We start from the raw sequence: 143,029 nt of genomic DNA on the forward strand, positions 1-143,029 counted from the left end.
TACTATCTACGTGACTTTACCGAAAGAACCATAGAATATGAATTCCTGCAGTCACGAAAGTTAAGTCAAAATGTAGCCTGGTTCTTAATCGAAGTGAGTGTACTGGCAGTCTATAATATAGACTGAAGCCTGGTTATTAAGCTGGGTGAGTGTACTGGCAGTCTATAATGTAGACTGTAGCCTGGTTATTAAGTTTGGTGAGTGTACTGGCAGTCTATAATGCAGACTGTAGCCTGGTTTTTAAGCTGGTGAGCGTATTTGCAGTCTATGACGTAGACTGTGAGTTTGTCTGTAACTCTGCCCAGCTATTTTATTTAAAGCCCATCCTTAACATTTGCGAAACACATTAAATTAAGCATTGATTTTTTGGTATTTTTAAATGTCAGTAAAATTTTCATTTAAAGTTTGAGAAACATTACATCCGGTTTATGACTGTCAGATTTACCATATACATTTATGACTTACGAACTTTCAGAGATACGAACAAACCTGTCCATATGTCGAGTTGCCTGTTCGGACCGAGAGTCATAAGTTCAACCGCCCGCGCAATAGATGGCGGTGGTGACATCTACATCTGCAGAAGACGAAGAACCAGTGCCATCTACACCTACGGGAGATTATACAACCTTTAAAGGCATTTCCCTTGTTTCGTGTACGTGTTTGGAATTGGCAGGAGTAAAGTTGGACTTTGGAACAAATTAACTTATGATTCGTAAGTAGAGGAGGGCCTGTAAGCCCACAATCGATCGACACAGAGACGTCATTTACGACCCATCTTCCAACACGACTCCAAACACATTTGAACAGCGGTGTTTCCACCGTGCGACGTCGTAGAAAGTCAGTGATTTTTTTTTCTCAAAAGGTCAAGTCACTTCAGCAAAGGAATGAAAAATACAAGGTAAGAACAAAATATTTTTAACATAAAAATAGATTTGTGTCAATTTCAAAAATAAAATTCATGTACACTTTGCACTATTGGCCCTATTAATTGAGAGCACTAACGGACTGTTATCTAACATGTTATTAAGAATGGTTCATACGTTGTTTTTAAATTAAACAAAGATTCCTCAATGCTTTTGTCTTTTCATTTCTTAGAGTAGGTTAGATGTTACTATTACATACCTCCGCAGGACAGAGGAGATGTGAGGGCTCATAAGGCCCGAAATGTTAAAGTTACTGTCATTCAGTTGTTTTTGTTTCGTTTCTATTTTCCTCATTGCTGCACTTTGTTTTGTTGCTGTTGTTATATTTGGTGACTCGGGTCACTCTTGCAAATTATACTTATCCTCGGTCTCTTGAAATCTCACCTAATTTAACAAAATCATCTCGAATTAGATTTGTTTTGGCTAGTTACTCTGCATGCTTTAAAAAATGTCGGTTTCACCAACACCCTACAACCCAAAGGCAGGAAACCCCCTGCAAGCCACTCCCAGTTTGACACGGCTGATGATGCCGATGACATCACGAAGCCCCAAGCATCACCTCCCGCCCAGTGGCACACAACTATTTCACTGTTATCTCATTAGTCTGGTAATCAAATAGATGCTCCATAGAGTCATTGATAACTTAGGCATAGACAATGTTATTTATGCTAGAAAATCCCAATGAGCTGTGAAGATATGTCCACAGGAGTGAATAATTCAGCCTAACTCCTTTTACACATTATACATGCAGGATTCCCATCGCTGCTGAGCTTTCTGAGAATCTATAGGCTGATTTGGATCAGCTTAATTTCAGCCGGGTTTGTCCGACTCACTGCCCCCTGGCCCTGGCCTGGCTCCCCGAGCCAGATTGAGATGTCCTTGTGTGGGAGCAGCGCATCACGTTTGGTTTCGTTCCGGTTTGGCACGTAAAGTATCCAGTCGAAGTCAACCCATGCCGTTGGCTCCGCTCGGATGTGCCGGTGGGTAAGGGTTTTGTATAGACGCACAAGCACACACGTGGCTTCAGGTTAATGCGTGTAGGTTTATTAGCGTCAAACCAACCGACTAGACCGCACCACCAAACCCCACCGCAGCGCAAGCAGCCGACTCTGCCACAGACCACGTTCACAATCGCGGAGCACCGGTCAGTCCGTGTCAAGAACGCGACAGAAGTGAAACGTGAACAGGAAGGGGAGGTGGGCCCATGCGCCAGTGGTGCAGCTGAGTTAGGGTTTGGGATAGGAGTAGCATTAGACCCTGATTGACTGCTTAGCTCGTGTGGATAGAGCTAAAGGTAGTCCCAGTGTCTGATTGGCTAGCGTCCTCTGCCCCCTAATTGCTTGTCCCCTCCTACTGTTTACCAGCTATTGACGTTTCACTGTAGCTCTTTAATTGCTCTTTGCCTTTCAGTGTTTGGTGGCGAAGAGCTCCAAACGTGGTCTAGTGGGGGCGCAGCCGTCGGTGGTGTGTGTGGGGGGTAAGGTGCCCCCCCTCCTGCCACGATCGGCGTAAAACATGTCCCCCCTAACCCCGGACATGCGGACCCAAGCATGTGGATATTAGCCCCAAGTGGAAAGGAATTACACATTTCGCTAATGTACATGCTGCAGGGAGCCTTGAGCTTTGCGTTGTCGAAGGAAAACTCGGGTGGCGTTTGGAGTGTTTGGGTTTTTCACGTTGCGTTAATTCGATCGATCTCCGAAACGTTTTTCCTTTGTTCGTGTAAAAAACAAACGGGACGACGGCTCGCGGTCAACATCCGTTCGCCGCTCATCCCATGAGGGTCGACGAGAGCGCTGCGGAAAACAGGCGCACACAACAGAAAAACAAGGTCATCGTCCAGCCATCGTTCTCGCCCGTAATGCCACAAACGTCCCAATAGAAGGAGAAAACAAGAGTGCGTCCCTAACCCTAACGCACTCATGTAAGACCCCCCCCCCTGCTCCCTTGAGTGTACCCTGGGTGTTGCAGGTGTGCGTCTTACAGCAACAAGGACCTTGGTTCAATTCCTGATTTGGGCGCATTTCTGCATGCTGTTAGTATGCTGTACCCCTGCCCTGCACGGATTTTCTCTTGGTTCTCTGGTTGCCTCCCATAGCCAAACACGTACAATGTCCTCGGTGATGGCCAAACATCCCAATGCTGGACCCTCCTGAAACTTGAGTCTTCGGGTTGAGTGTGGCTTTCCTGGGTAGATGAGTAATTATTATGAGTAGAGTTTCGATACTAATTGTGCCCGTGGTCTCGGGTCATGAGACGAAATGTCTGTTTGAAATTCTATCAGTGAGAAGGGAATCACCCCGTGCAGTAGTGAAAAGCCCGCTGAAGCAGAAATCACAGAACTGCTTCTGAAATTCCTTCGAGATGGTGGTAAAAATGTAATATTTTTTAAGTCTCAGAGCCAGATTAAGTGACAAAGCAAACTACATATTACTTCTTTGGAACAGTCATTGGTGACCGGGCTGAAACCATTAACTCCACTACACTTGAGAATCCAATTCAACCACAATTGAGCCCAGATCTCAGCAGTGCCGGTTCAGCATCTCTGGCCCCCCAAGCCACACCCAGGCTATACAAAATTATCTTCAAGTGATGCCCTCTTTAGTTAATAAAAATAATCATCACATTTGTCAGTGTTTAGTTTTAATGTTTGCTGGTTTACTCTTTTGTCCCGGTATTCATCTCACCGTGTCCACCTCCAAAACTGGTGCTCATGCTGCTGCTGCTGCCTCCACCGCTGCTGTAATTTCCGAAGGAGCTACTTCCACCACCGCCGCCTGAGCTGAATCCACCGCCGCCAGAGCTGAATCCACCGCCGCCAAATCCACCACCGCCAGAGCTGAATCCACCACCGCCAAATCCACCACCGCCACCACCACCACCCAATCCGAGACCCAGCCCGAATCCGCTACCGCCACCACCACCGCCACCACCACCGCAGCCACCACCACCACCACCACCCAATCCGAGACCCAGCCCAAATCCACCACCGCCACCGCCACCACCACTAGACATGGTCGTGGACTTGGACATGGAGATCGTGATGCCGCCCCCGCTGCTGATCCTGCGTGGCCACAGGGAAGGGTACGGGTTAGCAGGAACAGTGGTAGTGGTGGAAAGTGAGTAGGTTGTGCACACCCAAGTCGGGGAGAGCAGACTGCATTGATGTTGGAGCACAGTACAATACAACAATGGGATTTGCAGCACTGCCCTCTGCTGATAATATAGCCCTACAGAACATCCAAGCGCTACCCAGGCTCGAGCCTGTTAGCTTCCGAGGTCAGACGGGATTGCGTGCATTCCAAGTGATTTGATCACTGGCTATCAAAGAATGACGCTGCACTGGTGACAACTGTAACCCCTTTGTCCACACCTGAGTTAGCAGTTATGCAACCGGATAACTCTCGAAATCACACAACTCAATCATCGCCTGCAACCGCTTTGTCCGCGTCTGAGTGAGCGGTTGCACAGCGAGGAAATTCAACAGCACATTCAGGATCATAACGACCAATCGTAGTCCGCAAATATGTCACATGACGATGAGCTGCAATCGATGCAGATCGCTAGGAAGTGGCCGCTCGGCAATTGTTTTGCAGAGGCTTCCACATTGTTAGCAACTTGGTTGCATGCAACTGAGTTTTACATGGTGCAATGTACATTTTTATTACCGTTTTAGTGGAAACGCAACGAGAATCTGGACATTTCTGCTGGTGAGCTAGGTGGCCATTTGACTATTGGCGTCAACACTGCCAATGGAGCTGACTGTCACTTGAATACAGCAGCAGGAAGAGCAGAAAGATTCACAACAGCAGGGATGCGTCACCACGATAAGGTCGTCAAGGGGACCTCACCTCGCCTCCTCACTGTCCAGGAGTTTCCTGTAGGCCGCGATCTCAATGTCCAGCGCCATCTTGTTGGCCAGCAGTTCCTGGTATTCCTGTGCGTACTGCGCGATTTGCTGCAGGGGGAGGGGTTCAGACGTCACGGAATGCCGTTAGACAAAAATAAAAATAAATCTACAAATCCAAATTGGATAGTTATTCTATGGGCGTGTGGCGGTGGTCACTCGGCATGAAGTCATCACTCGCACTGCACCAATCGGCTACAAGCGAAACAGCCTCGTGCAAAATGGCTAGTGTGACGTCACTCGTGCAACATGGCCGCCGGGACGTCATTGTTTTATGCTTCAGCCAGTCTGTGGCTGAGATAAGTACATTTGCGTTATCAATATTGATCATATTCGTCAATAATAATTGGTAATAACATTAATAATCACGAAATTTCATTTATTATCGATTAACTTTTTAGCTACTTTGACAATCGACACAAGAGTGGTCCTGACCACTCCAATGTTCTCTGCTAGTGTCACGAGCTTCATTTGTCTTAACTCGCGAAAGGAATCGGAGTTGTGGCAAGTCGTCCCGAGGCCATAGTGCAACGTGCAAAAGTGATGCTGGTTGTCGCAGACACCCCTGCTCACCTTCTTGATGTCGTCGAGCTCACGTTTGAGCACGGCCAGCTTGTCCTGCCACTGCTCCAGCTGCGCGTGGCCGTTCGCCTCTGCCTCCTGGATCTGTGTCTCCAGCTCCGCGTTCTGGTGCACGCGGCGCGGAGATGGAATCGGGATTGAGAACCGAGATCGCCAACGATCAGGATGGCAATCTAAACTAAAGTGAAAACTAAGCTATTTTTAATTTACCGGCTAAGGCCCACTGAACTATATGATAGCTCTTTTTCAGAAGCAAACTGGCTATCACAAATGATAACTCCGCGATGTGGCTTATCACGTGGAAATTCATAGCAGCCAAATACTCTAAACGCGTGATGTTCATTCTAAATGCTGAGGGAAAAACCGGAGGACATGGAGAAAAATCAACGTGACCAAGTGGATAACATCCAAATATACAGCAGCAGCAGGCGGCAGGGTCTGGATCGAATCCACGATCTCCTGCACACCAGGCGAGGTAGTTAACATCTCCTAGCCACCATGGTGCCCAAATCAAGACTGAGATCGGAGGAGGGGGGCGGTAGGGCGTGCACGCACGTCAAAGCGATAGCGAAGGCATTGGGCCACGATGACGCACGGTGGCGCCGTCGTCTGAAAAGGTGTCTCGGGCCCTTTCCTTACCGAGGGCTGAACAGGACTTTCAAAATTGGCCAAGTTGTGTGACCCTATATTGGGATGTTAACGAGGTGTTTTGTGCATGTGGGAGAAAACTGCAGTTTCCAGAGAAAACCCCATGCTTGCCAAGGGGGGGGTGGGGGGGTAACACTCAATTCCCCTATATATGGAATGCAGATGGAAATTAATCCACATGCTTTACGGCCATAATGTCCCTAGCCAGCCAGGAGGTGGCGACCTCAAGTTTGCATTCACAGTGCTGGAATACAGGCCACGCATGGCCACCACATTAACACACACACACTTAAGTCACTTCTGTCACTGCTAAGAGGCCCTTGCAGATGTATCTGCTGTTTGGTCAACACGCAAATCTGGCCTGAGATATTTTTATTTTGAGGCTAAATCCGTTGTTTATTTCATTATTCGCAACGTTAGAAACCTCAGTTGTTCCTGTACGAGTCTGTCGGTCAAAGACAGAATCGAGTAAAATCGCGTTGGGACTGCAGGGATCTATGGTACTGAATATGACCATTGAACTTCTTACGTTCTTTCACCTGCATCAACAAAATCCAGAGAATGACAATTTTTCGCGGTGCCGATCTTATGCCGTTTTTTGTTTGTTACAATTCTCTTAAAACTGCCGTGAGAAGATAACGACGTTTCGTTTTACAAGTGGCTCAACGGCAGACGACCCCGGAAGGGACGATTGTGGAACGCGTGTCTGATCTCGCTTGGGAGGAGGCGCGCTTACCGCCTCCCGGATCTTGTCGATCTCGCGACGCAGGCCATCCATCTGCATCTTGAGCGAGCGCAGCTCCTGCTTAGCCTCGCCGAGGACCTGGTTTCCGGGCTGGACGGCGCCGACCACCTGTATGATCTGCGGGACAAGGGTGGTGACAGCAACAGCGAGGAGGGGGTAGGAGGAGTGAACATCAAAACGGACAAATGGACGAGATGTGAAGTGACGGGAGTCTCCCGTCCATTACTGAAGCAGCCCCGGGGTGCGGCCTGTATCACGGAAATGTTAAACTGGGACATCTAGATTTTTACTAAAGCCTCATGGGGGACAGAGGGATGGACATCCCTGCCAAACGGGGATGTTTGGCAGCTTTGGATTCAAGTGCAGAATCAAGAGGCCCTTATGTTTCCAAGTGTCCTGGACAGCGAAGATTCTTCGCGGCTGCACTTAGCAAGAATTGGAAAGTGCTACCCCTCATGTCCTTGTGTCCCCATGTCTTCCCGTGGTGTCTCTCCACGTCTCCTCGTGTGTGTGTGTGTGTCCCCGCGTCTCACCCGCGACTGCACGGATGAGAAGGCGTCCTCCTTGCTCTTGGCGGCCAAAGCCTCGTAGTGCCCGCGGACCTCGTTGAGCGCCGTGGTGAGGTCCAGTGCCTGGTTGTAGTTGTCCACCGTGATGGAGACGGCGGCGTTGGTCGAAACGCCCATGAAAGCTGACTGCACCTCCTTGACGCGCTGCACAGATGGATTGAAGGAGGAGGAGAGGTTTCAGGAGGAAAGTGGTAAATGGGGGGGGGGGGGGCGGGCTTCGGGTGATGATGATGTCTATGATCTAATTCACTACTAAGCAGATGATAAAAGTCATATTTACACGTCTCATCAACCACGTGCCCTTCCGTCTGGGAGTGCATAATTTCAGCAGAATTGGTTAAACAAGCAAACTCTAGACCAGTCTTGACACTCAGCAGGGTCTGTCTTGCTTGAACCTTCGCTGGTGAAAGTCTCTTGCTTATAAACTTCTGGCAGTTTACCAGCACTGGCTCAAGCGAGCCTCGCGCTGCTGTTTACTGCATGGCTTCGCTTTTCCCCAAGCCTTCAGAAGGATACGTGCTTCACCCGGTTACAGAATAGGTGAACTGTGAGATGATGGCGATGATTGATGATGATGAAGTTGGTGATGCTGGGGACGATTCTGGTCACGATCATGATGATTTTGGTGATGATTATTTTGGTGAGGCTTCACAAACCGCGTTGTAGAGTTTCTTCATGAGGTCAATCTGATCCTCCACGCCCTGCACCTTGGTCTGCAGCTCCACAATGGAGAGGTATGTCTTGTCCACCTCCTGTGTGGGCACCAATGCAGAGCAGTGCATAACGAAGTCCACCACTATCATCAACGACATCAACATCACCTCAAACATCGACACTTTCACGTCCACCCCAACCTTTACATCCACAAAATATCCATCACCACCATCACTTCCATCATCAGCACTTCCTTTTCTATCACTACCTTACAACCATCTAGATCTTCAATCTTAATTTTAGAGCTTTCGTGACTGCAGGAATTATTATTTGTTTCTTTCGGTTAAGTCACGTCTAAAGATAAAATAATAAATTAAATTAAATAATAGAATACGACGTTTCGATTGCAACACAAGCAATCATTATACCTGATGATGATTGCTTGTGTTGCAATCGAAACGTCGTATTCTATTATTTAATTTAATTTATTATTTTATCTTTAGACGTGACTTAACCGAAAGAAACAAATAATAATCTAGATCTTCATTTGCACCACGACCATCTATTTACTCCACCGAAACTACCATCACACAACCTCCTCCACTACCTTCACCATCATCTCGTCCTTCACCACCACTACCATCATCTCCACCAACTCCACCGTTATCTCCACCAACACCACCTCCATCACCTCAACCAGCACCGTCACCACCTTCCCAACTTCGCCATCACCTGCACTTCACTATCACCACCACCTCAATCATCACCATCTCCACCACCTCAATTATCATCACCACCTCCACCACCTCAATCATCACCATCTCCACCACCTCAATTGTCATCACCACCCCCACTTTCTCGGTGCTTACATCTTTCAAGGTGTTCCACTCGTTCTCCAGGCTCTTGTTTGACTCCGCCTCCTCTTCATACCTGGCAGCAAGGTGAGGTAAAGAATAATGTGGGCTCCAAAAACCTCTCCTTCATCCCCATACCTTCCACCCACCCCCCTCTTCTCACGGGGACCAGGGTTATCTCCTTACATCCAGTGGCCAGGTCAGAGCGGGTTTACAAAGTTCACCCAAGTAAGCACTTAAGTCACACATGAGCACGTTTTCAAAGTGTATCCAGAAATGTTGTTACGGCCACACCCAGAAATATTTGCAAAGTACACCCAGAAATATTGATATGGCCACGCCCATTGCGCATTGGCAAAGTGCACCCAGAAATATTGCCTACGGCCACACCCAGTGCGCATTTTGCAAAGTGCACCCATAAATATTTGATTTGATCACCTTTTGTGTGGATTTTCAAAGTGTACCCATGAATAAAGGTACGGCCAAACCCATCAGCACGTTTACATAGCTACACATATATATGTAAATGTGTGGCAACTACGAATAACACATTTTAAAAGCATAGCCATTATGGTATGGTTATATTCGAGAATGTGTTTAAAAAGTGTGCATTTTCAAGGTGCATCCAGAAATATCGGTACAACCACACTCACACAAACGTGCATAATTTTCAAGGCTTCTTGGGATTCCGTCATTCTATGTGGCTTTATTAAAATCAAAGAATGAATTTCATGAGGCGTTTAATTTCCAAAATGCACCCCAAAAACACGCACTGCCACACACTGAAGCTCCATTTAGAAAGTACACTCAAAAATAAAGTTATGACCACGTCCAAGAGCTCGTTTTCAAAGTGCACCCAGAATTCCACAGCCAATGGCGTATTTTCAAAGTGCACCCAAAAATAAACCCGCAGCCACACCTAAAAGCTCGTTTTCAAAGTTCACCCAAAAAGAAAGCCATAACCACATCCGACAATTGCAAAGTGTACCTCAAAAACTAAGGCACCCGCAAACAATACTACAGCCTGAACCAAGAGCTCGTTTTCAAAATGCACCCAGAAATATGCACACCGAAAAGTACACTTACAAAGTGCACCCAGAAATAATTTAACAAATACAGGCGGGAGCACATTTCCAAAATGCACCCAGAAATCAATGTTGCAGCCACACCCCAGTGCACACTTACACAGTGCACCCATTTTACAGCCGCGGACAAGAGCACATTTTCAAGATGCACCCAATCGGTGAGTGTGCGGGGCTCTTACTTGGCCGTGTACTCCTGGATCACGCCCTTCCAGTAGTCGATCTCGGCCTCGAGCGCCGCCTTGAGCTGCCGCAGGCCATCGATCTGCGAGTTGAGGGCCCCCGTGACGGAGCCGATGAGAACCGTAGTGTTGGCCGTGCCGCCCGATTCCGTGTTGGTGTACATGGAGATCTGCGCCTTCAGGATCGCATTCTGCTGCTCCAAGTGGCGCACCTGTGGGAGGAGGGGCGGGTGGCCAGGGGTGGCAACCGTGGTCATGGTGGTGGCGGCATGGTTAGAGATACAGTGGTGGGGGGTCAGAGATGTGGTGGTAGAGATGATGGCAGTGGTCGTGTTTATTTGAAATGTGAATATGATGGTGGTGATGATAACGTGTCCTGGCCAAAACACTGGCGGAAGATCCGTTTCTCACAATTAATTAGCTAAGTCTCGCATCTCTTCGCGGGCATCACTTCACCATGACTCCACAGTCTACCACAATCCTCAACTAAAGGGGGCCCTGATCCCCGTAATAGCTCGCCACAGGCGTTAACTTCGTACCCTATAGTTTGGAAGGGGGCCTTTGTGGCTGTGACATGAAGGGATTACTGTGGAGATACTGAAAGGTCACCGTTACTGGGAATTCAGGGGTCCCTTTATTTGACGAATTCCTGTGACTGAACAATCATGGGGACCCCTTATCTCTTTTGGGGTTTCAGGGGTGCGTCTATGGGATGCGTGGTCCGGCGAGATCGAGACCCCCTGAGTCTGTCCTATCAACGTGGCCACACGTCATCGTCTACTGTGTGGAGGGTCAGCTGTAGCCCAGGGGATTGGAGAGAAACTACAGCCGAAGGGCTGCCACCCCTCCATGTGCTCAGTGCCCCCCCCCCCTCACGCACCCCCACGTGTCCGCCCAGGTGCCCCCCATCCGTCGTACCTTATCCACGAACCCGGCGAAGCGGTCGTTGAGGACCTGGAGTTCCTGCTTCTCGCGGATTCTGGTTCCCTGCACCGAGTCGATGGAAGGGAACGAGGCCGGGTCCACCTCCACCATGCCGGGCCCCGCGCCCAGCGAGCCGGAGTGCACCGACGTGACGGCGTGCGAGGTCGACTGCAGGAACGAGGGGTTGACCCCGTACGTGCCCACGTTGATGTTGGCGCCGACGCGGTTCCTGAAGTTGGTGGACAGCAGCCGGAGAGCGGCGGACGCACCGCCCCCCCTCGCTCCGAACCCGCCGGCTGCGAAGCCGCCCGCTCCACCGCCACCGCCTCCTCCGCCGAACGAGAAGGAGGACCCGCCGTAGCCGCCACCGCCGCCGTAGCCGCCACCGCCGCCGTAGCCACCGCCACCGCCACAGTGGCCTCCACCGAAGCCGCCGCCCATCCCGCGCGCCAGACCTACGCCGCCAAACTTGGAGGAACGGGAGCCGCCGCCGCCGCCGCCAAAGTTGGACAGCACCCCGCCAAGGCCGGCGCCGGAGTACTGGGCTCCATAGCGCACCGAGTGCACCGTGCGCGAGGAACGCGCCTCCGACATCGCGGTGGTAGTGGTGGTGGAGAGAGGTCAAGGAGGTAGCGGTGCTGGTGGTGCTGCTGCTGATGGACGATACGGAGGTGCCACTGCTGGTGCAGTTGAACGAGGAGGAGGAGGAAGATCGAAGCCGGAGGAAGATGACGGAGGATGGAGGGGAAGTGATTGGAGCCAGGTGGAGCAAGAGAGACCGCACGGTGTGTGTCTCGGCCCCGCCACCTTTTAAAGGCCCAGCTCAGCCCCAGGCGAGGGGATGGGCTCACCGCTGCTTTCACGGGCGGGACATTTATTTATTTAATATTAATGCTATTTGATATTTTTTTACCTGGTGTTTAACCAACCCCAGTTATTTATTTATTAACTTTCATTATTTGTCTTGTCCGTGCAGGAATGCGCGGTGTCTATGACGGTGCGCGTGTGTGTGTGCGCCCGCGCCTTCACTGCGCTACCGCCGCCCGAGTTCGATTCCCATTCACGACCAATAACGCTGGCGGTCAACATTTGAACCGCTCCTCAAATGGATTTCGTGCGCGGTGTGTAAACATCGCCGTGAGGGAAACAAAGGCGGCCGGGCGTCACGTGCCGGCTTTCATAGGTGCTCGCTAACAACACTTGCCTCACCAGTGTGTTAAAGGTTATACGGGGGACCTTTGTATTTGCACTTGCCAAACAGCACTTGCCCCAACAGTCGTGTTATGTGCAATGATTGGATGTGTGTGTGTGATTGTGTCCGTGGGTGCGTCTGCGTTTGTGTGGGGAGTGGCAGCGTGGTGGTTGGCACGCTGCGCCACCAACACGGCAAGAGACAACCCGAGTTCGACTCCCGCTCACGGCCAACTCCACTGGCGACTCAGATGCAGCGCCTGGTGCGGTGCCTCCAACACACAGCAGCCCCTGGCGAGGGACAGATGTCTACTCTTCCACGCCGAGTGTTCGTCGCGGAAGGGTCTGGGCGCACGCACGCGCTTACTCCACCGCACGCGACCTGCCGATCGCAGACTGTGCTGTGCCCGTTTATACTAAATTACTTTTTATTTTGCCAGGTAAGGCTCACTCGATCGATATCACTTTTTTTTAGACGCGACCTGGCCACATATGATAGCTCAACGAAGTGACTTATCACGTGGACATTTTACAGCAGCCAAATACTCTAAAAGCGTGATGTTTATTCTAAATGTGGAGGGGAAAACCGGAGGACCCGGAGAAAAATCCACGCCACCACGGGGAGAGAGAGAGACACGAAATATACTGCAGCAGGCGTCAGGGTCGGGATCGAACCCTACGACCTCCTGCATACTAGGCGAGGTAGTTAACATCTCCTAGCCACCGTGATGATGAGAGAGAGACACGCAAACTCCAAATATACAGCAGCAGGCGTCAGGGTCGGGATCGAACCCACGACCTGTATACCAGGCGAGGTAGTTAACATCTCCTAGCCACCGCGGCGCCCCATGCTACTGGGTGGACAGAGGCGGGCTGGAGATGTAAGAAACTCGCCACATTGTTTCAGCTGCCGCGCCAGGAGATGGAGTCGAGCGGGCGACTCCAGGATTGTGTCGGCTGCCTTAATTTATTCGGCTAAATGTAAGTTTCTGCGTGTGCGACAAACCGGTAACCGTGTAGACCCGGGGTGAGGGGGGGATATACAAACTCCACTCACACACACATACACGACTGCAGAACGGGGAGAACATTCAATATTCCACCCAGAAAGGCGTCTGAGTCGGGAATCGAACCCGGAAATTCATACTGTGAGGCACGAGCGTTAACCACTGCTCCTCGGCGCGTGTGAGTGAATGCGCGTGTGAGTGAGTGCGCGTGTGAGTGAGTGCGCGTGTGAGTGAGTGCGCGTGTGAGTGAGTGCGCGTGTGAGTGAGTGCGCGTGTGAGTGAGTGCGCGTGTGAGTGAGTGCGAGTGAGTGCGCGTGTGAGTGAATGCGCGTGTGAGTGAGTGCGCGTGTGAGTGAGTGCGCGTGTGAGTGAGTGCGAGTGAGTGCGCGTGTGAGTGAGTGCGCGTGTGAGTGAGTGCGCGTGTGAGTGAGTGCGCGTGTGAGTGAGTGCGCGTGTGAGTGAATGCGCGTGTGAGTGAATGCGAGTGTGAGTGAGTGCGCGTGAATGCGCGTGTGAGTGAGTTCGCGTGTGAGTGTGTGTGAGTGTGTGCGCGTCTGTTTTGGGCGTGGTGCTGGCCACCCAACCCCCTCGTGTGCCCGAGCCGCACTTGTCTCTCAAGGCTATACGGGGGGGCTTTGTCTTGTGTGTGGGGAGTGGTGGGGCTGTGGTTAGCGCTTTGGGCTATAAATCCGGCGACCAGATTTCGATTCCCACTCGCAGCTTTTATGAGTGATGTTTATCTAAACCGGTATTGTGTCCCCCTAGGTCGACTCAGCCTCAATAAGTACCTGGTGCGGTGTGTCAAAATCGCCACTGGGGAGACAAAGGCGGTCGGGTGTCGTACTGGCCACACCAACATGACCTGGTGAAGCCTTCCAGAAATGTGGAAGCTTATTTGAGTCAGGACACACACTAAATATCGACAGCACATTCACATCAAAACCAACAAATACAACGGCGATTCGCCACGAAGTGGCTGTGACGTCACCACGACGCCTGTGCCAGGCCAGGTGCACTTTGAGGCTCGCTGACAGGTTATGAGATAGACCCAGCAGGTGCCATGGGTTGGCTAGGATGACTGATAAATGCACCAGCTGAACCCCCTATTGTGCCAACATACTGAATTTTATCCGCCCTGCCCTCCGCTCGTTGTTGTGAGCGTCGCCACTCTACCTTCCGTTGTTGCTGGAGGGCGACTGCCTCCAACTGCACAGTAGAGTCCTTCACGAGCCTCCTCCGCAGAGGCTGATCTTGACACCGCTGGTACCAGTCATCGGCAAGTCCACTCAGCTCCACATCCTCCTGTACCACATCACTCCATCTCTTCTCTAGCCCGTGCCGTGCCCGTTTAGCCCCCTCGATCCGGCCAAACAAAAGCTGCGTGGGCATGATTGATTGGGCATGCGGGCTACATGACCCAGCCAACGCAGCCTTGCCTGCCGGAGGAGCTCACCGATGGGAATGTGTCTGGATATTTCAAGGATTTGTGAGCTCCTCACACAATCCAGCCTGGTTAAACCCAGGATGGATCGTAGGCAGGCCAACCTAAATGTTTCTAATCGGCAAAGATGTTCCATTAGAGGGGCCCACGTTTCACAAGCATAGAGAAGGGAGGGTATGACCATGGCCGAGAAGACCCGAAGCTTCGTGCCGAGTGACAGACCAGGTAGCTTCCACACAGCGTTACGTAGCCGATGAAAAGTTTATGCCGCTCGACTGATTAGGAGTGAGACTTCGGGTGTAAAACCGCCGCACATACACACACACAACACGTATAGACAGCACATGGACACAAGACGTGTAGACACAGCACAGCCATAGAATGAACGATGTAAAGTCAAGAACACATTGCGCATAGACACGGCATAGAAATGAAGTAGACTGCACAATTAGACATATCACACACACGTAGTTTGTTGTCATTTCCCCCGCACCTCCGATTAGCACCACGGTTGGCTACGTACGATGTGAAATAAGTTCAACATACATACATACAACAAATATACTCAGCATAGATACAACACACAAACACAGCACTGTATACACAACACACAGCACATAGACACAGCGCTCAGACACAACGCGGGGAGGCAGACCAAGTGTCTTTATTTGTCACGGGCGTGGGGGCCCACAGGGGGTTCCAGCAGGGGCCCCACGGGGGTACAGGAGGGCCGTGAGTGTTGGCAGCGCTGGGAGCCCGAGCGCTTGGGGGGGGTGCGAGGCAGGAGGAGCACGTGGCCGCGGAGTTCCTCGCTAGATGAACGTGGAGGAGAGCACTGTGGGCGACAGTAATTGACGAGCAGGGTCACGTGGTGTGAGATCCATTAGCATTGCTTACACAGTGTTCGATCGTCATGGTCAGGTGGGTGTGCGGTTGATTTTGGTTACTTAACCACCACACACGGAATCATTCAAAGTCGAAGAGATTTCCTGCTCAAATCAGCATTGAGAGGCTGATTATCTCCCCAATTAGAGCCCAGTGGCGGAAATTCCATGTTCCTATGGTGGCAGCGAATATATTCATAGGACAAGCACCATATCTATACATTGTATCGCCACCATATCGTGACAACCCGATCGGAAACGCGGCGTGACCTCAAAACGACGACGGGAGACTCGTCAAACGCAAACCATTGGAACTCACTGGAGTTGCTGCCTCCTCCTCCTCCTCCGTATGACGTCCCAGCAGACGATGAGATGAAGCTTGCTCCACCGCCACGACCACCACCACCACCACCACCACCGTAACCACCTCCCAGGCCAATGGCTCTGCCAGTGAAGCCAATGCCACCGCCGATGCCACCGCCGATGCCACCGCCGATGCCACCGCCGATGCCACCGCCGCCGCCGCCACCAAAACCATAGCCACCACCTAGACCATAAGCACTGGACACTGCGCCTGACTTGAAGCTCTTGCTCGCCATGCTGTACCCCCCTCCAAGACCCCCCGACGAGTAGACGCCCCCGGCCGGACCCCCTAGGCCGCTGTAGCCGCCCCCCAGGCCGCTCGTGCCAAAGTCCCCGCCGAAGGACCCCGGCGCGCCCCCCAGAGGGATCCCGTAGGCCCCGTGGCCCAGCGAGCCCAAGCCAGGGACCATGCTCGTGCTGGACGCCATGGAGACGGTGATGCCGCCACCGCTGTTGATCCTGGAGGGAAAGTGAGTGGGAGATGAGGAGGGTTGCCATTACGGCGTTGGTGGTGGTCATAGAGGTGGTGGTTGATGATGAATACTGATGATGATGTTAGGGGAGGAGGTGTGGTAATCAATGATAAGTGGTGATGATGCTCATCGTGATGATCATATAGATAATGGAGGTGATGGAAGACATGGCTGTGGTGATAATGGTGGTGGTGGTGATATAACAAAGACAATGAAGGTGGAGATAATCATGATCTTCACCACGGTGCTAGACATGATGACAACAATGATGAGGTGGTGGTGGTGAGCTGCAGAGAATCAGATCGAATATCGATTCAGTAACTCGTGGCGTGACTCGGTCTCACCCACACACAGAGATCTGGGACCTCACCTCGCCTCCTCGCTGTCCAGGAGTTTCCTGTAGGCCGCGATCTCAATGTCCAGCGCCATCTTGGTGGCCAGGAGGTTCTGGTATTCCTGCGAGTACTGCGCGATTCTCTGCAATGTTAATTGTCAACGTTAATCCTACATCACACGTCCACTTTGGTGAACATGAGGGTCTCAGGGCAGAGCCGGATCAATCCATAACCTAAAAAGACCTTAGGCTCTCATATTTTGTAGGCCCTCCTTTAGGTCCTCCGTGCTGAAGTAACAGCTGAGCGATGGTAACGAGGCCCTCGGAAATATGTTGTGTTTGAATAATGATATCATTGATGACTTTTCCCCTGCTAAAGCTAGAAAGAATGTTGTTAGTTTGATTAAATTAGTGTAGTGAGCAATTTATGTCTGATGAATTTACCTCGAGTTGAATAAATGTGTTAATTTTACACAGGTAAATGAAATTTTTTTATGAGTCTATCACATTTTTACAAAACGTAATACATACTTAGGCCCATCCCTGCTATTAACCTTAAGCCCTTCATAACATTCATCCGACTCCGTCTCAGGGTCCCACTTGAGACCTCACCCCGGTGGTTAAATGTCAGGGCCTCGCCTTGTCCTCACGCCGAGGACCCCCAGCCCCTCACCTTCTTGATGGTCTCGAGCTCCGTGCGCAGGCTCGTCACACGCTCCTGGTACTGATCCACGTGGGTCTCGCTGCTCACCTCCGCCTCCGCAACCTGGATCTCCATCTCCGAATTCTGCCGGGGAAGCCGGTTAAACATCATCACCGTTATCATTAGCGGCTGTGATCAATCAACTGCTGGATGAAGACCTCCTCAAAGCCTTCGCCTTCCCGTAAGATCCCGCGATGTCAACATTCATAAAGCTCTTGCAAATCAGCTTGTTTCATCGCTCCATCTCTGTGATGGGCGTTCTCTCGGACGCATTCCAGCCCTTGGTTGCCAATAAAAATCTGTCGTTGTACTGTACTTCTATGTTTATGCTCCCGACTTTATTGACCTGCACCGACCAGCGTGGTGAAGAATTGTCCCAATTACCCCCACGACCTGCGCGATGTGGGAACGCCTTCATCCAGCAGTGGCTTGACATAGCAACTCAAGAAAAGAGGGAGACAGAAGAAGGGAGTTCTGAAGATGGACCGATCCTTGGACCGACCGACCGACCATCCCTCGGACCATGTGCGATAAGGTGGGGTCAGGTGGGAGCAGGTGGTAGCAGGTTAATCAGCTGGGAGCAGGTGGTAGTAGGTGGGATCAGAACATGGGACCTTTCATGCCAGTATCAAAGTGTAATGCGGGCGAAAGCGACCTTCCGGATGTGACGTCACGAGGAGGCGGAGCCAGGTGACGTGGGTGAAAGGTAGGGGGTCCTTAAGCGGGTAAACCGGAAAGAGAGGGCAGTCGGGGTGTGAATGGAAAGGTGTGGGGCCACGCGGGCGTACGAGCCGAGGGGGCACCGTCAGAAGCGGGAGCCAACCCTGGGAACAGGGAGCTACTGGGAGGTGTAAAGCTGCAGATAGAGATAGGCAGTAAGGCTGTGTGTGAGGGGCAGCGGGGTGGCTGCCAAGAGTCGCAGGAGCGACGAGAAGGCGAGACAGCACGAGGCTGTCAGAGCTGCAGCAGGAACAGCCAAGGGAGCTGTGTGAGAGTACAGCAGCGGAGCTGCTGTGGGGCTGCAAGAGCGACAGGAACAGCAGCGGGGCTGCTGATGTGGACTGGAGTGACATCGGAACCAGCACAGAGAGAATAAGAGAGACAGCCGTGTGGGAACGCAGTACGGACCGAATAAAGGACACTGAGCCAGAGATCGTGGTCAAGTCTTTTATTACACTGGGGTCAGAAGTGAAACGGCATGTCTAAGCAAGTAAGGAAGAAAATTCCCCCGGCGCCAGCATCGGCTTCTTCGTCCGACGACGACGAATTCCCTCCGACCACGGATTCTGCTGGGGTGGTGGAGGAGAGCCCTGCTGAGGCGAGCACGGGGACGGGCGTGGAGGATGTCGGCGCGATGGCGGGTCCGTCAACAACATCGGACGCTGAGCAAAGATGGCAACAGGTGGCAGAACAACTGGAGACACTCAAGGACGTCCTGGCGCATCTATGTCACCTCGTTACGCCAAGGACGACGATGGAACGAGAAGGTGCTCCACGGGCCGCCACGTTGCCTGCCCTGCCGCCGCCATTGGCCACGCGGCAAGAAGACGCCATCTTGCGCGCTCCGCGGCGCCAAACCGCCATCTTGGCCACGCCGCGGGCCGACGCCATTTTGAATTTGCCTCCAGAACAACCATCATTGGAAGACGGCGTAAAGAGGAGTCGGAGTCGCCACCTTACTACAGTTAAGGAATTCTCTATCGGGGGCGATTGGAGCGCTTTCGCCTGCCGATTTTTGGCGGCGGTTCGTTCAGCAAGATGGACCGATGCGGAGGCCTTGGAAGTGTTGCCGACTCTACTGGACGACGAATCTGTTCGATTTTTCCGTTCCATAACGGCCGATAAGAAGAAGACTTTATGTGGAGTTTTTGAGGAAATGGCCGACGCCTATGAGCCACCTGACGACGCGCATCGGCGATTCGCTCAACGACAACGAGCACCCGAAGAATCGCCCGTGGCGTTCAGGGGTGCGGTGTTGGAGCTGGCCATGGCAGCATATCCTGACACGCCACAGGATCTGCTCGAGCCTCTCATATTGGGAAAAATGCTGGAGCTGTCTCGGGATCTGGGGATCCCCATGCCTGTGTGTGGGCATGAGAAGCTCACGTCCCGGGCGGCAGCAAAGTGTCTGGATGCGCAGTTTAATCTCCGTCGCTGGAAGCAAGTGGCGGCATGGACGGGTGGGCCCGTCAAGGAAGGAGGCGCGATGGGGTGGGACCCCACAAGGGCGATCTATGTGCCGGATGAGCGGGGTCCACAGGAGCTGACGGCCGCCTCCTCTCCATGGTCGGGACGCGGAAGGCCGGGGCCGCGCGCTACGCCATCGGGACGGGGCCGCCGGGATGCAAGACCTGCGCTTCGGCGCAACGAGGCCGATTGCTTCCGCTGCGGCCGTAGGGGCCATTACGCCAAAGATTGCTGGGCCCGCTTCCCGGGTCCGCCGCAGCAGGAGCCCACAACACCGGACAAGCCGACCAAGGAACCTCCGAAACAGGCATGTCGGCACGCACCAGACACTCGGCAAGGCTTTACACCTCACCCACCACCTTTGTTGCGCGATCCTATTGTTGTTGTTAAAGAAAGGCCATCGACGGGGCCTTGTCATTCAGTTACGCAGTGGCGCAAATTGGCACGGAGAGTTGTCGCGGCCGCTACGGGTTCGTCCACTGTACCGGGGTCTATACAAGGTGTGGACGTGCGCATTTTGGTCGACTCGGGAGCGTCTGCGACTATTATATCGGATGTCATTTTCCATCTGTTGGGCATTCCGCCGGGGGCTGTGCGTCCGGTTTATGGGTCTTGCGTCGCTGCGAACGGGGGTAGTATGGGTATCGTGGGCCAGGTGGATGCTAAGATATCTATAGGGGATGTGTCGGCTTCGGGCGTTGTGTTAATATCGAGATCTTTGGCGGTTCCTTGCTTACTAGGCACGGATTTTTTGGCTAAGATGCCCATTTTGATTAAAATCAATGAGAATTGTATTGAATTGCCGGGTGGCCGTCGAATCTCGTTTCTGCCGTCGCCCTGGGGGCGACCTGCTTCGGCCGTACAGGTGCAGGCGCTGTCCGTCGCATCTGTCGACATCCCACCTGGTTCACAGATGCTTATACCCTTGCGGTATCGGAAGCCCCTGCCCAATCGGCTAGGAGCATTAGGGGTCTTGTTGTCACCATCCGCCACGATAACAACGGGATTGGCGTTAGTTGGGGCACAGACCATCGTCCGGCCGGATCAATTACCGGTTTTACAGGTGCTTAATGCGGGGGTGGAAAACATCCGTGTTCCGGCCGGTACGGTTGTGGCACATGCCACTACGGCGTTTGCGACGCACGATTGTCCGCATCGCCGGGGAGTGGTCGCTGGTGTTTCCGAGCCAAGGGGTTCGGATAATCGTTGGATCGCTACCTTATGTGACGAAAATTCTTCCCTGTCCGTGGGGCAACGTGATGCGCTGCGTAAATTGTTGCTGACGTATTCGGATGTGTTCAGCTCCGACGATTTGGATTTGGGACGCACATCGTTGCTTTCCCATCACATTGAGACGGGCGACGCTGCCCCTATTCGGTTAAATTCGCATCGGATGCGTCCAGCGGAGCGAGAACACGTTCGGGGGGCGGTGGAAGACATGTTGGCTGCGGACATTATATCGCCATCTAACAGCCCATGGGGCGCTCCTGTGGTCTTGGTTAAGAAAAAGGATGGCAACTTGCGATTTTGTGTCGATTTCCGGAAATTGAATAAGATATCGGTGGCAGATGCGTACCCCCTGCCGCGTATGGACGACTCCCTTGACGCATTGTCGGGGGCTAGGTTCTTTTCCACACTGGACCTCTCTTCGGGATTTTGGCAGCTTCCCCTTGACGAGTCCTCACGGGAGAAAACCGCATTCCGTACGCCGCAGGGGTTATTTCAATTCAACTGCCTCCCGATGGGATTGAATGCGGCCCCTGCTACGTTTCAAAGGTTGATGGAGCTCGTTTTGACGGGGTTGCAGTGGGAGACGTGTCTTATATATTTGGACGATATTATTGTGTTCAGCTGCACATTCGAGGAACATTTAACGCGGCTGGAGACAGTGTTCACGAGGATGCGCTCTGCCAATTTGAAATTCAAACCAAAGAAATGCCACCTACTGCAACGGTCCGTCCGTTATTTGGGGCACATTGTGAGTGCAGAGGGGGTGTCCACGGATCCGGAAAAGACGGCGTGCGTCCGGGATTGGCCGACTCCGGCCTCCGTGGGGGATGTTCGGCGGTTTTTGGGATTTGCCTCGTATTACCGAAGATTTGTGCCGGGGTTTGCGACGATTGCGAGGCCCTTGCATCTCCTTACGGGTAAAGGACGGAAATTTGTTTGGGGAGAGCCGGAAGAGGCGGCCTTTCGGAGTCTGCGTGATCTATTGGCTACGGCCCCGAAATTGGATTATCCAGATTTTGATCGCCCTTTCATTCTTGATACGGACGCGAGTGACACAGGTATTGGGGCAGTATTATCACAGTCTAAAGGGGGCGTAGAGCGCGTCGTGGCGTATGGTAGCCGAGTCTTGTCGCCTGCGGAAACACGCTACTGTGTCACTCGTAGAGAACTTTTGGCGGTTGTTTTTTTCCTACGCCAATTTCGACCGTACCTTTACGGTCGTTCGTTTATTGTGCGTACGGATCATGCGGCCTTGCAATATGCACTCAAAATGGACCAGCCATCGGGACAGTGGGCACGTTGGTTGGACACGCTGCAGGAATTTTCCTTCCAAATTCAACATCGGAAGGGAGTGCGCCATGCGAACGCTGACGCACTTTCCAGATTACCAGGGCGCGCCCCTTGTAAATGTGCGTCGGGGACGCATAGGTGTTCGCCGATTCTAAACCCCCCTCAGCCGCTTACGTTGGCCGTCGAGAAGTCGGATACTCCGATGGAACCGGGACCGACTGACGGGGTTTTGAATCTGCCGCGGTCTGTCTGGATTCGGGAACAGATGATGGACGAGTCGTTGTTGTCCATGCGGAAGCGGTCTATGAGGGACAATGGGAGTCCGAGTTCGGCTGTGGGGCCGCGAACCGCTCTCCGAGATGGTCTGCTTATGTGGCAAGAAAGGTTCCAGGAAAGCTGGCGTGTGGTGGTACCAACGTCCTTGCGATTTGAGTTGATTAGAACTCTCCATTGTGACACACTATTGCATTTAGGGGTGCAGAAGACTCTGTTGACGTTACAACGTCATTATTTTTGGCACGGCATGGCGACAGATGTCGTAGGGCACGTGCGCGCGTGCCCTGAATGCGCCCGGCGTAAGCCGCCTAAACATCCTTACGTGCCGCCTCTCCAGTCGATTCAGGTGTCTCGAGTCAATGAATTGGTGGCACTGGACATATTGGGACCCTTCCCACCATCGGCGAGGGGAAATAAATATTTGCTGGTAGGGGTTGAGTATCTCTCCCGTTGGCCGATGGCCTGGCCGTTGCCCAATCAGTCGGCCGCGGCCATCACCGACGCCTTTTTGTTTGGGTACATTATGGACAAGGGGGCGCCTGAGAGACTCCTCACGGACCAGGGCTGAAATTTCTCTTCTAAATTATTGGCTGAAGTGTGCGCAGGCCTTGGGACTAAGAAGATACGGACATCTCCATACCATCCGCAGACGGATGGTATGGTTGAGCGGCTGAACAGGACATTGTCTGCCATGCTTTGCCATACTGTGAGTGAACAGCAATCAGATTGGGATCTGCACATCCCCGGAGTGCTTTCGGCGTACAGGATGACGCCCCATGCGGCTACAGGGTATTCGCCGTTTTACCTTATGTATGGTCGGGAAAACGTGCCTCCGGTGGATGTGCAATTGGGTACTGGGGTGAAGGGACCTCGTAAACCACTCCCTGAATACATTCAGGACACGGTTCGCCGGGTTACGGAGGCGCGGGAAAACGCCCGCGTGGCTACGGCCAAAGCCCAGGCCCGGAACGAGCGGTATGCTCGGCGGTCTGAGGGGGAGTGCCCCTGGAAGGTGGGAGACCTGGCCTGGCTCCATTGCCCGCAGGTGCGGCCGGGGACCTCTCCTAAATTGCACAAACCTTGGCATGGTCCTGTGCGCCTCATTGAGGTTCCCAATCCACAGTCGGCGCGCGTTCAGATTGGTTCTCGCCGTTGGTTTGTTCATACGTCGCGGTTGAAACCATATGTTGCTCCCCTACGTGATGCGTCATCTCCCAATGTTGCCTTGCCGGGGTCTGTTGCTGCTGACTCTGACTCTTCCCCGCCTGCGTCCATTGATCTTGCTAGAGCGCCTGTCGTACCTGTTCCAGACAGGCCGACCGTGACACCGCGGGGCAGGAGTGGGCCTGTTCGGAGGGCGCCTGCCAGGGCTGCGGGACCTTCAAGCCCGGCGACCCTTCCGACCCCGCTGCAGGCGCATTCGCGGAATACGACCAAGACTGATTCGTCAGGGACACGAGACGTTGGTGGACTTCCAATCGCAGCAGGGGAATTACCCCCTGTCATTTCTCGTGTTCCGTCGCGTCCCCGTTCTACAAGTGGGCCGCCGACCGTCCGGGACGGGCCGGCGACCCGCACTCGTTCCAAATCGCTTACGTTTCGTTGATTGTATGTTGTTATTGTTCTTGTTCTTGCCGTCGTATTTATCGCATGCTTTCGTACGTTCGTCGATGTTACTTGTGTTGTTGTTCTTGTTGTTATATTGCATGCTTAGTGTCCTTTAAGGGGGAAGGTCGGTTCACCGCATTACGCTTTGGTATTGTTCAGCCGAGGTCGGCTGGGTTTTTTCTATGGGGGAGGGTGGTGTAATGCGGGCGAAAGCGACCTTCCGGATGTGACGTCACGAGGAGGCGGAGCCAAGTGACGTGGGTGAAAGGTAGGGGGTCCTTAAGCGGGTAAACTGGAAAGAGAGGGCAGTCGGGGTGTGAATGGAAAGGTGTGGGGCCACGCGGGCGTACGAGCCGAGGGGGCACCATCAGAAGCGGGAGCCAACCCTGGGAACAGTAGGGAGCTACTGGGAGGTGTAAAGCTGCAGATAGAGATAGGCAGTAAGGCTGTGTGTGAGGGGCAGCGGGGTGGCTGCCAAGAGTCGCAGGAGCGACGAGAAGGCGAGACAGCACGAGGCTGTCAGAGCTGCAGCAGGAACAGCCAAGGGAGCTGTGTGAGAGTACAGCAGCGGAGCTGCTGTGGGGCTGCAAGAGCGACAGGAACAGCAGCGGGGCTGCTGATGTGGACTGGAGTGACATCGGAACCAGCACAGAGAGAATAAGAGAGACAGCCGTGTGGGAACGCAGTACGGACCGAATAAAGGACACTGAGCCAGAGATCGTGGTCAAGTCTTTTATTACAAAAGTATAAGAATAGGTTTCACCCTTCAGGCAATTAAGCAGTTGTGTTAAAATGTGCAAACACCAAACAGAAACCTTTTGCAAGGAATCAAGTCCGCATTAACCACACACACTTGCGGTGAACATGCAAACAAAAACATGCTCTGGCAATAAATGCATTGACTTTGAAACTAATTGGTCTACACCAGAGACAGCTTTCTTTAAGGCTTTTTTGTTTAGTGTTTAAACTATTTTTTGTTTTATTTTATTTTTTATACCTACGTGACTTCACCGAAAGAACCAAGGAGTATGTTTGAACATCTTAACACCTGTCAGGTGGGAGCAGGTGGGATCAGCTGGGAGTAAGTGGGAGCACACGGGAGCAAGTGGGGATGCGTTAGGGATCAGTTACGAGCGTGTGACAGCAGGTGGCAACAGCTGGGATGAGGTGTGGGACAGGGCCCCCCCCCCCCATACCTGCACGCGCAGGCGTTCAATCTCGCGCTTGAGGGTGTCCGCCTGCAGCTTGAGGCTGCGCACCTCCTCCCTCACCTGCGTCAGGGCCATGGAGCTCGTCTGGGTCGTGCCCGCCACCTGGTGGATCTGGGCCACAAGGATTGGGAGCAGAGGGGGTCGTGGGTGGTGGTGGTGGTGGGGGGGTTCATTGAGAGGGTGGTGGGTGGTGGTGGTGGTGGGGTTCAGAGGGGGTGGTGGGTGGGGGGGTTCATTGAGAGCGTGGTGGGTGGTGGTGGTGGGGTTCAGAGGGGGTGGTGGGTGGTGGTGGGTGGTGGTGGTGGGGTTCAGAGAGGGTGGTGGTGGTGGTGAGGTTCAGGTGGGTGACCGGCGGGGCCCACGTCGGCCACTCTTCACTCGACGGACTCGAATGAAGCCCCCGTCCATCCACTCAAGCAAACAAGGGGGGCACGCTGCCCCAGATTGTAAGCAGGACATGTATAGACGAGTCGCGCGTGGCGGGGTGAAGAGTGGGATCCCAGTTCTCCCAAGAACTCTGGCCAGCGGGGAAGAGTAGGCCAAAAACAACCTGGCTAGAGCTCCCTTCTAGCGGAGGCTCTTCCACCAGCAGCGACGTGAACAAGACGTCTCAGTGCTGCACCTTTACTCGACTCGCTGCTTTTACGTTGTGCGCAGGGCGGCTGGAGAGCGAATGACACCGTTGTGTTGTACTGTACTGCTAAGCCGCCACGACTGCTCCCTTAACGTCTCCATCCCGCACTCACGGTGGACCCCCCCCCCCCCCCCCCGTGTCTGTGTGTCCCCGTGTCTCCACTCATCTCCCTGCCTCACCACGAACACCTCCGCGTCCCTCGGTGTCCCCGCTCACGCCCCCCTCATGTCCCCGTGCCCCCCCCCCCCACCTCAGCCCCCCCCCCTCCCCGCGTCTCACCCCCTCAGCACCCCCCCCCACCTCAGCACCCCACCCTCAGCGCCCCCCCCTCAGCGCCCCTCCCCCCCGCGTCTCACCCGCGACTCCACGGTGGTGAAGGCGTCCTCCTTGCTCTTGGCGGCCAGGGCCTCGTAGTGCGCGCGGACCTCGTTGAGCGCCGTGGAGAGGTCGAGCGCCTGCTCGTAGTTGTCCACCGTGATGGAGACGGCGGCCGAGGAGCCTCCGGCGAGCGCCGCCTGCACCTCCTTGACCCTCTGCGGGGAGACGGGGCACGCGCAAAATGTTCACAGTCACGCACACGGTGGCACTACTCTGTGCTGCACACAACACGCAGTACTACATAGACTACACACGCACAGGACACAACTATATATTGCAGTCGCCTCGTGGTGGTTAATTAGCGCGGCCCCCCTGATTGGCCATGATTGGGGCACTAATTGGCGGTGCGGTGAGGACGGTGTGTGCTCACCGCCGTGTAGATGTTCTTGGTGAGCGTGATCTGGTCCTGCACCGCCTGCACGTTCGTCTGCAGCTCCACGATGGACACGTACGTCTTGTCCACCTCCTGCGGGGTCGGACACGGCGTGTCGGTGGTCAGCGGCCTGCCGGATTCGATCTCCCGGCGCGGCAGTTTGAACAATGGCCCAGGTTTGTGATGTTGTCTTTGGTCCACTCACCGCTCCCGTCGTTATGGAATCAGTGGTGGGGTACGGTGCGGCTGCTCACGCCTCTTCCAAGACCGTCTGGCCAGCGTGGAAGAGTAGGCCAGTCGAGGCACAACGTAACTTGCTATTGTTCTTGTTAAAACAATTGCCAAAATAATCCTGGCTAATCGCCTGATGAAGCTGGTTGTAATCGCCAGCGAAACATTGCACTCGAGCTGTAAATGTGATTTACTCTCCAACGTGTACCGGTGTGTTGAAGTAGTTACTAATTGGCACGTTTTGTTTACAAGTCAAACCTTAATAATTGTCTGTCAGGTGGTGGTGGGTTTAACAACATGTTTACACGATCTAACCCAAAAAAAACTTTATCAGGCACTATCCCCATCGTGCTGGGCTTCAGCACGTGGGCCATCGTGCTATCAATATCGTGCTATCAATATCGTGCTATCAATATTGTGCTATCAATATCGTGCTATCAATATCGTGCTATCAATATCGTGCTATCAATATCGTGCTATCAATATCGTGCTATCAATATCGTGCTAGCAATATCGTGCTATCAATATCGTGCTATCAATATCGTGCTATCAATATCGTGCTATCAATATCGTGCTATCAATATCGTGCTATCAATATTGTGCTATCAATATCGTGCTATCAATATCGTGCTATCAATATTGTGCTATCAATATCGTGCTATCAATATCGTGCTCGTAATATCGTGCTATCAATATTGTGCTATCAATATCGTGCTATCAATATCGTGCTATCAATATCGTGCTATCAATATCGTGCTATAAATATCGTGCTATCAATATCGTGCTATCAATATCGTGCTCGTAATATCGTGCTATCAATATCATGCTATCAATATCGTGCTATCAATATCGTGCTATCAATATCGTGCTATAAATATCGTGCTATCAATATCGTGCTATCAATATCGTGCTCGTAATATCGTGCTATCAATATTGTGCTATCAATATCGTGCTATCAATATCGTGCTATCAATATTGTGCTATCAATATCGTGCTATCAATATCGTGCTATCAATATCGTGCTATCAATATCGTGCTATCAATATTGTGCTATCAATATCGTGCTATCAATATCGTGCTATCAATATCGTGCTATCAATATCGTGCTATCAATATCGTGCTATCAATATCGTGCTCGTAATATCGTGCTATCAATATCATGCTATCAATATCGTGCTATAAATATCGTGCTATCAATATCGTGCTATCAATATCGTGCTATCAATATCGTGCTATCAATATTGTGCTATCAATATCGTGCTATCAATATCGTGCTATCAATATTGTGCTATCAATATCGTGCTATCAATATCGTGCTATCAATATCGTGCTATCAATATCGTGCTATCAATATCGTGCTATCAATATCGTGCTATCAATATCGTGCTAGCAATATCGTGCTATCAATATCGTGCTATCAATATCGTGCTATCAATATCGTGCTATCAATATCGTGCTATCAATATCGTGCTATCAATATTGTGCTATCAATATCGTGCTATCAATATCGTGCTATCAATATTGTGCTATCAATATCGTGCTATCAATATCGTGCTCGTAATATCGTGCTATCAATATTGTGCTATCAATATCGTGCTATCAATATCGTGCTATCAATATCGTGCTATCAATATCGTGCTATAAATATCGTGCTATCAATATCGTGCTATCAATATCGTGCTCGTAATATCGTGCTATCAATATCATGCTATCAATATCGTGCTATCAATATCGTGCTATCAATATCGTGCTATAAATATCGTGCTATCAATATCGTGCTATCAATATCGTGCTCGTAATATCGTGCTATCAATATTGTGCTATCAATATCGTGCTATCAATATCGTGCTATCAATATTGTGCTATCAATATCGTGCTATCAATATCGTGCTATCAATATCGTGCTATCAATATCGTGCTATCAATATTGTGCTATCAATATCGTGCTATCAATATCGTGCTATCAATATCGTGCTATCAATATCGTGCTATCAATATCGTGCTATCAATATCGTGCTCGTAATATTGTGCTATCAATATCATGCTATCAATATCGTGCTATAAATATCGTGCTATCAATATCGTGCTATCAATATCGTGCTATCAATATTGTGCTATCAATATCGTGCTATCAATATCGTGCTATCAGTATCGTGCTATCAATATCGTGCTATCAATATCGTGCTATCAATATCGTGCTATCAATATCGTGCTATCAATATCGTGCTATCAATATCGTGCTATCAGTATCGTGCTATCAATATCGTGCTATCAATATCGTGCTATCAGTATCGTGCTATCAGTATCGTGCTATCAATATCGTGCTATCAATATCGTGCTATCAGTATCGTGCTATCAATATCGTGCTATCAGTATCGTGCTATCAATATCGTGCTATCAGTATCGTGCTATCAATATCGTGCTATCAATATCGTGCTATCAATATCGTGCTATCAGTATCGTGCTATCAATATCGTGCTATCAATATCGTGCTATCAGTATCGTGCTATCAATATCGTGCTATCAATATCGTGCTATCAATATCGTGCTATCAATATCGTGCTATCAGTATCGTGCTATCAGTATCGTGCTATCAATATCGTGCTATCAATATCGTGCTATCAATATCGTGCTATCAATATCGTGCTATCAATATCGTGCTATCAGTATCGTGCTATCAATATCGTGCTATCAATATCGTGCTATCAATATCGTGCTATCAATATCGTGCAATATCGTGCTATCAGTATCGTGCTATCAGTATCGTGCTATCAATATCGTGCTATCAATATCGTGCTATCAGTATCGTGCTCGTGTAATATCTGCAGCACAATCACGTACGTCCTTCAGGGTGTTCCACTCGGCCTCCAGCGTGCGCGTCACCTCGTTCTCCTGCTCGTACCTGTGCACGGTCATTGCCAATGGTGGGGGGGGGGGCATTATTATCACAGGGTGGGGGGCCAAACCAACACAACCCTGACCCTGGCCGAAACCATGACATCAGCTTTACCCAAGCCATGACGCTAACCCTTGACTGTAATCTTGATTGATCTACGATCTAAACCCTGATCCTCAACATAACCCAGATCCTAACCCTGACCATGACAATAATCCTGACTCTACCGATGATCATAACCCTTACCCTGACCTCAATCCTAACCCTGACTCCAACCCTGACTGCAATTATGACCAAACCACGGTCTTATTCCAAACTCTGAATCTAGTGAATATTTTAAACCCTGACCCTTAACCCATGACTTTAACCCTACCCTGATGATAATGATGGCAATGTTGATGATGACAATGATGAGCCGAGACAAGCCAATTTAATTTCAGGACGTTTTAGGTAATTTACTGGGCTGAATCCATCAACTTGCTACGCACGAAAGCCCGGTTTAATAACGGCCGGTTTAATAACGGCCGGCTAAAACACAGGATCTCGATGGTGCCAGATCAGCATCTGTCTCGGACATGGCCATTGTGAACCTCTTGGGGTATGAGGCCACTGCAGTTGTTTGGATTCTGTATTTTTTTTAGGCTGCCACGGTTGAGACATGAGTATAGATACATACCTCGAGTAATGAGGCTTGGGGGGAAAAAAAGATTTGCCTTATTAAAAACCGACTACTTTGATCAAAGGGTTGCCCAAGATGTTGGAGACGCAAACCAGGACAAAGAGGACTATTAAAAACCTGCGAAGGCATTTTGCCCTGACTGCTTTCCACGCGCTATCACACAGCTAATTCAATATACTGCCGCTGATGTTGGAAGGCATTCAACTTAATCGATGAGCATGCAATATGTATCCTAACTTGTTTAATCTGGGACCACGCTGCGTTCCCACAGCCACTTGAAATTGGCTGCCATGGCTGGTGAATTGGCACGGTGTGGCCGACTTGTTTCCTGTAAAAGCCGGTCGCTCAACTTACATGGAACGGCCAACACGGGTTGAGTTCATTTCTCCCAGAATTCCGAGTTGCAAGACAATGGGAGTTGTTAAAAAAAACAAAACACTTGGTATTTATACGATGTTTTAAAGTTGACTTATTCAGAAAGTTTTGGCAGGGCATTCCCAGCAACATTTATGAGTTTTCCAGAAAATAATTCTAAAATGTAGCTAAATATAAATGGCAACAAATAACTTTTTTTAATTTTAGTTTGGAATAACATAAGCTATCTCAATGCTCATGAAACGGAGTTGATTTTTTCAGATGTATTGTCACTTCCTTCTGGCTATGGAAAGGAAGGAGAGGGATGGCCCAGCCATTACGGACGGCAAGCCCCAATCCCAGCCGGCACACAGCTTGGATCTGGTTTCGAATGGCCATGGAAACACTGCGTGAGATAAACTGACTTAAAGGCATAGCTCCATCGTACAAGGTAGTCCCTGAAGGCATTCTCCTGGCAACAACCATGCTATTTTCTGTCATTTTCACGAGCCATCCTTTAAATGGTGTAAAGCTTACGAGGCGCTTTGTTTTCGGGTCTTAACTTGAACTACATGTGTCCAGGCCGGTGGCACAGACAATATTCCGCACTCGACACACCACATCCAGTATACCTGTCGCTACGGCTCTGGCTGCGAGTCGCGTAGTCCTTCTGCAGTCTACCAGTGGCAAATATTCCCACGACAAATGAAGCCCTCTCTCTGCTCACTCATTGTCTGCATCTCCCACGACTTTGCGTCCCAGTCGGCCGCCCCTCGCCGCCCACCCCCCAATGCCAGACCAATGTGCTCACTTCAACGTGTACTCCTGGATGGCGGTGTGGAGGTGGTCTCTCTCTGACACCAGGGCTGTCTTGTTGGCAATGAGCGTGTCGAGTTGGCCCTGGTACGAGCTGGTGATGGCCCCGATCACCACGGCCGTGTTGGCGGGGCCCGTGGGGTCCGAGTTGGTGTACATGGCGATCTGAGCTTTGAGGATGGCGTTGCGCTTCTCCAGGTCTCGCACCTGACTCGCACGCACGGGGGAGGGAGGGAGAGTCAGGGTCAGCATGGGAGGGGGGACGCCGGGCATGTTGCGTGTGTCTGTGTCAGGGTTTGTATGTGTGTGTCGGTGTAATTGTGAATGTGTGTCGGTGTAAGGGTGTGTGTATATTGAGAGCGGTGGCACAGTGGTTGTCGCTAAGTGACACGAATACGGCCACCCGAGATCGATATCCGCTCACAGCCAATATCAGTGACGAATATCTGAAGCGGTTCTGGGTCTCCAATCGGTTGACCCAACCTTAAATGAGTACATTGTGTGGTGTGTAAACATTAACACTAGCAGACAAAGGCGGTCAGGCTTGGTACGAGCCACACCACCCCCTCACACGTGTGCGATTCTGACTTTCATAGGAATTCACTAACAGCCTATTAAGGCTATGTGGGGATTTTTTTTTTATCTTTGCCTTTGCTTGTTTGAGTGTATTGGTGTCCGGGTGTATTTGTCTGTGAATGTGCGCGAGAGTAAATGTGTGAATCTTACGGTGTGCATGTCTATGAGTGTGTGTGTGTGTGAACGTGTGTGTAAGTATGTGCTCGTGTGACGCCGCGTGTGTGTGTGTGTGTCTGTGAATGTGTGTGTGTAAACGCGTGTGTGTGTCTGTGAATGTGTGTGTGTAAACGCGTGTGTGTGTGTGTGTGAATGTGTGTGTGTAAACGCGTGTGTCTGCGAATGTGTGTGTGTAAACGCGTGTGTGTCTGTGAATGTGTGTGTGTAAACGCGTGTGTGTGTAAATGTGTGTGAGAGTGCCTCTGATGTTCACTGTCACTGCAGGTCCTGCGTTTCTCACTCGCTCGGAGGTTTTTTAACAAAAAATTTGGACAAATCCCAGAATTCACAAAACCCGTGACTGAGCCCCCAGCCTCATGCAGATGCTCGCACCCCCAGACACCACTCCCCTCGCTATGCACACAGATGAGTGCAGCACACGCTGCAAACAAAAGACAAAGATCCCCAGTATAGCCTTTGATAGGCTTCTGGGGCAAGTGCTGTTAAGAAGCATCGATGAAGATGCACACATTCACACACACGCGTTTAAAGTCAAATATCCCCCTTCTAGCCGGCTGGGACGATGCACCAAAGGGTTGGAGTGGCTGACACCACGCCCAGCCTTTTTGTCTCCCCCCCCCCCCCATTGCTAATGTTTGCACACCGCACGAGGTACTCATTTGAGCCTGAGTCGGCCAAAGTTAAGCCCAGCATCGGCTCTGATTTCACTTGCCACTAATGTTAGTCATGGCCGGGAATTAAACTGGGGACCTTCCAAGTTTGTACCGTAATGCCCTCACCACTGCTCCCACACACATCAATGCACTCACCACCGCTCCCACACACACACATCACCAGGAAAGTTGTTGGGAGTGGCACCCAGGGTAAGAGAAGACCTAAAACCAGGTTGTGGCGATTGGACCGAAAGAGTCATCGTCCTTAAAGGACCTGTTAACTTGATAACAAGGTGAAGAGCCAGAGCGAGATGGTGGCAGCGGTGGTGGTAGTGGTGGTGATGATGATGCTGGGGCTGTAGGAACTGTTCTTGGAGGTCACACGTAGACTGTGCAACAGCTGTCATATCTAGCAGAAGGAAGGAGGTGATTGCGAGGTGTTGTGGTGGTGGCTGCAGTTTTCACCGATGGCCTCCAGACGTTGGCCTGCACAGAGCTCCTAGCCTCACTCCTGATGGCTTTATAGCTCAACTCAGTCCATGTGAATATGGCAAAATTATTGTATTTTTTTTGCCAGGTAAACCACAAGTTTAAGCTCTTAGCTAATTTTCAGAGGCGATCTTGGCCACACGTGATCGGCCCTAGAATTGGTTGATATCACCATCACACCTGGGAATTCATAATAGCAGCAAAAATGTCTACGCATGTGCACAGTGTATATGAGTACACCTGTACATGTAATGCTGTGGAGTGACTAAAACTGTGAACTTTGGCGGCACATTCCAGACGACGGCATATATTTAGCGATGCCCTCCCCCATTGACTTAACAATTAGAATTTTCACCATTCCAATAGCACAAGGGTATCATGATGGTAATATGTTTCACAGACGAGCATCATCTGCCATTGGGACACAATGTTGCCCATGTTGTTTTACCCAATTATGTAATTTTCTGGTAGCTTTCTAAAACTTTCTTGGAACATTTTGACCATGAGACCGGCACACGTCACGGGATCTCTAAGTAGACGGCGCGTGATGTTTCATGATTCACACCCGCGGCATTAACCAGCGCAGTGGTTGAGCTCGGAAAGTGGCAAACACGATACCGCTGGGCCACGTCAGTGCCCCAGTGTGATGTCACGGTGCCGAGATATTAACTACCTCTCCTGGTATACAGGAGGTCGTGGGTTCAATCTCGACCCTGACACCTGTTTTATATTTGGAGTTTGCGCGTTCTCCCCGTGGTCCCGTGGATTTTTCTCCGGGTCCAAAGGTTTTTCCCTCCACATGTAGAATCAACATGTGTTTCGAGTATTTGGCCGCTATAAATTTATAGGCGATAGGCCGCTTCGTTGAGCTGTCATTTGTGATAGCCAAGTCGCTTCTGAAAAAGAGCTACATAGCTCGGTGCGCCTTACCTGGTGAAATAAACATCGTAAAGAAATCTAGTGTCCACTCGGACGCCGCCTCACCCTGTCCACGAAGCCGGCGAAGCGGTCGTTCAACTTCTGCAGCTCCTCCTTCTCACGGAGACGCGGGCCTTGCACCATGTCCAGTGGTGGGAAGGACGCGGGGTCGATGTTCGGGAGCCCCAGGGCGGTGAGTCCATGGGGGGCTCCCCCGACGGGAGCGGCCCCCCCCAGGGGTGCAAACCCCACGGGGACGATGCCCGCGGGCCCCCTGCCGGGCTGGTCGCTCCCCCACGAGGGGTTGACGCCGTAGCTCCCGACCGAGATTGGCCTTCCCAAGCGCGACCGGAACGGCGCGGTGATGTTGTGCAGCGCGCTGACGGAGGCCGTGCCCCGCGATCCGATCCCCAGGCCTCCCGGCACCATCCCCGCAGGACCGGACCCCAGAGGTCCCAGCTGGCCTGGATGCATGGCACCGATGTACCCCCCGAACAGGGGGGCGGACCCAAACCCTAAGCCATAGCCACCCGTGGCCCCCAGACCGGTCATGCCGCCACCTCCGGCGATTCTGGAGAGGCCGATGCCGCCGCTGCTTCTGCCGGCACCGAAACCGGCGATCCGGGATGCGGTGACCCCGGCGCCGGTCCCGAGGGCGAATCCGCCCTGCCCCGTGCCAAAGGACTTCTGCCGCAGCGTAGCGAGTCCCTTGCCCGTGTAGACGGCGCCTTGGCGCACGGACCGCGCGCTGGCGTGCGCGGCCGTGGCGCCGCCGGCACCGCCGCCGGCACCGCCGCCAACAGCACCGATCAATCTGCTGCCGACCGCAGCACTGCCGATCGCAGCACTGCCGATCGCAGCACTGCCGACCGCAGCACTGCCGACCGCAGCACTGCCGATGGTGCTGCTGCTCGCGCTAGCGCTACTCGCGCTGGCGCTGCTGGCGCTGCTCATGCTGGCGCTGCTCATGCTTGCGCCGCCAGCAACGGCGGTGGCGACCCTCTCCATCTCTCGGAGGTGGCGAGAGATCACAGGAGGCACGGAGAAGTGTCTCACTAAAGCCCGATGGGAGGGAGGTGAGAGATGCGGGACTGCCGGACCGAGCACCAAGTAAGGGGGGCCACAGAGTGCGGCCGCATTTATATCGGCGAGTCAGAGTGCGAGGGGGTGTGAGTCGGGTGCGAGGGGGTAGCCACCACGGGGGCCGTGGGGTGTGCGTGCAGGTGGCATTGGCAGGGGAGCGAGGAATTGTGCGATTAACATCCGCACGTACGGTTGTATTTGCAGGTGGGTTCAGGGGACGCCTGATTTGGAACCCTCGGGCTAAATGTCCCTATGACATGAGGCCCAAAAAACCATGGCATCATCGCCACCACGCCATGAAATAGTTTTCCATTGAATGAAACTGCAAGCGCACGTATAAATTTTGCTCAACAAATGGCACGGCGACACGTGTGACTTCACTGGACTGTCAACGTATCGGCAAAGCTCGGCACAAGTTGGGCGAATGCTGCTTCTCGACAGAATTTTTCGTTAACCCGTGCCGATGTCTTCCATCGTTGACAACGTGGCAAATCGAGCACGGCAGCGTTTAAGCCCTTATTATCATGAATGGGAACGTGGTGCCTGAAAATCCACAGTGTGGTTAAATGTAACGGATTTTTCTGTCACCGAATACGGCCAGTAAGTAAAGTGGCCTCCCCTGCATTCCCGTCTCGCAGAGCCACGATCTTCTACGATCGGAAACCTCGTCAGACAAAGCTGCAGGCTTCAGGTATTAGCAGTCGAGAAAAATGCCACCCAAGGTGAATACGGGTGGACATTGTGCAAGGCCACTCAGTATGAGGCGTTCTGTGACCTGTATATGGCAGCACGTGGTGGTCCTGCTACGTTGATCTTGAAAGAACAGTGCAGCGATGAATAATACATAATAACTGACCAGCGGACAAAACTTGCATTACATTTTTTTTGTGTTCGTTCATTATTTCAGAATGTCTTGATTAGTATTATATTGCACCGTAAAATATTTAAACTGTGATTGCCCATGTATATCTAAAATATACCACTAAACAATGTTTACAGTGGGGGGTGTTTTCATCTAGGGTACAGGGTTATGGTTGATATCTGGCTTAGTGGAGCTCAGAGGCTCATTACACTGGTCAACACACTTTTTCTGGCATAAGGTATTCCAACGGGTTTAAGGTAATTTTGTGGTGCTGATTCCAAATCTGGCATCAGTTTTGTCTATCACATCAGGTTTTTGAGATATCAAATATTACATTTTCAATAAAAACTGCAGAAGAAAAATATTAAATAAATGTGGATTTCTACATAAAATTATATTATAAACACACGATCCTAAAAATACAGCACCATATTTTAACACTAAAGCAGTCACTGGCTCGCAACATCTTGCAATTATAAGTGACAGAGTTAATTTCGGGTATGCCGATAGCATAAAATGAGATGTGATAGAGCAAATCTGAGATCAGATTTGGAATCAGCACCCTGAAATTAGTCTAAAACAGCTGCAAAAGTCCAGGCCAGAATTTTTTTTTTTGTTAACCAGTGTTATCAGTTCAATCCCCACAGTCATGGACCAGACAGCCTCTATCGTCCACTGCTCCAGGCAGGCCAGCGAGTCTCTGTTCGTCTCGAGCAGGGGTGGCCAAACCGCGTAAATATAAATGTGTCGTTAAACCCGCCACCATCCGATACAGCCAACTAGTAAGGTTTGTCACGTAAATAAAACATGCCAGGTGGTGGCGGGTTCAACGACGCATTTATTTTTACAAGATTTAACACCAAAAACTTTCTTTTATGGATATTGTCCGCAAAATCATAAGTGTTATTCACATGCATTGCGGCTCTTAAAATAGTTAATTTTTTTTACCAAATCCTAAAAAGAATGGTTCTTGTTATTTTGGTTACCGACTTCTGGACCACATGAAGGCCTCTATTTGCAGGAGGATCATGCTACACCCGGCAGGGACGATGGCTAACGCCGCTGGGAGAGCAGCTCCCTCCCTTGCCCCTGTGAATTTCCAGCTTTATTGTAGGCCAGTGAGCACCTGAAGATGGAGGGTCTTTGGGAACATTTCGAGTGGGCTCCGTGGAACGCGAGCTCGCTCGGGCGTGGCCCAGTCCAGAGGGATACGCACCTGGGCAGCAGACGTCACTTAAAGCGCCACCTGCACCACCGCTCACGGAATGTATTCAAACAAGGAGATGGACGCGCGATTTTTTTTGTCCTACGCGCGCACGCACGCACGCTCGCTCCATTTGACTCGTTAATGTGCGGTCGCGTTGTCGACTTGTGTCAGACACCGAGCTCTAGCACTGTCGAGATCCTAGGTTCGAGTCCGGGTTTTTGGCCGACTTGACTGATTAAAGTGGATTCTCGAGTGAAGCAACTTGATGGTCACAGTCCAAGTCGCCAATGGTTTGTGTAAATACTCACAGGCCTTGCAGACAGACCCCATATACTTACACAGAGACTCAAAGACTCACTCAGAGCCCCATAGCCATTCAACGTATTTGGTGGTGCTGCTGCTGCTGTATTGGCAGTGGTGCACCAGCACAAATAAGATACACACACATTTGTCAAAAACACTGCGGCGTTAAAAAACTAAAAGTAATATATTAGTTGACGTTTCAGGCAATGGTCCTTCACAGCATGTAGAGGCTTGAGAGGAAAAGTGGACCATCGTGACACAGACCCATAGACTCGCGTAGAGCGACATAGACTCACAGAGACCCATAGACTCGCGTAGAGACACACGCATGAACCGACTTGCGATTCAACCGGATTCCCGAGTGTGACAGTTTATGTTATTTGGTTGCCAAGCGCAAATGACAAAAACAAACTCAACACATTCCATGTCAATATCACTGTATGGCCTTAAAAGGAAATAAATAAATAAATAAAGATAATAGGCAACTTATTGGGCAAATAGCCCTTCGTCACAGCAGACAACGGGTAATATGCAAGGATTACAGGCGGTCTTCAAGGCCAGTGCTACGACGCTTGTCATCAAGTTCAGTTGTTCAACAGGACATGCAATCGCTCACCTTTGTTTTAGCTTCATAGGTCGCTGTAGAGGCAGCTTTATAAGTATCTGTAGAGGTAGCTGCTTAGCTGGCTGTATAGGTAGCCGTGAAGCTCAAGGGCTCTGCAGAGATAACATCTGGCACAGGGTTGGAACAACTCTCCCTGAAGCCTCTGATCTCACCATGACGTCCCACGCACCGGCCAGAGAACCAAATGTTGATAACAATGAGATGGGAGGAGAGGGGGGAAGGTCCTCGTGGACTTCAATGGTGGACATGGCAGAGGCGCTACCTCCTGAGGTCAACCGGGGTTTAAAGGACAGCAGGCCAGGCCAATGGAAATCGTGAAGCTCGAATTGAATGCCTTAATGGGACTTGTGATTTGGAATCGTGAGTTGACGACGATCTAGGTAAAGTTGTTACACTGCTTGGACAATCACCAACTGTCCCTGCGGGTGTGACAGGATTCATGTGAGTGTCCATTTCCCAGGGCTTACCCACGTGACTTTACCGAAAAAACCTAAGAATGTACTTACCCACACACTCTTGACCGATTTTACTTAGACGTGGTGGGATGAACTAAGAGACGACCATCCTGGGGTCAGCTGCAGATGAAGGGCAAAAACTCACACGGAGACCCACAGACTCGCACGGGAATCCAGACTCGCACGGAGACATCACTCTGGATACCTGGCTCCCCTCGCCTGGGTTTAGTCCACCGAGCAGAACGGTGTATGGGGAGTGTCCACTGCCACACACAACGAGCTACGACTACTACTTGGAACTCCACTGGCACCTCCGAGTAGTGGTGTGGCCGCCCTGAGCCAGCCTGAAACAGGTCGGGGCAGCAGGGGTTGCTTTTCCACTGCACGAGTCGAAACGTCCCACTGACGTTACAAATGTCGCGCCGTAGATGGGCCGCACTTACCTGCAATGGTGGACGGGGCCCATCTAGGGCAGTACCTTGTCCCGCCAGCGGAGGGGCTGCAGTGGCAGCCCAAGAGGGGAGGGGCTGCTGGGGGCTCAGGATCCACACAGCGAAGCCCCTAGGCGCCCCCAACGGGGGGGAGGGGGGGGCTGCGGGGGATCTGGGATCCCACGCAGCCCCCCCCCTCGATGGGCAAGGAGCTGATCGGGACCAGTTGAAGACCGAAGCCAAGAGCAGCTAGCTAGGACCCTGAGACCCCTCGCCCCGCTGTCCTCGTCAGGGCCGGGACTCCTCTGTGCGGCTCAGTGGTGAGACCCTGGGAACCCCTGGCCCGACGTCCTTGTAAGGGCCGGGTCCAGTGGGTCAGTGGTCGGAACTTGCCACCTGGCGAGGGCGAGCTAGAATAGCCTCCCCCTAGGCACCCATAGCCGGAGGACCCCGAGTGTAGCCCTGTGTCAGGGTGAGTCAGCCCGGAGGCAGTACCTCCCCAGACAGTGGTACAGGAGGACAGTAACCCTGAGTGTTCTGGGACTGTACTGCCGAGCGAGGTGTTTTAATAAAGTGTTGCCCCATCCCTTGCCCATTTTGGACCAGGGACAGATTCGTGTAAAGATTATTGTATAACCAGCTGAGAACTCAAGGGACCAGGATGAGTCTCATTTGCAAGACAGACCTGGGGTGACCTGGGTGTCGTCTTGTAAGGCTAGCTTCCGGCTTGACCCGGTGAAATGCAAGTGGAAAAAACACCTGTGCCATGCTTGCCCATGCTGCCGTGGCTCCGATGCGCCAGTGGAAAGGGGGTATGAGAATAGACGACAGCTGAGTATACAAAGCCAGTATGGGGTTGTATATGGAGTGGCTAATGGGGTAGCACCTTCGATTAGCCACGCCCACATCCTGTGCGGTCACTTTGGAGGGCATTTGTCTCAACATTGACGATTACCAAACCAGAGGAAACCCGCACGTGGTCCTGTAGAGTCGGTAGCGTGTCTTCAACAATTAACATGTTTTAACAGTCAACAATGATCACATTTCAGGGTCTCAAATTCATATTTATTTTTTCTATTGAGTTGAATCTGCAGTAGTTACATAAACGTATAAAATATACAATGGTGTAAACGTACAAGATTATATTCATAATATAATTTACAACCATTTCTCAATCCACTGCTGGATGAAGGCCTCTACAACTGTCGGTCGTGAGGGTTGTTTTGACGATGCTTGACCCCACTCATCAGTGCAGGCTGGCCAAGGGAGACGAGATTCAGTCGCTCGCCACTGATGTCAGCCGTGGCTGGGCAAGTGGCTGGTTAACTAGCACAGGTCGCCTTGTTCATGGTGCAGTGCTGCACCGGCTCCTCGCACTGCATATTCATTGCGAAATAATGACGATTGCAAGTTTGATTCAACAGATGAATGTCAGAAGTAATTCTACTGGAAGAATTAGCATAGCGGCATCTGCAAGTAACCGCAGCTCAAGACAACACAGAAAGTAAGTTGGCTTAATTGTTTGGGAGAGGCAGTCGACCATAGGCGGAGAGAAAAGGGGATGGTCTTGAACCTGGACTTAATCAGGGAGTGGACAGCATAGATGGCTTGGAGAAGGGATTTCCAGACTGGGGACAACAGAGGAGAATGAGCGACCTCCCACTGAGAAAAGATGAGGGGTAGGAGAGTGAGGGTAGTAGGGCAAGAGGGGAGGGGTATTAGAGTGTGTGGTGGGGAGCAGAGTGAGATGAGAGCGGAGGGGTAGGAGAGTGTTGGAGGGGAGTAGAATGAGAGGGGAGGGGTAGGATTGAGTGAAGTGTAGTAGGACAGGAGGGGTAAGCGAGTGTGTAGAGGGGAGTAGAGTGAGACGAGAGGGGGTGTAGGCAGGCGTGAGTGCCGGGAGGATTTTGGACGCCGGGACTCCTCAGCGCTGCGAGGACACGGCCACATTCTACAAGGGGGTTCCCTGGTCCCCTCCCACACGGAGTACAACAACTCGCACACATGCTGATAGCCGGCGAGGCTTCCTGGGTAAAAAAAGAGACATTACATATAAAATACATTATTAATCATCAGATCCAAATGATACTGTACATTTTTTGTAATCGCACAATGGTCCCCTGCTGATACGCTGGGGGGCTCATTGGCACTGCCCTGGTTGTCCAAGGGGCTCGTCGTTGTGGTTCTTGTTGGGCCCATGGCTGCAGTGCCACGGTGTCGCCCTCCTTCCCGTGTTTTCCTGTCCTGGCTCCCTCCCTCCCCACCGACACCGCCTCTGCCTGCCACCCGAACGTAATTTTTTTGATCAATTATGTTATTTCAGTAAAGGGTCTAAAAATGCGATTGCATGTAGAAAACCGATACGTTCCAATTATTGTTTACTTAACGCAGAGGCTTTCGCAGCCAATACTACCATTTATAATCGAATTTTGGGTTAAGGCCACGTAAAGACTTTGCCAGAATTCCGGTCTTCAACTAGCGGAATCAATAATAATTGGCACATCGTTAAACGCTTGTACATCATGTGACCGTTTAAATCGTTGGGTGGTCAAGAGTTTCGCAACAAATTGGACCAGATCATTCCAGTACATGGCCTAACCAAAAAATATAAATTGTGAAATTATTACTGATGATGTTGATGTGTTCACAGTGATCGGCCTTCGCTCGAGTCCATCTCTCGGCCATACGTCCCCGCCGTGCCGACAAAAGGCTGCATGGCCGCTCGGCCTCTACTGACGGAGCAGGTGCAGCACAAGTTCCTCGTCTTCGGCCAGAGACAGCCCCGTGTCCATCACCCTCCCGCCAGCATCATCATCATCATCATCGTCGTCGTTCGACTGTGCCCGTCGCCGCTTGCGGAGAGGGCCCGTGCCGCGGCGGTCCCTGCTCGTCGCCATTGCCGCCGTCTTTGGCTCTCCACCATCCTCGCCGCTCTCCTGCGACGAGCTGCGGTGGGGGAGGGGCGAGCAATAGGTCAGGACACGTGCAAGGAATCCGGCCAAATTAGTGTTGTAAAGGCCCTACAAGGCCCCGACACGGTCAATAAACTAAATTGTCACCTTGCGTGCAAGGGTTTAATGATGCACCAATTATTATATTATCAATTCTGCTCACTCACCGGTGGAGTTGAACAATTCTCACATCCAAAGTTAGTAGCAGTTACATTTAATTGACACGTGGTTGTCCGATAGTGTCAGGTGGAGGGGAGGGTCTTATGACAAAAATTTGGCCAGATCATCATGGCGTAACAACAAAAAAACAATAATGACTCAATTCTGACTGGCTGCCAAACCCTAAGTGTTAGGTTTATACAATGTGGCTTTAATGTGGAGTGTTGACTGAGCCACCGTCATCCCACAATCTTGTGATGTCTTAAATCCAACTTGCGACTGCCCGCAAACTAATCTCACTGCTCCATCTCCTCCACGTGATGGACGTCCCCTCGGATGCATTCCATACTTTGGCTATCACTCCGTTGCTAATCCTGCCCCAAGCCCACTCTCGCTTTGCTCAATAGCTAAGAGCGATGCCACTGTGGCCATCAAATTAATGTAATAAACAATCGGTGACGTGTTGGGCAATGGCCGTTCTGCATAGCACATCAACCGAGAGAGGCGAGACAGATGGAGTAGTTAATAAGAGTTGGAGGCTGCAATTGTCAACACTATGGGTGACGATATTGTAATTGTGCATATGAACATGTACCCAACACCCTTCACTGGTTACGGGGCAACGTAGCCCGAAGCAGAGAGGACAGGCAAAACACAATCCGCCGCACGTCTGTGCTCCCCACCGTCACCGACCCGCGCCGACCAGCACGGTGAAGTCAAATAGCTCCCCGCGACCCAAGCGGCATGCGGAACCTCTCATCCAGCAGTGGATTTGACAGAATGGCCAGGCGTGTGCACGTGCATTTGTCCAGTTGCTCCGCGCGTACCTGTCGCCCTCGTCGGAGACTCCACGTTTCTCCCCCTCCTCATCGCGGTACTTGTCGGGGTCAGGCAGGGTGCTGGGGTCAAAGTCCTCTCGCTCGTCGTCGCTGTCGTCGCTGCGGCCGAGGACGGCGGTGCCCGCCTCATCCTGCAATGCACACGCGCGCAGGTAGGTAAATGTACAAAGATAAATTTCGATTTAAAGCTTTCGTGACTGCAGGGATTCATCTTCTTGGTTCTTTCGGTAAAGTCACGTAGAAGGGAAGTAATAAAATAATAAAAATAAAACATAATAAAACAATTCTCACGACGTTTCGGCCACAACGCAAGCAGCCGTCCTCAGGCGAAGAATGATTCTTCGCCTGAGGACGGCTGCTTGCGTTGTGGCCGAAACGTCGTGAGAATTGTTTTATTATGTTTTATTTTTATTATTTTATTACTTCCCTTCTACGTGACTTTACCGAAAGAACCAAGAAGATGTACAAAGATACCCCACATAGCCTTTGACAGACTGATAGGGCAAGTGCTGTTATGGAGCACCCATGAAGGGCGACACAGCACACAAGGGGGTGCTTGGCCAGCACCACCCCTGACCGTCTTTGTTTACCCAGTGGCGATATTTACACGCCACATCAGGTACTCATTTGAGACCGAGTCGACCTAGGGGTGGCCCAAAACTGGTTTCGATATCATTCTCCCAGTGTGGTTAGCTGTGGCTGGGAATCGGGTGCCCAGGTTGGTATCGGAGTGTGCTACCCACTACACACAGACTTAGGTACGTACTCACACACAAATAGGCATGTACACAAACACACAAAGACACAGATCCCCCACACAGCCTTAACATAATGTTGGGGCAAGTGCTGTTAGCGAGCACAAAGACACACGAGCAAATGCAAGGACAGATGCACACGTCACACTCGTCACCCGCATCACACGCTCGTCCCATCACACTCGTCCCATCACGCTCGCCTCACGCCCACCACACTCTCCACGCTCACTACCCTCCACGAGCGCCGGGCCCCACCTAGGGAGGGGTGCAGAGCGTAGCGCGGCGCAGCGGAACGCACACCGCTCCGCCAAGCCCTCAGGCGGGGAGGGGAGTGCAGAGAAAGGAGAGGGGAGGGGAATAGAGGAGAGAAGAAAGGAGGGGAGTGTAGTGGAGAAGAGAGTGGGGACGAGAAAAGGGGAGGGAAGAGTGAGGGGGAGGGGAGGGCGTAGAGGGGAGATGAGAAGGGAGAGAAGAAAGGAAGAGTGAAGGGGAGGAGAGTGGCGTGAGGCATGTGTGGATCTGTCTCGCCCCCAGGTGGGGTAGGGGGTGGGCGCGAGTGGAGGGGAGAGGGCAAGTGAACAGGGGAAGAGGGGAGTGGAGCAGTGGAGGAGAGCGAGTTAGAGAGACAGAAGCGCGAGTCCAGGGTGCATCGCACGGGGAGGAGAGCTCATCGCCGAGTTCCAGGCGAGGGTCGTTCGGAGCGACGCGCTGTGTCCACGGGCGCCGGGAGGGACGGTGCGGCGACCCCCACGCACACCACGTGGTGGATTCTCTCCGCTACATCGTAGGGTGGCGAGAGACACTTACGGCTTAGGGAGGCCGACAACCAGCAGTGGATTGGTCACGAGTGACGACCGTGATGAAGATGGTCACGATGCCACCCCATCACCCCCGTTTCTTCAGCATGAATTCGTTTTTTGACCGACTGTTAAAGTTGCGTGAGGGCAAAAAGCATCGCCAACTGTGTAAACTATTTTTTTCACCAATCAGGTCCCCAATTTGTGGCTGCTGGCATCATCACATGACTTGCAGCAAGCAGTGCACCACTTATAATTTGCACAAGTCGATCTCGGGTTTGCATCGAGTTGGGTGAGCCAGCATCCATACCACAGCGTATTTTTATGAGAACGGTTGCTGAGCAAAGGCCCAAAGCGGCCAGCGACAAACAGCAATAGATAAAGAGTTGTTACGTTTCCTGAGTAGAGCAAGGTTATTATGAGGAGAGAGAGTGTTGTGACCTGCATTGCGGTGAGCGAGTGGGTAAGTGTGCTGTGACCCGAGTGTGGTGAGCGAGTTGGTGAGTGTGGTGTTGTGACTTAGTGTGGCGAGTGAGTGGGTGAATGAGTGGGTGAGCGAGTGGGTAATTGTGTTTCTGTGATCGGAGTGTGGTGAGTGAGTGGGTGAGCGTGTTACTGTGATCAGCAGCGCAGTGGTTGAACAGTGTGGTGGTGGATGAAATGAAATGATCGATCAGTCCTCAACACGACTGGCGGAATCAACAAGCGAAGTTCACGGGAAAAGCAACCACGGTAGTAGCAGTCGCAAAAGAAGAGTGACAAGATGGTGAACGAGCACTGGTGAGCGAGCGCAGTGAATCGGTGAGCGTTGGATTGTCAATACATGCCGGGCGTGTGAGAGCATTGTTCGGGTTTTAGGGGCAATGCCGTAAAACATTATGTATGTTAAACATTATTTATGTTTTAATTAAACTTGTCAACACATGAACAGGGCAGGGTCCCCCACCACATAACTCACAACGCTGCCCCCCACAATGCCGCCCTGATCTACGTAATTGGCTTGTATCCAATTAACCCCTTCCACACCCAATTATTTATCACAATTATATTTTTATTATTTTATATTTGACACTGTGGTCAACGGCAAAGGCACAGCCCCGCAATTGCTCGCTCACGCCACTGCTGGCAGAAGGGCTTCGACCAGAGGGAGCCTCTAGAGATCCAGTCATCTTCCACGCTGGCCAAACATCTTGGAAGAGGCGGCGGTCCCCACACTTTCCAACAACAAAAAACGCCATTCACAACTAGGTGGCGATGACATCACCACAGCACTTGTGCCAGGCCAAGTGCACTTTAAGGCTACGTGAAGTGTCGAACGCTCGCTGGCAGGAGGTCACGGGACAGACCCAGGTGCGATGGGTTTATTGACAGAGATGAGTGGCTGATGCACCAGCTGTGCCCCCTACTGTGCCAACTTGCTGTGTTTTTTCCACGTGGCGCTTTGCTCATTGTTGTAAGCATCACTCCTCTGCCCTCCGTTGCTGGAGAGCGACTGCCTCCAACCGCCTGTAGCGTCCTTTACGAGCCTCTACAGAGGAAGATCTTGACACTGCTGGTACCAATCATTGGCAAGTCCAATCAGCTCTACATCCTCTTGTACCATATCACTCCATCTCTCCTCTAGCCCGAGCTGTGCCCATTTAGCCCCCTATATCTGACCGAACAAAAGCTGTTTAGGGCATGCGGTGGCTGGGCATGTGGGCTACATAATCCAGCCAATGCAGCCTTGTCTGTCAGATTAGCACACTGCCCAGGTATGGAAAACTCTCCACTCTCTCCACAACTGCCCCATCGCCAATAGGGAGTTGAAGGGGTGGAGTGTTTGATGGCATAAAATACCCAGGCAGGTGCTAAGTTTTGGTGGAGCTGGTGGTAAGGCCCCACCTCTAAGTGGCATGCCCCAGGTTCAGCAGCAGCAACTCCTCTGAATTAGCGGCAATCACCAGATTATCACCATACATGTGTAATGGCAGGGTGACGCCGGCTCCTGGGTAGATAGTGGTTTGCCTGTGTTTGGACTTCCGTGGCGGGAGATCAAACGGGCGACTGTGGAGCAGATAGAAGTTATGATGGCTGCAGTTTTTACAAATGTGGATGGCTTACGGGAACTAATAACGTGCCACATCAGCAACCATGAACTGTGATCTAATCACTGCGGGATAAAGGGCATCCCCAAACCGCCGCGCTCTTTCAAGGCCCTGAAAGACAACAATCCATCTCCTACCGCAGCTCATTTCATCGCCGCATCTCTGCCGTGGATGGGCTCTCCGGCACGTCCCCTCCTGTGGGTGTCACTCGGTCGCTGGTCTCGACCACCACAGCCACCATCCGTTGCAGCGACATCATCTTTCTGGTATTTGCCTCACACCTGTGAGGCCTGCTCCTCTTCCTCCACGCCTTCCCTTACTGGGCCAAAATCTCCACCTCATCTTGGCCTTTCGGTCTCCACCCTGGAGGGCTTCCTCTCAGCGTGCCTGAGATGGACACCACTGGACCCTACCCCACTAACCCTACCCCACTAACCCTAACCCATTAATCCCTAACCCACTAATTCCAAACCCCGACTGATGCGTGCAATTAAATGCACGATTGACACATTTCTGCGTTGTTAGATGCAGCCCCGTAGCATCGGTGCGTAGAATAAAGCGACGGGCGTCGCAGCCTTTGGTAATGCACACGTGGTGTGGGAGGGGGGTGAGAGGCGGATGAGAGACGGAGTGCTCCGCTACCCATGCTGTTCACCGTTAAACCTGCGCTCCAAGTTCAACTTTGCCGGTGTGCCGTCTGTGCCCCCCATCCCCCCCGCCAAGTTTGTACCATGGACACCCTTTGCTGGCGAGACGTTCCATCTCGAGGGATTTCACCAGGTCGAATATTTCATGTAAAAGTATAAAAGTATGATCACACGTGCCCCCCTCCACACCTGGCCCTCCCCCCTCACGTGAAGCCGACTCGCGCAACAAGCCTGGGCGCATGCCTGCGGCGCTCGCACGTCCCGCGAGTTTTACGCACGACGGCTAAATTACCGAAAATTACGGCTCGCGACAGGGCCTGAGTGGGGTCGTGTGGAGTCGTGTGGAGTCGTGTGGGGTCGTGTGGGGTCGTGGTAATGCGGGGGGGGGGGGGTGTTTGGCACGTCTTGTGACCCGTGTTTTTGTCCTTTCCCCAAATGTCATTAATTTGACTGCGTTGTCACCGTCGTGAAACACCAAGGGTGCATCGCCCCCCGCGCGCCAGCGTATGGGAGGGCGGCGCAAGCCGTCATCGGAGAAGTGACCTCTGTCAATCACACACTGGGGGCGCTGCGCCACCACCGCCACCACTTGCCACCTGGCTAGAGACGCGTTCGTGACACGCCAGTCACAATGTTAACTTGTGGTTCTTAGAGCAGGAATTTAGCCAAGTTAAATGTGACTTTTTACGTGCGGTCATTGGTTACCTGGTTATGGACATCAATTCGCTACACACTTGTTGGTTTATAATCTGGTTTATAATCACAATTCCGTCAATATAGGTCTGTGGATCTCTACGCAGTATGAGTGTTTTCTTGTGTCCATGGATGTCTAGGTGAGGCTGTGGATGTCCGTTTGAGTGGACGTGTCTCTGTGTCAGTTAATGGCGGCACATTAAAACCCGGTATAATCGCTGTAGTTAGGCGACTGAAACTGGATTCGAACCCTGGCTCTCAGCGTTGCCGGCTCAGAGTTAAGAGCTTTGCAGAGCCAACCCAATCACCTCTAGATTCAAGTGGAACTTCCTGCTGTAGGACATCAGGCTCCCGTAAAGGAGTCAATATTTTTTAAACATTTCTCAGCTTCGTTCCTCTCTGGATCTCATTCTGCCACACGGCTCCATTATTATCTCTGTCCCATCCACACACGTGGCGCCTTGAGAAGCCGTGAAAGGCGTCTGTTAAGCGCAAATCATTACTACTACTACGTCTGAAACACACCTTGTATCAATGGTGCATCTATCGAGTGTGCAGGCGGTGTAACTGCACCAGGGCCCCGCTCCCTCCCACCTCTCCATGGCAGCCTGCATGATGCGCTTGTGCTCACCTTGTTGCGTCCACGCTTGCTCAGCGCTCTGCGCTCCTCCTTGGCTCGCAGTCGTTGTTCCTGCAACAACAACAAAGCACGGTGCCCAGTTAGACCACCCAGTGTGGCCGGTTTACCGACTCTGATAAAAAGAATAATAATACTGGAACATATATTTGAGTGCATTTGATATTCACACCGTTCGTGCAGCGCGAGGCTATCACGAAGGAAGGCGCTGCGGTGTTTTGCAGTCTGCTGTAGTTCCATGGTAGGGGGGTCGTGTTGCGATGTGTACTCTGGTGGTGCGGCTTTTCACATTTTTGGCCAATGTGGACCATAACGCCGGCACACGACGACTTCGTCTCTAATGACATCACTGGATTTCTATTGTCCAGTGTGAAACAGACGGGCGCGTAGTATTAATCGGGGGGGGGGGGGGGGGGGGGGGCTGCCGCATCATCGCCCAAAGCCTTGTCGGCTTACACCGTGATTTCACGAACCACGGAACTCGTGTGCCCACTCAAAGTTCCGGCACCTGCAGCAGCACCCGCACCACCACCGGAACCACCACCCCCCGTTCCACTGTTTGCGCCAACTCGGGCAGGGGGCTTTAATTTTCTGGCCCGATTTTGGTCTTGACGACACAAATTTGATAAAATCATTACGTGGCCCAACCCAAAATTTAATGACTTATCGTAACATAGGTTTATGAAATCCAGTGTCGTGGTTAACCATTGTCGGTCAATTATTTCTGTATACCTTGGCTACCGCTGATAATCCAAACAAACCACTCGCACATGCCAACAAGCCGCGCTTGTTGGCATGTGCGCCATGCCCCACCGCTCCACCAGTGTCGCCTCAAATCAAAACGATGGTGGCACCACCAAGCTCTCAGCTTAAACAAGCTAGCGCCTTGAATGGCCACGAACCGCGACCTACCCACGGCTGGGCGAAGGCCTCCCCCATGCCGTCGCCATCTCTCGCGATGCAACAAACCGTCCAAGCTCACTCACTTTTCTTAACGGCGAATACGATGTCTCTAATCTGTACACACGTTCTGTCGTTCGTACAGCCCCCCTGCCATCTTTTAACGCGATTCCAACAAACCATCTACGTAGCAGACGGAAATGCAAGAAAATCGTCGTCTACTTCTATGCTGCCATGTCCACGCTGCTCTCCACCTTCACTGACCGGCACTGACCAGCGGGCGTCTCCGTGCCATTGCAGCTTTTACATTTTGTTTGTGAACGCCCGTCATGGCAAACCTCCGCTCGGCACATTGCCATGCCGCTTTGCCATGTGCACAGCTATTGTATATATTGCAAACAGCTGATTATTCTTACACGCACGCACATGCATGCGTGGCACGACTGTAAAACCGATTGGTGGGCCGCGCTTCTGCGAGCAACAGCGCCAGCCCCCCCGGCTCGACTGGTCGTCCTCCAGCCTCTCTCTTGTGAACCGCGCCTGGCGCGGCGGAGGGAGAGGAACCGGGCGCCCGATTTAGCAGCGGCGTGCCCACGATTTGGCACCGCCACGTGGCGAGCACGGTGGAAACGCCCGAACCTGCCATGCCGTGAGGGGCGAGAGGCAAGCCAGCCGCCGTGGCACCCTGCCACGGCTGCTACCTCTCAGCCACCCACCAGTCAGCGCCACCGCCCATAACAGATTGTGGCCACTACACACGGTCTGCCGCGGCCACTCCCTTGCAACTTGCCACGGTCCTTGCCTACAGCAGGTAGTGGTCACCAGACACTACTTGCCACAGCCAAGGCCAAATACTTCCCAAGGCGAGTACCAAATAATACTTGCCATGGCTAGGTCCACAAGAGGCCACGGTTACTTGCTAATGCCCGCCACTGCCACGAATACTCTCTTCTTGCCAGAGCCACAACAGATAAAATCCACGGACCGCCACCAACCCAGAAGCCCCATCTTAGTGCCCTAATATTCGAGTGCTGAAGCATTTTGGTGGAGCCATGGCGCAGCAGGTAGGGCGTTGTGGTATGAACCCACTGATCTGGATTTGATTCCCTGTCGCTGCTGGCATAGGTGGCAAGGGTGATACCTAAACCGGTTCTGGGCACTAAGCCGCATTGACCAGGATGGTGAAGTATGGTTAAACAACCAGTACCGAGTCAAACCCCTTTGGGAAATCGGGGGGGAAAAGTTACTCGACTCAACTGATAACGAACAAAAAAAAGCACGGCGAGTTTTATTTGCCGATCGATCGGATCTCACGCGACGGCATCCCCGGCTCTTCCCTGAAAAAATGATCCAATAAAAGAGATTTAATGAAAGTAAATTATGCGGCGACGCGCCGAGCTGTAAAATCTCTGCCGTGGGGTGGCGGATGGAGCGGATTGAAACGAGACTTTGTGCAAGGGGTGGGGAGCACAGTCTGCTGCGGCTGCGATGCCCGGGGCCCGGCACGCCAGTGCACGTGCTGACAGTGCCGTGCTAATGCACACACGCACTAAAACACACACACATACACGCACCAACACTAACACGCGCACACGCTAACACACTCCGGTGCTTGACAAAAATCCCCGGTATAGCCTAAAGACTATAGGGGCAAGTGCTGTTAGCGAGCACCTATGAAGGCCGGCACAGCACGCGAGGGGGTGGGTGGCCAGCACCAGCCCGACCACCTTTGTCTCCTCATTGATGATGTTTACACACTGCACCAGGTACTCATTGAAGGCTGAGTCGACCTAGGGGACACCCAGGACCGGTTCAGATAATCGTCACCGGTGTTGGCCGTGAGTGGGAATCAAACTCGGGTCGTCGGGTTCATAGCGCAGCGTAGCGCTAACCGCTACACTACCGCTCCCTACCTAACACACACGCTAATACACACACATACACGTGCTAACACTAACATGCACACATGCCAACACACACACACACAGGTGCATGGCGCAGTGATAGCGCTGTTCCAACACACGCATACGCTCGCACAAATACACACGCTCACTCGCACACCCACTCAGCCATACATGTGAATATAACAAACACACAGGCACCTTTATCTGACACCGAAGACAAAGATCTCCCATATAGCCTTAACAGACTGTCAGGACAAGTGCTGTTAGAGAGTAGCACCTATGAAGGCACACGAGGGGGTGGCCAGCACCAAGCCCAACCGCCTTTGTCTCCCTAGTGGCGATGTTTACACATCGCACCAGGTACTCATTTGGGGCCGAGTCGACCTAGGGGAGGACATCACCGGTGGTGGCCATGAACCGCAATCGAATTCGGGTTGCCATATTCGTAGCGTAGCGCGCTAACCACTGCGCCACCGCTCATCCTTTATCGGACACCACACACACACTTACACACATTCTCTCGTACGCGTAGACCCCAACACACTCGCACACAAAGTATGTGTAAATTGGCAGGCGGTGGTGGCTGTCCACGTGGCCTGTAATCGTGCACTGTGGAGGCGAGGGGAGGGTTGGTGGATCACAAAAATGTTGACAAAACCCCCACCCCGCACGACTGCTGCGGCCTCCCCGCTCATCTGCGACTCCCTCGTCACGTCTCCGAGTCGCCTCTCTCTGAGAGCGAGCGGACACTGCGGCGTGGCGGCGCATCACAAGGCGATATTATTATTGTTAATTCACCATGGGACACGGTGAATGTATGTAAGCACGTATGTACCACATGCACCCACACGCTTACATACATTAGAGGCGTGACCATGGGTGGGTGGGGGGGATGACACCACCCCTAGCCCAGATCATCTTCTACACCAGCACCACCACCTGCTGCACCAGCAGCAGTAGCAGGCAGCACACTCACCCTGTGCTTCTTCTTGACCTTCTCCCGGTAGAGCTCCTTGTCCACCTTGTCCTCCCGGTGCAGCCGCTTCCGCGCTTGCTGCACGTCGATGCCTCCCAGCCCCCCGTCGTCGTCGTCCTCATCGTCGTCAAGCGCAGCCATGCTCTGCATCGGCGGCCAGGCCTGCACCTTCTGCACGTGTGTGTACGCACGCGACACACACACTCATCGTCAGAATGGCCACCGTACGCTTTAGTCGGGGAGGCTCGTGTAACAACAAAAACACCACCACCATCAGCACCAAAAACTAAGATCCCCCCCCGTGTAGCCTTTACAGACTGTAGGGGGCAAGGGGCTGTTTGCAAGTAGCACCAATTGAGGTGGGCACGGTACACGAGGGGGTGGGCGGCCAGCACCACGATCACCACCACAATCATCACCACCACCACCACGCGCAGCACCACCATGATCACCACCACCACAATCATCACCACCACAATGAGCAGCAGCACAATGAGAAGAAGCACCACCATGATCACCACCACCACAATCATCACCACCACCACCACCACAGTCACCACCATGATCACCACCACAATCATCACCACCACAATCATCACCACCACAATGAGCAGCAGCACAATGAGCAGCAGCACCACCATGATCACCACCACCACAATCACCAAAACCAGCAGCACCACCATGATCACCACCACAACCACAGTCACCACCACCACCACAAGTGCCACCACCACAAGTGCCACCACGAGCTGCAGGAGCTCCCACGTGCTGTCGTTTTGCGAATCTTTAAACGGATCCCCACATCGCACTGCACCGGCGACGGCGCTGGGCACGCACCTCGCCCTCGTCGGTGAACAGGACGCGAGTGTTCACTTTGAGCTTCTTTTTGAGCACGCGCTTGGCCTCGCGCACACGACTGTTGCGGCCGCTGCCGCCGCCGCCGGCCCTCCGCTCCTGCTTCTGCGATGTCACCTGGAGGCGAGGGGGGGGGAGGGGTCGCAGGGATCAATATATCCAATCAAGCAACGGTCTTTATTTGACAATATCGGCCTCGTTGAAGTAGGCATCGGGGGCAGATTACAGCAGAATGCGGAAGGGTACAAGCGCACACAGCAACAGGAATGAATACGGGGAATGGAAATAGGGAAAACACAGCAACAGGGGACGTGGGCGAGGTCGGGCTCGAGATGCCATCGCAGCCAAAGCCGTCGATGCGACGACCGCACGACGTCACCAACGTCGTTCCTGCTGGCGTTTGGACCCCGCAGCGGCTGCGCCGTGGCCGATGGCGCAGCGACCTCCGAGGTCTGCCATCCTCGCAAAAACCCCCTCCACGTGCCCTCACACCAACTAGCACAGAGAACCATAGATAGATCTGCCCGATCAGTATCAGGCCTGAGGGTCATCTCTTCCCCTTGGTCACCAGGACTATTGGAGACCTCTCGAATGGGGTCAACGCTGGCCGCTACCTCACGCGTATTGTGTGTGCGAGACACGAGATGCTGAACTTCACGTGGCCTCAAAGAGCCCCTGCCCCTTGCACAGGTGCCGTGGTGATGTCACCTGTTGATGCTGAACTGGACACTCCCGTGCGGCACGGTATATACATGATGCTTTTAAGCATACGGCTGTATAGACAGACGGAGATCCCCTGTGTAGCCTTGAACAGATTGTTGGGGCAAGTGCTGTTAGCGAGCACCTGTGAAGGCCGGCACAGCACACGAGGGTGTGGGTTACCGAGACCACGCCCATCCGCCTTTGTCTCCTTAGTGGTGATGGGTACACACTGCAACAGGTACTCATTTGAGGCTCAGTCGACCTAGGGGAGGCCCAGGACCAGTTCAGATAATCCTCACCCATGTTGACCATGAGTGAGGATCGATCTCGGGTTACCAGGTTTGCACCCACACACACTCACAGGCATTGCCACACACACACCCGTGCATTCACACGCAGGAACACACACACACAAGACAAACATCTCCAGTTTCCCCACAGACAGTTGGGCTAAGTGCACTACGGCGCCCGAGGGGGTGGTGGAGTTGTGGCCAGCACCCCGCCCAGCTGCCTTTGTCTCCCCAGTAATGAAATGTATCTGTACCGGGTACTAATTTCCGACAGAGGTGACACAGGGAAGACCCGGGTCAAGTTCTGATTCCACTTGCCACTCACTCAATGTTCGCTAAGCCTGGGTATCAAACCCAGGTCATCGGTTCATAGCCCATTACGCAAACCACTGAAGCCACCGCTGACTACCCATACATATAGCCTGCAGAGACTGTTGGAACTCAGTGCTGTTAGCGAGCACCTAATAAAGCCGGAACAGCGCACCTTGGGGCTGGTGTCGTCAGCACCATGTCCAGATGCCTTTGTCTCCCCAGCGCTGATGTCAGCACACCGCACCAGGTACTCATGTGAGGCTGCATCGACCGAGGGGAGGCCCGGGGCCGGTTCATATATTCGTCACCGAACCCGGGACGCCGGGTTCGTAGCGCAGTGTGCTAACCACTGCGCCACCGCTCCCACACAAAGCTACCTAATACACATACGTACTAACACACGTAATACGTCGAGTGAAATCAACATTCAGATCGAGCCTTCAATCAGAAAAACACTCCAAGGCACCGAAGTGTTAACCTTGACACGTGCATCATACATCACAATTAAGCAAGGTGCAGCCCTGCAATTTCTTTACTTACTCATGCCACTTCTGGTGATTATGAGAGTGGTGTTCGATCTCCCGTTTTACACAGACCAGCAGTCTTTGGAAGCGGTGGGTGTACCCACACTTTACCCCACCAAGCTGCCTCGCCACCATCAGTCTTCGCCAGTGTGCCATCATCCTGCGCATGCTCACTTTGCTTCCTGGTCAATGCCCCTCTAAGCTGTGTACATTCCCTGGGCCCATGCACTCCTCTTCCCGTCTCTCTTGAGCGGAATTGCGAGCAGGCGCAGAGTAGCGATGGAACGAGCCGGCGTGCGGGGGCGCTATGGACGCCGTAGGACCGTGAAGAGACTGCGACGGCACGGGGAGGTATTCACCGAGCAGCGGACTGATCACGGCCGATGTGAACGACGCAATCTCTGCTCTCATCCAGCAGTGGATTGACGACGAGGCACGTGCCAAGAAGACCGGCGGGAGGCCGCGAGGTCTCACCCAAAATCGTGCACCTGACGCCGAACCCCCGACGATCACTTAGGGTGGCAGAAAACAAAGTGCGGAGGCGGCCAAACCTGTTTGAGCCACACCAAGACGGGGGAAAAATGTCCCAGGCTTGCTGCAGTGAGAACACGTGAACACGCGAAAACGCGAACACGTGAACACGCGAAACACTGAAACTTCGCCATTTTCATCACGAACCGTAATAATAATTATCATTCACATCCCCCTCCTCGTACGTTGAACTTCTTTCGCACCATATGTAGCCAACCGTGCTAATCGGAGGTGTCGTGTGTGTGTGTGTAAATGTGTGTGTGTGTAAATGTGTGTGTGTGTGTAAATGTGTGTTGAAATTCTTTTCCACCGTAAATAGCCAACTGTGCTAATCGGAGGTGCTGGGGAAAGACAACGAACTTGACACAAAAAAGCAGATCGCTGCGCTGACCCTCCACAGCTGTGTGAAGACTCGCCGTGCCGGGTCAGTCACGGGAGGTTGTTTGACCACAAACCCGTAACACCTGGGGGGGGGGGGGGGGGTCTGCCACGTGACCTCCTGCTTGCGAGCCTTTGGCACCTTCACATGGGCTCCAAGTGCACATCAAAAGGGCGCAACAGCACTGTGCTGACACTGCGCTCACTTCGTGGCGAGCGGAAACTAATTCTTGTTGTTTGACCATACTTCACCACGATGGTCATGGTGGGATGGTGAAACTGGCGGGGGGGGGGGGTGTGGACCTCGGGACCCGTTAAAAAGGCTTGCACATCTCTGAATGGCTTCCGCGGATTTCTATCAAGACCCCTTCAACAGTGCAGCCCGGGGCGACAGGCTCAACCTTAGTGACAGCAGCAGCAGCAGCGCCCAGCCAACCACCGTGCTGGCATTGGCATGCCGGCACTTGCGCTGAAACACGCTCGTTAAACGCAGATTTTCGCCCCTCCCACCGCGCGGTCACCACCACGACCACACCCCCCCTCCCCCCGCAGCCACCACGGGCCTTCTCGTGTTACCGGCAGCAGCGGCACGGTGCCAGCGTCAGGGCGATGGCATCTTTGGTGCCAGATACCCGGCACATGCTGGCTGGCGGCCCATGAATTATGGGACGACTTTAAAAGGATGCTTGGGTTGGGCTGGGCTGGGCTTAGTTGGTCAGTGGGTCGATCAAGCAGGCCAGAGGGCTTGGCGAAACCCAAGCGATCGGCGTGCGCAACTTAGTTGCATGCAACCGAATCGCATGTGTGGAGTGGTGTCTGCACCCAGGAATGAGCAGTTGCACAGCTGGTTGCTTACAGGCTTCTCCTCTCCTGTCACGCGGCTTGCTCAGAGGTGTGCGGCGAAGTAAGTCCGTGGTCACGTGATGCACTTTCCAACCACGATTTTCTCGTTGCGATCCTGAACGCGCCGTTAACACTTGGCGCTGCGAAGCGGCGACTAATTGACGAGTAAAACCCGACCGATAACGAGCAAGAGAACGCGCCGGCGGTTTCCTGCGCGATTTCAACATCGATCGGTGGTAACGAACGCCGCCGCCGCCGTTAAAACGGACCGGCGTGCACCGAAGGGGGGCAAGAGTCGGACGCCGCAGGTCCCGGTATCAACTCCGCTCACTCCTGACCACGCGGGAAACAACCCCGTCGTGCGGCCGCTCGCTCAGACGCGGTTGCGAGGGCAACTTGGTTACGCATCCCGATCGCTCGGCTGTCGCTTGGTCAGGTGGGGGGATGGGTGGTCGGTGGATTCGTACCGCCAAAGACAAAGATCCCCCCCCCCCCCACCGTCCACAGTCTTAACAACAGACTGCTAGGGCAAGTGCTGTTAGCGAGCACACGCACACAGGCACACAGGGCAACAACGCCCAGTCCATTCAGACGTGGCCCCCGCAGCAAGGGGAAGTCTCGGCGCGTGGCGAGGGAAAAAAAGAGGATTGGTGGAAACGGGGAGGAGTGGCGGTGGCCGGCCCCCCGAGCGCCATCAATCTCAGGCGACGAAGCGGTGGCGTCCTTGCCACGGGGGCCCGGCGATGGCGATTTGCCGCGGGGGCCCAGCGATGAACAGGCCTCTGTTTCGCGCCGCATCTGCCGTCCGTCACTGCCCGTGACCCGCACCTCCCGCCCGGGGGGGAATCCGCGGTGACACTTGTGAGCGGCGAGCAATGCGCGCGAGCCATCCGCGACGAGCCCCGGGCGGAGATGAGCAAAAGAAAAAACCGTACGCAGTTCTACCTTGTTGCGCAACAGCCCGCTCAGAGCCGGACAAAGTGATAGCGGCGGTGGACTTGAGAGTGATCCGCGTGCACTCGGCATGGCGCCCTCGAGCTACCGAGCAAGCAGGGCTCTTGTGACCCCCCCACCACCCCCCGCCCTCCTCCCACCACCTCACCATCCCCGCCACGGCCCCCTTCCACCCCCCGTCGCCAGTGGCGTCGTCGTCGCGAATTCGCGACGACGCTGACCCCGGTCATCCCGACGCTGCCCCCGGTCATCCCGACGCTGCCGGGGGGGGGGGGGGGAGGGGGGAGGGTGGACCGCAGGTTCCGTGTTTTCCACCGAGCGGTTTAGATTTAAATGAAATCCAAACGCGGAGAATGCGATAAACCGCACGGCATGCTTGCGGTGGACATGAACTTTTGAAATATTTGACAATAGAAAATAAATAAATCAAAATGTCTCTTCCCCCAGGGCAGAATGGTGTCCCGGTGGCCTCAACGCCATTCCAGCTCCGCAGAACTCACCTCGTCCTCCACCTCGTCCTCCACCTCGTCCTCCACGTCGTCCGTCGCCTGCGACGCCCCCCGCACCCCAAACACGTCGCGCCGCTTCACGCTCAGCAGCTCCGCGCCCTCGTCATCATCATCGTCGTCCTCCTCCTGACCCAACGAGAACTTTGGTGGGCGGGCAGCGTCCACTGCCTCTTCATCATCCTCCTCCTCCGTGTCTCCCCCTTCCTCCTCATCCTGCACCACAACACCAACATCATCACCATCCCACTCCGTGTCTCCCCCCCCTTCCACCTCATCCTACACATCATCATCATCATCCCACTCCATGTCTCCCCCTTCCTCCTCATCCTACACATCATCACCACCATCCCACTCCATGTCTCCCGCTTCCACCTCATCCTACACATCATCATCACCATCCCACTCCGTGTCTCCCCCCCCTTCCACCTCATCCTACACATCATCATCACCATCCCACTCCGTGTCTCCCCCTCCTTCCACCTCATCCTACACATCATCATCACCAAGCGCACGAGTGATGGTTTATGTTCCTTGACGAGCACTTCGTGTGTAATGAGTGCGACCTCAATGTATTCGTTCAGCAACCGTAATCCAACGCAGCTCAGCGAGCACTGGACAGACACGGTCAGATCTTGCAGAGAACCCATCACGATATGTGCCCCCTCACAGACGGAGCGAATGCATCGCCGCGCTCAACCTGGGCCGCAAAGCGTTGGCGCGCAACAAACGTCGCCATGAGTCGCGTGGCTGTCTAGTGCACCTCTTCGCTGGACGAGGAGCCGTGCGGCGGCAGCGCCGTCGTGCTGGTGGTGGTCGTGGTGGTGGTGGTGGCTGGGCCGCCCCTCGCCGAGTGGCCCCGCTCCGCCCCCTGCCGCAGGTGCTCGCGGAACGCGTTCAGCTCCGTCTCCGAATCGGACGCCCCTTCTGAACGCGGCGACGGGAACGGGCGGCGCAAGCGCTACTCTGTTAGCACGCGTGGCGCGCGATGATTACAATTATTATAATGTTAACTTGTATCGCGCGGGGAGGAGGAATCAAACGCACAGGGAAGGCGGCAGCAGCCAAGCGGTGCGCTGGTGCCAAATTCCGCCTCCAAGCTCTGCGGTCCTCTATATGTATGAAGGTGTGGGCCAATTCACGAGTGATTGCAGGCGGGTGGTCGCGTTCGGCGATTGGAAGGGCATCGGTTTAATCGATTCAAGTCACGACAAATTGAATTGGCTAAATTCCAGCTCTGAGATTTTTTTAAAATGTTGATTTGATTGACGTGCCATGAACTGTGCTCCGCTGGGCATGAGCGGGGAGCAGGCAGCGACGTCAAGAACCGCGACGGAGCGGCAGCCACGGAGCGGGGCGCCAGGAGAGGCCGTCCACCAGCGAGGAGGTGGCGGCGATCAAATCACGTTGTCCGCAGCAAGCAGCTGCTACTGTTGCTGCTTGCTGGGCGGATCGTTACGGCGCAGGATCGCGAGAGATGGCGGCCACGCCTTGGGGAACCCTCCATCCAGCAGTGGAGTTGGCCAAGACTGATGATGATCTGATGATGATCATAACTTTCTTTATTTTATACACATAAAACAGATGAATCGATTATAATAAACAAATTTAACCAAATTATTGTTTAAGCTCAAGACAAGTCCGTGGGGGTTGAGCACGGGACACTTCGTGGCCGGAAGGGATACCAAACAGCGCTAATTCACCGTACTGAAGCCAATTTTTTTTTTTATGGATACATTTCAAACAGTGCAACGATTGAAATTGTCAACACCATGCCACAGCTCTGATGTAAATAAGTTGCAAACAAATTGTGAGAGTGGGAAACCGAGGCGCGGCACCTTCTGACGCTCTCCGCTGGGGCGCGGCCTTCGTGCTGGCACCCTCCGTTCCCAGAGTGCACTGGGCCGCCTCTTTCTGGGCGGCTGCCCTCCTTTGCTGCGCTTCCCTCTGCAGGAAGCGGATGCGGGGAGCCACGGCAAGTCCCAAGGACCTGCGCGAGAGGTGCTCAGAGGTCATGGCGGTCGAGTCGATCGCCCTCTCGTATTTCTCGCTCCGCTTGTGACCCGCGGCGCTGCGTGTGCACAGGAGCGAGACGGATTGCTGCTTCCCGAGACTGGGAGACGGTGGCGGCTTGGGAAGGCCTTCATCCGGCAGTGGATAGAGCATGGCTGACAATGTTGACAGCTCACGTGATCAGACGTGCCAATCCAGTTTATGTGGCTTTGGGTGGCCAATCACTGGTTTACACAGGGAATGATCCGATGCTTAATAAAGTATCAGTCATCGCTAATGCACCTTCAAATAGAAGCGGATTAAAACTAATAGACAATTATTTAAAACATGTGAGTCATTTAATACAAATAGAAAACCTTCATGCGATTTTTGGCAATGAACATCCGCGGTTAACACGAACAAAAGATTTAAAATACACGAATGAAGAATGATCTGTAACATCCGAGGCGTCGCATTGACATCTACGGAAAGCAACAGCGGCTTCGGAGAGGACGCATCCGTGGCCAGAAGGCACGATGGCCGGCGGTCGAGACTAACGGCGGAGCGGCAGCCCAAGGCGGGATCGCGCCCGTGAGGACGTTGCACGAAGACGACCCCCCCACCCCCTCATCTTCTCAACGCAATACCTTTTCTCGTGCCCACCCCCCCACCAGGCCTACCCCGAACCCCTCCTTGACACTCCCGCCTGTTCTACAGTCACTAAAATGTCACCACCCCTTTTAGTAACCCCATTCTTCATCACAAAAGACCACTACCATCTTATCTACAGTGTTATAAGAGAGCTGTAAAGTGCCTTGGAAAAGGCGCAATAAACATTTCAATAAGATGAAGCGGTTGATGATGGAGACGCCGACGACGGTACGAATGCAGGAACCCGCACCGTGACTGTCTGCCTCTCGTTGTCGAAGTAGCGCCGTTCTCATCGCGGGCGGAACTGCGGTCTGGCTGTGCAGCAGCTGCCTTGGCCACAAGGTTTGGTTTTTGGGGCGTCCACTCTCAATCACCACCCCAAGAGTGCCACCACCTTGTGCCAAGATGGCCTGACTCACCCGAACCACAGAGGCCTCCACACCTATCGTGCACCCACTTTAATTACCTTCAGTCTTATTTCAGTTTCATTAGGTACATTCGGTATCTGCGCCATTCTCAAAATCCAAACCTATCGCTGAAGCATTATGTTTCACAGCCATAGGCTGAAATTGATTCACACAGTATTTGGGGGGGGGGGGGTGACGTTGCTCTGCGAATTCCCAACCGTAATACACCGCGAGTGGTATTGACCGGGACCGACCGCCAGGGTTGGAACCGCGGAACCTCTGCGAAAAAACGTCGAACGCGCAACAGCTGGGCGGCGCCACCACCCCAAGAAGTTTTCCATCCAACTCGGCTAAACAAACGGCATTTCACGAGGACAAAGAATCCATTCGGAAATCTCACAGCGCAATAAGGGGGACGGGGCTCTCTCCTACACACTCTGCTATGCGACCGGCATCCGTAACACGACGGTCGAACCAATATCTGTAACTGCACGTGGATGATTTGGTTAACGAAGCCGCACACTCACGTCGGACAATTGGGGACGCCGCAGGCTGCGGCCATGGGGCACGAGTTTCAGATTTAAACGTTTCCGCTTGTGTATTTTTAAGGACAAATGAAACATCTTTGTCAAGACCTTCACATCATTTTACGTATTTCCAAGCAAAACAGAGGGAGATCCTGCTTCTCAAATGAGCACCAAGGCATTTTGCTCATCTCCTGTTGACAGCCACGAACCGGTGATGGAAATTCCACATTCCTATGGTGGGGGGAGGGGGGGTCTATCTGTGAGTGCGCTGGACCCACCGCCTGGAACTCGCTGGACCCACCGCCTGTAACTCGCTGTTGCTGAAACAACTGAAGGACGACGATGTCTCTCTCTCACACCTCAAACGTGACCCGAAGACTCAACCGAAGACTCAAACCGCGGCCTCGCAGCTACACGGCGGGCGAGAGGGGCGCGACGACAGCGTGCTCTTTCAATGTCTAACCATCGTGACTTATATCTCCGCTCGATTTTTCCAGACCGATCCGACAAGCGTGACTCTGAACGCCCTCTTTGCGAGGGAGGTGGCGGGGGGGTACTCACAGTGCGTACTGCGGGAGCGGCAGCCGCGTGACATCGAACACCTCCTTGTTCTTCATGAGGTAGACGGCACGGAGGTACGACATGAAGCACTGCGCACGCGCACACAAACACCCCACCCCGCTGTAGACACAAGCGCTACTTGCGAGCACTGACAACGGCCGGCATGGCGCAGGAGGGCGACAGGACCGTGCCCGGCTGCCTTTGTCTCCCACGTGATGGTTTGGTTGAGGGAAAACCCAGGACGGGTCCAAAAATACGCCACTGATGTTAGTGCAGCGGCGAGTTGGTGGACTCAGACTGGTCACCGATGACTGCACGACAAACGCCATCGAGTTAAATCTGCTTTTGCACTTAAATTTTACTAAATTCCAGCCCTGAGAATTAAAAAATATCTTTAACCGCCATGCGACAAACATGACTTTCAGTGGCAGGGCCGGTGGGGAGAGTGGTACTACCCCTTTATAGTGTGGACAACAGGTGGCTTGAAGAGATCTTAAGAGGTAGCTCTGTGGTATCCGCTTCCACAGTGCGTTCTCAAACACTGAGGGCCGCACGGCTCAAGGCCAATAGCACAGCCGAGATTATATTTTTGGAGAAGACGTTTAAACACCATCAATAACAGGACTCCACAAAGATCCCCCGTATAGCCTTTAACAGTCTGTTGGGGCAAGTGCTCTTAATAAGCACCGATGAAGGCCCGCACGGCACACGAGGGGGCGGGTGGCCAACACCACGAGCGGCCACCTTTGTCTTCCAAGTGCCGATGCTTACACACCGCACCGTGTATTCATTTAAGGCTGAGTCGGCCTAGGGGAGGCCCTGGACCGGTTCAGATAATCATTACTGATGTTGGCCGTGAGCGGGCATCGACAGCTCGTCGAGGGATGCCTTCATCCAGCAGTGGACTGAACAGTGCACTCACCACGACGCTACCACTCGCACACATGACGATGTGCGCACTCACACTTACACATTCTCTCTCTCCCGTGCCGCCGGGTTTTAACGCGTGCTCGTCGGCGCGACGTCTCGCTCCACGTGGTGGGTGGCTCATTCAGGAACTCGCTCAGGCACTCTCTCTTGCTCACTGTCAGACTGGCGGCTCATTCAGGAACTCGCTCAGGCACTCTCTCTTGCTCATTGTCAGACGGGCGGCTCATTCAGGAACTCGCTAAGGCACTCTCTCTTGCTCTCTTGCTCATTGTCGCACGTCGCCGTGACGTCAACGCCCGCCGCGCCGCTTACCCGCTGAGCCCGCTCCTTCAGTTCCTTCTCCTGCGCCAGGAACCCCTCCAACTTTCCGCGCACATCCTTCAGTTTATCCGGGTTGACCCTGCACACACGCGCGCGAGAGAGCGGCACACGCGCGTCAACCCGGTGAGTCATGTTCATTCCACTGCTGGATGAAGGCAGTCCTCCACGAGCCATCGTCATCCTTCCCCCCCCCCCCCCCGACCCGGCGTGGCACCGATCCCCGGCGATCGCATCACTCCGAGCTCGAGTATGGTTAGTGCTGTGGTGTGGAACTGCCGGGGATACCAGGTGGTATAGGCTTGTGTTGAGAGAGGAGACCCGGAGATGGCAGCACCGCAATGGATTCATAAATACATCTGTGTGGAGCAATGCCATTATCCTCCTGTGTGTGTGTGTGTGGGTAGTCTCCAGGTTCTCCGGTTCCTGCCACGTGAAGCCAAACTCTCACTGCTTGCGGAATTCATGGCCACATGAACGGTTGTACATGGGACATGGACGCCTATGCATGGACGCCTGTGCATGCATGGACGTGTGGAAGTGTAACCCAGTGGCCCGAGTTCAATGTCCGGTCAAGACCGATAACAACGGTGAATATTTAAACCGATCCTGGGCCTTCTTGTCCGAGGTTGACTCAGCCTTGCGAGGTTTGTTGTAAACATCAGCACTGGACAGACAAAATGTGGCCGGGCACGGCATTGGCGACGCCACTGCCCACTCGCGCTCCGTGCTGCCCTTCATGAGGCGCTCGCTGACAGAATGGCCCCAGCAGCCTGTGTGGGCTACACAAGGGGGCCTCTGTGTGTCTGCGTGGCCTCCCCTCCCCTACCCCCTCCCATCCCAAGTACCACGGGTGTCGTTGGAGCCCCTGTCCACGCAGGCTCCCACCCAGAGCCGGGCCCCGCTCCGCCGCACCCTCAAAGCCGCAGGTCGACAAGGGTTTTATCGCCGCGTCAAAATCTGCATTCCGACTGGAAATTGCTGGAGGCGTGGCTGTCATCCCATCCATCTCCCGCTCTCCGCGGCTGCAGAGCGGCGTCGTAATTTTGTGTTTCACAATTCACTTATTTTGCACGTTCAATGTCTCGTGAAGAGAGACGGGCCGGAATGCACGCTGAGGCGGATCAATAGATTGGGAATAAACGCATGCGACCATAGGTGGGGCCCTGGGCTGTGATCGATGTAAATCGATAAGGCTGAAGAAAAGAGAAAGATAATAATAGGAATGATAAAATGAACAGCGTTGTGCGGTAATTACAATGGGGTGAACGGATGAAACGAATCGACACAAGGGGACCACACCTTCCTGTAGGCCAGATTGTGAACTCGGAGACGGAGCCCGCTGGATATCGCGTGCCTCAAATCAGCCACAGGCTGTGCTCGAGCGGCCATGTGGCCAAGCGGTGGTGCGTTCCCGGCTTGTTGAAGAGGTTCACAGTTCGAATCCGACAGGCCGCCCTTGATATTCATGCGGTCGCGTGTAAATTACCCGCACGCACGCGCTCCATCTGATTCGCAGCGGAGGTTAAATATTCCGTGACGGCATTCAAAACCCGCGGGCCACTGTGTGCTGGAGTCACGGTGCCAATTTGCCGAGTTCGAGAAGATTTTACACCGAAAAATACTCAACCGGGATTACACACGGCAGCATCGCCGCCTGCTGCCAAACTACAGCAGGCGACGCCTGCGAAACACGACAGCGCGCCTTTCCCTCGCGACGGTCGCCCCGCCCTATAAGGACGGCGCCGATAGCAAATGTACCAAATTATTTTTATTATTTTCAACCGCCCGAACCGCAAGGGGCACCCGGATGAATCAGAGGGGTGGGAAGGGGGACTAACGCGCGATCAATCGCGACCGTTCCACCGCAGACCGCGACGGGCCCCGTGTTTGTCAACAGCGTTGTTACGGGCTCCGTGTTTGTCAACAGCGTTGTTACGGGCCCCGTGTTTGTCAACAGCGTTGTTACGGGCTCCGTGTTTGTCAACAGCGTTGTTACGGGCTCCGTGTTTGTCAACAGCGTTGTTACGGGCCCCGTGTTTGTCAACAGCGTTGTTACGGGCCCCGTGTTTGTCAACAGCGTTGTTACGGGCCCCGTGTTTGTCGCCAGCCTTGTTACGGGCCCCGTGTTTGTCAACAGCGTTGTTACGGGCTCCGTGTTTGTCAACAGCGTTGTTACGGGCTCCGTGTTTGTCAACAGCGTTGTTACGGGCCCCGTGTTTGTCAACAGCGTTGTTACGGGCCCCGTGTTTGTCGCCAGCCTTGTTACGGGCCCCGTGTTTGTCAACAGCCTTGTTACGGGCCCCGTGTTTGTCAACAGCCTTGTTACGGGCCCCGTGTTTGTCAACAGCCTTGTTACGGGCCCCGTGTTTGTCAACAGCCTTGTTACGGGCCCCGTGTTTGTCGCCGTTGCCGTGTCCGCGCCGTCTGTTTGGTCACGCGTTCGTTCCCAAAGCGGCCGCCGCCGCTGCCGCTGCGCACACCGGAGTTGGGCATTGCGCTCGCGAACCGAGAGGCGACCGAGCCGCGTGCCAGAGAGGTAACACGACGCTCAAGGAAACGGTGTTTACGTGTTCCCCTGGAAAGCCGAGTCTCAAGACCCGCATTCAGGAGCGGCGTGCATTAGGATGTCTCTCTGTACAGATGGACGTGGAACTTCCTTCGCGCCGTACGTAGCCGACCAACTCATCGGAGGTGCCATCTACTTCTCTGGCCAGTTGCTTTTAATGTAACATTTACCAGCCAAAGTGTACAGCTTGTTACGTTAGATCTGTGCGTGTGTGCGTGTCCGTCAATCCGTCTGCAACTGGGGGGGGGGGGGGGGGGGTGGTCATGTTACCTCTAGTAAACGTGATCAAATACGAGCAAAACTTTTTGTGTTGCTGTTCGGGAATTAGCCCGATTTCCAACTGGACAAATTGATCAAAGCGTGGCCCAAAACTTGGAGACCTGAAAGAAAATTAATTTGCAATATTTTTAAATTAATTTTGCCTCGACAACTGTCTCCTCAACTTCTGCAGCGAGAATTAAACACTTCCCAAGACAAACGCATGAAGACAAAAATCCCCCTACAGCCATACAGACACTTGGGGTTAAGAGCTGTTATCTAGCACCTACTAAGCACACGAAAGGGTGCCACGGCCATCGCCACAGCCAACAGTTTTCGCCTCCCCGGCACTGACGACTTCACATAATACGACAATGGCCGCCATTCGCCACTAAGTGGCGGCGACGTCGTCACAAGCGCTTGTGCCAGACTAGGTCCACCTTCAGGCCATGTGAAGTGTCAAATGGTCACTGGCAGGAGGTCACGGGCCAGACCCAGGTGCCATGGGTTGACAGATCAATGGTACAGATGCATCGCCTGTGCTCCTCACTCTGCTAACTCTTTGTGAGCCAACTCCTCCACCCGGGTACAAAAACGTCTCCACACTCTTAAAAACTGCCTCATCATTAATAGAGAGTGGAGGAGGAGGGGGGAGTATTTGATGACATAAAACACCCAGGTAGGTGCTTTGTTTTTGTGGAGCTGATGGTAAGGCCCCCACCTCTTATTGCCATCCTCCAGGTCTGCAACTCATTCTCAAAGTGAGCAGCAATGACCAGATCATCAGCATATATGATAACATGTTTGACTAGAAGGCAGCCATCCTTTGACTGCACACAGGCATCGACAAGCCTCTCATTATATCTGGACCAGATAAACATTCCTCTGTTAAAGCCATAGGAAAAACTAAATGCTCAAAAAAATATGTAAACTCATTTAGGAGCCAGAGGACATTCCTGTCGCACCCCAAGGTGACCACACGTAACAAAACAAAAAAGATCTCCCCTATCGCCTTAACAGACTTTTTGGGGCAAGCGCTCTTAGCGAGCACCTATCGAGGCCGGCACCTCGCCCGACAACCTTTGTCTCCCCAGTGGCGATGTTTACACACCGCACCAGGTACTCATTTGAGGCTGAGTCGACATAGGGAGGCCTAGGACCGGTTTGGTTAGTTGTCACTAGTGTTGACCTTGAGTGGGAATCGAACTCAGGTCGCTGGATTCAGAGCGCAACGCGCTAGACGCTACAAAGATAAAGACGCCCCCCCGTATAGCCTAAACAGACTATTGGGGCAAGCGCTGTTAGCGAGCACCTATGAAGACCAGAAGGGTACACGAGGGGGTGGGTGGCCAGCACCACGCCCGACCGCCTTTATCTCCCCAGTGGCGATGTTTTTACACAACGCACCAGGTACTTATTTGAGGCCGAGTCGACCTAGGGGAGGTCCAGGACCGGTTCAGATAATTGCCATTGGTAGTTGGCCGTGAGCGGGAATTGAACTGTGGTCACCGGGTTCGTAGCGCAGCGTAGCGCGAACCGCTACACTACCGCTCACACACGACACACACTCACTTCGAGCAGTGCGGACACGCCCTGGACACCAGCAGCTGCAGCCGCACTTCACACCCACACACGGCACGGGCGCCCCCTGGCGAGGCCCATCCGGCCACCTGGTTTCACCGATTCCCTCCACCCGTGTCGAGGACTCGCTCCACCCTGCCTCGCTCCACCCTGCCTCGCTCCACCCTACCTCGCTCCACCCTCCCTAGCTCCACCCTCCTAGCTCCACCCCACCAAGCTCCACCCTCCATAGCTCCACCCCCCCTCGCTCCACCCTCCCTAGCTCCACCCTGTCTCGCTCCACCCCACCGAGCTCCACCCTCCTGTGGGTGCCGGCTGGTGCTCACCGGATCTTGTTGATGGGAACCTTGCGCTCCTGCAGCTGCTTCACCATGCCGGCCTCCTCAGAGGGCAGCAGCATCAGCAGCGCCTCGCCATCCTCCTGGTACCTGCACCGGCGGGAACGATGGTGGCGACACGGGCAAACAGGCGGACATCGCACACAGCTGGCGCATGCATCTGCCAGTCATCTCGGTCAGTCAACACCTGGGTCTGTACCCGTGACCTGTACCGAGCCTGCCACAGTAGGGGGCGCAGCTGGTGCATTTGCCAGTCATCTCCGTCAGTCAACCCACGGCACCACCTGGGTCTGTACCCGTGACCTCCTGCCAGCAGTGAGCCTTCGACACTTCACGTGGGCTCAAAAGTGCACCTGGCCTGGCACAGATGTGGTGACGTCATCACCTCTTAGTGGCAAATGGCGGGTACTGGTATTGGTGCGTAGTGTGGAGCAGTGGTGCAGTGGTTAGCGTACTGCGCTACTGACCCGGTGACCCGAGTTCGATTCCCACTCATGACCAAACACTGGTGAGGACCATCTATTTATACGGTCCTAGGCCTCCCCTAGATCAACTCAGCCTCAAAAGGAGTACCTAGTGCGACATGTAAACAACATCACTTGGAAGACAAAGACGTGGTGGTGCTGGGCGTGGTGCTGGCCACCAACTCCCTCGTGTACCGCACCAGCCTTCATAGGTGCTTGCAAACAGCACTTGCCCCAACGGTGTGCACAGGCTACACGGGGGTTCTTTGCGTGCGTGCGTGCGGGAGCTACCGGGCTGTGCGCCCCGCGCGATGGATGTAGGTGCTGGCATCCTCAGGGCAGTCGAACTGCAGCACCCAGCTGACGGCCGGGAAATCTGAGCGCGTCGACAACACAACGACCACATGTCGGCACCGTCACTCCTCGCAAGCCCAGCAGAAAAACGAACCTGGTTACTGTACGGCTGGCAGGTAGCTCGAGCCTATAACACCTGGTAATCACGCGCAGAGTGTTGGACAGGTGATGGCGGTACAGCAGTGGACAAATCACGCCTCATCTCGTCGCATCTCGCAAGCCCAGCAGGGACCTGAACCTACTCCGTGATTGGATGAGCGACGGCCGAGGAATACATTTTGATTTAAAGCTTTCGTGACTGCAGGGATTCATATTCTTGGTTCTTTCGGTAAAGTCACGTAGAAGTGAAATAATAAAAAAAATACAAATATAAAACAACACACCTGATGATGATTGCTTGTGTTGCAGTCGAAACGTCGTGAAAATATTTTTTGTTTTATATTTGCATTATTTTATTATTTTCCTTCTACGTGACTTTACCAAAAGAACCAAGAATATGGCCTAGGAATACTTTGGCCAGGAGAAGGGTGTATATCCCCATCAAATGTGTTTTACGGCTTTTTATTTCTCCAGGTACACACCGGTGGCCTTCACCTTCACAAACCCGCACGGACCAGTCGGGTGAAGTACGGTCAATTAGCGGCCACGACCCGCACGGCATGGGGAGGCTGTCATCCAGCAGTGGATCGACAGAAGGGCAGTACGATAACAAAAACAACAAACTCCTGAAGAAGAGTCTTGAGGGTCTGCGAGGCTTTCCTTGATCTTAGTAAGCGGCGACACAAGGACAAGACACGCAACACACACCCCGGTAACACACATCTCAGCGGCTTCACGGCATTGTAAGGAGTGCGCAAGTTCGGCAGCATTGGGTTCAACACAAGAGTACTCTGGACCGGTTTCGATATTCAGTGTCTCATCAACACAGTCGCCAGGCTTGCTTGAACCAAAGCTGGTGGACTGCCAGATGTTTACATCTCTGTTAGATGTGGGTCTCCACTTCAACACGAAACTACATCATACGTCACAGTAACAATAAGACACAACACACACACGCACAACAAGATGCAAGGGCAAGCCGGGGAGGTGGGGGGGGGCAATAGGTGACTCATTGTCAGAGTGTAACAGCGGTGGTGGCAAGGGGGGGGTGTTTGTGTGGTGGCGGTGGTCGGGTACCGAGGCCTCGAGCAGCGATGTCGGTGGCGAAGAGGGCGGCCGACTTCTTGCGGCAGAAGTCCTGGTACACGTCCATCCGCTTCATCTGCTGCTGCTTGCCGTGCAGCGCCAGGATGGGCATTCCTGGCCGCAGGCGGCAGAAAGCGTGGAACAGGAACTGCACCTGCGGGATGGAGCGGCACAGCGAGGAGGGGCGCGGCACAGCGAGCAGCGTGGCGAGCGGCACAGCGAGTGGGGCAGGAAGCGGCGTGGTGAGCGGCGAGGCACAGCGAGCGGCACAGCAAGCGGCGCGGCGCAGCTTAACAGGTTTGTCACGTGACCGACTAAGTAACAACACGCAATAATAAATGTAAATAATATACTTCAGTGCTTTGCCAATCAACTTTTGGATGAAGGCCGACAGAGGAATGCATGGATTCGTTTTGGACATTTCATAACACAAAATTGGGGAGAACACACGGCGCCGATTATTGTGTGTTGTGTACAAGTTTTGTGTTTGACCTGCACAGAACAAGACCGGCTCTTTCCTTGCTTACAAACATCTGGCAGTCCACCAGCTTTGGTTCAAGTAAGCCTGGCGACTGTGTTGATGAGACACTCAATGCCTAAACCTCCCCAGAGTACTGTTGTGTTGAACCAATGCTGATGAACGTATGCACTTCCAGAATTCCGTGCGGCTGCTGAGATGTCGTTTTTTACGTTGAGCGACTATTATGAAAACGTGGGCTTGGGTAGGACACGTCACTAGAGCTACGACGCACTGCGGTCATGACTAATGGCGCAGTGGTGACGCAAGCAGCTCGCACGCTAGACGGACCGTGACAGCGCGGGACCGTGCTAGTGTGGGAATCATTACAGCGTGGGACCGCGAGAGATGGCCATGCCTTTGGGAGGGCCTTCCCGGCAGCCCAAGGAGAGAGAACGCGTCTCAGACCGCGAGCACCGCGGAGACGGAGCGATGAAATTAGTTCACGTGCGGCAGCGAGACGGACGGGTAAAGCGCTGGACCGCCGGGGGACAACGACGATGACCACGGATGTCACTTATCCAGCAGTGGATTGATCATGACACGCAGTGCCACGTGCCACACCTGCTTGCAGCTGGAGAAGAAGACGATGACCTTCTTGGTGAGGTGGCTCTTGATGAAGGAGTAGAGCATGTTCACCTTCTGGTGGAGCTCACACACCACGTAGTTCTGCTCCAGGGTGGCTGGGGTGCTGCCAGAAAGACAAAGATCCCCCATATAGCCTTCACAGACTTCAGGAGCAAGTGCTGTTAGCAACAACCTATAAAGGCCAGCATGGCACATGAGGGGGTGGGTGGCCAGCATCACATCCAGCCAACTGACGCCCCATTTCGCAGTGTTTACACCCCGCACAAGGTACTAATTTGAGGCTGAGTAGACCTCTGGGAGGTCCAGAATCGGTTCATATAATTGTCACTGGATTTGGCACCAAACAGGTATCAAACTCAGATCGCCAGGTTTGAAGCAAGGTGCCACCACTCCACCACACACCACAATCCCACCTCGCTCTCACTATGCCTGTCTCACTCGTCTGGACCTGTGCACCACACACCCCAAACACTTGCACCCCACACACCTGTACTCGTGCTCCCCCCCCAACACACCTGTATGAGCCCCCACACACCTGTACACGCCCCACACACCTTTACTTATACGCGCTCCACACACCTGTAATGTGGTACCCCCCACACACCTGTACCGGTGCTCCCCCTCACACCTGTCCAGGCCCCACACACCTGTACCTGGCTGCCCCCCCCCCCGTCACACACCTGTACCGGTGCTCCCCATCACACCTGCATTCGCTCCACACACCTGTACCTGGCCGTCCCCCACACACCTGTACACGACCTACCCACATGTACCGGTGCTCCCCCTCACACCTGTACTGGTCCCACACACCTGTACCTGGCTGTCCCCCCCCCCCACACACCTGTACTTGGCCTGTTCGTGCACCCACACGTAGGCGGGGTCGCGCAGGCTGAGCCGTGCGAGGTCGCGCACGGACTTGGTCTGCGTGGCGGAGAAGAGCAGCGTCTGCCGGCCGGCCGGGAGGTTCTCCACCACCGCGTTCACCGTCACCGCAAAGCCCAGGTCCAGGATGCGGTCAGCCTCGTCCAGGACTACCGGGGGACAGCACCGCCACCACCGCCAAGTCGCCAAAATTAACAATGACCCGCAAATTCATTCCTAATAGATTTTTTTTTGATTAGGTCTCGTAAGAGGAATCTGACCAAATCTGTGTCGTTAAAAACCTTCCACTACCCGACATGGCCAAACAAATTTAGTCGTCACCTTGCGTGCAAGTGTTTAATGACACGTCAATTATTATCGTTTCAGTTTGCCGCGCGGTAAGTTTAAGAACGATTCTCACGACCAAATTTGACGATTAAATATTCACGCTCTTGGCCGAGAAATTAAGAAAGCTGTCGTGGTGTCGCAGTGAGCACGCTGGAATTGCAGAATGCTTTCCGGTCTACTGGCTGTTCCGGTTTCACAACGCCCGCCGGAGTAATCCACCGACCCTTGATGCCCTTCACCCGGCGGTAGCAGATGGACAAAAGCAGCTAGTTAGATCACGGCGAGTGTCCCGTGCGCGCGGCCCCACTCACCGAGCAGCTGGAGGTTGTTGGCATAGAAGTAGCTCGTTTCGTCCATGTGCTGCAGCAGCCGCCCCGGCGTGCAGATGATGACGTTGGTCCGATGGATCCTCTCAGACTCCTCCTTCACGTCCTGCGCTCGCAGGCGGGAGACGCAGGCGGGAGACACGCACGACGCTTGCTTTAGCTGCCAGGGAGGGTGAAGCGTTTGCAAAAGCGGCGGCCGAAAACCGTGGCTCGACAGAAATGCAGGCCGCTGGTAACCTTTCTGGGCTGTAACTTGACGTGAAACGGGGAAAAATTTGCGGAAGCGGCCCAGGTCGTTCACACCTGGCAGGCAGTGCCCGACGTGCGAGTACTCCCCGGACGCTCACTCCCGCAGATTTCCAAATTCAAAACGCCACAGCCAAAGTGGTAGGCTGCACGTGGACCCCACGGGCCATTACCAAGTTAAGTCGGGGGCCGGATAAAACCGCGCATGCCGCAGGTTCCTCGCGTCGTAACGACGACGTGCCTGCCGTCGGGCGGACGTCACAGACGCCGCCCTCCCGCTCCTCCTTCTCACCTTGCCCCCGATGATGAGGCCCGCTGAGAACTCGTGGTACTTGCCGACCTTGCGCAGGACCTCGAAGGTCTGGAAGGCGAGCTCCCGCGTCGGGGAGATGATGAGCACGCCCAGACCATCGTCTGCCGTCCACTGCTTCCGGTAGAGGCACTCCAGAGCCTGGGGCGGGTGGGTGGGAGGGCCAGGGGTGAAGCTTTAAGTTTCAAGTTGGTTTCATTTCACCAGGCGAGAACTCAGAGAGACCGGGCGAAGCCTCGCATGCCAGAGTAACTGACCGGGGTTGCATAAATAACACAGGCAATAACGTAAAACAAAATACAACAACGAAGCAACTATAAATCAGATCAAAAATAAGCAAATAAAAAATAATTACAAAAGCATCCTAGGGTAGGCTCTGGACACGATCAGATATAGTCATCTATATTGGCCGTGCCCAAGAATCATACTTGTTCACTGGATTCGTGGTACAGGTTCGCTAGTATTGGATCGCTCTCCGAGTTATCGTGCCTTCCCGTTTACAGACAGACGGGCCGAGGTTTAGTTGGGAAGCATAAAAAATCGTCAGCCCAGCGGTGCTGGCGGCACAGGCGGCAAAGTCGCACAGGTGGCACAGGCGGTAAAGCGAGTACAGGCGGGCAGCGCTCACGGGGATGAGAAAGGCGAGGGTTTTGCCGGATCCGGTCTTGGCTGCTCCAAGGACGTCTTGGCCTTGTAGCGCCAGCCCCACCGTCCTGCGCTGGATCTCCGTCGGTAAGCGGTACTCCGCATTCTGCAGACCTGCGACAAAAACCGATTTGACTTCATCGACACAACCGAAAGTGACAGAGGAATAAACCAATACGTCGGAGGTACAGCCAATACGGGGCAGCTGCACAACCGATACAGCATTGGCGGCATACGTAGCACAACCGACAAGCGAGCACACCATAGTAACGAGTGAGATGTCAACGGCACACGATGTGGCTTGTGCGTGACGGGCTTAGAAGCCAATCCACATGGGTCGGGTCAAGCGACGACCACAACCCCCATCCCGGAATCGCTAAATCTCAATGCAATTCTTTGAAACGAACACCGTTCCTGAGTGGGTGGACGGGTCATGGAATTGGGGATCGCCAGTAAATTCTATGGAGAATTGCCGAAGCGTATCCTCCGGTGGCAATCACTTAGACTTCTTCCTCCTCCGTGTTGCCTATGAAAAGCACCTCTTAGAGATTCAGTTGCAAGTGATTTTCATTTTATTTTTATTTTACTTTTATTAATTTAAATTTTTTACCTACGTGACTTTACCGAAAAAACCTAAGAATATGAGTAAGTGTAGTGCTGCGGGTGCTGGAGCAGCGTCGCTCACCTTTAAGCGTCTTCTTGGACAGCGGGAAATCGGAAAACTTCACAACGTCCGCGACATTGATCTGTAACAAGAACGGCGACAATTACACCCGCCACTAGCTACGTTGGTCACCAGTCACCACTCACCCCACCAGACATTCACATTGACAAGCCACCCACATCACTAACTGCTCACCAAACTCCCACCACTCACTTCACCCGATCCTCACCTACAACTCACACTCACCAGACACTCACTACTTACCTGATACCACTGACCACTCGCCATACACAACACACGCAATGCGGAGTTTATAATAAACCAGTGACTGGGGACTCCAAAATGCGGGACCAGGAACCCCTGGTACAGGGACCAGTGACCACATTGTGCCTCAGGCTTACGCTCGAAACCCACCACTCACCACCCACCCACTCACCACTCTACCATTCAACCACTCACCAAACATCACTCACCACTCACGAAACATCCACCCTCACCTGTTTCTCACCAATTACCAGACGTAACTCGCTCACCTGAGCCACTCACTCACCCAACACTTTCCTAACACAACACACTCACTTGACAATTATCTAATAATCACCATTCACACTCAGTGGACACTCACCACTCCCTAGAGAACGATCCTCAACAATTCCACCCCGGACACGGGGGGCCTGGGAGTGAGACACAAGGACCCCAGCCACAGCGATCGGAGAACACAACATCTAAGTATAAATTTCGATTTAAAGCTTTCGTGACTGCAGGAATTCATCTTCTTGGTTCTTTCGGTAAAGTCACGTAGAATGGAAATAATAAAATAATTAAAATTAAACATAATAAAACATAATAAAATGTTTTATTTTTATTATTTCCATTCTACGTGACTTTACCGAAAGAACCAAGAAGAAGAAACATCTAAGTGTGTACAGTGTACTGGAGGAATCCGATTAGCTAAGCAGCTCTTTATCCACAGGGGCGGATCAGCAAGTTACAAAAAAAAACAATCGGAGTACAAAATAGAGCAAAGGGTAAGCAAGTCACCAAATATAACCAAACAGAAAAACTATAAATATGAACAAACACAAAAAGTATCAATAAAAGACCGCACACAAGTCCGCTCCTGCACCCTCCCCAGGCCACCCACGTGTGCCGCTCGGGCCCCCGAGAAGCCGGCGTCCAAACCTGCGCGTATCTGTCGGTGAGCTTGGCGATGGCCTCCTGCTCCACGACGTACTCGGGCCGCTTCTCCGCCTTCCTCCTCGTCTGCAGCTTGCGCCGCTTCTTCAGATCCTTCTCCTTCCACTGCTGCAGGTCCTGCACGGCGCGCTCCCTGGACGCCGCCATCGCTGCTCGTCTCGCTCGGCGTGCGTGATGACGTCACGACGCACGGGACGGCGCGGCACAGCGGGCCGATGACGTCATGACGCAGGGACTTTTAAGTCGCGCCGCGCGGGACGGCGACGTCACGACGCAAAGGGACGTGACGTCACAACGCACGGGACGGCGACTACATGACGCACGGGACGGCGACGTCACGACGCAAAGGGAAATGACGTCACGACGCAAAGGGAAATCGACGTCACCGCGAATCGTGCGCGATTGGGCGTCCAGTGCCAAGCGCTTTCCGGTCGGTGTTGCCATGGCGACCGACTTTAGGAATCTGAATATTTACATGAATTCTAGATTTTCTTGGTTCTTTCGGTAAAGTCACGACGTCGTGAGAATTATTTTATTATGTTTTATTATTATTATTTTATTATTTCCATTCTACGTGACTTTACCAAAAGAACCAAGAAGATGAATCCCTGCAGTCACGAAAGCTTTAAATCGAAAAATGAATTCTAAATTTGAAGCTTTCGTGACTGCAAGGATTCATACTTGCAGTTACACCTGATGACGGAGGCTTGTGTTGCTTCCGAAACATCGTGATTTAATTTAGTTATTTTCATTCATGTTTATTATATTATTTTTTTACCTACGTAACTTCACCGAAAAAAACATGATATTTACATGAACCAATATTTAAAGTGCAGAAAGAATCCGATAAGCTATAAAGCAATTGTGTTCATCCCATGTCGAGTAGGGGCGGGTAAGGAACGTTTCAACAACAACCAATACAAGAAAAACAGCAGTGCAAAGTACAATAAAGATAAACAAATCATTCAAATAAAACAAATAATCCAAACAAAACGGAAGCATCCCCATCCTACTACCAGGCAAAGCCCACAGAGGTATTAAATTACTTTTCAAAAGCGACCTGGCCATCACAAATGAGAACTAAACAAGTATAACCCGTAAAAACAAAGTTTTTCACTATAAATCCTTTATATGCGTGGCGGCTAGAGTCCTCTCGTCCTCTGGCTTGAGATGGCTGCCACCTATGGGTCAGATGATTGCATTGCACCATTAAGCAATTGGTAATTAAATATAATATTTTTGTCCTAAAAAGTGTAAACTTTTGGAAAAAAATTTTCACGAACATAAATTGTCACGCACAAAGAGTCTGTGTGCAAAATGTCAGCTCGATTGGATCACGGGAAGTGGGTTAAAAAACGACCGAAAGATTTGCACGGTCGTAAGCAAGCAAGCGAACTTAATATAAAGGATTTTAAAAAGTGGCTTTTGACGTGGACATTTATAGCAGAAACGAGTGGTAAGGCCATGCCGTGTCCACCCACAGGGTTTACTCCGTATTCTTGTACAGGGAAATTGAGTTTTCAGGTCTATGGTTTGTGTTTCTCCCTTGTGACGGGACTTTGTAGGACGAACTTTGAGATGTATAAGCGCCAATACGGTCTGAATTGGTCTGTTATAAGGTAGGCACTGATCAGGGTTCGCAGGTGTCTATTATTGTATTATAGATCATAATTCATGCAATCCTGGAGCAAGTGCGAGTTTTTCGTTTGCTCAGTCACCTGATGTTAGGGGCCGTCCATAAATGACGTCACGCGATTTTGGACGATTTTTGACCCCCCCCCCCCCTTCGTCACAAAAAGTCAGACCCCCCCCCCCCCTCAAATATGACGTCACAAAGCTCTGCCCTCCTCCCCAAAATAAAACATTCTTCAAATCGCTTTGAACTATTGTCATTGTAGTGCGTATTTAATGTGGCGCTGCACTCTGATGTTGTAGGATAATTTTTTTTTATTAAAAAATCAATTTAATTAAATGGAACGTGTTGTCTATATTTATTTAAAGTTGTGCATTTTGATGTGACGTCACATATCGTCACAAATGTATGACCCCCCTCTAGGTGCGTGACGTCATTTATGGACGGCCCCCAACCGTGCGGTGCGAGTGACGGTGGTGGTAGCGGCGGGAGAAACCCCAAACCGCACACACCACACACACAGAACACACACACACACTACACAACTCACATACACTACACACACCACACACACAGAACACACAATACACACACACACACACTCTACACACACCACACACACTGCACATACACACACTACACAACAAACCACACACACACACTACACACACTACACACCAAACCACACACACACACTACACACACACTACACACCAAACCACACACACACACTACACACACACTACACACACTACACCACAGACACTACACAGACTACACACACACACCACATACACAGAACACACACACACACACAGAACACACAATACACACACACACTACACACACCACACACACTGCACATACACACTACACACACACTACACACACTGCACATACACACTACACACACTACACACACACACCACACTACACACAGACACCACACACACCACACACACACAACACCACACACACACCACATACACAACACACCACACACACAACACCACACACACACCACATACACAACACACTACACACACCACACACACTACACACACACCACACACATACACCATCAATCATCAGCCTCCACCCACTGCGAATCTCTGCTGGGTCGCAACGCTACAGAGGCACCTGCCCGCGTCATCATACACCTGCCCGCGTCATACATCTGCCCGCATGGTGGCGCTTAAATACATTTTCCCTCGGCGAAACAATTCCGAACACGGTCAAACACTTCCTCTCTCTCGCAAATATTCTGGATGTTACCGCGGGCGCGCACACACACACACGCACACACTCCTCATTCGAATGCAGCTCTATTATTCTCGTCGGAGGCTTTCCTGAAAACAACCTTCCGATATTGTCGCTCTTGCAAACCCTAGCGCGGACACAACGACCCATCGTCACCGAGTGCTGTCACCCTCCACGGCAGCCCGCTCCGCGATTTCAAACTCCAACCGCGCGCGACATCCTCGATTTCGACATCGTCAAAAGCTCCCCAACCCACCACCACCACCAACGCCATCACCACCACATCACCACCACCACCACAGATACTCATCACGCGGCCATGGCTCAGCACTTTGCGACCGCGCTGAAACTCGCGAAGGCTCAAAGAGCCGTGCTCGGGAACAGCGCGGTGGCTCTGCTGACCGGATCGTTCGAGCAGATCTACCAGAGCGCCACCTTCAAGTGCCCCTGTTCGCCGGGCGTCAGCCAAATCTACGCCGCCACCTCGCTGCTCGTGCCGGCCCTAGTCCTCCTCGCCATGGGCTACTCGGCCAACGCGAGGACGTGGAAGCTGGTGACCGGCTGCTGCTCCTTCAGACCCCTCCGAGGCTTCGGAGGTCTGCGGAGGTTCCTGCGGATCCTGCTGTCGGTCACGGGCAGGGCCCTCGTGGCGCCCGGCGCGTGGCTGCTCGTGGCGCTGTTCGACGGCAGCTACTTCGTGTGCGGAGCGAGCCCCTACGCCGCGCAGGTCCGTGTCGCAGCAACAGCATCAATCTGTGCGGAGCTTGCAGCCTCGCCGTGTGCGGGGAGGGGGGGTGGGGGGTCCGTCACATTTTCTACGTTTCTCAATTGTCACGAGGTAGCTGTGGGCAAAGTTGCACACCTCGGCACGAATTAGACTCCCTTGCCCTTGCCAGCCGGTGACTCTGAGATGTTGGCTACCTCGCCGGGTGTGCAGGACGTCATGGGTTCGATCCCGACCCTGCGACGCCTGCTGCTGCTGTTGTATATTTGGAGTTTGCGGTGTCTCTCTCTCTCTCCCCGTGGTGGCGTGGAACCCACTCTGGGTTGTTTCCCCCTCCACACTTGGAATCGACATCACGCGTTTATTGTATTTGGCTGCTATAAATGTCCACACGGTGTGCAATGTCGTTGAGCTATTATCATTCACGATAGCCAGCTCAGCTTCTCAAACAAAAGCTCTACAGCTCAGCGGACCTTACCTGGTGAAATAGAAAAACAAAAAACCGGTTTAGTTTGTTCACTTTACCGATGCTCGTTCCTGGACGGTGCGGGTCAAACTCCACCTGGTCGACGCGGTGGCCTCAGCGGGAGCGCGTTCACCGCTTGCTGCAGAGAGGGGGACGCGGTTCGACTCCAGCAGCCGCCCCGACGAATACTGTTCACCATTCTTTAGACAAGCAGCAGCGTATCTCTGGGACAACACTCGTAACATGTTCTAACATGGTGGTGGGGGGGGTGGTGGTGGGGGGGGGTGGTGGTGGGGGGGGTGGTGGTGGGGGGGGGGTGGTGGTGGGTGGGGTGGTGGTGGGTGGGGGGGGTGTCCCTATTTATGTCATTGAGACCTTGATGTAATTTCGTCTTCCACGTGTTCCACACACAGCAGCCCAGCTCGCTGCTCTCCTTTCTCGTGTCACTGATTCTGGCCACGTGGTTCCATCTGTCCTCCCGCTACTCCCAGAACCTGCTTTTCCCCAACCCCCTTTCACTCTGCAGGTTGACCACACCCTGCCCATTGTACAAGGCGCTGCTACAAAGAAATGTTAACGCTTTTGAGAATTTGCAACATTACGACAAGAAATGTTACTCCGGGCTCTGGAGACCACCTGGAGAAGATTCCAGGCGCACGTTGACAATGATGGCGGAGAAGTGGAGACCCTTTTAACTTTTTTAAGCTATGAACAATCATTTATCGTCATTGTGTTATCCGCTCTTTTCCCATTCACAACGATAGTCCGATAGACGTGTTAACACTTTTTTTGCATCCTGTATCTTCCCTTTGGGAGTTATTTGTGCCACGTGACAAGGCTTTCCCAGAGTAAACACCAACAACAACAACAACCACCACCAGCAGCTGATTATCGCTGGGGGTTTGTGGCACACGCTGTTGTTGTTGTTTACTCGACGCAGGTGCAGAGCGGCTTCCTGGGAGGGTGGCTGCCGACGGTGGTGGACGGCCTCTCCCACCTGCCCGAGCCTCTGGCCAAGATGAACCACTCGCAGCTGGCGCCGGTCTTGGCGGCCCTGCCGTGCCGGAGGCCGGAGGGCATCTCTGCGTCTTCGAGCGATCAGATCTTGAGGCAGCTGGCGATCCAGTCTCAGGTGAGCGTGGGCGAGTGTTGTTGTTGTTGTTGTCAACTTGAAACGTGGGTGTTTTGTCGCCAGTATATAATTTGTGTGTTTTGGTTGAGGCCACGTGGTGCTCTTTATGCCAGCATGCCCGTTCGTTAGCCCTGCGGCTCGAGTACAGAGTTAGAGGTGAAGCAGCCCACGCGAGTCTCCAGTCCGTCACCCAGCGGAGCTCGCGGCAGGCCGAGAGGAACGAGTTAGGAGGAAGGGAAGGAGGAAAGGAAGGAGGAGGGGGAGGAAGGGAGGGTAAGTAAGGGGGTTAGGGGTAGGAAGGAGGAAGGGAGGAGCAGGTGAGAAGAAGGAGGAGGGCGAGGAGGAGCTCTGTAACTCAAGACCTGATTGATGCATTGTCCGTACGCGCGTGTGAATAATCCCTGTTGTGAAAAGCGTGAAATTCTGTCGGGTGGTGGAGAGTTCGCAACAGGAATGTTGGCATCAAACCACCCCCACTACCACTAAATGCCCCGACCCAAACACAAACAGGGACGGTTGTCGCAATTCCCCAACGTTATCTCGGTCGCGCTATCGGCCTCGTCACGAGACGGATAATCCATCGGCAGCTCTCGCCGAGCCGAGCTCGGCCTCCCTCCACGCGGCTCTCCGTGTGAGTCGATTGGCCTCGATGCCTCATCAACTCGCCACGTTTGAGAACGCGCGGATCTCTGACATCTGACCTAACGCCATTGCCCCGACGGTCTGGTGAATACAGAGGGGCTTTGAAAACTAAACTTTTATTTTTTTTATTTTTACCAGGTAAGGCCCACTGAGCTATGTAGCTCTTATTTCAGAAGCGACCTGGCCAACACGAATGATGGCTCATTTGTGTCGCCAGGGCGTGGGTCCTGAACGTTGTCCGAACTTGTCCCGCGTGGGGAGCGGTGCAGGGCTTTCAGGTCACGTGGCGTGTGTCGACATCGCCTCTGTCGCGCGCAAAAATGCGCAGCGTTTTGTGAACCGTGCTGTCAAAACCAGAGCTCTGAGTTTCAAGTTAAATTCGTGCCCATGGCTCCCCTCTCGGTGGTAGTGATGCTTGAACCTGACCTTGCCACCACCGCTGCCCTACCGTGCCCTCCACCACCCTACATAGTAAACCCATTGATGGGGGATGGTTCAGTTGTATTTGTATGTGTGTGCGAGATTTGCTTGCCTTTCTTGTACTGTCGTGTTTCTGTCCTGTTTGCTGTTGTAACGATGTCATCCGCCCCTACTGGACATCTGTGAAAAAGAGCTTCATAGCTCATCGGATTCCTCTAGTATGAATAAAGATTCTGATGATGATTCCATAGAGACCCATGGACATATATAGACAAACTGGTGAGAACTCGATTACACACCGAGTTTTTCATTTCACGATTTTTTTTTACAAAGATCCCCCATATTACCTCAACACACAGTTGGGGCAAGTGCTGTTAGCAAGTAGCTATGAAGGCCGGCACGGCACACCGAAGGTGGTGGGTGACCAGCACCACGCCTGGCCACCTTTGTCTCCCTTGCAGTGATCTTTACACATCACACCAGGTGCTTATTTGAGGCTCAGCCTGGGACTGGTTCACATAATCGCCCCTGGTATTGGCCGTAAGCAGGAATCTAACTCGGGTCGCTGGGTTCATGGCACAGTGCAACTAACCCACTCAATTGTTTTGGCATTTCACAAACCCACACTGGCCAGCATGGGTGAAGTAAGGGGTCAGTAGGCCTTCATCCAGCAGTGGATTGACAAACAGCTGTGCAGACAGTCATCTACTTCCGAACACCTGCGCTAACGAACACCGCCCACGCTTACGAACATGTACAATAGTTCTACTTATGAGTTTAACAATGCTTCCCTTTTTGTTGAACCATAACACATTTCATAACACTCACCGTGTGGGCATTTCATTGCAGTGCATTGTTGTTCTCCGACTTACGAAATATTCCCACGAGGAAGCTTCAGTGTGGTGCCCTACCGCAGCACCCAGCCTGGTGACGATTGGCTGCTCGATGTTTGGATTCCTCGTGCCCTAGACAGATGTCCCCGTGCCCTAGTCTTGGTCTCACGGTTCCTACCCCGAACCCCAAGGCATTCAGAAGAAGTACAACACGATCCCAACACTCTGCCTGCCTTACTATCCATCGGCGGTTCAAGACGACGAAGATGACGATGCTGCAGTCCCACCTCAGCCTCAGAAGGCAACGCAAGGAAGCTGCTGCTGCTGCTCCAGACGCTCGCCCTCTTGATCGGCCCAAAAAATCGCGTGACCCCGGAGTCAAATCAACGGTCAATATTGACTATGGTTAACAAGTCTCAGTCGACTGCATAAACCTTCGATTCGCGTCAAACTTTGCGACAGGGTCTATTAAAGGCTGATGAAACATGTTTTCTGATACAAAAATTAGATTTCAGACTGTTTTTATCAGGACTGGTATGTCATGGTTCACCGGTGCATGGCCAATACTTCCAAATCTAACAAAGACATTTTGCGGGTATTTAAACGGCATCCAAGGACGATGCTAATATAACCACGACAGAGTGCCTGGCAGAGGAGCAGAAGGAGAGGACTCCGCTGAGGAGACCGAGCGGATGAACACTGGGTTCATGTTGGATTCGTGTTGGGTTCACGTGTTGGGTTCATGTTGCCAGGGGACGGCTGGGTGAACCGTCGGCCCCGTGGGATCTTGGAGAGGTGGCGGCGGTCTGGGGGCAAAGCGCGTGTGCTCCCGTCTCTTCCAGGACGTGAGGCTCGCGTGGAAGAGTAGGCCAAACATAACACGGTGAATAACAGAACCGTCACGAGTGGAGGTGGGGGGGGTCCCCGATGGTACAAATAGGGGATGTACCATTAATTCTGAGAGCTGAAAAAGAAAAGTAGGTTTCCCCAGAAGCCGCGCCCGGGAAAGTTAGAAAATAAGAACAGACAGGGGGGGAGGGGGGGTGTGAGGAAGTGAAACAAGGAAGTTGGTGGCGGGGGGGGCCTCGCGTGTTCGTGTTTTGTGCGTTGTTGTTTTGCAGAGGCGTTTCGCTATCGCACGCAGCTCCGCGGGAAACCGCGGTTCACCGTATCTGCGGTTGCTGCCTCTTTACCAAGGAAACACAACCAAGTAGTGGCAGAGGCAAAGGAGGGATAGAAGTTGCCATTTTCACAGCGCTTTTTTTTTACGCAAGAAAGCCTCACCCCAGGCCTTTGCAGTTGATGGGGGATTTCCCAATTGACGGGGAGTTTCGTTGGCTCTCATTTTTTTTCCTCCTCGCTTAAAAGCCGCCGTCGGTTGTTATCTCTAGTGGCTGCGGCGGTTGGGGGGGTAAATGTATCTTCCTGACGATAAAGTATTACTTAGAATTAAACCTGCGCAAATAAATCTCGAGAGACGACGAATCCCAACGGGTCAACGGTTAAATAAAGGTGAAGATGGAATTTCGCACGGTTAGTTAAGCGTCAGCCATAAGAGAATGCTGACAACAACACCAGCGGCATCGGCAGCACAGTGTACAATATCAGCAATAAGTAGTTCGTGAAGTTCTAGTAATGGCGTCAAATTGGCCTGATCGTACTTCAGGATCCTTCAGGCCTAGCCGAATGTGGCGTTGACACGTGAACCCTCTGTTTTGTTGTTTCAATGTTTTATCCCCACCACCACCGCCGCCGCCCACCCCAATTGCAAACCTGACGATTCTACTAGCGGTGTCTGTTCAAGCTCCTTACGCGAGTATTTAACACATTCTTGCGGAGGGAGCTGGTAGGAACGTTGGGTTGCTCGGTCAATGGCCAGGGTCAACGGCGGCGTGGTGTATTCCGCAAATATGGCCGACTGTGAGGGCGGGCACAAGCCGGCGTGAGTAGGTTAAACGTTGAGTTTTATAAGGGCACACGGGGTGACCAGCCCCTCCCCACCCTCCCCACCCAGCTCCTCCCCACCCTCCCCACCCAGCTCCTCCCCACCCTCCCCACCCAGCCCCTCCCCACCCAGCCCCTCCCTCCCCACCCAGCCCCTCCCTGCACGACGGACGGACGGACACAATAATCCCCTGTGGGCTGGTGTAACCAGGAGGTTCCTACCAGTAAATCTCTTCATGGCCTTGCCCCACCGTACCTCGCTTCCCTCATCTCGTCCTATGTCGCCTCCCGCCTGCTCCGCTCCCAATCTCTCTCACTCCTCCTTGTGCCCAATCCCGTTCACACTCCTTTTGCCTGCTTGCCCCCTTGCATTAGAACAAGCGAGCAACCCTCCCTGTCGAGTTTCCGCTCCTACCTCAAGACCCACCTCAACTCCCTGGCCCATCCTTCCCTCCTTCCTTAGCTACCCACCGTAATTCCCACACCCACTAACCCCCCTCCCCATACTCCCGTCCCTATTCACCATATCACTTTTAGCTACCCTATTGTACCACTCGTAACTCTTGTAAAGCGCCTTGGATGAAGGCGCTATATCAATACAAGATGACATTCGTACCCCCCGCTGTGCTTGAGACGCACCAAATAACGACGGTGACCCCACGTGAGACTCGCCCCCCCGCCCCCCCCCCCCCCCGATGTGCGCGCGTAGCTCTGGGGCTGGTTCCTGCTGGCCACGGCCGTCGTGCTCGCGATGAGCTGCAGCTGCCTGGCGCACTGCACCGCGCCCGTCAGCTACCTGCACCTGCAGTACTGGCGGGGGTACATCGAGGCGGAGGGAGAGCTCTTTCAGAAGCGGGCATCGGAGCACTCCAGAGAGCTTGCCTCGAAGAACGTGGACAGGTAACGGGACGGCGGCGGAGTGGTTGACGTTTGCGCCGCATGGCAAGGAGGGGCCTGGGTTCGATTCCCGACTTGGGCTCTCCGTATGTTCCCCCACTGCTCCGCAGAGTGTGGGTTTTTTTTCCCAACGTAGGAATGAAATAGTACGAAGATTTCTGATTCTCGTTGCTCCTTCGTGGATCTCGCCAGCAGGATAGAGACTCGCAATTCCGTGAACGTAGCACACCGACTGGTAACACCAGACCAAGGCCCACGGCACGTCTCATCTCAGCACTTGGATAACGCCAAAATGTCAGCCGGAGACAAAACCAAATCCCCACGCACGACATGAACGCACGCAATGTGACCGAGTCCTATCACCAATCATTGTAGATCTCATCGTCGTCATCGTATATGTCTACATCTCTTCGTCTATCCATAACAACCATTTAACAACAACTATTTTTATTTCATCAGTTAAGGCCCACCGAGGCGATGGCGCTCTTTGTCAGAAGCGACTTGGGCCACATGATAGCTCAACCATCTCCCTGTGGAGATGTACAGCAGTTGCCAAATTCTCTGAACGCACGTGTCTATGCCACTGCTCCACCCATAGAATACGACTAAACGTAACCTTTATTCAACATATACGTCCACAGATGGGATATTTTCTACATGATTCTAAATGTGGAGGGGAAAGCCGGAGGACCCGGAGAAAAATCCACACGACCACAGGGAGAGAGAAACATGCAAACTCAAATATAAACAGCAGTTGGCATCAGGGTCGGGATCTAACCCACGACACATGCATACCAGGCGAGGTAGTTAACATCTCCTAGCCACCGCCGTGCTCCACTGCTGGATGAAGGCCCTCCCCATGCCGTCGGTCGCAGGGTCTCTGTGCCACCCGGCCGCCCCTGTGTGGATAAAACACTTCTTGCCATCTCATTTTCTACTTTATAATCTTGAATCCTCTGATCACACGCACACATCGTGCTTCGTGTGAATACGGATTGATAATTCCCAGGCTCGGATTCACCAGAACCATTACCACCACAACCATCACCACCACAACCATCACCACCACAACCATCACCACCACAACCATCACCACCACAACCATCACCACCACAACCATCACCACCACAACCATCACCACCACAACCATCACCACAACCATCACCACCACAACCATCACCACCACAACCATCACCACCACAACCATCACCACCAAAGACAAAGATCCCCCATGTAGCCTTAACAGACCGTTGGAGCTAGTGCTGTTAGCGAGCACCTAAAAAAGCTAGAATGGATCGCGAGGGGGTGGGTGGCCAGCACCACACCCGGCCGCCTTTGTCTCCCCAGTGGCGATATTTACTACACCGCACCAGGTACTAATTTGAGGCTGAGACGACCTAGGGGAGGCCCAAGACCGGTTCAGATAATCGTCACCGGTGTTGGCCGTGAGCGGGAATCGAACTCGGGTCGCCGGGTTCATAACGCAGCCTAGCGCTAACCACTACACCACCGCTCCTCGCCACCACCACCACCATCACCACAACCACCGTCATGATCCACCACGCAATCCCCTCTTTCCAGGTTCTTCCAAAGGGACGTGGGGGGCAGCCCCTTGGCGTCGAGCCCCAGCATCGACGACTGGAGCTCCGTGTCGCGCCTCTACGTCTTCCACGAGAGGCAGCCGCTGCGCTACAGCACCCTGGACAGCTGGGCGCAGAGTGGCGCCCCGCAGAGTGGCGCCCCGCAGAAGGGCACCCCGCAGAAGGGCGGCGCGGCCTCGCCCGACGGGGAGATCGAGCCCTCGCTGGCGTTCGTGGACGGCACGCGGCTCCTCCGGCTCCGAGACGCCCTCTCGGTGGACAGCGAGACGGAGCCGCTCAACGGCGACGCCAAAAACAGACTTACATAGAAGCAGAGACCACCACAGACTTACATAGAAGCAGAGACCCCACAGACTTACATATAACTAGAGACCTCACAGACTTACATAGAAGCAGAGACCACCACAGACTTACATAGAAGCAGAGACCCCACAGACTTACATAGAACCAGAGACCACCACAGACTTAGATAGAACCAGAGACCACCACAGACTTACATAGAACCAGAGGCCCCAACGGACTTAGATCCGTCACTGAAGTAAACGAAGTCCAATGTTTAATGTGAAAATGTGAAATGTATCGAAGTTGTTTTTCAGTGTTTTAAGATAACGTATTTCATTTCTAGGTTGATGTGTTGTTGTTGTTGTTGTTTTAAACTGCATAGATTTGCACGCTGTCTGGATGTTCACGTGACCTCTGTGAGTCACGTGGGCCGAGGAGAGAAGCCACTGGTTTTGCGAATGTTGCTGGGAATTCAGTGGCCGGTTGAAGGGTAAACACCTCGGAGGTTGGGCACGGAAGGTGGCATGGGGGAGGGCGATGCTCATGCAGTCGCTTAGAGGGTTGCAGGCGACCGAGATAGGCAATGGAGTTTTTTTTACTTAACTTTTTAATTCACTTTATTTTTAAATATTGTGCTTCTATGTACGTCACTTAAACGAAAGAACCAAATAATATTTTCAACTTTTTTTTACTTTTTGTATTTTAGCAGGTAAGGCCACACTGAGCTATTGGGCTATTTTTCAGAAGCGCCCTTGCTATTGCAAATCATAGCCCAACGAAGCGGCTTATCGTCGTGTGGAAACGTAGAGAAGCCAAATGCTCTTAAACGCGCGCCGTTGATTTATAAATGTGGAGGGGGAAACACCGGAGGACCCGGGGAAACATCCACGCGGCCACAGGGGGAGAGATACGCACACACACCGCTAACTCCAAATACACAGCAGCAGCAGCAGGCGTCAGGGTCGGGATCGAACCCACGACCTGTAGACCAGGCGAGGTGGTTAACATCTCCTAGCCACCGTGATGATGAGAGACAGAGACACGCAAACTCCAAATATACAGCAGCAGCAGGCGTCAGGGTCGGGATCGAACCCACGACCTCCTGTAGACCGGGCGAGGTGGTTAACATCTCCTAGCCACCGTGGCGCCCCTTTGAGTGGCATCTATAAGGTCGGCGACCAAGGGGAAGAGAAGACAAAAAGCCAGTCGGTGGCGGTGAGACTGAAGCAAGTTGTGGAGGTCGGATGTCGACTGTGCAACACGTGTTGGCTCTGGCAGAGGAAGGAAGTGATGGCGAGGTGTGGTGGCATTGACTGATGCCCTCTTCACCTTGGCGTCTGTGTTATGGCGCAACTGCAATGCTACAAAGTGTCATCGTGAGTAAATTGTAAAGCACTTTTACCCAAAAAAGTTTTGTAACGTCTATTTTATGTTGATTCGTACACTCCCAGTGTCAGGTGCACGAATGAAAAATGTGCATCCCTGAAGTGAATTTCATTTCCTTTAACCCAGAAACCCCCCCGACCCCCCCCCCCCGCAGTCTCATGGTGGAGCCCAAACACTTCGGCGGACTGGGCCACTGAGAGCTGTCACCACAGCACACAGAGGGGGGGGATGGGGGGGGGAGCCATTCGTGCAGATGTCACGAGCCACTGGGTGTCGTGAAGCTCTGGCTCGCTCAGAAACATCAACGTGAACTCGCACAGACACACGGTGGGGGCTGGGGGGGGCTGGGGGGGGGCTGTTGGGGGGGCAGTGGAAGGCACCGTCACTCACGCGCTCGTCTAACGCTCGTCTGACGTCATGCCACTTCCCTGTCTGAGACTTTCCCCTCCCCTCCCTCCCCCTTTGAAACGAAGTCACGCCGCTCCGGGGATGCTGCATTGGCATTTGAGGAGGGTGGGAGAGGGGGGGCATCCAGCAGTGGAAAAAGGGTGGTGCATGTACGAGAATAGGTTTACGAGTCTGACACGTGACGTGAGTCTGACACGTGATCGGCTTTCGCGACCAATATTCTCCATAAGAGGTTTTTGGGTTGATCACGTAAATATAAAAATGTGTTGTTAAACCCGACACCACCTGACACAGCCAATGAGTGAGGTTTGTCGCGTAAACAGAACGTGCCAATTCGTCACGAGTACAGCAACACCGGTCGTGTGTTGGAGAGTAAATCAACATTGACAATTCGAGTACGACGTTTCGCCAGTAACTGCAACTAGCATCATCAGGAGACATCCACAGCTGGTGTGCTCGACGAGTAACCAATTGGCGCGTTCCGTTCACGTGACAAACCTCGCTCATTGGCTGCGTGGGGTCGTGTCGGGTTTAGCGCCACTTTTGTATTAACGCGACCCCAACCCAAAGCTTCTGCTATGGAAGCAGAGAGTCGAGCGGAGACACCGTGAAGACCCCACGCGGAGAGGCATCTGTGTTGAGGAGGCGAACCCCAGAGGCACGAACGCCGTCACCATCGACCCCAGAAAGTTGCCCGCGTCACTCTTTAATAGGGGGAAACTTTCCTTTCAACCGCTGTACAAATATGACACAACTATTATACAAATATATATTTAGATTTGCATATGGTGACGCCGTATGCGAGATGAAGTGTTATATTTGAGCGCTTACATCATTACAATGCTCCTCTTTCATAACCAGGGTAATTGCAACACACGCTGCGTATCCGACATTCCCATTCGATGTGTGTCTGTGTGTGTGTCTGTGTGTGTCTGTCTGTGTGTGTGTGTCTGTGTGTCTGTGTGCATGTCCTTGCCTGCCTTCGTGTCTGTTTGGTGTCTGTGTACGTGTGTCAATAGGTGCTCGCTAACAGCACTTGCCCCAACAGTCTGTTAAAGGCTATACGGGGAATCTTTGCTTGTGTGTGTGTGTACAATGGTAAACGCGTTGCGCTATGAACCCAGCGATTCCCAGCCCACGGCGAACGTGAGAGCATCTGGACCGGTCCCGGTGCCTTTATCCATCATGTAGTCAAAGCAACCCCTTTGACACGGCGTGGGGAGGGAGGCCTTCGTCCAGCAGTGGATTGAGCAAGGGACGAAAGCAGAGCCCAGCGTGATGTGGTGATTGACACTCGATCACAAAACAGAGCACGCGCAGAGAATCATATGCATCACGCGTTACAGAAATCACCCTAACTTTCATCATTTCAACAACAACAAAATATATATCTTTGGCCAAAATATACATACAACAAAAATAAACGCAGTACACATATTTCAAGTTTAAAATGAATTGTAAGGGAATCATCATCGGCACGCGCGACATGTTTAAACACGCCATGTGGAGCAGAAATGTGCGTTACGCCGCACAACACACAAGGTCTCAGGATTCGCCTGCCCAGCGAAGCCTCACAGAGTCTCAAGACGCTTGTCCAGGAGGGTCCTGCCAGGTATTCGCACGAGGGTTGATGTTGCTGTTACCGTTGCTTGTGATCCCAAATGAGTAAATTGCAGGTAACCTTTGAGCGTTGGGTTGTTTTAGCCAATTCCAGTTCGCGTTGCACGTTTAGCACCTCCGATTAGCACGGTTGGCTAAGCTATGTTTATTTGACCAGGTAAGGCTCACTGAGTTATGTAGCTCTGTTTCAGAAGCGACCTGCCCACAAATGATAGCTCAACGAAGTGGCTTATCGCGTGGACATTTATAGCAGCCAAATAATCTCTAAATGTGGAGTGAAAACCCGGGGGATCTGGAGGAAAATCCACGCGACCACGGGGAGAGAGAGAGACACGCAAACTTCTTCTTTCGCACCGTACGTAGCCAACCGCGCTAATCGGAGGTGCTGGGGGGAAGGACAACAAACTAAACGCACCAAAATTGTTTTAGTGAACGGTAGTCGGAAGTCGGTGCACAGCACAAAATATTCGAAGAATAAAATTGACAAATGCATCGTGATAATTGCCATCGCACAACCCCACATCGTAGTAACGCCAGATATCCCTGGCTGATTAAGCACTCAAGACTTTCGTTAATAGGCGCTCGCAAACAGTACCTTACATTCACGCGCGCGCGTGTATTTGGTGAATGCCCGCTTGTAAAAAAATAGAAAAACTTTGTTTAACTTGAGAATTGAATTTTCGCTGGAAACTGCCGGCCGATGACAATGTTGGACCCGTCGCGACACCACGAACCGATTGTCACCTGTGCAAGAACCGAAGAACGTGGCTGGGAATTCAATCAAGTGGGTGAGGGGGGATTGGGTTCAGAATCATCAGAATATGTATTTATAGCGGAGTAATCCGATCAACTACAAAGCTCTTTCTCACAGGAGTCCAGTCGATGGCCGGGCCGGAGGCACGGAGCGGCGGGCCCCGCACACCGCCGTGTGAGGGGGGGGAGGGGGGAGGCGAGATCCCGAGTTGAGCAGCACTCAGTGCTCTGTCCCTGTCATTGACTGGAAAATAAATAGTCCACGTTTTAAAATGTGTAATGTCGTTTGAGCCATTTTTATGAAACTAGACCAAATCGTTGTATACATGTTCAGGTCACAGTGCCTCCTAAGGGGGGAGCAAAGAAAAAATTATAATTCTCACTGACCACAGTTCAGTCTTTAAAGTTGAATAGAGGCAGCCTCTGGTTTACGACGGTCCAATTTTACGACGAACCACATTCAAATAATGCCACCGTGGATCGATTCACGACGCGGGCACCTGATTTACGACGCGTCTTCCGACAAGACTCCCGAACTCATTTGAACAGTCGGTCGGTCCGGTTTCCGACGCTGCTTGGCGGTGGAGGTTTCGTTATTTCTCGAGTGTTTGTGTGGATGTTCACCTCTTAAGCACGGTTTAAATACGGCTGATGAAAGGTCAGACGCATCGGCGAGTGACGCTTCTACTTTCTTCTCCTGTCCCTGGGAAAACAAGGGTCGGATTTTCGACGATTCGATTTACGACCGCGGGGTTTCCAGGAACCCGCTGCGACGTCGTGGAAAGCGGGGACCGCCTGTGTGTACAAGGGTGCTTTGTCGTTTTCAGCATCAGTGTCTTGAGAGCGAGTCCCCTGGTGAATGTTTAAATGTTACCGTTCAGAGAATTCTGATGTCAAGCGACGGACATCGCTTTCCTTAGTAGGGCAGCGTGGAGAGTGCTGCCCTCTACCGAGCGCGTGGGTCAGAGGTCGCTCGAAGGAGGGATCTCAGAGGCGGCTCTGCGGTGTCCGTTTCCGCGGGTTCCCTTCTCTAACGGATTCTTCGTCGCGTGACGATGCGAAGCCAACAGCGGTGCAATCGCGACGAGCCTGACGAGTGAAACCTCGCTCCCGCGGATCTCCGAGGTCTCCCGCAGGTCGCTCCTCCTCCTCGACCCCCCCCCCACCCCGGCCGCGTGACGCCGCCCTGGGTCGCCGGCTCAGCCGAAGGACTCCTTGTTGTAGTGGAAGCTCGTGCCGTGCGCGCTACATCGGTTGCAAGTCCGGTGCACGGCTCTCGACATCTTCTGGGGTCCACAGCAGAAGACGCCGACCGACGTCCTGGCGATTGAGATCACGAGCAGAGGCAAACATTCCCCCCCCCGCGTAAGGCCTTTAGCAGAGTGTTGGGGCGAGCGCAGTTAGCGAGCGCCTGTTAAGGCCGGCACGGCACACGATGGAGTGGGTGGCCACCAGCACCACGCCCCGCCTCTGTCGCCCCAGGTGCTCGCTTAGCGACGAGTCGACCGCGTGGGAGGCGCAGGACCGGCTCAGATAATCGTCGCCGGTGTTGGTGGCCGTGAGCGGGAACTGAACTCCCCGAGGTAGTTAACATCTCCTAGCCACCGTGGCACCCCCAAACATCCCAACGTGGCAGGACACCCCTGAAAAGGGCTCTGGGGGACATCGTTGCCACCGTACCTTTGGTTGCACTGCGCGATCTCGTTGAAGAGCGCCCTCCAGCAGGGTCTGCCCACGGACATGCGTGAATTCAGAGCGTGATACTTCTCTTCCAGTCTCTATGAATACACACAAAGACAAAGATCCTCGTAATCGCCTGAACAGACGGTTGGGGCAAGTGCTGCTGATGGAGGCCGGCACTGCGGCACACGAGGGGGTGGGTGGCCAGCACCACGCCCGGCCGCCTTTGTCTCCCTCGTGGCGATATTTATAGTGTACACCGCGCCAGGTACTTGTTTGAGGCTGAGTGGATCTAGGGGAGGCCCAGGACCGGTTCAAATAATTGTCAGCGAGAACACAAAACAAAGACAAAAATCCCCCTTATAGTCTTAACAGACTGTTGGGGCAAGTGCTGTTTGCGAGCGCCTATGAAGGCCGGCACGACACACGAGGGGTGGGTGGCCAGTGGCGATGTTTACATACTGCACACTGTACTCATTTTAGGCTGAGTCGACCTAGGGGAGGCCAATGACCGGTTCAGATAATCGTCACACGGTGTTAGACGTGAGCGTAAATCGAACTCGGCTGGCCAGGTTCGTAACGCAGCGCGCTAACCGCTACACGACCGCTCCCCACATGAATACCCACGCACACACACACGCACGCCTGTACACACACACACACACGTCTAATGTATTTGGAGGTGCACATCTGGTGTGAATATAATAAGAATGTTAACTTCGAACACAGACAGGAGTTTGATCACTCTTGAAGCCGGAGGAAGACACAAGAGGTGCGAAGAAGGAACCACGGACGAGCGGGAAGGCAGCCACGCGGTTAGGAGCCGGCTCTGGAGTCCTATATATACTCAAGTATTTCGAGCCAATGAATGCGTGTTCAGGTGTGGGAGGAAACTAAACTATTTTTTAACATTTATTTTACCAGGTAAGGCCTCCTGAGCTATGTGGCTCTTGTTAAGCAGTGAACTGGCCACAAATGATCTCTCAACCAAGTGGTTTATCATCATGTTAACATTTATAGCAACCAAATGTGTAGAGCAAAACCGGAGGACCCAGAGAAAAATCCACACCGCCAGGGGAAGAGAGAGAGAGACATGCAAACTCCAAACATCCAGCAGGGTCGGGATCAAGCCCAGGACATCCTGTAAGCCAGGCGACGGTGTTAACATCTCCTGGCCACCGTGGCACCCCCAGGAACCAGCGCACCCGGAGAAAAGCCCACAGGTGGGACGGCTAGAGTCCACATTGTGCTGCACCGCCTCCTCCCGGCGAGCCGGGGAACGTCTCCATGACATCGACGTCGACGGAGAGTTCCCCGACATTTGCGCGACCCACCACATGACCACACCCTCGCTGTGTTAAGGGTCGTGGGGGATCACGAGTCTGGTCGCGCTGACCCCCGTGCTGCTGCCGCGAGCACAGCACTCACAGCCGACACTGTAGGTCGTCGCCGCCACCTGCAATGAACGAACGTGAGAAGCCACGGACGGGAAATGGGACTCACCTCAAGCGCGCCGGACCTCGTGGTGAAAAGCCTCACGCTGAAGAAGTCCGGCCGGTTCTCCCGCCAGAGCTGCGGCACAAACCACCACGGCGAAGCAGCGTCGGTCAAGCGGGCACCTTGCACGTGGCCACCGTGCACATTCACTGGCCTTGCTCACGCTTCACAGGCGTTACACGTCTGGCTCTTGCCAAAAAAAAAACACCGGCTCGTAACGAAACACTCAGCCCATACATCATCATCATCATCCCTCCAGGGTCGATCAAAACGAGTACCACTTTGCGGGGGGGGGGGGGGGTAAGGCAACAGCGGGTTGTCCCTATGGGGGTAGAATTATGGGCCCCTGCCCGTAAAAAATGTGGAATTTCCACCGCTGGCCTCCGCCGGGCTGTAAAGGGGAGAAGAGGCACGGATGGCGGTCGCCACCGCTCGTGGGGGAGGCAGGAGGGCGGAGAGCCGCACACGGACACACGCACACGCACACACACGCACACACACACACACACGCACACGCACACACACGCACACACACACACGCACACACACACGCACACACACACGCACACACACACGCACACGCACGCGGCACGGCGGGAGAGTTTCACTTTCACTACGGTGGCAGACGGGCAGCTGTCTGGGTTAACACGCGTCTCTATACTGCAATTCAGCGTACGGTTTGTCCTCGAGCAACGCGTGGTGTTCACGCGATAACGCGCTCTTGCTACAACACCGTTATGACGCGGGACACGCACCGTTATAAGGCGGAGCGCGCCCGTTATAGCGCCACCACCATCCCACCCCACCACCATCCCACTCCATCACCATCCCACTCCATCACCATCCCACCCCATCACAATCCCACCCCATCACAATCCCACCCCACCACCATCCCACTCCATCACCATCCCACCCCATCACCATCCCACCCCACCACCATCCCACCCCATCACAATCCCACTCCATCATCATCCCACCCCACCACCATCCTACCCCACCACCATCCCACCCATCACAATCCCACCCCACCACCATCCCACCCTACCACCATCCCACTCCATCACCATCCCACTCCATCACCATCCCACCCCATCACCATCCCACCCCACCACCATCCCACTCCATCACCATCCCACTCCATCACCATCCCACCCCATCACAATCCCACCCCACCACAATCCACGCCATCACAATCCCACCCATCACCATCCCACGGCACTCCGCTCCGTGGCACACAGCAGCCACTGTTCACCACTGAGTTACCACAGCGCTTGTGCCAGGCTAGGTGCACTTTAAGGCCATCACGTGCGGTGTGGAAGGCTCGCTGCTGCTGCTGCTACAGACACGAGGTCACGGGACAGACGTTCAGTGCTGTGCGCTGGCGGTCTCGATGGCAGCTGTAGCCTCGCCAGGCCGCCAGGGGGCGCGAGAGCCTCACGACTCAGAGACGTAAAATTAAAAAATTTTTTACAAAGAAATCCTCAACAGCTCCGTCATTAACGCTTCGCGTGCGGCCCTTCAGATTAAACAAACAAGCGACGTGTTGTGTCGCGATGTCAATGCCTGTCAACCCCTTCTCAGTGGCCAACTTGTTACAGACCAATTCAGACCGTATTGGTCACCCCGTGCCCCTAATTAATCTCAACGTTCACCCAACAAAGTCCCATCGCAAGGGATAAACACAAACAAATTGACTTTTTTTTTGCCCGAATTGAAACGGCTGTACGCCGTATGGACCTCAAAGCTCAACTCCCCTGTACAAGAATGCGGGGTAAAGCGTGTGGGTTGATGGCGATGCGATGATAACTGACCGTTTCATTTTTGTCACTTTCCATGAAACGTCGTTTCCTGACAACATCAGCACATCCCGCAGAATTGGCCAAATCGCCCCATGTCGGGTGGGTGGGGGCCGTCCATAAATGACGTCACGCACCGAGGGGGGGGAGGGGGGTCAGACATTTGTGACGATGTGTGACGAGGGGGGGAGGGGGGGGTTTGAGAAATGTGACGTCACATCAAAATGCGCAACTTTAAATAAATATTAATTGAATAGAATTGTTATAATAACACAAATTTGGATAAAATTTCTATTTGATTATTTAAATTTACTAAGGTCACCGTTTATTAATTCCATGAAGGAGCATTTTGCTTCTCAGCCTGAGAATGGAGAAGCACACATTTTGTAAAAAAAATTGAATGATTGTTATTAAACATTTTGATTCTAATGATTCTACCGGGGCTTTTCATTCTGTGGAATGAATATGTGATTGTTATAATTGTACTCTCCATTTTGCTTCGTTCTACTACAAAGTTTAAAGTATTTTTTTAATAGTTATAATTACTGTTAATATTCCGAACATCTGCAGTTTTAGTTAGACGTTGAATATTTTCAAGTGAATTTTATGCAAAATGTCAGCTTTCCAACGCCTCCTTTTCAATAAATGTTTTCTCCGACAACACCAGAGTACAGCTCCACATTAAATACGCACTACAATGACATTAGTTTAAGTTTAAAGTGATTTGAGGGGGGTCTGACTTTTTATGACGCCGTGTGACGAGGGGGGAGGGGGGGGTCAAAATTCGTCCAACAATCGCGTGACGTCATTTATGGACGGCTCTTGGCGGGTTAACGACACATTTATATTTACGCGATCTAACCGAAAAAAAAGGCCAATTATGAATAATATTTGTCGCGAAAGCCTCCCACGTGTTAAGGCGGCAACTTTAGTTGGGCCGCGTCGTCGGGTGGAGGAGGGCTTAGTACGACGCGGACGTTGGCGTGTTCAGTCGCGTGAACAACAGACCCGGGGTGGGATCGCGATTCCCCACCCAGCCCATTCCTTCCCACCCGACCCCCACCGCGGTGGTCCGGGCAAACGAACGAGCGAATGAACGAACAGGCAAGCGAACGAATGAGTGAACGGGAAAATGAATGAGCGAGTTGAACGAGTGAGGGAACGAGCGAACGAGCAAACGAGCAAAAAACTAATGAGCATGCAAACGAACAAGCGAACGATTGAGCGAGCGAACGAGCGAACGAGCGAGCGAGCGAATGAGCGAGCGAACGAGCGAACGAGCGAGCGAAGGAATGAACGAGCGAGCGCCCACCGCCGCCCCCCACCCACCCACCCACCTTGCCGTGCAGCGCCGTGAGCACGGCCGCCAGCCAGCCGAAGTCGCGCGCCTCCTTGCAGACCCAGACGAGGTAGAGGCGCCGCAGACGCACGCCGCCCCACTGCTGCCTGCACCAACCGACGCCGCCTCACGGGGGAGGGGGGGGAGGGGGTGGGGGAGGGGTGGGGGAGGGGGGAGGGGAGGTCAGAATGAAAATAATTTAATTTAGACTGCAGGAGGAAATCTGATGAGCTATGAAGCTCTTCAGATTTCCAGGAAGTGATCGAGGGGGGAGGGGAGGAGGCGACGCGACCAGCGATGCTGTGACAGCCGCTTGTTTTTAATGGCATCATCATCATCGTCGTCGTCGTCGTGATTATTCTGCTCGTTCCGTGCCGGAAAGTCTGACCGAGTCTCTGATTCTCATCTGGAGCCTCCTGCCAAGTGTTCTCAGGATGTGGGGGGGGGGGATGTTGCTGCTGCTGCTGCTCTGAGTGATCAAATAGAGTGATTTGCAGGGAACTGTTGCAGCTTATTGGGACATTTTGGCCAATACCAGTTCCCTTGTATGGGTGGGGGTGGTTTTTAGCTGTGGGAGGAACCCAGAGAAAAATTCCGGTGCAGAACAGGGGAAGAACGCGCCAACTCCACACAGGACGGCACCCGAGCCGGGAACGGGACGCAGGGACGCAGGGTGTTACCGCTGCGCCAGCCTGCCGCACCGAACGTCAGACATCGTGCCACAAACACGGCAAAGCGGCAAAGACGCTTGCTAGCCAGCCGCCCGGCAGCACGACTGTGCCCCTTAAGGGGCGCCAAATTATTACGTAAATGTTCCTTTTATACTACGCAGTACGCACCACCGGTGTCGTACAAATATACAGCAGCAGCAGGCGTCAGGGTGGGGATGGAACCCACGACCTCCTGTGTACCAGGCGAGGTAGTTAACATCTCCCAGCCACCGTGATGATGATGAGAGAGAGAGACACGCAAACTCTATATATACAGCAGCAGGCGTCAGGGTCGGGATGGAACCCACGACCTGCTGTGTACCAGGCGAGGTAGTTAACATCTCCCAGCCACCGTGATGATGATGAGAGAGAGAGACACGCAAACTCTATATATACAGCAGCAGGCGTCAGGGTCGGGATGGAACCCACGACCTGCTGTGTACCAGGCGAGGTAGTTAACATCTCCCAGCCACCGTGATGATGATGAGAGAGAGAGACACGCAAACTCTAAATATACAGCAGCAGGCGTCAGAGTCGGGATGGAACCCACGACCTGCTGTGTACCAGGCGAGGTAGTTAACATCTCCCAGCCACCGTGATGATGATGAGAGAGAGAGACACGCAAACTCTAAATATACAGCAGCAGGCGTCAGAGTCGGGATGGAACCCACGACCTGCTGTGTACCGGGCGTGTTTTTGGGTGCCACTCACAGCAGCGCGTTGAGCACGGCGGCGAATGGCGTCACCCCGATCCCCCCGGCGACGCACAGGCTCACGCGGTAGTTGAACACCTCCTCCGCTGGGCTCCCAAACGGCCCGTCTATGTACAGCCTTGGGTGACATCATCATCGCCGCCGTCGTCAGCATTAGTCGTCACCGTTGTTGCCATCATCAGCAGCGGCGGCGGCGGCGTCACCACGAGAACATGGTCAGTGCTCGCTCCACTCGTGCAACACGTGGATTACATGAAGCCGCTGTGTCAACAACAACCACCGCCATTCGCCACTAAGTGGTTGTGACGTCACCACGGCGCTTGTGCCAGGCTAGGTGCACGTTGAGGCCACGTGAAGTGTCGAACGCCCGCCGGCAGGAGGTCACAGGGCAGACCCAGCAGGTGCCACGGGTCGACTGACTGAGACGAGTGGGTGATGCACCACCTGTGTCCCCTACTGTGCCAACTTGTTGTGCTTTAGATACCCGGCGCTCCGCTCGTTGTTGTGAGCGTCGCTCCTGTGCCCTCCGTTGTTGTTGTGTTAAACACACACACATACATACACGGGTATCGTTTGCCAATAGCGGGCGACCTTGTGATGCTGTTTTTACCCGATTCAATAGTCGGCATCATCGTCAACAGCGGCGGCAGCGCCGTTGAGCATCAGCAGATTCATTATCAGCAACAGCATCGTCGTGAGCAGTAGCCTCGTCGTCGTTAATGTCATCGTCAGCAGCACCACCACCACCACGGCTAAGAGGCCATCACAGACGTTGTTCCGTGATGTCACCTTGTGCAGGGCCGCTCCCCTGCACATGGCGGTGCCGTCCACGGCGGGGGACGTCTCTGCCTCGTGGCTTGATGCCACACGAGGTGCACGTGGTCGATGCGAGCGCGGGATGTTGATGGGCAGACAGGTTCACAGACAAGCTAACAGCCTCGCTACGAAGTCATCGGATCGCGAGCGGTGGCTCGGCGGTCGAGCGAGCGGCTCGTCCTTGTGGGCGTCGCCCATTGTCCACCTGGCAGGTCAACGCGGTTGACCGTTGGATATACTCGCCGCCCCCCCCGCCACATGAATGTGGAATCTCCGCCCGCCGCACGTGGAAATGAGCACCCCGATGCCTCGATGCTCGCCGCAGCGGGAATCCGTCGTAAGCGTCATCCGGACGGCAACACATCACTTACTTTGGGTGCTGACGAGGAGGAGTGGGGCTTGTGCGTAGATACTCCATATTTGGGTTCTGGTTTGTGATCAGCTGATCTCGCAGAGAAGCTGTATTAGAGTACAAAGTAACAGAGAAATGTAAACTCTCGTACACACATGTTATTAAAAGAAACGTACAAATAATTTCGGCGAAGTGTTGGTGAATTCGCAGCGTGGTCACACTTGCCTGTCCAGTCCCCAAGCACTCGCAAATGAATGGCAAAGTTCCCTTTCGAGTCTGGCGGGCACTGCAAAGACAAAGATCCCCCATGTAGCCTCTGACAGAATATCTGGGCAAGTGCCGTTAGCGAGCACCCACGAATGCTTGCAAGGCACACGAGGTGGCTGTTGTGGCCATAGCCCTCGTCTCCCCAAACGCCGATGCTTACCCACCGCACCGGGGACTCATTTCGGGCTGAGCCGACCTCGGCGTGTACCCAGCCGCTGTTATTTTGCCGCGGGTGAGAGTCCAACTCGCGTCGCCGTCTTCGAGAGCGCGGCGGCGCTACCCGCTAAGCCCGCGAGGGCGCAACGCTGTATCCCGCGCGGAAGAATCAACGGATCGCGTTGGTCGGCACGTTGCCGTGAGGTACCGCCGCCTTCTCCCGGAGAGCCAGGGGCCTGGCGCCTCCGCACGCGACGCCCCCACGGGGACAGGGAGCTCCGCAGACATTTGCGTGAACCACCAACCCTCGCCGCCGCCGCTGCTGCTGCTGCCGCCTCCACAGGTGACAGGCGGCCACGCTCATCGTAAGCCACCAACAGACAAAGAAAAAGGTTTTTACCCTCCCCTTGACCAATCACCAACCCGCACTGGCCATCGTAGTGGAGTGCTGTTTGTGCTCCTGTAATCCTGCGTGCGTTCAGAACGCGAATTGGGCGTAACGCGATTCACGTACGAGGGAACGCATTTTTTGAAGAAGGCGGTTGCGAATTGGTCATGGCGCGGCCCTTTTGCCAGTATCCAAAATGATTAAGAAAAAGAATATGGTTTTACCCTTTCTGGCAATAAAACAGGAGTTGTGTTAAGATGTTAAAACACCAAACAGAAACCATTTGCAAGGAATCCTGTCTGCATTAACACCACACAGTACTTGTGGTGAACATGCAAACACAAAACATGCTTTGGTAGTATAATGTATTGTCTTTGAGACTGATTGGTCCACACCAGAGACAGCTTTCTTTAACCCCCGTGTAGCCTTAACAGACTGTTGGGGCAAGTGCTGTTAGCGAGTAGCAGCACCTATGAAGGCCGGCACGGCACACGAGAGGGTGGTTGGCCAGCACCACGCTCGACCGCCTTTGTCTCCGCAGTAGGCGTCAGTGGTGTTGGCCGTGAGCGGGAATCAAACTCGGGTCGCCGGGTTCAAAGCGCAGTGTCGTGCTAACCGCTTCACCACCGCCGGTGCCACAAACATCGTCTGAGAAGCCGCTAGCATGCCGACGGGATACACCATCCATACTACAGGTGGGTGAGATCGCGTAACAATATAAATGTGCCGTTAAACCCGCCACCGCCCGACACAGCCAATTAGTAAGGTTTGTCACGTAAACAGAACGTGCCAATTCGTTACTAGTTCAGCACACCGGTGTGTTGGAGAGCAAATCCACAACATTGACATCTCCTAGCCATCGTAGTGCCCATTCAGGGCCACAGTCGTGCTGCCGGGCGGCTGGCGAGCAAGCGTCTTCGGGCTGCGCCGCTTTGTCGTGTTGGTGGTACGATGTCTGACGTTCTGGGTGGCAGGCTGGCACAGCGGTAACCAGAGGTGGGACAAAGTCATTGTTATGCAAGTCCAAGTCGAGTCGCAAGTCATCAAATTCATGACTCGAGTCTGACTCGAGTCCAAGTCACATGACTCGAGTCCACACCTCTGGCGGTAACATCCTGCGCCTCACGGTAAGGTGCCATTCTGTGCGCGTTCTTCGCCTGTTCTGCACGGGTTTTTATTTGGGTCGTCTGGTCTCCTCCCATAGCTGAACCCCACCGCACCCACACAAGGTGACTTGGGTAGGACCCAACGCCTCCTGTACACCAGGCGAGGGAGTTAACATCGCATAGCCACCGCTGCGCCACATTTAGGAGGTTAGGGGCAGAGCTGAGCCCGCGATCGCTGCTGCGCTGGAGTCAGACACGAGACGTGAATGTGTTCTTGATGGATGTTTGTTATTCTTGGATGTTTGTGCTGGGTTACAGACCCCTCTAGGGTCCATTCTGGAAATCCTCCACACTATCTCGGTTTTCGGATGACAGTGGTGGATATGATTTTTATTGTTTTTTTTTGTATGATTTAAAACCAAAAAAATCGTGGCAGTTTAGGAAGTCAGAATGAGCAAACCAGTGCAATGAAGCTATTTTCATTTCAAGCTCATGTTGCTAAAACACACACTTGATATGTTGGTATAATACTCTCAGTAACCAGTCTGTCTGTGACTGTGTAGAGACTCCATCAGAGACCGCTCTGTCTGTGACTGTGTAGAGACTCCATCAGAGACCGCTCTGTCTGTCTGTGACTGTGTAGAGACTCCATCAGAGACAAGTCTGTCTGTCTGTGACTGTGTAGAGACTCCATCAGAGACAAGTCTGTCTGTCTGTCACTGTGTAGAGACTCCATCAGAGACCACTCTGTCTGTCTGTGACTGTGTAGAGACTCCATCAGAGACAAGTCTGTCTGTCTGTGACTGTGTAGAGACAGAGACAGACAGCTGTAGCAGAACACGCGTGCCAACGAGGGCACTCAATTGATTTGGATAATGTTTAAGTTGCCTGCAAAACTAGTGACTACTGGCCAAGACTAATTAGAGAATCTATCGAAAGTTAGAGAAATTAAAATAATTGTAACCATTCGGATAGCTACAGACTTAGTGCTGCTTGGAAGCAACATGTGCATGCATAATGTGCGTTGATCGCCATGTAAATAACACACTCGGCAATGGAAACCCATAGTCATTAATACACATTCCTTAACCCCCCCCCCACTTCGCGCAGGAAGATCACACAAGTGACGTCATCACATCTACCACTCCATTTAAGGAACGAAGCAGGTGGACTTCTCCACAAATCTGGCCGTCGCCTGATGAAGCTGGTTGTAATTTCTGGCGAAACGTCGTACTCAGATTGTAAATGTCGTGGCTTGGCTCTCCAACGCACCGGTGTTGCTGTACTAGTGACAAATTGACATGTTCTGTTTACGTGACAAACCTTACTAGTTGGCTGTGTCGGGTGGTGGTGGGCTTAACGACACATTTATATATTTACACGATCTCACCCAAAAAACCTCGAAGATGAACGGCATGGCGACCTGAGCAGTGGGCGGAGCTACCTGAGCAGTGGGCGGAGCCACCTGAGCAGTGGGCGGAGCTACCTGAGCAGTGGGCGGAGCTACCTGAGCAGTGGGCGGAGCTGCCTGAGCAGTGGGCGGAGCTAACCGGGTAGTGGGCGGAGCTACCCGGGTAGTGGGCGGAGCTAACCGGGTAGTGGGCGGAGCTACCTGCGTAGTCGGTGGGGCTATCTGGCGACCGAGCATCCATTGTTAAGAGGGAAGGCCACTCACTCAAACTACGAAACAATGTTGTATTTTGCCAGGTAATGCCCAGTGAGCTATGCAAATATTTTTCAGAAGCGACCTGGCCACAAATGCTAGCTCAACGAAGTGGCTTATCGTGCGGAAACGTGTAGCAGCCCAATACTCTAAACGCGTGATGTTGGTTCGAAATGTGGAGGAAAAACCGGAGGACCCGGAGAAAAATCCACGCGACCACGTGGAGAGAGAGAGAGAGACACGCAAACTCCAAATATACAACGGGCATCAGGGTCGGGATCAACCCCACGACCTCCTGTACACCAGGCGAGATAGTTAACATCTCCTAGCCACCGTGATGATGATGATGAGAGAGACACGCAAACCCACAACTTCCTGTATACCAGGCGAGATGGTTAACATCTAGCCACTGTGATGATGATGAGACAGAGTCTACAAAATACAAATATACAGCAGCAGGCGTCAGGGTCGGGATCAAACCCACAACCTCCTGTATACCAGGCGAGATAGTTAACATCTAGCCACTGTGATGATGATGAGACAGACTACAAACTACAAATATACAGCAGCAGGCGTCAGGGTCGGGATCGAACCCACGACCTCCTGTTCACCAGGCGAGGTAGTCAACATCTGTGTGGGGGCGGTGCTAGCGGTCGGGTGGTCGTGGCTATGTTTAACGAAAGTGGGAGGGGAGGGCGGCTGCCGCCAGCTGCACGCCGTGTCCCCGGGTTGAGCGTCCCAGAATAAGCTTCAAGTGGTGCGGCAGGGACACGCGAAAGCGCCGCCACCCGGAGGAAGCCGCGGCGTGTTGAGCTCGGCGTGAAGACGCGGCGAGCGAGCGAGCACGCCGCTCCGTCTCTGCGGTTCACCTTCCTGCCCGCAGACAGCTGTGAAGAGCGGCCATGCGTTGAGAGACATCTGGAAGCACTTAACCCTCAAACATAACCCCCTGAGTGGGGGGGTTGTTAAGTGGGTGGATTGTTGTGTGGGGGGGGGGGTGGCGAGGCTGGGAGAGGGGTTTCCTGTGCGCCTGCTGCTGCTGCCTTCGCGAAGATGCAGGGGCAGCCCCGCAATTGCCTCCTCATGCCACTGCTGGGCGGCAGGGCCTCAAGTGGAGGGGCAGTTCCCTCTTGTAAGGCTCTAGGGGGCTGGACATGTCACGGCTCGAATGAAATAAAAATAACGGAATGGAACGCGACCGCGGGGTTCACGCCCGCCCAGGAGACGGAGCGGTGACATCAGCTCGCGAGCCGGCGCCGTGAGAGGTGGCGGTGGCTGGGCTCTCAAGCAGCAGTGGAGTGAACATGGCTGCCGACGATGACGATACGCTGGCATCACATTGCACACCGATGCCATGAGCGCAACTTTGGTGGGGTGGGGTATGTGGCGGCGTTATGCAACGCATCGAATCGGAATCAGAATATTTATTTATGGCGGAGGAATCCGATGAGTTATGAAGGTCTCTTCCACAGAAGTCCAGTCGGGGCCCAGTCGGCCACAAGGGGGGTCCCGAATCAACACATAGTATGAACATGTTCAGAATTTTTTTTCGAAAAAATGTGGATTCGTTAAAAATAACCTCCATGGATGGACCAAACCCCATTTAGGCATCTGGCTATCGTATCAATGAGAGCGGCACAAATTCGCGCGATCCACCCCCTTTGAGGAAATCCTAGAGCGGTGGGGCTGGCAAGAAAGCAAGACGCACGATAACTTAATCCTGATTTGAAGCTTAATCGTGAGCATTGCACCATTAAACGTGTTATTAGTACTGTTACTGTGAGCCTGTCTTCTTCTAAACCCAGCACACGGCGCAACTAAACTTAATATATATAGTTATATCCAACATATTGTTGTATAAGGGTTAACAAAAAAAACATCCGTAGCAAATCCGGTAAAAGTGAGTCAGGGAGAATGGACGTAGGCCCACAGTCGTATCCCCCGTTGGCAAGAGGCCGTTGTGCCCCTGCTCGAGACCAGGGCGGCCGCTGTGCGCGCTTGGTCCAGGCCGCACTGCTGCCCCTGACACGGGCACCGCCCCGGCCTGACGCTTGCCCACGGCACTTTACAAGCGACTGAGCGTCGTCGACGTCATCGTCTCTTTGGGTCGATCAATCGAGCAGCGGTACATAAACTGCCCCCCCACCCGCCACACCACCAACCCCTGCCACGGGAATGTGGAATGTCCACCGCTGTCTCCGGGGCGGCCGTCGGAGATGATTCCCACCTCGTCGCTCGTTTGCACGGGGAGGCGGCAGGCCGCGTCGTCTGGACCGAGAGCCGATTAAGACGTCAGCCGATGTTTGTACCGAGCCCCAGGGTGGTAGAGCAGCGCAGCGGCGGCGACGCAGCGAGAAGGTGCCGGGGTTCGACTCCCGACTCGGGCGCCTCTCCCTGTGTGGAGTCTGTGCTCTCTCTCTCTCCCCTACAGGGAGCCGACCGTCGACCGGATGAGAGACCGGTGGGGCCATGCGGCTGATTGTGGCCACCGATACACAAACGGTGCGTCCAAGATCCGGCGGCCTGCGCGTGCGCAGCCACGAACCCCAAACCGTGGAGCGCGTCGTGAACACTCCGCCGCTACTGCCACTTCCACCGTCCACTCACTCCTTTAAAGGAGGAATGGACGAGATCCGCTTTGCTGAGTGGACAAGAACATCTAAGCTTACATCTTTAATCTGCCATTATGAATCCATACGAAAGAAGCTAACGATGAAAGCGAAGCGAATTAGCACGGTAACTGGCATTGGCCAAACATCCCAATGCTCAGATATCACCTGCAATTTGCCCAATAGGGATCACATGCAGCAACATCGCCCTCTACTGCAAAATACTGCCTCCTGAAAAATGATTTTACGAATGGAAAGAAAGTTAAAACTAAACTATTTTTCGATTTAAAGCTTTCGTGACTGCAGGGATTCATCTTCTTGGTTCTTTCGGTAAAGTCACGCACCACACTTGCGTTGTAGCCGAAACGTCGTGAGAATTATTGTATTATGTTTTATTATTGTATTATTTTATTACTTCCCTTCTACGTGACTTTACCGAAAGAACCAAGAAGATAAACTATTTTTCTTTTTCCAGGTAAGGCCCACTGAGCTATGCAGCTTTTTTTCTAAGCAACCTGGATATCACAAATGATTGCTCAACGAAGTTGCTTATCGCATGGAAAAATATCGCGGCCAAACGCTCTAAACGCCTGCCGTTGATTCTAAATGTGGAGGGGAAAACCGGAGGACCTGGAGAAAAATCCACATGACCACGGGGAGAACACATAAACTCCAAATATACAGCAGCAGGCGTCAGGGTTGGGATCGAACCCACGACCTCCTGCATACCAGGCGAGGTAGTTAACATCTCCAAAGCCACCATGATGATGATGAGAGAGAGAGAGAGACACGCCAACTTAAAATATATAGCAGGCATGAGCGTTGGGACCGAACCCACGACCTCCTGCATAGCAGGCGAGGCAGTTTACATCCCCTAGCCACGGTGGCGACCTCAGTGAGGTTGTCCTGGAGAAATATAAACAAGCGCAGTAATATTATTTCTCGACGTCGTATGAGCTCATTCCAGGCTGGCGAGCGTCGTGTAGGCGGCTGGCGGCCAGCGCGGGGCTCCGAGCGAGGTTCTGGTTTCTAGCGCCGGGGTCCTGGAGCTCGGTCAGGGACACTGAGCCAACATTCCCTCTGGGACGGCGCGAGTCTCGCCTTCTTCGGCCCGAACACCAACGCGGCGCGCTCGCTCTGTGGTGACGCAACGCGCTCGCTCTGTGGCAGAGGTCGCAACCGGGTACCCGATACCCGTACCCTACCCGATACCCGGCTACCCGTACCCGGCCGGGTACGGGTACGGGTACCCGTTTGCGACCCTGGTGCGGCCGGGTATGGGTACGGGTAGGCCGTGAGTCACTGGTGAGTAACCGTTTGTCACTCATTTCGAGTAGGGTACGGGTAGGGAACGGGTACCCGTACCCGGCTGGGTACGGGTACGGGTACCCATTTGCGACCCTGGTGTGGCCGGGTACGGGTACGGGTAAGGAATCAAAACCCGTTTGCGACCTCTGCTCTGTGGTGACGTGACGCGCAAGGCGTGCAGACGGACAGGCTGACAACGTGGGACCTTTCTTGCCAGGATCAAAGTATAAAGATAGGTTTGACCCTTTCCGGCAATAAAAACGGTTGTGTTGAGATGTTAAGATGTCTTTGCGCTGTCCGCCTTTTGACGTTCTCTGATCTAACACTGGTTGAGACTTGGCCCTAAAGAAGGTCGTCTCTGGTGTAGACCAACCAGTTTCAAAGAGAATGCACCGCACAATGCCAGGGAATGTTTTTGTTTGCATGCTCACCACAAGTACGTGTGGTTAATGCAGACACAATTACTCGCAGAAGGTTTCTGTTCGGTGTTTGGACGTCTTGGCAGCTGTCTTATTTACAGAAAGGGTCAGCACTCTTGTTACAGACAGCCTGACAGACAGACTGACTGACTGACAGACAGGTTTATAGACAGACAGGCTGATAGACAGACTGGCCGAGAGACAGATTGACTGATAGACAGACTGGCTGATAGACAGACAGACAGACTAATAGACAGACAGACTGGCTGATAGACAGACTGACTGATAGACAGACAGACAGACTGGCTGATAGACTGACTGACAGACTGGCTGATAGACTGACTGACAGACAGGTTGACAGACTGACTGACTGACAGACAGACAGACTGACTGATAGACAGACAGACAGACTGACTGATAGACATACAGACAGGCTGATAGACAGACTGACAGACAGACTGACTGATAGACAGACAGACAGGCTGATAGACAGACTGGCCGAGAGACAGACTGGTTGAAAGACTGGCTGACAGACTGGCTGGCAGGCGAGCGCCCGGCAACTCGCGGTGTCGTTCCACCGTGGCTCGTGCGGCATAGTTGCTAGCAGGGACGCAAGGGGGGGGGGGGGTGCCCGCAAGGTTATGCGACGATTTGGGGCCCAGTCGGCCACAAGGTGGTGGGGTGGGGGGCCCGATTCAAACAGATAAACAAGTAATAAAAAGTGTTTTTCCAACGATTGAACATAAATGTCAAAAAAATTAAAACATTTACAAGTGAAAAATAACAGTTCCCGAAGACGTATATCGTCAACTACAGTCGGCGCACACTGGCTGGTGTTTGTTCCTGCACACCGGGCGTTTTGTCAAACTCGCACGCAGTGTCGCTGTGAGACGATCTTCTTCTAAACCCAATTCACACCGGGGCAACTAAAATGATATATAGAGTTATAGCCTCACCGTGGACTGTTTGTAAACCTCGCAACAGCAACAAATATCGAGTCGTGATTGACGACAATGTTTACCCAACAGTGTGTAACGCACGTGACGTCACTCCACTTCGACCAGCCCCCCTCATTAATAATCATGAACAGGTGGGGTCCTCCACATGGACCCCCCCCCCCCCGTCATTAATAATCATGAGCGGGTGACGTCACTCGACATGGGGGTAGGGGGCGAGGCGCCTCCTCCCCCCTCCTCGGCGTCAACTCACAACCCTCACTACGAAGGCAGAACCCTCACGTCACGCGACCTCCGTGACGCTGTTGAGACATCGAAGTAAAAAGGATGTCATGATGAACAAGGGATTATAACCTTAAAATGAAGTAAGTCTGTGTCACCGCGCCCTTACAAACTGCACGCGAATGGATGCAATGGATATCACGTCGCGGTCTGCTTTTCGCTTGCAAGTTTCAGATTTACTGCAATACGCCCGTCCTTGGACGGGCAAAAGGCTCATAGTAGCAGTAGCAATAATAATAATGATGATGACGGTGATACCAATGATGGCTGAGAGGGAGCTACCACAGCAGCGTTGGTGGCGATCAGTGCACTCGACTCATCACCAGGAGGTCGTCGGCTCGATTCCATTTCCCGGCACGGCAGTTAAAAAAATGAAACTGGCGCAAGTTTCTAAAGTCCACCCACCACAGTAAAGTTTAGGAGTTTTTTTGGGTTAGATCGCGTGAATATTTAAATCTGGTCGTTAACATCGCCACCGCCAGCCGACACAGCCAATCAGTAAGGTTTGTCACGTTAACAAAACGAGCCCAGTTAGTGACTAGTTTAGCGCAAACCGGTTGTGTGTTTGAGAGTAAACCCACGACATTTGCAGCTGTGAGTAGCGTGACGCTTCGCTGGTGATTGTTGTTGTTGTTTGGGCGTGCCGTGCGAGTGGCTCTCTTACCTCTGTGAGGGTGAATGGATGAGACTCAAACGTTGAGACACTTGGGCAATGTAGCAGCACGTACTAACTCACGCGCGCACACACACACGCACACGTGCGCACACACACACGCACACGTGCGCACGCACACACGCACACGTGCGCACACACACACGCACACGCGCGCACACACACACGCACACGTGCGCACGCACACACGCACACGTGCGCACGCACAAAGACAAAGGTTCCTCCGTTTAGCCTTACGGAGCATTTGCTGTTCGTTAGCGAGCACCTATTAAGGCCGGCACGGCACGGGAGGCGGCGGCGGTGTGGCCAGCACCACGCCCGGCTCTGCCTTTTGTCTGACGTGGACATCGGGCAGCAGCACTCGTTTAAGGCTGCGTCATCCGTGGGGAGGTCAAGGACACTGATGGTTTGGCCATGGCCGGAAACGGAAGCCATAAATAAGAGCAGAGATTGGCTCATCCCTCGCGTAGCAGTGGCAATGGGACGAGGCATCTTTGTCTGCCGAGTTATCTTGTCGCGTGTATTCTCCATACCGACGCGAATTATAATTATCATCACCTTCATTGTTTTGCGTCTCGCTCAAATGAGCGGGAAGGCGGCGGTGAGCCAACCTCGCTGCATCTGGATACGAAGTCTGCGTTTGTTTGTTGTTCACCGGTTGGTTCTATCGCGAAGGTTCACACGATGTCACAAGTCCGACTGGTGGCAGGCTCTCCGCCCGCTGGTGCTTGAGCCCAGGAATCCTCCAGGCTGCTGTGGCTTCTGCCGAGCATCGCCGGTGTTTACATGACTTCGGCTCAAGCCTGGTAGGCTTCTCATATATTTTTGCGTGTCCTTGCCGATGAGAAGTTTTCCTTGGGGGCGTTCCTCTCCGATGGGAATCGCAGCTCTACATCCTGAAAGCTTGTCGGAACTTTTTATTCTGATGCTTAAAAGGAATGTTAACACTTACGAGAATTTGCAACAACACCACAAGAAATGTGCCTCCAGGCTCTGGAGACCACCTGGAGAAGATTCCAGGCGCGCGTTGACAATGATGGCGAACAAGTGGAGACTCTTTGATTTTTAAAGCTATTAACATGTATTTGTTATCATGTTACGGTGTAGTATCCGTTCTTTTTCCATGAAAAACGAAAATCCCATATAAGTGTTAAAATTTTTTTGAAGCACGCTGTATTGTTTGAGGCGTCGGCTGTTGTGATGGCTCAAGATTGCCGCAGTGCCGTTTGCACGAATGAGGCCGTGTAAATGCGAACCATTAATTATTTTAATTACGATTAAGAGCCCCGGACTGCCGACATGGGGGTTCGTCTGCTTACCTGGCCCGGCCGGGCGGCGAAGCCCGGCCTGAGCATGCGGATCTCCAGGACGTTGCCCGGGTGCTGGGCGGCCGAGGTGACGGTGACCGCTCGGCTGCTGCGGATGAAGCGGTAGACTCGCTCGGCGCAGTAGAGGCACAAGGGGCCCGACACCCACAGCCAGGCCTGCCGCCACCGCCACCGCCGATCGGCCGGGAGATTGACGCAGCACAGGCGGTGGAGATGGAGGGAGAGGCAAGCGGGAGACAGGTGGAGGGGTCAACCTGCAATGTAGGTTTCCATAGCGGCCGCTGCTACTACGATTGAGTCCGTTGTTGGTGTCCGGGCTGGGCCACGTGGTGGTGGGTGGGTCGTTTAATTCGAACGTTCTTGTCGTGAACCCTCCACCGCCCGACGCGATTTTGGCATTCACAGATATTATTAGCGCGGGAACAGCTGCAGACCGCGGTTAAAACACCGAGATGCACGCACGGTGCGGGGGGAAACCTTCCCACACCCACCTCGGGAATTTGCGACTGAAATCTGGGCAGCTCACGGCATTCCACCCCGGAGTTCTTCGCCATCCCTGGCTCCGGCTCGGCAAATCCCTCGGGAAGGGGCTCAGGAATGCCGACGCCGGGAAGCGATGTGGCGTTGCCGGGCCGCCCGTGTGTATCGCATCCCGGCGGATGTTCCAGGAGGTTTGTTTGCACTTTGAGAACTCCGCTGTAATAGACAAGGGAGATGCATTCATTCATTTGTTATAATCATTACTGTTGCTGCGCCCGTGTGCCCGGGAAGCCTCGCGTAGTCCCAAGCCTCGCTCTCAGCAGGGTCCTGCCAGGTCTCTGTGGTAGGGGGCCACGATTGCAATGTGGCATCACTAATTGAGTAATTGTAAAGCACATTTTAAAATTGTATTCGTGATGAAGGTTTTCTGGGTTAGATCGGCGTAAATATAAATGTGTCGTGAAACCTACTACCATCCGACACAGCCAGTTAGTAAGGTTTGTTATGTAACAAAAAACATGCCAATTAGTTACTACTTCAGCCCACCGGTGTGGTGGAGAGTAAATGCACAACATTCACAATTTGAATACGACGTTTCGCTGGTAATTACATCCAGCATCATCGGGCGATTTAGCCGGACAAAATACGTGACAAACGTTACTAATTGGCTATGTCGGGTGGTGGCGGGTTTACAACACACTTATACTGACGCGATCTCACCCGTAAAACCTTCATTATGAAGAATATTGGTCGCTAAATGTTCAAATTTGGCAACATTTTGTTCGGGACCAACGTCACAACGACGCCACCGCACCTTCACAGTCGCCTCCTTTCCTCCTGCCAGACGCCTTGGCTGTTACAAGCCGGCTCCTGATCTCCAGGGGTCACTCTCACAGTCTCATCAACAACAACAACAACCGCCATTCGCCACCAAGTGACGGTGACATCACCACGGCGCTTGTGCCAGGCTGTGTGCACTGTAAGGCCACGTGACTGACTGAGATGACTGACCGATGCACCACCTGTGCCCCCTACTGTGCCAACTTGCTGTGTTTTAGCCACCCCTGCGCTCCGCTCGTTGTTTTGAGCGTCTCTCCTCTGCCCTCTGTTGTTGCTGGAGGGCGACTGCCTACAACTGCCCACCACCTACAACTGCCCACCACCTACAACTGCCCCCTGTGGTCGTTGAGCTCTGTGGGTGCCACTCCTGCCCTCCTCCTCCTCCACCATGCACCCACGTCCCACCCATCCCGATCATGTGTGTCTCTCCCCGTGGTCGCGTGGATGTTTTCTCCGGGTCCCGTGGGGTTTTCCGTCCACGCATTTGGCCGCTGTACATTTCCACGTGATCGTAACCCACTTGGTCGAGCTCTCATTTGCAATAGCCAGGTCGCTTCTCGAACCATCGAGCTGTATAGTGGCTCAGAGAGGCCTTACATGGTGACGTAAAACATTAAAGTACGGCGAGCTTAGTTCAGTACTTTCCTGCCCATACGTTCTACTCACAACCTCCAAATTTGCCTGCCCTATCCTCTGTGACGTCAAGGACGGTGTTCCGTGTCGGTTCACCCGGTCGCGTGCAGCAGCAGCAGCAGGAAGAAGACCAGGTAGAGGCTGTGGGTGTACCAGAAGACGTTGTAGGAAGTCACTCTGCAAGTCAAAGGGGACAGCAAGCCGTCAGGTGATTACATTTTGAAAGGAAGCTTCCACAGCATGTGGCGTCATCGTCAGCATCGTCGTCGTCGTCACCAGCAATGGTCGATCCACTGAGCTACCATTTGTGGCCAGGTCGCTTTTGAACAATAAGTTAACACCTCAGTGGGCTTTGTCTGGTAGGATGGGGATGGTTGAGTGTGTATTGTGTTTATTTGGGTGATTTGTTTACCTTTCTTGTACTCTCCTATCATGTTTTTGCACTGTTTGTTGTTGTGACTTCCTTACCCCGTGCCCGACTGGACATCTGTGAATAAAGAGCTTCATAGCTCATCGGATTCCTACAGTGTGAATAAATATTCAGATTCTGGATGAAGGCCTCCTGACCAAGCCACGCAGAGCTATATCACTCAGTGGGCCTTGCCTGGTAAGCAAAAATACAATAGTTCATAGAATGTAACAATCCCCGCGGGGCGTTCTCTCCTCGCGAGTTCATCTCATCATCGTCGCTCCGTCTCCTGCTTGGGCGTCACGTCCTCTCGGGCGCGTTCCGTTCCTGGGCTGCCACCCGGCGATTATTGTTCTTGGCCCATCGGCCAACATCCCCCCTAGAAGTGGCGCACCCGGCTGTTTGTGCAGCAGTGGTCAATGGAGGTGAGGCTCTCGGCATCAGCGTCAGTGTAATGGTCTCAGTGTTAGATCCCTAGTAATAGGATCTCAGTGTGAGGATCTCAGTGTAATGGTCTCAGTGTGAGGATCTCAGTGTAATGGTCTCAGTGTGAGGATCTCAGTGTGAGGATCTTGGTGTTAGGATCTCAGTATGAGGATCTAAGTGTGAGGATCTCAGTATTGGGATCTCAGTGTGAGGATCTCAGTATTGGGATCTCAGTGTGAGGATCTCAGTGTGAGGATCTCAGTGTGAGGATCTCAGTGTGAGGATCTCAGTGTGAGGATCTCAGTGTGAGGATCTCAGTGTGAGGATCTCAGTGTGAGGATCTCAGTGTGAGGATCTCAGTGTGAGGATCTCAGTGTGAGGATCTCAGTGTGAGGATCTCAGTGTTGGGATCTCAGTGTGAGGATCTCAGTGTGAGGATCTCAGTGTGAGGATCTCAGTGTGAGGATCTCAGTGTGAGGATCTCAGTGTGAGGATCTCAGTGTTGGGATCTCAGTGTGAGGATCTCAGTGTGAGGATCTCAGTGTGAGGATCTCAGTGTGAGGATCTCAGTGTTGGGATCTCAGTGTGAGGATCTCAGTGTGAGGATCTCAGTGTGAGGATCTCAGTGTGAGGATCTCAGTGTGAGGATCTCAGTGTAATGGTCTCAGTGTAATGGTCTCAGTGTGAGGATCTCAGTGTGAGGATCTCAGTGTGAGGATCTCAGTGTGAGGATCTCAGTGTGAGGATCTCAGTGTTGGGATCTCAGTGTGAGGATCTCAGTGTGAGGATCTGCCGTGTAGCGGTCTGAGTGACTTTCAGCGGCAGGAGTGAGTGCGCCACCTGATCTGTCGAGTGGATGAAGTTCCGATCAGGAAGAGGATGACGACCATGAGGATCCCCGTAACACCTGGGACTGAGCGACACAAAGACAAACATCCCCCGTGTAGCCTTAACAGACTGTTGGGGCAAGTTAGCCAGTAGCACCTATGAAGGCCGGCACGGCACACGAGGGGGTGTGTGGCCAGCACCACGCCTGTCCACCTTTGTCTCCCCAGTGCTGATATTTCAAAATCAGAAAATGTATTTTTCCTGGAGGAATCCGAAGAGCTATAAAGCTCTATTTCACAGAGGTCAATTCACTGATGTCGGTTGTGAGCGTGAATGGGACTTGTGTCGCCGGGTTCGAAGCACACTCCGCTAACCAACGCGCCACCGCTCACCATTAACATAAACACACGCGCGCACAAACGTCCGTTTTGCATTTGTTTTAAATGTGAATCCAAAAACATACCCGTTGTGAAAAGGATTTTCCTTGGATCCTGAAAATAGATGCATATTGTGTCAATTGAACTGCATTCACTGCCACTCACAAAACGCCGAGCAGAGTGGATCACCGTGCGGGGATTCGCGCCGCTGCTGCTGCTGCTGCGGCTCTCTCCGACGTTTTGCTACCCAGAATAACAATGCCTCCCCACCGCATACAATGCAGCTTTGTTTGACCAAACGTGGCGTCTGTTCCCCTGCAACGCTGTAGTGGTTCGCGTTCCTGAAGAACGCCGCGTTATGGAACTATCGCGTTACAATAAATACAATATGTAATTTAGGGGTAGAGCACAGTCCGTGATAGCGCGTGAGATGCGTACACAGGCCGAACAAAGACTGAGTTGCGTGGGTAGCGTCTAGAATCATCCAGCAGCATCCCAACGCCTTGTTGTGTGATGCTAGGTAGCATGTAGAATAATCCAGCAGCATCCCAACGCCTTGTTGTGTGACGCTAGGCCGAGGCAGCCGTACGACTGCTCATTCCTGTTTGCACGACGTAGTTCCGTCCGCTCAATCGCGTTATAACCAAATTGATGAAAAAACAAGAATAGGTTTTACCATTTTTGGCAATAAAATAGCTGTTAAGGGTAAACCATATTCTTATTCTTAATCATTTTGGATGCCGGCAAAAGGGCCGCGCCATAACCAATTCGCAACCGCGCTTTTCAAAAAATGCGTTCCCTCGTACGTGAATCGCGTTATACCCAATTCGGGTTCCGAACGCACGCAGGATTACAGGATTACAACGGACATCACTTCGCTACGATGGCAGTGCGGGTTGGTGAAGGGGAGGGGTATCGAGGTAGAGTACAACTATGGATGTCGCTGGACTGCCCGCAGCTTCGTGCTCGTACCCGGCGCGTGTGCGTGGGGAGGGCAGGAGCCGATTCGGATCTCGCTCGCCACCCACGTCACAGCCGTGGCCGGGAATGCAATCGGACTCTTCGCATCATTTGCACGAAGCATCGAGAATCGATTTGTGAGCGCGAGAGTCAATTCGAATTCACAGTCAAATGCGATCTTGACTTCACTCCTAAATATTCTCCCCCTCCAAACTGCTCACCTCGTTTCGATATCGCACGACATTGATTTCGGGAAACTGCGATGAGTGATGGGCGGAGAAGTTCCAGGCATTGACCATGTGTGCTGCGCAGTGCACGCCTGCAGGGAGGGGCGAGAGGGGGGGGGGAGTCGGGGGCGTGAGGTCACATGGCCACGGCCTCCAGAAGTCTGTGGGAGGGGCTGAGTCGGAGTCAGGGGGGGGGGGCACGTGGTGGTCTGGCAGCATCTTCCTCGCTCTCCGTGCACGGCGGTGGTGCATCGGGTGTCTACGGATGAAATTCACCACTTTACAAATGTAAACTATCGTTGAAAAATTCTAGTATGTTTTAACCTTTCTAGCAATAACACAGGTGGTGTTAGGATGTTCAATTAGCAAATATAAACCTTTTTGCAAGGCATCAAGTCTGCATTAATCACACGTTACTCGTGGCAATAGATGCAAACAAGTATGCTCTGATAATTATATATCCATTGGCGTGGGCCAATCAGTTCCAAGGGCAATGCATGTCTATTATCAGAGCAGACTTGATGCCTCGCAAAAGGTGTCTATTTGGTGTTGGAACATCTTAACACAACTCCAGTTGTATTGCCAGAAAGGGTCAAAACCGATTCTTATTTTTCATCATTTTTGAAACTGTCAAAAAGTTACTATGTCATTGGCATAGCCTGGCTTGCGCAGAGTGAAAAAGACCAAGCGGTCTCCACACACACGCGCACACACACTCACATACACACATACACACACACTCACATACACACACACTCACATACACACACACTCACATACACACACTCACACTCACATACACACATACACACACTCACATACACACACACTCACACACACTCACATACACACACACACGCACACACACACACTCACACAACACTCACACACACACACACGCGCACACACACGCGCACACACACTCACACACACTCACACACATACACACACATACTCACATACACACACACTCACACACACTCACACAACACTCACACACACACTCACACGCGCACACACACGCGCACACACACTCACACACACTCACACAACACTCACACACACTCACACACACTCACACAACACTCACACACACACACACACGCGCACACACACGCGCACACACACTCACACACACTCACACACATACACACACATACTCACATACACACACACTCACACACACTCACACACACTCACACACACTCACACACACTCACACACATACACACACACACACACACGCGCACACACACGCGCACACACTCACACACACGAGATGGTGCGATGGTTTTTGAAAGGGTGGCGGCACGTCACCTGTGAACAGGGCGATGGCGATCCCGCACGCGACGTGGAATGATTTGTTCCGATCCAGAAGCCTCCGGGTTCCACGACTCGTCACCTGCCCAGGCGAGGCACACGGTCAGCAGGTTGGCTACGTACGGTGCGAAAGAAGTTCACCGTGTGTACGTACGCACACACGTACACAAACACGTACACAAACACGTACACAAACATGTACGCACGCGGGCTCACGGTGACGGAAGCCACAACCCAAGGCATGAAAACAAAGCACCTCCTCCCGTGGCCGTGACCTCGTGGGTTGTACCTCGTGTTGGCCGCAGCGTAACATTGCTTTAAACTCACGACTTCCAGGACGTTATAAACTAGACTGTTTGATTTACCAGGTAAGGCCCACTGAGCGATGTAGATTTGTTTTTCATAAGCGATCTGGCTATCACTTTTAATAGCTCAACGAAGTGGCTTATCATCACGCGGACATCTAGAGCAGCAGCCAAATACTGTAAATCATACGATGATTCTAAATGTGGAGGGGAAAACCGAAGGACCGGGAGAAGGATCCACGCGACCACGGTGAGAAGATGCATTGGTGGTGGTTTGTGGTTGGTGGTGGTGGTTGGTGGTCGTGGTTGGTGGTTGGTGGTGGTTGGTGGTGGTGGTGGTTTGTGGTTGGTGGAGACTCACCCTCCGTGATCCCCGCAGCAGCGCAAGCGTGGTGCGGCACATGGGCAGCAGGATGAGGGCGCAGTTGAGGTTGATTGCGGAAGCTGAGGCACGGCTAAGGCACAATCCTAGCTGATGGAAGGAGACCCCCCCATTGAGACACCGACACGCACTGGCACCCCACCCCCCCCAACTGCGACAAATACCCCCCCGGTAGCAACACTTGCCCCGAGGGGCTGTCAAGACAGAGCGTGGGGCAAGTGTCGCTGCCGGGCACCGATGGAGGTCGTCACGGCACACTGATGAAGGTCGTCACGGCACACTGAGGAAGGTCGTCACGGCACACTGATGAAGGTCGTCACGGCACACTGATGAAGGTCGTCACGGCACACTGATGAAGGTCGTCACGGCACACCGATGAAGGTTGTCACGGCACACTGATGAAGGTCGTCACGGCACACTGATGAAGGTCGTCACGGCACACCGATGAAGGTCGTCACGGCACACTGATGAAGGTCGTCACGGCACACCGATGAAGGTCGTCACGGCACACCGATGAAGGTCGTCACGGCACACCGATGAAGGTCGTCACGGCACACTGATGAAGGTCGTCACGGCACACCGATGAAGGTCGTCACGGCACACTGATGAAGGTCGTCACGGCACACCGATGAAGGTCGTCACGGCACACTGATGAAGGTCGTCACGGCACACTGATGAAGGTCGTCACGGCACACTGAGGAAGGGCGGGTGGCCAACGTCACCCGCGCCCGGTGCTCGTTTCAGGCCGAGCCGATCTAGGGGGAGACCCACTACGCCGCCTCTCCCCACACGCACAAAGATCCCCCGTGTAGCCTTAACAGACTGCAGGGGCAAGTGCTGTTAGCGAGAACCTATAAGGCCGGCACGGCACACGAGTGGGTGGGTGGCCAACACCACGCCCGGCCGCCTTTGTCTCCCCAGTGGCGGTGTTTATACATCGCACCGGGTACTCATTTGAGGCTGAGTCGACCTAGGGGAGGCCCAGGACCGGTTAAGGCAATCGCCACCGGTGTTTGTCGTGAGCGGGAATCGAACCCGGGTCGCCGGGCTCGTAGCGCAGCGTAGCGCTAACCGCTGCACCACCGCTCCCCAAGGACACACCCGCAGACACATTCCACGCACCAATTCGCGCAGACACTTGACACAAACATGAATCCCACTGGGACACGCGATGACAGGTGAGGGCCTTGATGCTGCTGGGTTGTGTCTCTCTACGTGGCCCCTAGAAGTGCAATGCACTTGGTCTATCATCATCATAGTCGTCATCACCATCATCACCATCATCACCATCCTCATGACCATCATCATCACCATCATCATCACCATCATCACCATCACCATCATCACCATCATCATCACCATCATCAACGTGATCATCATCACCATCATCACCATCATCACCACCATCATCATCACCATCATCATCACCATCATCACCATCATCATCACCATCATTACCATCATCACCATCATCATCACCACCGTCATCATCACCATCATCATCATCACCATCATCACCACCATCATCAACATCATCACCATCATCATCACCATCATCATCACCATCATCATCATCATCATCACCACCATCATCACCATCATCACCATCATCATCACCATCATCATCACCATCATCATCACCATCATCACCACCATCATCATCATCACCACCATCATCACCATCACCACCATCACCATCATCACCATCATCACCATCATCATCACCACCATCATCACCATCATCATCACCATCATCACCATCATCAACACCATCATCACCATCATCACCATCATCATCACCATCATCATCATCACCATCATCACCACCATCATCACCATCATCACCATCATCATCACCATCATCATCATCACCATCATCATCACCATCATCACCACCATCATCACCATCATCACCATCATCACCACCATCATCACCATCATCACCATCATCATCACCATCATCACCATCATCAATGTCACCATCGTCACCGTCCACGTCCCAGGGCTGTCGTCACCCCGGGCCCAGAACGTCCCTCGCCGCGTCTCGCTCCTCAGGCCCCACGTCGCGTCACCCTCTCGGGGACTCCTCTCCCGCTCCTCCTCCTCGTCACGCGAGGGGCGATGCTGCGGCTGGGAGACGCCGCCAGGTGGTGGTGGACGCCACTCGGGAGCCGGCTCTGCTGAGTTTCTCCAGATCTCTCCAATTTATATCAAAATTTAATGGGATTGTCTCAGATTTTTTTCTTCAAGATATCCCAGAATGCTTTGAGAATTTTTTTCTCTCCAAGATTTCTCCAGATTGAGAATTTCTTTGATTTCCCCGAATTTTCTTGAACTTTTTCTCCACATTTCTCTGATCGCTCTTCATTTGTTTCCCCAAAATTCTCTCGGATATTATTCTGGATTTTTTTTTTTACTTTCAAATAAAAGATCTCCAGATTTCGATGAATCTCATTGAACTCTCCTCCCAGATTAATTCCAAACTTCCAGAATTCTCGTCCAGGTATCTCAGAATTTCCTCGCATTTTTGTGCAGATTCATTTGCTCACAATTTTAAGTTTTCTTTAAAAATTTCCTCGCAAAAGTAATTAGTTTCAAATCTTTTCCAACGACCTCAGGCAATGCATTAAAAAAACTAGGCCACTGTCAGACAGCCCTCCCTACTCCTCAACGACGCATCTCGCTAAAAACAATCGCCCCACACCGTCTCGCTCCTCCATCTAGGACAGGGCTGGGGAACCTTTTTTTCTGCCAGGGGCCATTTGGATATTTATAACATCATTCGCGGGCCAGACAAAATTATCAACTTTAAAATTAGCCCGTGAGATTTGGTTAAACATTTAATTAACTCGCCCCTAATGCGATGGCTGGAACTGCTTCTCTTTGGCGAGGCGTGTGATGATGGTAGCTGGTGTTGATGATGTTGCTGCTACTCGCAACTGCTTTTCCAGGTTGTCTTCTAGATGTATTTAATTTCGAGTCCCGCCTGCGGTTGCCTTGGCAGGGCCACACCAAGTGATTTTGCGGGCCTCATACGGCCCGCGGGCCGGACGTTCCCCACCCCTGGTCTAGAAGAAGCCCGCTGACTTCCCCATGGCTCCCACGTGGGTTAACAACGAAAATAAATGTCTCGGGCAGCTGCAGCGGCACGAAAAACCAGTTCCGGACAGCTAAAGTGTCAAGGGGCGGGCGCAGGTTGGGGGAGAGCGCTCAGGCGCATCGGCAGGTCTCACCCCCAGCATCTTGTGCAGGTAGTAGTACTCTGGGCCGTAGTAATAGAGCAGGAACGTGCGGCAGAAGACGAAGGTGGTGGCAGCCATCCACAGCATCTGTGTGGACACCGACACGCGCGGCACACAACCACAGAGGGGGAGGGATGCGAGCGGATTGCACGGGCGAGCGGAGGATACCCGATTATCGTCTCCCGACACTCAACCGACCCGACGCGTGCCGCTGGACGGGAGGTGATGGGAGGGGCTTGGTGATGTCATCGGCTTACGGGGGGCGGGGGGGGGGGTCCTGCCGTGGGTGGGTGAAGGAAGCCGCTATGTTTCAAGGGGAACCCGAGTAATTGATGACCAAAGAGAGCGTACTCGATTATATTTCCACCACTCTCTCTTTTCACGGCGGATTTTGGCGGCGTCTGGAAGGCTCTTCCTTCCGTACGTAACATTGACACGATGAATCGACTAAAGCAGTGGTTCTTCACCTTTTCTGCAGCCTGGGCCACTTCGGTTCTTAATCGTCACAAGACGCACAATGTTCATAGCCACGTGGGGTTTGATGAAACAAAAGTAAGTTGCAGCAAACGTGCCCGGGCTTAATTTGTGTTTTTGATGATTTACCTTCAACAAAAGATCTGGCCACGTCTCGCACCCCCAGAAAGGGCATCTCGCACCCCAGGTCAACAAGAAGAAGGAGAAGAACCACTGCACTAAAGATATGCGGGGACATTGTCATTGTGGTGAGTCGGGGGACCACTCTGGGAACCGAGTCGCGAGGAGTCTCTGAGCCTCTCGCGAGACCCACGGCGGCGAGCACCTCACTCCAGCAAGCGACCCGGCTCCAGCTCCAGGCCACGACAACAGCAGCAGCAGCATCAGTAACAGCATCATCATCAGCATCATCATCAGCATCATCATCAGCAGCAGCATCATCATCAGCATCATCATCATCATCAGCAGCATCATCAGCAGCAGCAGCAGCATCATCATCAGCAGCATAATCATAATCATCAGCAGCATCATCAGCATCATCATCAGCAGCAGCATCATCATCATCAGCATCATCATCAGCATCATGATCATCAGCAGCATCATCAGCATCATCATCATCATGACCATCAGCATCATCATCAGCAGCAGCAGCTTGTGCTGTCACGCCCCACAGCCGCGGGCTGTGGAATCCGGCACAAGAACAAAGACAAAGCTCTCCCGTGTAGCCTTGCGCACACTCTGTTAGGGGCAAGTGCTGTCAGCGAGCTCCTGTGGAGTCCGGAACGGGGTAGGGGGGGGGCAGCACCACGCCAGGCTCCAGGTGCTCATTTGAGGCTGAGTCGACATAGGGGAGGCCCAGGACCGGCGCAGATCGCCGTCGTCCTCACTCGTGGTGGTGGCCGGGACTCTCACCCGAGGCTGTGTGTATGTGTGTGTGTACACGCTGTGTGTGTGTGTACACGCTGTGTGTGTGTATGTGTGTGTGTACACGCTGTGTGTGTGTACACGCTGTGTGTGTGTATGTGTGTGTGTACACGCTGTGTGTGTGTGTACACGCTGTGTATGTGTGTGTGTACACGCTGTGTGTGTGTGTACACGCTGTGTGTGTGTGTGTACACGCTGTGTGTGTGTGTACACGCTGTGTGTGTGTGTACACGCTGTGTGTGTGTGTGTGTACACGCTGTGTGTGTGTATGTGTGTGTGTACACGCTGTGTGTGTGTACACGCTGTGTGTGTATGTGTGTGTGTACACGCTGTGTGTGTGTGTACACGCTGTGTGTGTGTGTGTGTACACGCTGTGTGTGTGTGTACACGCTGTGTGTATGTGTGTGTGTACACGCTGTGTGTGTCTGTGTGTGTGTGTACACGCTGTGTGTGTGTGTCTGTGTGTTGTCTGTGTGTGTCTGTGTGTTGTCTGTGTGTGTCTGTGTGTGTGTCTGTGTGTGTCTGTGTGTGTGTCTGTGTGTGTCTGTGTGTTGTCTGTGTGTTGTATGTGTGTTCGTAGGTGCACGCCCCAACTCGCCGTGTCGGGGAGCCATTCCCTGCGAGTGATCCTTACCAGGCAGCAGTGCTTCCACACTTCGTTGAAGACCCAACTCCTGAGCGGCATAGCCATTGTTGCGAGCCGGCCCCTCTCTCTCTCTCCCCCCTGTCTCCCCGCTGTCTCTCTGCCCGTCTCCTGCCCGCCGCGTGGGTGCGGCAAAAGTGGCCGTGTGCGTGCCGACTGCTCTGCTGCGTCCCACAGGGTCGAGTATCAGCAGCACACTGACCAACACCACCCCAGCCCTCATCTCCTCCTCCCCATCTCCCTCCCCCCAGCCCCAGCCCCCCAGCCCCCAGCCTCACTTCCCCTACCCCCGCACCGAGACAAAGGACGTCAGAGGGCTTTCATCCTGGCCACGATGTTCGGCTGGCTGCTGTTAGCGAGCGCCTGTTGAGTCGTGCGTTGGGTGCCGATGGTGATTGACGGCCTTAGTGATGGCGGTGTGTCCGGCCTTCGCAAGGTGCTCGCCGACGTCGCACTTGCCCCAAGAAGTTTGTGGAGGTTATACGGGGGATCTTTATCTTTCTCTGGTGTGTGTGCCCCTTGTGCCTGGGGGTCAAGGGGAGCGGTGGCGCAGCGGTTAGCGCCACGCCGCGCTACGAATCCGGCGCGTCCCGAGTTCGATTCCCGCTCCCGGCCAACAGCAGTGGCGATTATCTGAACCGGTCCTGGGCCTCCCATAGGTCAACTCAGCCTCAAAAGCGGTGCGTAAACGTTGGCACTGGGGAGACAAAGGCGGCCAGGCGTTGTGCTGGCCACCTACCCCCTCGTGTGCCGTGCTGTCCTTAGGTACTCCTTAACAGCACTTGCCCCTGAAGGCTGTAGAGGCTATACGGGCAATCTTTATCTCTGGGGTCACCAAGTGGAGAGCGGTGGCGCAGTGGTTAGCCCACCACGCTACGAACCCGGCGACCGCAGTTCGATTCCCGCTGGCGACCAAAGTTAGTGGCGAATATCTGAACCGGTCCTGGGCCCCCCTCCTAGGTCGACTCAGCCTCAAATGGGTACCCGGTGGAGTTGGCCATACCATCCCCCAGTGGACGCACTCCGCATGCATACAGGGCCAAATAGATCGATACACGCACCAGGGCACACACAGCGAACACACACACACACAGCGAACACACACACACACAGCGAACACACACACACACAGCGAACACGCACACACACACAGCGAACACACACACACACAGCGAACACACACACAGCGAACACGCACACACACACAGCGAACACGCACACACAGTGCCGGATTGTATTATTATCCTTGTAGCACAAGTAGCTACACATGCAGCTACGGGCCCCGCACTTTCAAGGGCCCCGCGCTAAATGCTTTCAAGCTATCAATTCCGGTTCAGTGATTCTGCACTTGCTCTATTACTACAGTATTATACTGCCTTCAACTTTTATGAACGAGTGGGTGTTTAAGGTGAGCGATTTGTCGTATTATCTGGCTGACTCGCACCCACCACTCACCCAACAACCGCCATTCGCCACTAAGTGGCGGTGACGTCACCACGGCGCTTGTGCCAGGCTAGGTGCACCTTGAGGCCACGTGAAGTGTCGCACGCCAGCTGGCAGGAGGTCACGGGAGAGACCCAGCAGGTGTCATTGGTTGACTGACTGAGATGACTGGCAGATGCACCACCTGTGCCCCCTACTATGCTAACGTGGTGTGTTTTATCCGCCCGGCGCTTTACGCGTTGTTGTGAGCTTCGCTCCTCTGTACTCCGCTGTTCATGGAGGGCGACTGCCTCCAACCACCCAGTAGCAGCGTCCTTCACGAGCCTCCTCCTCCACAGAGGGTGATCTTGACACCGCTGGTACCAGTTCTTGACAAGTCCACTCAAATCTAGAATTAAGTCCACTCAGCTCCATATCGTCTCGTACCACATCACTCCATCTCTTCTCTAGCCCGTGCCGCGCCCGTTTAACCCCCTCTACCCGGCCGAACAAAAGCTGTTTGGGCACGCGGTGGCTGGGCATGCGGGCTACGTGACCCAGCCAACGCAGCCTTGCCTGCCGGAGGAGCTCAACGATGGGATTCTTTCCAGATCGTTCGACGATTTGTGAGCTCCTCACACAATCCAGCCTGCTGGTTAAACTCAGGATGGATCGTAGGCGTGCCAGCTTGAATGTTTATAACCGGCGAAGATGTTCCATTGGGGGGGGCGGGGGGGGCAAGCGTAGAGAAGTAAGGGTATGACCATGGCCGACAAGACCAGAATCTGTGTGTGGAGCGACAGACCAGGTAGCTTCCACGCAGCGTTGCGCAGCCGATGAAAATATCCCGCTCGACTGATTCGGAGTGAGACCTCTGCTGTCAGACCACTCACTCACCCACTCACTCACCCACTCACTCACTCACCCACTCACCCACTCACTCACCCATTCACACAGTCACCCACTCACCCATTCACCCACTCACTCACCCACTCACCCACTCACTCACTCACCCACTCACTCACTCACTCACTCACCCACTCACACAGTCACTCACTCACCCACTCACTCACCCACCCCCTCACCCACTCACTCACCCACTCACCACCCCCTCACCCACCCCCTCACCCACTCACCCACCCACTCACCCACTCACCCACCCACTCACCCACCCACTCACCCACCCACCCACTCACCCACCCACCCACCCACCCACTCACCCACCCACCCACTCACCCACCCACTCACCCACCCACTCACCCACCCACTCACCCACCCACTCACCCACCCACCCACCCACTCACCCACCCACTCACCCACCCACTCACCCACCCACTCACCCACTCACCCACCCACCCACTCACCCACTCACCCACCCACTCACCCACCCACTCACCCACTCACCCACTCACCCACCCACCCACTCACCCACCCACTCACCCACTCACCCACCCACTCACCCACTCACACAGTCACTCACTCACCCACTCACTCACCCACCCCCTCACCCACTCACTCACTCACTCACCCACTCACACAGTCACTCACTCACCCACTCACTCACCCACCCCCTCACCCACTCACTCACTCACTCACCCACTCACACAGTCACTCACTCACCCACTCACCCACCCACTCACCCACTCACTCACTCACTCACTCACCCACTCACACAGTCACTCACTCACCCACTCACTCACCCACCCCCTCACCCACTCACTCACCCACCCCCTCACCCACTCACTCACCCACTCACCCACCCCCTCACCCACCCCCTCACCCACTCACTCACCCACTTACCCACCCCCTCACCCACCCCCTCACCCACTCACCCACCCACCCACCCACTCACCCACCCACTCACCCACCCACTCACCCACCCACTCACCCACCCACTCACCCACCCACTCACCACGCTGTGTGTCACCTCACTTTTCTTTCTGCTGCTTTCCCTGCGCTGTTCCCCTCTGGAACCCGCTCCTCCCATCATCGCCTCTCTCCCCAAAGCTCGTATCATCACCTGGCACGACTCAACTGCCATAGTGCTATTTGTTGCTGACCGCTTGGCGTCTGTGCCCCATGTGCTCATCAGCCACAGTGATTGTTTTTTTAACCACAGGAAATCCACACACACATCCACACACACACATCACTCGCGCCACCACGAACATGAACACAGCATTCTAATATCAACACAACATCGACTCGTGCCAATCAATCTGAACACGCGTCGTTATAGACAGCGCCAGCTCGACTCACACGAGGCCGCTGTGGTGGTGGTTGTTGTTGGTGTTGTTGTTGTTGGTGGTGAGAGCTGAATGTTGGCGACCGACGTTTACAGCAGAACCCGGCCCTGCCGCTTCTGCCACGGTGGTGGTGGTGGCCCCGCTAGGATATGTTGACTACCTCGCCTGGGATGCAGGAGGTCGTGGGTTCGATCCCCACCCTGACGCCTGCTGCTGCTGTATATTTGGAGTTTGCGTGTCTCTCTCATCATCATCATCATCACGGTGGCTAGGAGATGTTAACTACGTCGCCTGGTATGCAGGAGATCGGGGGTTCGATCCGGACCCTGACGCCTGCTGCTGCTGTATATTTGGAGTTTGCGTGTCTCTCATCATCATCATCACGGTGGCTAGGAGATGTTGACTACCTCGCCTGGGATGCAGGAGGTCGATCCCGACCCTGACGCCTGCTGCTGTATATTTGGAGTTTGCGTGTCTCTCTCTCTCCACGTGGTCGCGTGGATTTTTACGCGGGGTACTCCGGTTGTTTCCCCTCCACACTTAGACACGTCACGCGTAGAGGTTGTTTAGGTTATGCTGCTGCTATTAATGGCCAAATGCTGGGCCACGTTGTTGAGCTTTCAGTTGTGGTCAGGTCGCTTCTGAAAAACAATGTAATACCTCAGTGGGCTTTGTCTGGAAAGATGTGGGTGGTTTAGTGTTGTATCGTGTTTGTGTCTGGGTGATGTGTGTTGTCTATCTTGTACTGTGTACTGTGTTTGTGTCTGGGTGATGTGTGTTGTCTATCTTGTACTGTGTACTGTGTTTGTGTCTGGGTGATGTGTGTTGTCTATCTTGTACTGTGTACTGTGTTTGTGTCTGGGTGATGTGTGTTGTCTATCTTGTACTGTGCACGACGATCGTGTGTGTGTACTGTGTGTGTGTACTGTGTGTGTACTATGTTGTTCTTGTACTGTGTTTGTGTACTGTGTTGTGTACTGTGTCTGTGTACTGTGTTTCTGTACTGTGTACTATGTTTGTGTAATGTGTTTGTGTACTGTGTGTGCACTGTGTGTGTGTACTGTGTGTGTACTGTGTTTGTATACTGTGTGTGTACTGTGTGTGTACTGTGTTTGTTTACTGTGTGTGTACTGTGTTTGTGTACTGTGTGTGTACTGTGTGTACTGTGTGTACTGTGTCTGTGTACTGTGTCTGTGTACTGTGTTTGTGTACTGTGTGCAATGTGTGTACTGTGTGTGTGTACTCTGTGTGTATTGTGTGTACTGTGTTTGTGTACTGTGTGTGTACTGTGTTTGTGTACTGTGTGTGTGTACTGTGTGTGTGTACTGTGTTTGTGTACTGTGTGTGTGTACTGTGTGTGTGTACTGTGTTTGTGTACTGTGTGTGTACTGTGTGTGTGTACTCTGTGTGTATTGTGTGTACTGTGTTTGTGTACTGTGTGTGTGTACTGTGTGTGTGTACTGTGTTGTTGTTGTAACGTTCCTACCCCGTGCCCTTACTGGACATCTGTGAACAAAGAGCTTTATAGCTCATCGGATTTCTCCTGCAGCCTAAATAAATAAAGACTCTGACTCTCCCGGCGAGGATGTGAACGCGATGTGAACGCCGCTTACATCACCAGACGCTCTCTCTCGTTATTTACCGGAAAGGAATTCGCCAAACATCCCAATGGAGCAGAAGCCTCCTGAAATAAACGGTGTTGTTGTTGTTACCTTATATAGATTGATCAAGCGCCTTCGTTTGAGGCGCTTTACAACAATTATAAACTTGTACGTGCAGATGACAGCGGTTCAAATCGAGCGTGTGGTTGTAATTACCAAGTGGTGGTGTAGACGTGGTGACAGCTGGGCAGGCGGAGTGGTTAAGGAGCGGTAGGGGTGGTGACAGGGGTAGTGATAGGGGTAGTGATAGGGGTAGTGATAGGGGTGGTGATAGGGGTAGTGATAGGGGTAGTGATAAGGGTGGTGATAGGGGTAGTGATAGGGGTGGTGATAGGGGTAGTGGTAGGGGTAGTGATAGGGGTAGGGGTGGTGATAGGGGTAGTGGTAGAGGTGGTGATAGGGGTAGTGGTAGGGGTGGTGATAGGGGTAGTGATAGGGGTAGTGATAGGGGTGGTGACAGGGGTGGTGATAGGGGCAGTGATAGGGGTAGTGATAGGGGTAGTGGTAGGGGTAGTGGTAGTGATAGGGGTAGGGGTGGTGATAGGGGTAGTGGTAGAGGTGGTGATAGGGGTAGTGATAGGGGTGGTGATAGGGGTGGTGATAGGGGCAGTGATAGGGGTAGTGATAGGGGTGGTGATAGGGGCAGTGATAGGGGTGGTGATAGGGGCAGTGATAGGGGTGGTGATAGGGGTAGTGATAGGGGTAGTGATAGGGGTAGTGATAGGGGTGGTGATAGGGGCAGTGATAGGGGTGGTGATAGGGGCAGTGATAGGGGTAGTGATAGGGGTGGTGATAGGGGTAGTGGTAGGGGTAGTGGTGGTGATAGGGGTGGTGATGGGGGTGGTGATGGGGGTAGTGATGGGGATAGTGGTAGGGGTGGTGGTAGGGGTGGTGATAAGGGTGGTGGTAGGGGTAGTGGTAGGGGTGGTGATGGGGGTGGTGATGGGGGTGGTGATGGGGATAGTGATGGGGGTGGTGGTGGGGGTGGTGATGGGAGTAGTGATGGGGGTAGTGACAGGGGTAGTGGTAGAGGTGGTGATAGGGGTAGTGATAGGGGTGGTGATAGGGGTGGTGATAGGGGCAGTGATAGGGGTAGTGATAGGGGTGGTGATAGGGGCAGTGATAGGGGTGGTGATAGGGGCAGTGATAGGGGTGGTGATAGGGGTAGTGATAGGGGTAGTGATAGGGGTAGTGATAGGGGTGGTGATAGGGGCAGTGATAGGGGTGGTGATAGGGGCAGTGATAGGGGTAGTGATAGGGGTGGTGATAGGGGTAGTGGTAGGGGTAGTGGTGGTGATAGGGGTGGTGATGGGGGTGGTGATGGGGGTAGTGATGGGGATAGTGGTAGGGGTGGTGGTAGGGGTGGTGATAAGGGTGGTGGTAGGGGTAGTGGTAGGGGTGGTGATGGGGGTGGTGATGGGGGTGGTGATGGGGATAGTGATGGGGGTGGTGGTGGGGGTGGTGATGGGAGTAGTGATGGGGGTAGTGACAGGGGTAGTGGTAGGGGTGGTGATGGGGGTGGTGATGGGAGTGGTGATGGGGGTAGTGATAGGGGTAGGTTTGGTCGTAGCTTGGCGTGCGGGGGCAGGCAGTAGCAGGATGATGATGCTGGGCTAGGGGAGGAGAGATGGGGGGTATAAATTTTGACTTAAAGTTTTCGTGACTGCAGGAATCCACCCAAAGAATATGAGATGGGGGTTGTTTTAACGCAGGACCGGAAGCTGGTGGTAGTTATTATCGTGAAGATGATTGCTCTGCGTGCTGCAGTGAAGGGGAGCAGGAGGGGAAATGAGCGAGCGAGCGAGCGAGACTGGGCACAGGGCGAGGGGGGCACAGGGAGGGCGAGTCAAGATTGGGAGCGTAGAGGGCGGAATGGGACAGAGTCGTAAGAGATGGAGAAGCATGATAAGGTAGGGCAAGCCCACAGAGGGAGTTGTGTACGCACACAGTCTGAGCTTTGAACTTATTGCTGTCCTTCCCCCGCACCTCCGATCAGCACGGTTGGCTACGTACGGTGCGAAAGAAGTTCAACACACGTACGTAGCCCAAGCGTGCTCGTCGCTTGGGCTACGCAATCGTTGGGCGAGAGTGAGACCATTAAACAGACAGCGATGACGTTGACATTCAGCGAGGCTCTCCTAGGATCGAGGAACGTTGAGTCAAACATCGCAACGTTATAGAACCACAGAGCTTGGGCAATCGTTGGCGCTGACTCTGGTGCCATTCCGCTTGTCGGGGGGTCCCCCCCCCCAACGTCCTCCTCTCCCTCTCTCGACGCGCGAGTCTTCTTTGGACGCTGGGGGGGGCTGGAAGAGCCCTCTGTGCCAGCGTGAATGGCACCCTCCTCGTCACCTTCTCACGTGCTCGGTGGTGGGGCGTGGCGTCACGTGACGTGACGTTTTTGTGTCGTGCGTGGCGCGTGCAGCACCACGTGCCGTAGCACGTGACTTTTTTCGCCTGTGTTTGGCTATTTGTTGCTGGTGACTTTGTTTCGTATCGAAATGGGCTCCAGGGCTGTTGCTGCTGGCAGCAATAAAAGTTATTTACAAGTCAAACGTCTCTCTCTCTCTCTGTGCACCATTCCCTCCCCCGTAAGCGCCGCGTGAGTGCCGCACGTTCTGCATGGATGATGCAGAACGTGCCTTCTTGTTTGTCTTCTATCTACGTAACTTTACCGAAACAACCAAGAACATGGCTTATGCTAGTCTTGGTTCTTTCGGTAAAGTCACGTAGAAGGGAAATAATAAAATAATATAAATATAAAACAATAACAATTCTCACGACGTGTCGACTGCAACACAAGCAATCATCAGTCGAAACGTCGTGAGAATTTTTATTGTATATTTTTTTTATTTTATTATTTCCCTTCTACGTGACTTTACCGAAAGAACCAAGAACATGGCTTATGATGTTGTCATTCTGCAGCATTAAGATTCACCACGAGGAGTGAGAATTACGCGTCTCCTCGATCACAATTAGGAACAATTTATTCAACAAGCTGACGGTAGAATTAGCCAAATATATATTCGCGTGTTTCTTCGCATGTTTTGCCACAATCACGTGTGGTCAATGCAGACGTGATGCCTTGCAAGAAGGTTTCTATTTGGTGTTTGTACATCTTAACACAACTCCTGTTTTATTGCCAGAAAGGATCAAAAACAACTCTTATTTTTCATCATTTTTGATACTCGCAAAACAGTGTCATTGATCTAACTGCTCGACCCAAGCTGTAAGTGTTCTGATACTGGCATCGTCTTTGTCCTGTTCGCCCTGTGCTGTTTTCTGGTCTAACACTGGCAGTGAGACTTGGCCATAAAGAAAGCTGTCCCTGGGGTAGACCAATCAGTTTCAAAGACAATGTATTTATTATTATTATCCGAGCATATTTGCATGTTTTTCCACAAGTAACGTGTGGTTAATGCAGACTTGATGCCTTGCAAAAGGGATTCTGATTGGAGTTTGAACATCTTAACGCAACTCCTTTTTGACTGCCAAAAAGGGTAGAAACCTCTTATTTTTCACCAACTAAATATTATTCACTCAACGCACAGCGCTTTGAAATCGTCCGTTGTGGAAAGCTGTCCGTCGTCTTGTCACCACCGCGAATTCGCTTCACAGGGATTCGTTTGATTGCACTGCGCGAGCGATGCGACGGATGTTGAAACCCCCCTCCACCACGCGTTCTCATCACGGTAAAGACCTCGATCAATGAACCTCGCCGCCATCGCAAGCCCCCCATCCCCCTTCTGGAATGCCACCGCCAGAGGCGTAGCTGGGGGGGGCAGGGGGGTACATGTGTCCCCGGGCGCCAAGGTAAAGGGGCGCTAAAGTTGTAATCGGCCGGGAGCTGAGCAAGAGTTGCTGAAGAACTTCCCGTACATGTGCCAGGGTCTGTCTGCCATGGGGAACAAATGGCCATAGCCCGAAACGTCGCCTGTGCGAGGGAGTACGGGAGAGAGAGAGAGCACGCGGTGGCAAGGAACAGTTTGGGGGGAGGATGGGGGGGGGGGCTGTGGCAGGATTAGAGGGGAATTGTTTTTTAAAAACCCAAATGCCCCTCGCTTAAGTGAAGCCATGAAATTACTTCCGTAGGAAATAGTCTGCAGAGGTGGTAAAGTGTGGTGTGTGTGTGTCGTGTGTCATGTGTGTGTGTGTGTCGTGTGTGTGTGTAGTGTGTGTCGTGTGTGTGTGTCGCGTGTGTAGTGTGTGTGTAGTGTGTGTGTGTCGTGTGTGTGTGTCGTGTGTGTAGTGTGTGTGTAGTGTGTGTAGTGTGTATGTAGTGTGTGTGTGTAGTGTGTGTGTCGTGTGTGTCTGTGTGTCGTGTGTAGTGTGTGTAGTGTGTGTGTGTCGTGTATCTGTGTGTGTCGCGTGTGTGTGTCCTGTGTGTGTGTCGTGTGTGTAGTGTGTCGTGTGTGTCTGTGTGTGTAGTGTGTGTGTCGCGTGTGTAGTGTGTGTGTCGTGTGTGTGTGTCGTGTGTGTGTGTAGTGTGTGTCGTGTGTGTGTCGCGTGTGTGTGTGTCTGTTTGGGGTGTGTGTGGTGTGTGTGGTGTGTGTGTGTCGTGTGTGTGTGTCGAGTGTGTGTGTAGTGTGTGGTGTGTGTAGTGTGTGTATGTCTGTGTGGGGTGTGTGTGTGTGTAGTGTGTGTGTCGTGTGTGTAGTGTGTGTGTGTAGTGTGTCCTGTCGGGAGCGGTAGTGTAGCGGTTCGCTCGCTGCGCTACGAACCTGGCGACCCGGGTTCGATTCCCGCTCAGTGACGATTATCTGAACCCTAGGTCGACTCAGCCTCAAATGAGTACCTGGTGCGGTGTGTAATAAACATCGCCACTGGGGAGACAAAGACGGCCGGGCGTGGTGTTGGCCACCCAGCCCCTCGCGTGCTGTGCTCGCCCGGCCGCCTTTGTATCCCTAGTGACAATATTTACGCACCGCCCCAGGTACCCATTTGAGGCTGAGTCGGCCTAGGGGAGGCCCAGGACCGGTTCTGATATTCGTCACCGTGAGCGGGAATCGAACTCGGGTGGCTGACTTCGTAGCGCGAACCGCTGCACTCCGATCGGTTTCGGTGCTAATGACTCGCTGTGTATCACACATTCTAGATGATCGATTTACATTCTAGATTATCGATTCACATTCTGGCATCTCCTGTCACATCCTGGATTCTAGATTTACGTTCCGGATTCTCATAGGTTTGCACAGCGCAAAAGCTGTTGACCGATGAATGTTCTCGCTTAGCTCCAGCACCTGCTGTCAACCATGACCAGATCTGTCTTGTCCACGTGATTCCCACGCTGTGCCCTCCATTGTGCAGTCTCTGCAGTCGGTTTGCTGCACCTCAGTGTCACACATTCGCGTGTTCTGAAGCGAATTCGAGCAATGTCCCACCTCCTTCATCCCCATCTCCATACTTCTTGCACGAAGCGTTCCCATCCGGCGTTATCCTTCCCAAATGTTTCGCATTCCAATCTCCCACAATTAGCTTCACGTCTTTCCGAGGCAGTTTCTTGAGCGAGCTTTTCAGCGTCGCGTACAACTCCCAACAACACTCCTCTCGCCCCGTGCTGTCTGATGCCGGTGCTTGCATTTGGGGTGACATATTTAGGGGGCGGCCATTGTATCCCGCCTCGAGATCAACGGTCTCTATCCCAATCACGATGCTGTCGCTTTAGCGCTCAACAAGAGCCACCTCGCTCCTCTGGTGTGTGAACTCTGCCTGGCCCTGACCGCCAGCTGCTGCACTGCTGTAGCTGCTGCAGATGCTGCCCTGCTGCTCTGCTGCCCTGCTGCAGCTGCTGCGCTGCAGATGCTGCCCTGCTGCAGCTGCTGCCCTGCTGCAGCTGCTGCCCTGCTGCAGCTGCTGCCCTGCTGCCCTGCTGCCCTGCTGCCCTGCTGCTTGATGTTTGAATATCTTAACACCTCCAGTTGTATTGCCATGAAGGGTCAAACCGATTATTTTTATTTGTCCATCCTGTGATACTGGCTAAAAGGTCCCAAGTATGAACACGTTAAGATAAATTACTCGACATTTTTGCTCCCCCCAGAAAATGAACCATAATTGCCACAAAAAATTTGTTACAAATGAACAAAAATTACTGTTCCGAAAACTACACACAGCGTCAAATATCGTAGCCGCTACTGGGTGTTAGTCACTGAACGCCGTGGGCCTTGCTGACGACTGACACATGCACATGCATGGGAGGCGCACGATAACTTCATTGTGAGTATTGTACCATTCAATATTGTGTTTTATTAATACCGTCACTCTGGGACTGTCTTCTTCTAAACCCAATACACGGTGCATCTAGAATAATATAAATATAGTGATCGCCTAACATATAGTATCGTACATTACGGGGTTAAAAAAACATCCTGAGCTATTGCAGTTAAAAGTGCGTCGTGGGAAAGGAGGGAACGGGCCCACAGTCGGATCTTGCATCGCCACCACGTTCACATCTGTGGAAAAAGAGCTTTATAGCTCATCGGATTCCTCCAGTATAGGTGAATATTCTGTGTCTGGGACAGGGCCCGTGCCTGCAGACATGTGCAGTCGCCCGCTGTTGGTGTGGGCACTGTGAGACCCGCCCCGCACTCTACTCGTGCTGACCCCCGTGCTGCTGCTGCTGCCGCGAGAAGAGACCTCACGGAGGGCCGCGTGGCCCACGTGGAGGGGAGGGGGACTCTGTGAGTTCACGAGCAGAGATTGCTGACGTGGATTAGAAGCCAGAGACATTCTCTGCGTGAGACTCGCGACCCTGATCGCAGCGATGATGATGTCACGCCGGAGATACACACACACAAATACACACACGCACACACACACGCACACACACACACGCACACACTCACACACAGACACACACAGGCGCGCACACACTCACACACACTCACACTCGCACACACGCACACACACTCACACACACTCACACACGCACACTCACACACTCACACACACACACAGGCGCGCACACACTCACACACTCACACACACGCACACACACTCGCACACACACGCACACTCACACACACGCACGCGGTGAGCGGCCGTGCACAGGATGGCTGGGCAGGACGCGGCGTGTGTGGTCCAGGCTCCCACCACCACCGATGGCGGGATGAGCTGAACCCTGAAGACGGCGTGGAGGGGGCCAGGCGGTGCCTTTGATCAGCGCTCGAGGATGTTTGCAAGTGGCCGTGGTGACGCGCACGGCGCCTGTAATTCATTGGCGGGGGGTTGGTGGACCACGAGAAGATGCGTTCGCAGTTCGCCTCGCGTCGGGCACTGGCGTGTGCTGCGGTGTTCATGACATCGCGGTGTCGTGGGCACAGGCCCCACGAGGCGAAGCAGCCAGCGACAATCAGGAGCGCTGTGCTCGTGGTGTCGTCGCGGGCAGTGAGAGGCGTGACGATGAGTGGCACTCTGGGATTGGCTCTCGATATCCCGTGGCCAATCCACTGCTGGATGAGAGCCCCCCCCCCACTCCTCCCCCCCTAAGCCGTCGCCATCTATCGCAGTCCAGCCGGCACCTGCACGCGAGCCGATTTCATCGCTCCATCTCCAGAGCGGACTCACCCCCTGGGCTGCCGCTCCGTCACCAGTCTTGACCACCCAAGCCAACCCTCGCCTTCCTTCCCTCGCCGCTAACCTGCGCGTGTCCTCTCGTCCACGCCATCTCGCTCGCTCTCTCGTCTGTCTACCTCTTAAATGGAGTTGCAACCACGCGTATCTGAACACTCCTCTCCTTGTTGTTCCGTTTTGTCGTCAGTGTCCACGTCCCAGGCTACGAGGTCACCGGACGGCTCGGAGGTCGGAGAAAAGGAGCCGACTCCGCCGAGAGCCTGGCCTCAAATCCGGCTCGTAGCCACCGCCCGTGAGTCAACCGAGTGGTCAAGCCGAGCGAGTCGGTGGCCTCAACCCGCTCACCAACGACTTAGAGACTCAGAGGCTCACGTGGGGACACGTAGAGAGTCACGCAGGAACCTGTAGACTCACACAGAGACTCATAGACTCACACAGAGACCTATAGACTCACACGGAGACACACAGACTCACATAGAGACCCACAGATACTCTTAAAGAGACCCACAGACTCACATAGAGACCCACAGACTCACATAGAGACCCACAGACTCACATAGAGACCCACAGACTCACATAGAGACCCATAAACTCACAAAGAGACCCACAGACTCACATCGACTGAGTTGTGATGATACTGGTTTCTCAAGTGTCGCGAGTTGGTGGTCTCAGCCCGATCACAACCCAGCACATTCACTTTGGTTGTTGCAATCTAATTAGGTTAAATTCTATCTTTGAGAATTTAAAATATCTAAGAATCAGTTTTACCGTCACGCAACAATCAATCTCACAGCACTTTGTGGGGCGGTGCGCCACCGACTGTGTAAGAGACCTCCCCCACACGACGGTAACGTATTTTATCAACCCCAGGGGGGGGATTGTGATGATTGATTGATAATGACGCCTCCCCAACCAGGAGTCGAGCTCGCAACCCTCCGATCGCTGCGAGCCGCACGCCGTCCCGAGCCACCCTGGCTGGGTAAAACAGAAAATCAAAGAGACGTCAAGAAAAAAAATGTCATTAAACTGCGATCAGTGTTTCATCCCCCTAACCTCTCTCGCAAGTCTCGAGACTCGGCAGAGTCTCTGGGTCTGCGCTGAGCGCAGTGGTGGCGGTGGTTGCGGTGGTTGTGGTGGTTGTGGTGGTTGCGGTGGTGGCGGTGGTGGCGGTGGTTGCGGTGGTTGTGGTGGTTGTGGTGGTTGCGGTGGTGGTGGTGGTGGTGGCGGTGGTTGCGGTGGTGGCGGTGGTTGTGGTGGTTGCGGTGGTGGTGGTGGTTGCGGTGGTGGTTGCGGTGGTTGCGGTGGTGGCGGTGGTTGTGGTGGTTGTGGTGGTTGCGGTGGTTGTGGTGGTTGCGGTAGTGGTGGTGGTTGCGGTGGTTGCGGTGGTTGTGGTGGTTGCGGTGGTGGCGGTGGTTGCGGTGGTGGCGGTGGTGGCGGTGGCAGTGGTGGCGGTGGTTGTGGTGGTTGTGGTGGTTGCGGTGGTTGTGGTGGTTGTGGTGGTTGCGGTGGTTGTGGTGGTTTCGGTGGTGGTGGTGGTTGCGGTGGTTGCGGTGGTGGCGGTGGTTGTGGTGGTTGTGGTGGTTGCGGTGGTTGTGGTGGTTGCGGTGGTGGTTGCGGTGGTTGCGGTGGTGGTGGTGGTTGTGGTGGTTGTGGTGGTTGCGGTGGTGGCGGGGCCGTGCAGAGAAACAGCCGTGGAGTTGGGCACGGACCTCGAACGCGCGGCGTGTTTTAGATTAGGGGCTGAGAGGAGAGAGGATATGAACTCATGTGGATTCAAGTCACTGGCTCAATTCCAAAGCCAGGCCATATTTTGTCCCAAGGAATTCCATCATGTTGACTACTCTTGGCCATCGCCGCGTCTTGCTGGGCTGGGCTGGGGGTCATCGCCGTTCTCCTATCACGCCGCGTGGTGCTTGGGGACGCGAATTAGATGTGATGCGATGAATGCGATGAATGCTGTAAAGTTTTTCTTTATATAACGCGGACACGAATCGATTACACAGCGTGCTTCAAAAAAATGTTAACACTTACATGGGATTTCGTTTTTAATGGGGGAAAAAACGATACTACGCTGTAACATGATAACAAGGTTATGTTAGTAGCTTCAAAGCGTCTCCACTTGTTCCCCATCGTTGTCAACGCGCGCCTGGAACCTTCTACGGGTGGTCTGCAGAGCCTCGGGGCGCGTTTCTTCGCGTCACTGTTGCAAATTCTCCGTAGTTGTTCACATCGCATTGTGATTTAAAGCTGTTGTGACTGCAGGGATTCATATTCTTGGTTCTTTCGGTAAAGTCACGTAGAAGGGAAATAATAAAATAATAAAAATAGTTTTATTATTATAATAAAATAATAAAAATATTTTCTTTATTTGTATTCTTTTATTATTTCGCTTCTACGTGACATTACCGAGAGCAGCAACAATACGTGGTGTTCACATTGTTTTGAAGCAGCCCCCCCCCTGCCGCAAGGCGCGACCTCGCGAAGGCAGCGAACGGCGTCACGTGGGGAGGGAGCGAGCGGCGGTCGCACGGCGACTGCCCCGGGCGGAGCAGCCTCCTCCTCGTCATCGCACCAGGCAAGTTGGGAGCCTGCTGCTGCTGCCTGCTGCTGCTGTTGCTGCTGCTGCTCCTGCTGCCGCCTGCTGCTGTTTCTGCTGCTGCTACTACTGCTGTTGCTGCTGCTACTGCTGTTGCTGCTGCTGTTGCTGCTGCTGCTGCTGCCGCTGCTGCTGACTGCAACTGCTGCTGCTACTACTGCTGCTTACTGCTGCTACTACTGCTGCTTACTGCTGCTGCTGCCTGCTGCTGCCTGCTGCTGCTACTGCTGTTGCTTACTGCTGCTACTACTGCTGCTTACTTCTGCTGCTGCCTGCTGCTGCCTGCTGCTGCTACTGCTGCTGCTTACTGCTGCTACTACTGCTGCTTACTTCTGCTGCTTACTGCTGCTGCTACTGCTGCTGCTTACTACTGCTGCTTACTGCTGCTGCTGCTGCTGCTGCTTACTACTGCTGCTTACTGCTGCTGACTGCAACTGCTGCTGCTACTACTGCTGCTTACTGCTGCAGCTTACTGCTGCTACTGCTGCTGCTTACTGCTGCTGCTGCCTGCTGCTGCCTGCTGCTGCTGGACACCGCCTCGAGTCGCCACCCCTGACAGGCGCCCTTCGCTCGGCCTCTTCGCGCGTCTCACGCGTCGTCGTCGTGGTGGCGGACTGCGCTCGGCGCCCCCGTCGTGTCCACGAGAGCTTCACATCGACATTGTTCTTCTTCTCGCCGCCAAGGGGAAACCCTCACGTGGAGGACGGCGGAACAGAATCTAAGGGCACGATTCGTCCCATACCTCCTGTCAGCCCGTGGCTTAGCTGACTCCGGCTTCGCTGCCCGTGGAGTGGAAGTCCGCAGCAGCAGCAGCAGCAGCGAGGAAGGGCCACGCCGGGCCGCACCATCTGCCGCCGCTGCCTCGACCCCGACGCTTTGCCCGTCTCCTTGTGCGGGGACATCGCGTTTTGTCCAACTGTTTCTGTGCCTCTCCTCGCGATGTATTAGGGGCACGCGGGTGACCGAGGCGGTCTGAATTGGCCAGTAATGAGGTCGGGCACTCACAAGGGGCTGACAGGTTTTGGCTTCTTGTTGCTGAGCGTGGCTCTGCCATTCGGCCCCTCGGCTGAGTCCGGGTTGTCTGGACGGGGGGGGGGCTGCGTACTTCTATGCTCCCGCTGCCCGAGCAATCCGCCGTGGCCAGCGTGGTGACGTGTGCTCTAATAATTCCCAGTAGACCCACGCCACGCGGGCGGGCCCTCATCCAGCAGTGGAGCGGCATGCGGCGCACGCGCCCGGCGACAGATCACCAGCCGCGGGGCGATAAATCTCACGTCGCAAGGGACAAGGTTGCGCAATTGTCGTGCGCAACTTTGCGGGTAACTGTTTTTTTTGGACCTCGACTTACAATTCCCGAGTCCGTGATTTCAGCTCTCGGTGCCATGGCAACCCACGGCGGATTGTGTCGAAGACAAACAAACAAAAAGGGGTGAGGCTCAACCAATGCGCGGATAGATTAACAAGATCTTCGTCGATAGAACCGCACACGAGCACGGATGGGCTCCCTGGAGATGACGCTCGTGGCTGTACGTCACGTGACTGACGAACGGGCACATTCACAAAACAAAAAATGGAAAGTTCTTCTTCTTCTTTGTGGCGTTTGCCGCGGCTTCATTTCTCACTCAGTCATTTCCCGAAACGCCGCCGCTGTCGGTCGGTTGGCCCGGAGTGGGGATCATCGGCGTAAGGCACTACTACTACCACTGGAGTTCCAACCTCTCACACGCCTAGATTATTGCACCCTATGCTCCTGCACATCGGCGTAAGGCACTACTACTACCACTGGAGGTCCAACCTCTCACACGCCTAGATTATTGCACCCTATGCTCCTGCACACCGGCGCAGGATCGCGAGGACACGCGAGGTGGATGGATGTGGGGGGGGGGGGCTAAAATAATCCCCGTGGACTTTGCTCCGGACTGATCCGGGTGAAATGAAGTTCTCCGCGTTGCGAATCGGCCGGTGGTAAACGTTGCGCCTTGCGACCATTTCGATGAAAGTTTTCACGATAAACTTTTGCCCTTTTGACGTCATCGCGAACGCAACGTTCGCCGTCGTTTCGCGACACGAAGAATCCGCCCGGATTTCGCGGAGCAGCGCAGACCGCCTGTTGGAGGTTGTCCCGCGGAAGTGGATGTCGCAGAACTGCCACTGAGATCCCTTCTCCAAGTGACATTTGGTTCATACTCTGCCGCTGAGAGCAATGCGCATCGCGTCACAAACTGCTGTTTTTCATTCTCAGAGCTGGACTTTAGCCAAGTTAAGTGCAGAACCCAATTTAACGCGATTTGGTTTTTTTTTATGCAGTCATCGGTGACCGGGGTGAGAACATCAACTCACTAGACTTGAAGAATCTGGTTTAATCACAGGCAGCTGCATGACATCGATCCCAGGACCTCAGCGGAAACTCGTGTTCGACTCCCTGCCACGGCCAACATCAATGGTGAATTATATCTGGAACGGTCCTACGCTCATCCCTTTCACCAACCCGCAGTGACCAGCGTGGTGAAATATGGTCAAA

General features: G+C 53.3%; 6 protein-coding genes and 1 long non-coding RNA gene across 9 annotated transcripts; 1 reads left to right on the forward strand and 6 right to left on the reverse strand.

The window, feature by feature from the left end:
• Positions 1–1,945: 1,945 nt before the first annotated feature.
• LOC144735869 (thread biopolymer filament subunit alpha-like) lies at positions 1,946–11,747 on the reverse strand. The gene is made up of 10 exons (XM_078618429.1): positions 11,065–11,747; positions 10,147–10,358; positions 8,898–8,958; positions 8,031–8,126; positions 7,339–7,518; positions 6,797–6,922; positions 5,404–5,517; positions 4,775–4,881; positions 3,611–3,987; positions 1,946–2,719 (listed from the first exon to the last, which is right to left on the reverse strand). Exons 1-10 carry the CDS (start codon positions 11,662–11,664, stop codon positions 2,694–2,696), a joined length of 1,899 nt encoding a protein of 632 aa, XP_078474555.1. The 5' UTR covers positions 11,665–11,747; the 3' UTR covers positions 1,946–2,693.
• Positions 11,748–15,357: 3,610 nt separating this feature from the next.
• Positions 15,358–16,027, reverse strand: LOC144735813 (uncharacterized). The gene is made up of 2 exons (XR_013588690.1): positions 15,913–16,027; positions 15,358–15,544 (listed from the first exon to the last, which is right to left on the reverse strand). It is a non-coding gene; the product is annotated as an uncharacterized LOC144735813 (long non-coding RNA).
• A 113-nt stretch (positions 16,028–16,140) lies between these two features.
• On the reverse strand, positions 16,141–37,644 carry LOC144735808 (thread biopolymer filament subunit alpha-like). Its single transcript, XM_078618329.1, has 10 exons — positions 37,514–37,644; positions 31,625–31,836; positions 29,726–29,786; positions 26,651–26,746; positions 26,259–26,435; positions 25,254–25,379; positions 17,437–17,550; positions 16,800–16,906; positions 16,243–16,415; positions 16,141–16,193 (listed from the first exon to the last, which is right to left on the reverse strand). Exons 1-10 carry the CDS (start codon positions 37,538–37,540, stop codon positions 16,141–16,143), a joined length of 1,146 nt encoding a protein of 381 aa, XP_078474455.1. The 5' UTR covers positions 37,541–37,644.
• Positions 34,482–35,450, reverse strand: LOC144735792 (uncharacterized). Its single transcript, XM_078618312.1, has one exon. It carries the CDS (start codon positions 35,448–35,450, stop codon positions 34,482–34,484), a length of 969 nt encoding a protein of 322 aa, XP_078474438.1.
• Positions 37,645–40,451: 2,807 nt separating the features above from the next.
• Positions 40,452–77,700, reverse strand: DDX10 (DEAD-box helicase 10). Of its 2 annotated transcripts, none has more exons than XM_078618251.1 (20): positions 76,471–77,700; positions 75,310–75,370; positions 74,608–74,738; positions 73,962–74,120; positions 73,409–73,529; positions 72,730–72,919; positions 71,865–71,991; positions 70,775–70,937; positions 69,536–69,620; positions 68,769–68,870; positions 64,029–64,116; positions 62,787–62,875; positions 60,487–60,638; positions 59,412–59,575; positions 58,667–58,864; positions 53,591–53,725; positions 52,754–52,924; positions 48,968–49,027; positions 43,346–43,488; positions 40,452–42,354 (listed from the first exon to the last, which is right to left on the reverse strand). In XM_078618251.1, exons 1-20 carry the CDS (start codon positions 76,630–76,632, stop codon positions 42,138–42,140), a joined length of 2,718 nt encoding a protein of 905 aa, XP_078474377.1. In that variant the 5' UTR covers positions 76,633–77,700; the 3' UTR covers positions 40,452–42,137. The 2 variants fall into 2 exon arrangements, with proteins under 2 accessions (XP_078474377.1, XP_078474376.1); XM_078618250.1 differs by having other exon boundaries at positions 58,643–58,864; positions 76,471–77,699.
• A 942-nt stretch (positions 77,701–78,642) lies between these two features.
• LOC144735780 (calcium homeostasis modulator protein 6-like) lies at positions 78,643–89,806 on the forward strand. Its single transcript, XM_078618302.1, has 4 exons — positions 78,643–80,105; positions 81,509–81,700; positions 86,249–86,439; positions 88,018–89,806. Exons 1-4 carry the CDS (start codon positions 79,698–79,700, stop codon positions 88,343–88,345), a joined length of 1,119 nt encoding a protein of 372 aa, XP_078474428.1. The 5' UTR covers positions 78,643–79,697; the 3' UTR covers positions 88,346–89,806.
• Positions 89,807–90,798: 992 nt separating this feature from the next.
• Positions 90,799–125,196, reverse strand: NOX4 (NADPH oxidase 4). 2 transcript variants are annotated; one of them, XM_078618274.1, is made up of 18 exons: positions 125,006–125,196; positions 122,965–123,060; positions 119,711–119,817; positions 119,042–119,126; positions 117,719–117,816; positions 116,624–116,651; positions 116,173–116,245; positions 114,594–114,674; positions 113,036–113,240; positions 112,536–112,700; positions 111,208–111,270; positions 101,615–101,675; positions 101,409–101,496; positions 100,220–100,339; positions 98,797–98,905; positions 95,670–95,738; positions 94,167–94,264; positions 90,799–93,806 (listed from the first exon to the last, which is right to left on the reverse strand). In XM_078618274.1, exons 3-18 carry the CDS (start codon positions 119,750–119,752, stop codon positions 93,686–93,688), a joined length of 1,506 nt encoding a protein of 501 aa, XP_078474400.1. In that variant the 5' UTR covers positions 119,753–119,817; positions 122,965–123,060; positions 125,006–125,196; the 3' UTR covers positions 90,799–93,685. The 2 variants fall into 2 exon arrangements, with proteins under 2 accessions (XP_078474400.1, XP_078474399.1); XM_078618273.1 differs by having other exon boundaries at positions 119,711–119,821.
• Positions 125,197–143,029: the final 17,833 nt, after the last annotated feature.

The sequence above is a fragment of the Lampetra planeri genome, chromosome 57 (genome assembly GCF_965212315.1).
Source record: "Lampetra planeri chromosome 57, kcLamPlan1.2.h2, whole genome shotgun sequence".
Taxonomy (NCBI): domain Eukaryota; kingdom Metazoa; phylum Chordata; class Hyperoartia; order Petromyzontiformes; family Petromyzontidae; genus Lampetra; species Lampetra planeri.

Coding starts and splice junctions, on each gene's coding strand:
- LOC144735869 (XM_078618429.1), bottom strand. CDS start 11,664: ATGTCGGAGGCGCGTTCCTCGCGCACGGTGCACTCGGTGCGCTATGGA. Junction 8,959..10,146: donor ATCCAGGAGTACACGGCCAA/GTAAGAGCCCCG, acceptor CCTTGCTGCCAG/GTATGAAGAGGAGGCGGAGT. Junction 6,923..7,338: donor TCTCATCCGTGCAGTCGCGG/GTGAGACGCGGG, acceptor CTTGTCCCGCAG/ATCATACAGGTGGTCGGCGC.
- LOC144735792 (XM_078618312.1), bottom strand. CDS start 35,450: ATGGAGAGGGTCGCCACCGCCGTTGCTGGCGGCGCAAGCATGAGCAGC.
- LOC144735808 (XM_078618329.1), bottom strand. CDS start 37,540: ATGTTCCCAAAGACCCTCCATCTTCAG. Junction 31,837..37,513: donor CAAAGACCCTCCATCTTCAG/GTGCTCACTGGC, acceptor CGTGCGAGTCAG/GTGCGAGACCTGGAGAAGCG. Junction 17,551..25,253: donor TTGAACGCCTGCGCGTGCAG/GTATGGGGGGGG, acceptor CTTCCCCGGCAG/AATTCGGAGATGGAGATCCA.
- DDX10 (XM_078618250.1), bottom strand. CDS start 76,632: ATGGCGGCGTCCAGGGAGCGCGCCGTGCAGGACCTGCAGCAGTGGAAG. Junction 75,371..76,470: donor TCACCGACAGATACGCGCAG/GTTTGGACGCCG, acceptor TTCTTGTTACAG/ATCAATGTCGCGGACGTTGT. Junction 68,871..69,535: donor CGCGCGGGGCGCACAGCCCG/GTAGCTCCCGCA, acceptor CCGCCGGTGCAG/GTACCAGGAGGATGGCGAGG.
- LOC144735780 (XM_078618302.1), top strand. CDS start 79,698: ATGGCTCAGCACTTTGCGACCGCGCTGAAACTCGCGAAGGCTCAAAGA. Junction 80,106..81,508: donor CGAGCCCCTACGCCGCGCAG/GTCCGTGTCGCA, acceptor TACTCGACGCAG/GTGCAGAGCGGCTTCCTGGG. Junction 81,701..86,248: donor AGCTGGCGATCCAGTCTCAG/GTGAGCGTGGGC, acceptor GTGCGCGCGTAG/CTCTGGGGCTGGTTCCTGCT.
- NOX4 (XM_078618273.1), bottom strand. CDS start 125,062: ATGGCTATGCCGCTCAGGAGTTGGGTCTTCAACGAAGTGTGGAAGCAC. Junction 116,246..116,623: donor GAAAATCCTTTTCACAACGG/GTATGTTTTTGG, acceptor TGTGTCGCTCAG/TCCCAGGTGTTACGGGGATC. Junction 100,340..101,408: donor CCTCCTCGTCAGCACCCAAA/GTAAGTGATGTG, acceptor ATGTCACCCAAG/GCTGTACATAGACGGGCCGT.